Below are 139,206 nucleotides of genomic sequence, written 5' to 3' on the forward strand. Positions count from 1 at the left end.
GGGCCACGAGCAGCGCAGAGCAGCCCCAGCGCCCTTTGTGTGTGAGCAGGCGGGGCGGGGCACGCTTCCCCCCACGCCCCGGCGCACGTGCCACCGCGGGCCACGCCACCTCCCAGCATGCCTCGGGGGCAACACGGCCAGCCTCAAGTGTAGAGATGGAACACTCCATCTCCCAGCATGCCTCGGGGGCAACACGGCCAGCCTCAAGTGTAGAGATGGAACACTCCACCTCCCAGCATGCCTCGGGGGCAACACGGCCAGCCAAAAGTGTAGAGATGGAACACTCCATCTCCCAGCATGCCTCGGGGGCAACACGGCCAGCCAAAAGTGTAGAGATGGAACACTCCATCTCCCAGCATGCCTCGGGGGCAACACGGCCAGCCAAAAGTGTAGAGATGGAACACTCCATCTCCCAGCATGCCTCGGGGGCAACACGGCCAGCCAAAAGTGTAGAGATGGAACACTCCATCTCCCAGCATGCCTCGGGGGCAACACGGCCAGCCGCAAGTGTAGAGATAGAACACTCCATCTCCCAGCATGCCTCGGGGGCAACACGGCCAGCCGCAAGTGTAGAGCTGGAACACTCCATCTCCCAGCATGCCTCGGGGGCAACACGGCCAGCCGCAAGTGTAGAGCTGAAACACTCCATCTCCCAGCATGCCTCGGGGGCAACACGGCCAGCCGCAAGTGTAGAGCTGAAACACTCCATCTCCCAGCATGCCTCGGGGGCAACACGGCCAGCCGCAAGTGTAGAGCTGGAACACTCCATCTCCCAGCATGCCTCGGGGTGGGAACAAAATGGCCGACAGGAAGTGTAGCGTGGAATACTCCATCCCCCAAAATGCCCCGAGAACAAAATGGCCGGCCGGAAGTATAGAGTGGAACGTTCCATCTTGCAGCATGCCTCGGGGGCCAAAAAACGGCTGACCGGAAGTGTAGAGAAGGAACACTCCGCCTCCCAGCATGCCTCGGGGGCAACAGACAGCCGGAAGTGTAGAGCTTTAACACTCCATCTCCCAGCATGCCTCAGACAATTTGTCGTCCAATTTGCAGTGAAGGTTTCGCTCCGGAGACTTGGGGCCGCCTGCGGTCAGGTGGCCGATGGCTGATGACGGCATCCGGCTTTGCTGCTAGCTGCTGCGGACAGATGGTTCGGGGCCGCCGCTCATTCCCGGGCGGCTGGGCTCCCGAGCTTCGTTACCAAAAATTCCGGGGGACAACTAAAAGAAAAACAGGGTGTGCGAGTGAGGGTCAAAGGGTCAGAACAAGTGCTCCCCCGGGGGGCAGCGCCCACCGGCTGACAAACTGCGGCAGCTCGCCGGCGGCTACTGCCCGGGGTGCTCTGCTCGGACGCGGGCACGAAGGACACCGAGCACGCCTCGGAAGCGACGCGGCCGACCGGAAGTGTAGAGATAAACACTCCATCTCCCAGCATGCCGCGGGCTGGGAACAAAATGGCCGGCCGGAAGTATAGCGTGGAATACTCCATCCCCCAACATGCCCCGAGAACAAGATGACCGACCGGAAGTATAGAGTGGAACAATCCATCTCCCAGCATGCCTCGGGAGGCATAAACGGCTGACCGGAAGTGTAGCGATGGAACACTCCGCCTCCCAGCATGCCTCGGGAGGCATAAATGGCTGACCGGAAGTGTAGCGATGGAACACTCCGCCTCCCAGCATGCCTCGGGACGCATAAACGGCTGACCGGAAGTGTAGCGATGGAACACTCCGCCTCCCAGCATGCCTCGGGAGGCATAAATGGCTGACCGGAAGTGTAGCGATGGAACACTCCGCCTCCCAGCATGCCTCGGGACGCATAAATGGCTGACCGGAAGTGTAGCGATGGAACACTCCGCCTCCCAGCATGCCTCGGGAGGCATAAATGGCTGACCGGAAGTGTAGCGATGGAACACTCCGCCTCCCAGCATGCCTCGGGACGCATAAACGGCTGACCGGAAGTGTAGCGATGGAACACTCCGCCTCCCAGCATGCCTCGGGAACAAGATGGCTGACCGGAAGTGCCGGCGCGGAGCAGTCGCGCACGCGGAAGGCGCCGCGCGGGTGTGGCCGGCTGGCGGGGCTGGTTCTGGGCGGGACGGTGGGCCTGCCGCCCGTGTCTGTGGAGAAAGACAACGTTTTCGTTGCAACGCAACGCTGCTGCCCGTCTCGCGGTGTCTGCAGCGACGGTGGGTGCAGGCCTCGGAACCCGGGGCTGGGACCAGGCTGGGAGAGGGGGAGGGGGAACCGCCCGAGGGAGGGGGGTGAGCAGTGAGTGGTCGTTAATTCCTTGCATGAGCCTAGGGCGGGTTACGGGCAGACGGCGCCCCCAACAAAACTGATTTAAGATGCCGCTGGTGACGTCCGTCACGCCCTCCAGATAAGGGAGCAACTGCCCTAGGTCTCACCTGTGTCGGAGATGGAACCAGGTGACCATTGTTTACATGGGAGATGGAGAGCAGAGAGCCGGAAGCAGAGACCGCAGTGGATTCTGGGACCAGAGAAGCAGGGGAGCACTGCATGATGGGGAATCTGTGCTCCACATGCTAATCAACCCACGTTTACACACACCCAGCTCAGCGTTTATCAGACCAGTTCTAATCTGGATTTACAAAGGACTTTCACCACCCCCGACACACACGCACCTCTAAGCAGAAGTAAAATTTACTAGGCATCTTGGGCCGTACTTCCCCGGTCCCGCTATGGGAGACCTGTTTAAACTTGATGGATTAAAACTCGGCTGCCGGGTTAGGGAACGCCGAGGCAAGAGACCGAGTCCGAGGGGGTACGGGCGACGTTTGAACAATGGAAAAGGGTTCATCACAACGTCCAGCCTGTTGGAGCCGTGACCACAAACGCTGTCATACTTTTCCCGGGATGACTGGTGGAAGTCCTCCCCACCCAAAGGTTATGAACACCCCAATAATTGCCTTAAGTCTGTTAAAAGACTGTAGTAAGATCTGGAAAAGTCACGCTAAGCTGAGGGTTGTTCATAACAGGTAAAAATCCCAAACCCTGATGCTGCAAGCTATGTGTTGTTTCTGAGGAAACCATGAGATATCCCATTGTATATCTGCTATCCACAGGAATTTCAAGCTGGCTACCTTCAAGAACAAACTGGATGCTTATCTTGTTGGGATCCTATGACCCCAGCTGACGTCCTGCCCTTTGGGCAGGGGGCTGGACTCGATCTTCCGAGGTCCCTTCCAGCCCGAATGCCTATGAAATCTAAGTGTCTAACCTTATGTTTTTCCTGATTATCAGTCAGTTTTTTTGAGCTGTTCCAAACCAGATAACCCCTTGTCAATAGAAAGGCAATGATTTACACTATCGAGAATGCTTTGAGGAAGCTGAACTGAGGGTATAAAAATCGGTTAAAAAAAAAAAAGCAACAATGTGTGAGTGTGCTTCAAGAGGAGAAGTCTCTCTGACACGATCCGCTGTTCTCGAGAAGCTGGGAGAAACAGATCGTCTCCCTTCAAGGATCGTGCTAAGACCGTTACCTGTCAGCATTGCAACCCGAGTGCCTTGGACTGGGGAGATCCCAGCGCTCTCTCTCTCTCTCTTCTCTCTAGGCATAGATTTCTGAGCCTGAACTGCATTAGTGAAGCTTGAGCTAAGTTTCCCCAAATACTTAGTGAAACCAGGGTAATACTGTAATTGTTTGTGTTTGTTTTTCTTTTGCATGTCTGTTACTACTAGTACTATTATATATTTCATATACTTAGCAATAAATAACTTTTATAGTCAAACTGGTAGTAACTGGGTATATTTCTCCTTCTCTTCTTCTCCTTCCCCACGTGCTCTGCAGCAACGCTTCTTTTACCTAAGCTAAAGATCCCTGTGAAGCCCAAAAATACTGTGAGGTCTGCTCATCAAGAAGCTAAAGATTGGGACGTGCGGAGTTTGAAACACAGAAGGGGATCAGCCTGTACAGGCTGGACCCAGTTTGGCTCAGATGTGCCAAATGCTGGCCCATGAGGGTGTCAGCTGGACACCCAGCCGGATTCAGAGGGATTCTATTCACCTGTGTGCTTGTGTCTGCCTGCCGTGTATTGTTGCTCTGATGAACTGATTCTTGGCACATGAGGGTGTCAGCCTGTCCATGCTGATCAACCTGGCCGGGTCAGGCGTGTCACGTTAATCTGTGTGTGTTTGTGTGTATGACTGATTTGGTGACTGGAGGAACCCAGCCCCATTGAAACTGAGTCCTGCAAGATCGCTCCATTGGGGGTGAGGGCTTGCAGAAGGGAGAGACGCAGCTCCGTACAGAAACACAGGTAACAAGCAGCGCATTGACAGAACTACCAAGACCCTACAAACATATCCCTCATAAATGAGCACACCCCAAAATGATGGGCAAATCTGGTAACAAGATGCAGACATTGCCTGGCTGGCTGGGGCATGAGGGTCCTTCAGTGATGCAGCCAGCAAGGCTTCTGCTGAAGCATGCTCGTGCCCCAGCTAGCCCCTCTCTAGCAGATTGCAACCCGGTCCGAGCTGCCTTAGGCTGCTGCCAGCTGGGGCAGTTAAGACGGGTTCAAGGTGTGGTGCATGAATAAACTCCAGAGCACTATGCCACACAGTTCTTTGCTCCAGGCTGCACATTCAAAGGGTGTGCCCAGCAACAAAAAACTCAAGTAATAAGCCCTAGAGTTTATTTGTGCATGCTGGTTGCACATGTAATTGCACAGTGATGTTAGCTGAGCTCACCAGCAGCTCTACAGGCCTGTGGGGGAGGGAAAGGCTCCCCTTGGGCTGGGGAAAAAGCTCAGCAACACTGACCCTGACCCAAAGCTGGGGAGAGGTGGGGAGGGGCATTTTTAGAATCATAGAAAATTAGGGCTGAAAAGGAACTGAGGTCATCCGGTCCCACTCCCTGCTCAAAGCAGGACCAGCCCAATTAGATCATCCAAGCCAAAGATTTTTCTTCCTGGGACTTAAAAACCTCCAAGGATGGAGCTTCCACCACCTCTCTGGGTAACCTGTTCCAGTGCTTCACCCCCCTCCCCGTGACACCTTGCTGCACCTTGAGCCCATCGCTCCTCGTTCTGTCATCAGCCACCACTGCAAACAATCCAGCTCCATCATCCTTGCAGCCCCCTTCAGGTAATTATTATTTTTTAAATGCCCTGGTCTTGGGCTAAATCAGCCAAACCAGTTCCCGAGTTTATTGACAGAGTGCAGCTCAGTCATGCACGTCTGTGTGCTGCTACCTCAGCAAGTTTCCTCCCTCCCAGACTCTTCAGCTTGGGGCCTCAGATACTCCTGCATCCATGGCAGGCATCCCACATGCAAGCCCCAAGCCAAGTGGCATATGTGGGGGGCCGTGGCGCAGAAGCAGCTGCGATTAAAGAAGTTTGAAGAGGAAAGTTTCAGGCCAGCAATCTCCCACCGCACCCTCCCGGTGACTCCCTGTGTGGCCTTGTCACATCCTCACTCATCCATTCTGTCTATATGCCGTTGTTCCAACAAAGGCTCAGAGCAGCTGATCATCAAATCACAAAACGTAGAAGAGAGACCAAGAGAGGGAGTAAAACAAGTTCACGAAGTCCAGAATCAGCATGAAAACAGACTCTCCCCCTTGAGGAACCCCCCAGCCTAGCTCTCTTTCCTAAACACCTACCCTACCAGGAAGGACTATTTACAGCTCCTGGCTGCCCCTGTCTGTGCTGGGGAAGGAGGTGGCATTTAAAACAAAAAGAGCTTTGACCTTATGCTAAAAGCTGTAATAGTTTCCAAAATATGGAACCAAAGCAAAAGATTTAGTGTCATATTTTCACATGGGTGGTTTGTTTTTTGCAATTTAGTTTTTCACTGCAACGTTGTGTTGCTGGTGTCAGAATTATTGCTTTGAAACCAATGACCCCCCACTTTTTTTGGAAACTTGAAACTGTTTTTTACCAGGAGCTTTCCCCATTCACATGTCTGTTAGAAGATTTTTAGAGGAAATTCACAAACTGAAAAGGCATTTGCAAAATTCTGCACACCAGGTATGGGTCATTAGCATTTACTGCCAAGAGGCCGTCTGATGTCTTGAGCAGGATGGTTCAATGGTAACACAGCACCAGCTGTTCCCACCCCTGAGCTGTCCTGCCCCCTGAGCTCTAGGATCGAGTCCTGCTGGGATTCCCCTCTGAGCACAGACATATTTGAGCTTGTGACTGAGACTACAGTGAAGTGTGGACAACCAGACACTGCTCACACTGGCCATGTGGCAGGGGCAAGGACACCCATAGAGACGATGTCCAGAGGACAGAGGGGGTCATGAAGGACTCAAGGAGAGCACAGAGCAGAAGCAGCAGGGACGTACCTCCAAAGAGACAAGCCCCATCAATGGGGAGAAGGAGGGGAGGGCTTCCCCTAGCCACTGCACCACTCCTGTTGCTCTCCAGTCTCCTGAGCCCCTCAGCCCTGGCACCCTCCTGCTTTCTCCATCCAGGGGAGGTGGCAAGAGAGTGAAAGGCCACAGCTCTCAGGCCCCAAAAAGTGAGGCCAAGGCCACCAGCAATGGCAACATGTGGGGCATTCACTTCCCCATGGGCAGTGGGTGGCAGCAACACCAGCCCCTTGAGCAGCCTCCCCCTGCCCTGTTCCAGCCCCTCTGGCAAAGACCTTGCTCCCCACTGCTGCCTCTGCTCATGGCCAGGGCCTGCTCAGAGGTCTCGTGTCCTGCTCCGGTCCCAGAGCATCTGTCTTTGGTGCAAAGACTGTGCTTGGTGGGCTGCTGTTTCTGACCCCTGCCCCTCAGCATGTGGGGTTGGGTCCCTGGCTCATGCCTGACCCCTGCTTGCTGCCTGGGCTGGGGGCAGCCCCAGGCGCCTATCTCAATGGGAGGCCCCAGCTTCCAGCCCAGCTGCCTCTGAATGTGCTCCCCGGCTTCTGCATGTGGGAGAATGGCTTAGCGGCTCTCTGGGAGGTGGAAAGTATCCCTTCCTGCTCTCCTCCTTCCCTGGCGGTAGCAGTGGTGGGGTTGCACTCTCCCTGGGAAGGGCAGGCTCCCTGAGGGTTGCAGGGGTCCCCGGGGAAGCTGTGCGGCATTACGTATGTCCCCAGGGCCATCGTGGAGCCAAATGGCTGTGACACCCCATGGTGCACGGTTCTGGAGAGGTTGAAAAGCAAAACAGGCTAAAAAGTCTCATGCGGTACATCTACACATGACCCTGCATTGACATAGTGACACGCTACATTGCCATACAGCGCGCATGTGTCTACATGCATGTCTACATGTGATTGATTGCCAGCTACATCACCGTAGCTGCGTGCTCCCCAGCTACAGCATGCTGCTGTGGGGACGTAGCTGCAAAACCTAAGCATGCGCCACCCACGTGGCACAGCAACAGCCCGCACTGCGCCGTGTTTTAGCACTTCCAAAAGAAAGTACTAAAACCGAGTGCCATAGCAGCTTCACCATACGGCAACATGTAGACGCACCCAGGCTGTGGTAGTAGCGGCTCCTTGCAGACCCCACTGGGCATGGGTGGGTTTGGGAGAGGGGTGATGGGGTGGTGAGATCAGGGTGGAGGGCAAGGAATGCTTCCCTAGCCATAAATATCCTCCTTCCTGTAATTCATGAGTGTCATATACCAGAACCCTGGGACCAGGAGGGAGGGCAAAGCTGGGAGGCAGCCAAGGAAAGTCCCTGGGTGTCATTTGAAGTCAGTTGTCTTGGGGAGAGCACCCTATCACGCAGGCACTTCTTTGGGAGCACTGACCGCTTTTAGACAATGATGGGGGGGGAATGCACAGGTTCCAAGGTGGATGCAAAAATCCTCTTCCTCGTCTTCCCCCAGCATCAAGGCTGATTTTGCTTGTGGTGTTTCCTCTTAGCCCCTCCCCACAATCAAACTTTGGGGTCCAGCCTCTGGGAGCTGGGCATCTGCAGCACCCCACAAGGGACAAAGACTTTCTTCAGTCCACCAGCATGAGGGTACTTGCCTGAATGCAACCTCTGGTGGGTGCTGAGCAGGTAGGAATCCCCAAGGCCTTCCTGCACTGCTGGCAAAATGATGGATGCTTCTGGATGTGGATGCACTGATACCGGGCCAGGTTGGAGGAACAGGTGAGGCTCTTCCCACACTTGGAGAACTAATGTGTTTTCTAACCCATGTGGAAGATCTGGTGCTGGGCCAGGTAGGAGAAGTAGGTGAAGCTCATCCCACATTCAGAGCACCGATGTGGCTTTGCCCTTTTGTGGATACACTGGTGCTCAGCCAGGCTGGAGGGCAAGATGAAGCTCTTCCCACACTCAGAGCACTGATGCGACTTCTCCCGTGTGTGGGTAACCTGGTGCCGGGCCAGGTCAGAGGAGTAGGTGAAGCTCTTCCCACACTGAGAGCAAAGATGTGGCTTCTCCCCTGTGTGGATATGTCGGTGCCGGGCCAGGCTGGAGGAGTAGGCGAAGCTCTTCCCGCACTGAGAGCACCGATGTGGCTTTTCCCCTGTGTGGATGCGCTGGTGCTCAGCCAGGTAGAAGGAGCGTAGAAAGCTCTTCCCACAGAGAGAGCATTGATGTGGCCTCTCCCCTGTGTGGTGGATCAGTTGGTGCTGGCTCAGGTTGGAGGCAAAGGTAAAGCTCTTCCCACACTCAAAGCACTGATATGGCTTCTCCCCTGTGTGGATGCGCTGGTGCCGGACCAGGTGGCAGGAGCGTACAAAGCTCTTCCCACACACAGAGCACTGATGTGGCTTCTCTCCTTTGTGGGTGTGCTGGTGGTCAGCCAAGTGGGAGGACTGGGTGAAGCTCTTCCCACACTCAGAGCACTGATGTGGCTTCTCCCCGGTGTGGATGCGTCGGTGCTGGGCCAGGTGAGAGGAACGTAAAAAACTTTTCCCACAGACAGCGCACAGATGTGGCTTCTCTCCTCTATGGGTGCGCTGGTGCCGGGCCAGGTGGGAGGAGCATGTGAAGCTCTTCCCACACTCAGAGCACTGACGTGGTTTCCCCCCTGTGTGGATGCGCTGACCTTTGACCAGGTTCAAGGAGGTGAAGCTCTTGCCACACTCAGACCACTGATGCGGCTTCTCCTCTGCATGGATAACCTGGTGTTGGGCCAGCTTGGAAGGGGAGATGAAGCTCTTCCCACACACAGAGCAAGGATGACGCTTCTCCCGTGTGTGCATGCACCTGTGCCTGGCCAGGCTGGAGGGCTGCCTGAAGCTCTTCCCACACTTTGTGCAGCAGTGTTGTTGCTGCCTCCTCTGCACACACCGGTGCTGGGACAACTTTTGCCAGCTGATGAAGTTCTTCCTGCACTCAGTGCAGCGGTGCGTCTTCCTCCCCAAGTGCATGCGACGGTGCTGAACCAGGGAGAAGAAATGGGTGAAGGTCTTACCACATGTGATGCAGCGGTACTGACACTTCTTCCTGTGCACATCCTGGGTTTTGAGCAGCTCCAAGCAGCGCACAAAGCTCTTCCCTGTTTTGGTGAAGCGGTGGGGGAGCTGTCCAGAATGGACCTGGTGGTGAGCAGCCAGGGTCGAGAGGTAGGTGAAGCTCTTCCCACACGTGGCACATACATGGGGCTTCTTCCTAGCATGTCTTATCTTGTGCAGAGCCAGGCGCGAGGGGCAGCTAAAACTTTTCCTGCACTGAGGGCAGGGGTGGGCTTTCCCCCTGAGCTTGGCAGCGAGACCCTGCTTCCCTTTGCAGCCACCGCAGCTGCTTTGGTTTTCATGCAGTCTCTCTCTCCAGTGCACCTTTGCTTTTTGCCTCTTAAGGTCTCTCAGTACCACAAATTCTTCCTTGCACCCTGGGCTCTTTCTGGCTTCTTCTTCACTCTCATGCCCAACTGGAGATGGTACCGCGTTCACTATTTCATTTTCCTTCTGCTTTTGGGGCCTTCCCTGACCCTTGTGCCATTGATCCTTACTAGGGCTTAGGGAGTCCATCTCACCTAAACTCTTTGGGGAAGCCCATGGTGGCTCCAGGTTTCCAGGTCCTTCCTCAGGAGCCTGCTCCTCAGTTATACTCAGCAGCCAGGCACCACCTGCATGGGGAAGAGAAACTCCAGATTAGTCCCTGCCCTGCTGGCAAGGGGCAAGCACTGCTATTCCCTGTGCTGGGATGGGCAACAAAGCAGGACGGGACTTGGCACTTGTGTTTCCTTCAGAAAACAAGGTTTTCCCACCAAAACCCCAAGTGCCGGGGGTGAGGGAGTGCCAGGTTCCTGTGCCAGTCTCATCTTCCCTACTCGGTGGAGTAAACAGGCAGACTCTCAAGCTTTCTGGCCAGTTCTCAGCCCCATCACCTCAGGCTCTGCTGCAAGAAACACACGGGACGTGCATGTTTGGCTAGCACATGAACGGCTTCATGCTCTAATGGGCTGAGGATGAGACCAGAAGGGTCTGGTAAAAGGAAAATTGAGGCTGTCAAAGGGCTGCTGTATCCCACAGCACTGGTGGGTCCAGGGGCGGATGGTGCTGAGCCCTCCACCTGACTGGGCTGACACGCGCCAGAAGCCCCAGTGCTTTGGTGAGACCCATCTGCAATGCTTGCCCTTGATCTCTGGCACTCCTGAAAGCAGCATCTGGGTACAAGGGTGAACAGCCTCGGGGTGCATTTCTGGGGCTTGTCACCAGTCAGGAGTGTGTGGTGAGCACTGCCTTACACTGGACCAAGTACTTCATGACACACAAATGCTGCTTCTGCTTGGTAGGAAAAGCCAACATGTTTGAATCCTCATTCCTCCAAGAAATGTTCTGGGAGCGGAGGATTGAGAGCCGCGGTCTCTCTTCTGGAAGGAGCAGCGCGGTGCTTCCTACCTGTTTCCGGGGCAATATCAGGTGCAGGGAATGAGCCCATGGAGATTTTATCTGCTGATGAGTCCCAGGGGCCTGCACAGCGCAGGAATCTGCACAGGCACAAAGGCCTTGGAACCCGCACGTGGACTCTGGGCTGAGCCTCAGGCTTCGTGACACTCGGGACCCCAGAGTGGAAACTGAAAAGGGGAGACTCCGATGCAAACATGAAATCTGAATCGCACCCACCGCATGGAGCAGCTTCACGCGGCCTGAGACCAGGATTAGACACGTCCCGGGTTCCAGGTCAACCCAACCAGGAAACACCAGGGACAGCCCGGCCTCTCTCTCATCCAAGAGTCACGGCTACACAGAGCTTCTTCTGCACACCATGCGGATTTCCACAGTGCAAGTTCCCCGTGGCCCCCGTGCACCCTGCTCTGCATCCGGCTGCTGCCACCAGAAGGGATGCACTCCTTAAAAAGGGTTGAAAACCCCTGGCAGAAGCCATGTGGGGTCAGCACCCTGGGATGGCAGCACGGGGCAGGTCTGCAGTTTCCAGGCTGCCTTTCACCCTGGGCATGGAGCATTTGTGAGAGGGGAGTCGGGTGGAGGGGACAGCCACAACTCACCTGGCCGCACGTCCTCCGACCTCGAGATTGCCCCATGGTCCTCATCATCACGGACCCAGAGCTCCACCTGTCCTCGCTGGATGCAGCAGATTAAGTCAGGTGTGGGACCTCGATATCCTGTTTGGGCAGTGGATAAAAGTGCTTGTGACTGGTTGCTGGATGCAGAAGAACCAGCTGGGATTTGGGGAATGGATCCACTGAACTGAAGGATTTTACTAGGGGCTTGATGGCCAAGGGAGGGTGGGGATTTAGGATGAAAGAGAAGGCCAAGCAGGGAGAAGCTCTCAGTCATGCAGGCAGGTAGTGGACATACAGCCATAGGAAACAAAGCACCAACCACTCTGAGGTGTCAAATATATAAAACTAAGGGATGGAGATGCATTGATCTGTGATGAACTACAAAGCAGAACAATAAAGCTTTTATTATTTTCAAGGTACCTAAATTAGGAGACATTGGACACATCTAAGGATGGATAATGTGCGTCTTATCCGTGTAATTCGAGGCAAAGGCGTGGAAATGATTTTCTTCTCAGAAGGTTTAAAGCATGGACTCACAGCAGCGGAAGGGATCCGTGGCAGATGGCTGACAATAAACCTTTTGCTTGGAGAGAGGATAATTCCTCATCACCAAAGGAGATGAAAGGATGGTTTTATAATAACTGTAGTTGCAACTAAAGCAACCCTCCCAACCAATGGGAGGATGATCCGAGGGCAGAGATGAGTGCACAGGTTGGCAGGTCCTGCATTCAAAACCAATACACCAGTGACTAGAAACAGAGAGAAAACCACAGTGACAGTGTCATGTCTCGTGAGAGCCCCGTGGTCTGAAACGGCATCCTGCACGAGCGCTTTGGGCTACGCTACTCTGAACGTAGAGAGAACGGGGGGAGACCTGACGTTAGCTTCCCCTTGAATCCCTCAGCTGTTGCAGGCAGACAAGGCTCTTCTATTGCAGCAAACTCAGCCAACAGTCATAGTGCATTTAGGGACCTACCAAATACACAGTTGCATGGATTTCTCCTTTAGGCAGGGTTGGGGGTGGACGAGAGGTTTATTTTCCTAAGGTCTTTCTGTGCATAGTTTAATTTAAGTGCTGATTTAATAAAGTGCGTATCACTGGGGTGGTTATAGTGTCGGTTTTCCTCTTTAATAAATGATCACCCTCCGCACTGGAAGAGAGTGATAATTACTGAGTTAACGAGCCAGGCAGCTCTAGCTAGGGCTTTCAATCAATACCTGGCAAGGGGTGGGACTCGCAGCACCCCTCAACCAATCAGAAGTGTAGGGGTCTCACTGTGCTCCGCCTTCAATATAGCAGCCCTGGCCGTGACACCCTCCCCAGGAAATTGGGGGCCCCGGCTGTGTTACAGCCATGAAATCTGTACTTTCCGTAGTCCCTATAAAGAACGGGGCGCAGATACACTTGGGGATGCAGGGCAGGAGTTTGCACTTTTAGCTGCTGAAGTAGTGTTAGGTGAACCCGTCCCATCAGGAAAACCAGGGGGCCAACCTTAAGGAGGAATAGCTAGGTTTCATGAGGTATTTAAAGAAAGAGAAGTCCTCCAGAAGTGGGAGAGCTGGATTTGGACCATGTTTTACACAGAAAAAACAAGAACTGTATAGAGAAGTAGCACTGAATTACCTGCATGCACAACTGAATCACAGAGCGAACGGGCAGACAATTGCTGGGCAGGATGAAGCCAAAGTGTATCAACAGATGACTCGGATGCTGAAGCCATTGCTGTTAGTGCTAGAAAAGAGGATTAACACACTGTCTCCAAGAGGTCTCTCATGCCTGAAAGGCATATTTGGAGAAGCGACTTCAAGGAGAACGACCCAAAGAGCATTTGCATCCACTGACACCGTAAACTCAAGTTGGATTTCCAGGGTACCATGCAGGGTAAAGTGGAGGAGGAGTTAACTGAAAAAAATGGGTAAACAGGAGCGTTGTATACCTAGTCTGTGGAAGACCCTGAAACAGGAGAGTAACGGGATGGGAATTCCTGTATTTTACTAGGAAATGAACAGGATAAGACTTTGGGGCCGAAAGGTCACTAATATAAGGTCACATCTCTTGTTGAGACAGAGAGAGGGGTAGGAAATGCCAACATTGCAATGGCTGGAGAACAGTGACTTAGTCACTGCTTGAAAAAAGGTAAGGAAAAAGTTATTGCAGCCAGACTCAAGAGGACCACCAACATGAGTGATAATGAGCAGGTTTTGAGAACAGGGGGGAAATCCCCTGACATTTCCAAGATAATTACAGAAAAGACCAAAAAGCTCTAGATGGTTTGTGCTGAGCTAGAAAAGGCATTCGGGCACTTCCCTAAGGAAGTCCTTTGGGGGAAATGGAGGGAAAAGAAAGCACTAAAAAAGCCAATGGACCTAGTAAAAGGTCAGTGCCCCAAGCCTGCACACAACCCAGAACAAGCCCTGTAGTAGGAGCTTCTGGGATCGACAACTGGTTTTAACTGGGCCCTGCACCAAGCCCACCCCACTTTATCACAGTGATGGGCATGAGAGATACAGAGGGATTTTAGGAGGAGGACAAGAAAACTTTTGAGAATGGCAGGGTGAGCTTGAGAGCACAGGTCTCAACATAAATACAGCAAAGCCAGAGTCTGTGGTCAAAGGACAAGAAGATGGTAGGAAGGAACGTGGACAGGAACGTCTCGTGACTTGTTGGGAGAAGTATCTGGGTCCCATCACGTGTACGTAGGTCACTAGAGAAGGAGCTGAGGAAATACAAATCCCAGGTGTTGCAGCAGCAGAGACCGATAAGACTGCCATTAACTTCTGTGGGGTCGTATCCAGAGGAGGAGACAGGGGATTTAGACAGCACTGAGCTGAGCACGCTCAGATTGCTAAATGCTAGTGGACAGGACACACTAGGCGAGAGAGGGAGGAATCAGCATAACTACCCAAGGAACAGCTGTCAGTGCATTTGTAGGCGCAATGAATCGGAGACGACATGAACATGATGACAAGGGCAAAGGGAGATCACGTTACCAAGGGGGAAGGCTCCAGGATCAAGTGAAGGAAGAATATATACAAGTATGAGATGTGAGAGAGGTGCGATCATGGACATAGCAAGGAGGAAGAAGGGGATTTGAGCTGACAGACAAAAGTTCAGGAGGATGAAACCGTTGAAAACCAGGGAGAAGACAACACCGCTTCAGAGCTCACATGGCTCCAGGGAGAGGCAAGAACCAGAGCTTTACCCAGGGAAACGAGGGCTTGGTAGTTCCTCAGCATCTGGTCCCGGTAAAGCCCCTTGTCCTCCTCTTCCAGCAGCTCCCACTCCTCCCGTGTGAAATACACTGCCACGTCCTCAAACACCTCCCGGAGCTGCAGGCACAAGCGTTACAGCATCAGTGTCTCCTGCCCCCGGTGCCCCGTCTGCACTCGCTCTGCACTACAGCGCCTTGCACGCTCAGCCAGGACAGGCAGGGGTACAACATTCCCACTGTTCAGCGGACATGTGATGTGGATGCAGATCTGTGCGCAGAGGAGTTAATTTGTCTGCTGGAGCCCAGCTCCTCCTGGGAGACGCTGCAGGTAATATTAGTTGGAGTGAGGGGCTCTCCTAGGGGAGACTGCAGTGTAGGTGCCCCAAGTCATCTGGGCGAGCTGCTTTCACGGCACTGACTCAAAGGGGACTCCTTCTCCACTAGACACCCCCAGGGAACTCCAGGCCTGGCACGGTGAGGTCAGGACTTTGTTGCCCATGTGGCTTTGGGGTAGGAAAGTAAGAGCCCAGAGCCTCGGGTGATAGTGGCTGGCCCCGTACAACACAGGGGACCTCCCTGATGATGCCGCACGGGAGCAGGGGCTGCTGCAGTCATCCCTGCTCTCGCTGCCGGGAAGTGGAAATGAAGGGAAGGGGAAGCTGAGGCTGGGAGGAGAAACAGGGAGCCCCAAAGGCCGTGACAGGATGGCGTAGGCCGGATTCGGTGCAAAATGAGTTTAGAAAGAAACTGAAGCAGAAACGTGGGTTTCAAACCCCATGACCTGCCGTATTGTCGTCTCTGAAAATGGAGTCACGAAGCATCGGGATTGTTTGGGCAGACATCACACCTGCGGGTACGGAGCGGGTTTCTACGGGTGGTGTCAGCTCGGAGCCTGGTCTTTTCTCCCCGTCAGACGCTGGTCTGAGGGGGTGGGGACTGGTATTCACGTCTCTTCCTTGGGGGCTGTGCACACGCTGGCTTTATCTTTACACACAACCACTTCGCTTACAGGGACTCCCTGTACCGTATATACTTGCAAATGGCAACACCATGGGCAATGATATGGCCCCACAATGGGCCAATACTTCTTGAGACAGACCTGGGAGCCTGTTTCTTCTATAGCTGCCTCTCAGCCCCTTCGTATGCCCCAGGTACATCAATAGTACCTTCGTCGTAGGGACAGATGGGAAGGAACCCCTGGAGACATTTCACGAGGATTTTAACAACTTCCAGCCCTCCCTCAAACCAGCATAGGGATATTTCATCCAGCACAATAACTTCCTGCACATCGATGTAAAGGTTTGCAACGGCTACGTTGCCACCGCATTGTAGCAGAAACCCACTCACTACCACAACTGGCTTTCATCCTAAGCGCAGCACTAGAGCCAACGTGCGTATCCGTTCACTGCATCTCATGAAGTGAGCTTGGGATCACAAAAATGTTTACTACGCCTTGAGGATTCGCTTAGTTTGTCAGCTGCAAATGCATCCCGGCTTCTGCCTCCCCTCACACTCGCACAGATCACCAGCAGCCAGGTGTGCTGCTCACTCCTGCCAAACTGTCTCCCCTTGATGCTGCCGGGCACTGGCTGGGCTTGGCTGGCTGTCACAGAGCACCCAGACGGGCTCTTCCCGGCTGCCTCAGCTCTTAACATGTTCAATCAATCCTTAGAGGCATCTGAGGTAGCACTTGTGGAGGCAGGGAGCCCTGGCTGCATGGACTCCGACCCGGCCTTCCCATGCCAGCACCCCTGGCTCTCTGCACCCCGGAGCGCGCTGCCGCTAATACAGCCTGGGGTTTGCAACTCCATCATCAGAGACGTCTCACTCTTCAGATCTCTCTGCTCCCCAAACTCTTGACAGCACCCCTGGCTCCTCCAGGGCTCTGCCCCAGATGCACTCCCACCCCCACCTCCAGCTGGTGCCCTGCTCACCTCCATGCTCTGCCCCTGCGTCGCCGGCCTGCCCTGCCCCTCCTGCAGCTGGCCGGGCCCAGGCATCAGGGAGCCGCTCTGTCCCCGTGTCCCTGGGGAGGGTCTCTGCCGCTCCAGGTTCACAGGCCCTTCCTCTGGAGGCTGCTGATTCGCTCTGCACAGGGTCCCGGCGCCTGCGGGTGGAAGAGATTGCACAGGTGAGCCCTGGGGTGGGGGCAGGGGAAAGCCCTGCTTGTCCCCTGCACTGGCCTGGGGTGAAGGCAGCTGGAGGCTGCAGTGTGTGGAAGAGCGGGGAGAAGGGAGACTCATCGTCCCACCGCTCTTCCTAACAGACCTCCACAGGCACGAGGCTGGAGGTGAGCCCAGCGCCGGTGGAGATCACAGCGCTGCGTTCGAGCCGGGGGAGAAGCTGGAGGGACCTTGGTGCTGGGTCACATCCACATCTGTGCAAGGTCAGCCTGCTCCAGGACATGTGAAATGCTCCCAGGGCACCAGGGGAACAAGAGCCGCCGACCTGCTGGAGCACAGACCCACCGAGCTGTTCTGGCAGAGAGATTTCTGCACTGGGGGACGGGGAAAACCACTGCTCCTCAGTTCACCTGGGGAAGGGCCTGGCCTGGGGCACCCGTCTGAGGACCCTCCACGTGCCGTCAGCGCCCAGGTCTCCCCTATCCGGGGAGCTGCAGCAGGACGGAGGCCTGGGTGAACGGCACCTGGCCCAGCCAGAGGCCACGGGCGAATCTCATTTCAGCCTGCACCAGCCTCAGCCTAACAGTGACAAAGAGGCCTTCACCAGCCTCTTATTGATCGATATTATTACAACACTGATCGTTAGAACACCAATTAGATCACTGATCGTTACCATGGCAGCATGGCAAGAGCCAACCAGGATAAAGCACCTTTCTATAGGCGCAAGCAGTGATGAAGATCCGGGACCTCGGCCTGGGATCTGCCAACCCACAGAGCCCAGATCCCTGTCCCACCCCAGCCACGTGGTTACGAATCTTTCCACCTGGTCCTGGGCTGCGGACAGCGCTGGAGCTTCTCACCCCCGGTGCAGGACTGCCGCTCGGCACCTGGCCGCATGCCCCAGCCTGCATCTGGCACCTCACCTGCCCCTGGCTCCTTGGACTCCCCCAAGAGCCACCGGCTACTGCCCCCGCCCCCCCGGGAGCAGTTGTTGTGAGCCTGTGACCTCACTCCCATCCATTTTCTTTTTAGTCGTCCCCCAAATCAATGGGCCTATACCCAGTAGCCAACAGTAATAATGGGGGTGGGAGAGGTCACTGTCGCTCTTTGGGTGTCAAGGCCATGTTAAAGGCTGTAAGGACCTGACTCCTGCTCAGATAGTGGCTCCGCTTCAGGGACATGAGGCAGCTCGTCCCAAGGCCCTGGGGTTTCTCTCTCTTCTGTGTCCCCCACAGACCCGTGTCCATGATGAGTCTTTGGCTGCTGTCCCCAGGAATCACCAGGCTCCGGCAGGGCCCCCGGGGGCTGCATCTGGTCTGAGGACCCCTCCTCGACCTTCACATGCACGGTGACCTGGGGACGAGACACGCGTGTCACTGGGGAGCCGGGATCTGGGGGGGAACATCCCCCGACACGTGGAGGTGCAGATGGCACCAAACAAAGGCTCTCACCTGGAGCTTCTCGTCCTCCGCCTGCCCCAGCTGAAACCCCTCGGCCAGGGCCACGGCCTGGGCACACGTCTCCACGCGGCACCCGCACACCCAGCTCCGCATCTCCGGGGGCAGGATGGCCAGGAACTCCTCCAGCACCACCAGCTCCAGCATCTGCTCCTTGCTGCGGTGCTGGGGCTCCAGCCAGCGCCGGCACAGCTCCCGCAGGCGGCTGCAAATCTTCCCTGGGCCCTCGGCTTCCCGGTAGCGCAGGCCACGGAAGAGCTGGCGCCAGGGCTCTGGGGTGGGGAGCTCATCCCGCGCTGCCAGCTGTGGGGTCGTGGAGGGCAGCTCGGCCTCGCAAGGGGGCTGCATGGCCTGCGTCGCGTCCTGCCCCCACAGCTCTCGTGCTGGACCGGCTCCGGTCTGGACGACACGAGGCACTTCTGCACCCTCAGCCCCTCCTGCACGCTTCCTCGCCCGACTCTGCTGTCTCCAGCCCCCCCGCACCGCACCGCACCGCCCACAGATTGCTACCGGCAGCCACTGCCCCCCCCGCGCTGCGGGCCGGCACCACCCGCACCCCGTTACCCCTCCGCGCTGCCCCCGCAGGCCGGGCCGGGCGCAGCGGGATCCCGCACCCGGGCTCGGTGGGCAGGAGGAGGGACGGGCGGGACGAACCCGCCTCCCCGCCGCAGCGCGTCCTGCTCCCCCCCCCAGCCGGGACCTGCCCGGGACGAGCGCCGAGCGGAGCGGAGCGGGGCCGGGCTGCTTCGGGACAGACCCCCCCCCGCCCCCCGCAGTGTGTGGGGCTGGGCTCGGGCACCGCGAGGGGACGGGGCACCTCGGAGGGACGGGAGCACCCCCGGTGTGTGTGGGGGGGACGGGACGGGGGCAGCTGCGATCCCACGGGCGGTGCGAGCGTGCTCGGGTCTGTCGGCGGCCCCTGCTCCGCGCCGCGCCGGCCCCTCCTGCCAGGGCTCCGCCTCGGGGTCCCGGCCTTGTCCCCGCGGGTCCGCCACGGTCCCAGCCCGGCGCGAGGCGGAGCCCGCGTGCGAGGTCCGGCGGGCGGCCGTGGTGCCGGGCAGGGCGCACGCCCGGCTCTGGGGCACGGGGCGGTCCGGGCCCGCACCGGCACACAAGCCCGTCCCGGCGAGCGGGCGGGACATGAGCTCTGCTCCGTCCACAGCCGAGAGCCGGCAGCTCGTGTCAGGCCGGGCTCCTCAGCAGCCGACCCGCTTCCCCCCAGCCTTGTTTCAGGTGAGGAGGGAGCGTTTTGCCTTTTCCTTTTTACCGCTGCAGCCCCTAAGAAGGGGGTGTGTGTGCAAAATGCGCCCGCAGGCTGGGTGTGGCCCGCGGGGCCCCTAAACAATTTAGAAAATGAACAGTTATGTGCCCGTCTGCCTCTCACATGGCCCTCGATAGCTTGCCAAAACTCAGTAAGCGGCCCTCCACCCCAAATAATTGCCTGCCCCTGCCCTCCACCTGAGCACCGCTGACAGCAGTGGTGGCTGCTGCAGAGCTCTCATAAAGGAGGGTCCTGAGCGACCCCCACACACCGACCCAAGTATGATGAAAGAGTCCGGAGCAGCACCGGACTAGTGAGGCGGCTTCATGCTTGTCTCTAGCAGCTGCTCTTAGGACTGCCGCAGACGGAGAGCTTGGGATCAAGCACTACCAGCATTCGTACACATACTTTTTTGGCTTGTAACTCGCTGGAGATTCGCCACTTTGGAGCAGACTCCATTAATCTGCATGCGAGCTGATGCGCACCGAGCTGTGCTGCATGCAGTTGTACAAGTGGTGACATGCACGTCAGCACGCGGAACGTGGCGGCAGTGCGCTTGTGAACTAAAGCACTGTCACAAGCCAGCTAGGCACTGCGAATATATCCGTTTGGTTGCAGACTGACCGAGCACTGCAACTTTATTAACCACTGGGCTTTTTGATTCGGGATCGAGGGGGTGATGTTGGGGGGGAAGGCAATGACAAGTTTCACTTATAAAAAAAAATACATTTTAATTATAACAACAAAAGATATAGTTTGCACATATGACAGGTAATAAAAAGGTTAAGTTAATAAACAAACAACATAACAATACAAGTAAAATTGGCAGTGATCATAAACAGACAAAGAAATTAACTAAAGAAATTAACCAAGAGTTCCCACTTGGTTAGTAACTTATCGATAGTCCCTCAGTCAGATGCAGGTCAAGTTGATTCAGCGATGTCAGGTGTCCCCAATCCACGCTTTCGTACGGTTGTACCGGGGGGAAGTCCGTCCGTCAGGACCTGGTCCTTGCTCACACAGGGAGTAAGAGAGATCCGGGGGAATGGGTCAGCAATGACCCTTCTGTTCCATCCTTCCCAAGGGTTACTTAACGTGTGTGTTCTGTTATATCCTGTTTATGCTAATTTGTTGGTTATATAGTCATTTATCATCTTATTTTATAGCTGTTATCCTATGGGGTTAAAAGGTGTTAGAAATCATCATGCTAAGTTACTGCCCAAGCTTTGGTTTACCCAATAAGCAAATCACACCACATCACTTTGGGGTCTGAGATTAACATGTTCCTGCATAAGTTTATTTTACTGATTTGTGTGCAGGACAGAGCTGGCTGCCTGCTGAGGGCTGGAGCTCTGTTTTCTGCTGCCTTTTTCCTAGGAGCCATGTGACACCATGTTGTGCATCCTGCTGGTGGGTTGTATTCCTGTAGGGTTTCCAAATTTCCAGTTTGTTTTTTTTTAAGTGGACACCTGGAGGTAATATGATTGGGGGGGGGGGGCAATGATATGCTTGTTCCCTCACTACCATAGCTCATCCAGCCCTACCGCTGCCCCTCACTTCTAACCCACAGTATCCCACACCCTGCCAGGGTGTGCAGGGACCCCCTGGCCCTAGGCTCCAAACCTCTCACATGCACCCACACCTCTCACACCCCCCACGCCTTCACAAATCCCACCCCACGCCAGCCAGCACCGACCATACAAATTACCTGCACAATTTTGCGTACCTGAGTTTTCTGCACAAAATTTTGAGTTTTTCACTGTGCGATTAAAATTGTGATTGTGACCAATATTTTAATTGAGTGACTAATCACAAACACATTTTAATTTTTTAACAGCTCTATTATATTTCTTCCTGCCCAGGCAGGGGGTCAGATCTGAAGATCTACAAGGTCCCTTCCGACCTTACTTCTATGATTCTATGATATTAAATTAGACTAAGAGGTGCGTACTGTCACTGCATTTCACTGGTCTATGTCTTAGCTTAGGTAAAATTTCCTGTTGTTCTCAGTCATACACCTGAAGTTGAGAATTGTTGAGTTCCTCCAACCACAGGTGTACCATGCTCACGTTCAAATGGCATGCCTGGGAGCAAAAAACTCTGGAGCCATAAGCGCCAGAGTTTATTTGTGTGCATTAATTCATGCACAGACACACATGCACACGTTAGCTGATCTCACCAGCAGCTCCACGCACCTGTGGGGAGTGAAAGGCTTCCCCTGAGCTGGGGAAAAAGCTCAGCGACACTGATCCTGACCCAAAGCTGAGAAGAGGTGAGGGAGGGGTATTTTTATTAGTATTAAGTTATTTTTTAAAGGTCCTGGTCTCAGGCCCAATCAGCCAAACCAGTTCCCAAGTCTATTGACAGAGCACAGCTCAGTCATTCAAGTCTGTGTGCGGCTACCCCAGCAAGTCTCCTCCCTCCCAGCCTCTTCCCCCTGGAGCCTCAGATACTCTTACGTCCATGGTAGGCATCCCGCACGCAAGCCCCACATGGCCTGTGTGTGGGCCCTGGGGCAGAAGCAGCTGGGATTAAAGAAGTTTAAAAAGGAAAGTTTCAGACCAGCAATCTCCCACTGCATCCTCCCGGTGTGGCCTTGTCACATACTCCTTGGTCATTTCATTTATATTCCACGTTTCCTACAATGGATCAGAGCAGCTAGTCATCAGATAATAAAATAACCTAGAAAAAGAGAGCAGGAGAGCAAGTGTGTGACAAGTTCACAAAGGAAGTGGAGAACCAGCATGAACACAGACCCTCCCCCTGGGAACACCCCGGCCTAGCTGTCTTTCCAAGCACCTACCCTATCAGGAAGGACTTTTGCAGCTCATGGCTGCCCCTTTCTACCCCAAAGAAGGAGATGGCATTAAACAGAATACAGCTTTGTGAGTTTAAACTAAAAGGTGCAGCATTCTCCAAAATCTGAAACCAAAACAAAAGATCTAGTGTAATATATATTCATTTGGGTGGTGTGTTTTTTTGCAATTTAGTTTTTCACTGAAGCACTGCATTGCTGGTGTTTGAATGTTTGGTTTTAAAGCAAAGATCTCTCTTTTGGGGGGAAATGTGAAACTGGTATTACTACCACGAGTTTTCCTTTTTCTGTCAGAAGATTTTAAAAGGAAATTCACAAATGTAAAAGGCATTTGCAAGACGCATTTGAGCTTGTGACTGAGACTGCTATGAATTGTGCACAACCAGACACCGCTCACTCTGGCCAAGGCAGGGGCAAGGCAGCCCATAGAGACGATGTCCCAGAGGCCAGAGGGGGTCATGAAGGACGGAGCAGAAACCAGCAGTGATGTACCTCCAAGAAGAGACAAGTCCCATCTATGAGGTGAAGGAGGGAAGGGCTTCCTCTAGCCACTGCACCGCTCTGTTGCCCACCAACCTCATGGAGACCTGCAGCCCCCAGCACCCTCCTCTCCATCCAGGGGAGCTGGCAAGAGGCAGAAAAGCCTCAGCCCCCATACTCCAAACAGTGATGCCAAAGCCACCAGTGAGGACAACATATGGGGCATTCGTGGACAGGGGCAGCAACACCAGGCCCTAGAGCAGCCCACCCCCTGTGCCCCACCCCAGCCCCTCTGGCGAAGGCTTTGCTCCCCACTGCTGCCTCTGCTCATGGCCAGGGCTGGCTTAAAAGTTCATATCCTGCTCCTGTCGCACGGGAACAGAGTTCTGCTGAAGCCTCTGGTGCAATGATTGTGCTTTGTGGGATGTTGTCTCTGACCTCTGCCCCAGCACAAGGGGCTGGGGTCTATGGCTCAGGCCCCCGCCACCCCTTGCTGCCGGGACTGGGGACGGCCCTGGGCATCTCTCTCAGTGGGCAGCTGTAGGGTGCAGCCAAGCTACCCGTCTGCCCATGCTTCCCTGGCTTGTGCAGACTGGAACAACTCAAGGGCTCCCAGGGAGGGCAAAGGTCTCTCTCCCTGCACTCCTCCCTCCCCGGAGGACAGCCAAACTCCCCCTGCCAGGGGCTAGTGCCCTGGGAGTTGAAGGTGTCCCTGGGACATCTGCACAGCAGTACGTGTGTCCCCAGGACCATCATGGAGCCAAACAACTTTGGCACTAGGAGGAAGGCCTCAGTATTCCCAATGGGAGACGACAATGTGCTGGACTTTACCCAGAGGATGGCTTCATACTTCCCCTCCTTCCACAGGAGGGGCAGGGCCGGCCACAGGCTGCACCTCCTTCACCCCTGCTGCCCCATGGCACTCAGAAAAGGGACTCTAGCACCCCCTCCTCAGACTTTCCATCAAAAGGGCAAGGCCCTTGCTGCACAGCAGACAGGGGAATGAGGCCCCAAGTGGGGCCAACTCCTGCTCTTGAGGGTTAGCAACAAGCTCCACATAACAGTGAATCCTTTGGAAAGAGAAGGGGCTGGGAAGTCAGAGATCTGCCCTGGAAAGGGCCATAGGCCTTAGTCTATTCTCATTGCACAGCTCTGGAGAAGACACAGACACCAACCACAGGGTACCATGTTCAGTTCTGGGGCTTTAGTAACATGAGAAAGCATGCAATGAAAGGAGGGGAGGAGAGGGCAGGGGCGCACCAGGCACCCCGTGGTGCACAGTTCTGCAGAGGCTAAAAAGCAAAAAAGGCCAAAAAGGCTCAAGGGTGGCAGTAGCAGCTCCTTGCAGACCCCACTGTGCATGGGAGGGCCTGGAGGAGGGATCTGGCGGGGTGGTGAGGAAAGGTGAGGTCAGGGTGAAGGGCAGGGAATGTTTCCTCAGTCATATATGTCCTTCCTGCAATTCAAGAGCCTCATATACTACAACCCTGGGACCAGATGAAAGGACAAAGCTGGGAGGGCACCAAGGGAAGTCCCTGGGTGTCATCTGAAGTCAGTTGTCTTGGGGAGAGCGCCCCATCATGAAGGTACTGCTTTGTCCCATGGGAGAGCTGACTGCTTTTAGAGAAGGATGTGATATGCACAGGTTTCAAGGCTGATGCTGGGGGAGGAGATGAGGAGGAGATGATCTTTGCATCTGGGATGTTGTCTGCTTGAGGTGTTTGGATTGGTGCTCGGCCAGATGGGAGGATTGGGTGGAGGTCTTCCCACGCACAGAGCACTGTTGTGGCTTCTCCCTTGTGTGGATGAACCGGTGCCGGGCCAGGCCTGAGGAGCAGGTGAAGCTCTTCTCACACACAGAGCAACGAAATGGCTTTTCTCCTGTGTGGATGCGCTGGTGCTGGGCCAGCTTGGAGAAGTGGGTGAAGGTCTTCCCACACTCAGAGCACCCATGTGGCTTCACCCCTGCATGGATGAACCGGTGCCGAGCCAGGCCTGAGGAGTCAGTGAAGCTCTTCCTACACACAGAGCACTGATGTGGCTTCTCCCCGGTGTGGACGAACCGGTGCCGGGCCAGGACTGAGGAGTCGGTGAAGCCCTTCCCACACACAGAGCACTGATGTGGCTTCTCCCCTGTGTGGATGAACCGGTGTCGGGCCAGGTGTGAGGAGTATGTGAAGCCCTTCCCACACACAGAGCACTGATGTGGCTTTTCTCCTGTGTGGATGCGGTGGTGCTGGGCCAGGTTGGAGGAGTGGCTGAATCTCTTCCCACACACAGAGCACTGGTATGGCTTCTCCCCGGTGTGGATCAGCTGGTGCCGGGCCAGACTGGAGGACTGGGTGAAGCTCTTCCCACACTCTGAGCACCGATATGATTTGTTCCCTGTGTGGACTCGTTGGTGCTGGACCAGTTTGGGAGAGTAGAAGCTCTTTTCATTCTTGTCACTTTTGTGGGGCTTCTCCCCAGCATGCTTTTTCTTGTGCAGAGCCAGGCGCGAGGGGCAGCTAAAGCTTTTCTTGCACTGAGGGCAGGGGTGGGCTCTCCCCTTGGGCTTGGCAGTGAGCTCCTGCTTCCCTCTGAGGCCCTTTCCACTGCCTTGTTTCGCATGCCGTCTCTCTCTCCAGTGGACCTTTGTCTTGTCCCTCTTCAGGTCTCTCTGCACCACAAATTCTTCCCGGCACCCTGGACTCTTTATGGCTTCTTTCCCTTTGTCACTGTCATGCCCAACTGGAGACGGGACCTGGTTCACTGCTACATTCTCCTTCTGCTTTTGGGGCATCCCCTGAACCATGTGCCAGTGGTCCTTCACAAAGCTCAGGAAGTCCATCTTACCCAAAGTCCTTGGGGAAGCCCATGGTGGCTTCAGGTTTGCTGGACCTTTCTTAGGACCCTGCTCCTCAGTTCTGCTCAGCAACCGGGCACCTCCTGAGCAGGAGAGAGAAACTCAATATTAGTCCCTGCCTTGCTGCCAAGGGCAAACACTGCTATTCCTTCTGCTGGGATGGGCCTCTGAGCAGGCCTGGACGTCAGTACTTGTGTTTCCTCTAGAAAACAAGGTCTTCCTGCCAAAACCCCAAGTGCCAGGGGTAAGGGAGTGCCAGGTCCCTGGGTCAGTCTCATCTTCCCTACTCGGTGGAGATCTGAGCCAGACCCTCAAGGATTCTGGCCCAGCTCTCAGCCCCATCACCTCAGGCTCTGCTGGGAGGAACATGTGGGACATGTGATTTTTCAGCAGTTCCTGAATGGCTTCATGTTGTAATGGGCTGAGATTGAGACCAGAAGGATCTGCTACAGGGAAAAATGAGGCTCTCAAAGGGTTGCTGTATCCCACAGCACTGGTGGTCCAGGGGGAGATGGTGCTGAGCCCTCCACCTGATTGGCCTGATATGCTCCAGAAGCCCCAGTGCTTTCATGAGACTCCCCTCCAGTGCTTACCCATGAGCTCTTGCAATCCTGCGAGCAGCATCTGGGTACAAGGGTAAACAGCCTCAGGGTGTATTTCTGGGACCACTACCAGAGTTTGCTGCTATAATGGAGCCACTTGTCAAGTCGTATTACAGGGAGGAAACATATAATAAAGTTTAGGAGTTACTATTAAAGTTTACTAGATACTAAATCAGATGAGGGGCCGCACCAATTGTGATGGCCAGAACCAAAAGGGTTAATGAGCAACTTATAGCAAAAAGGGAATCTGCTTTTTGAGAGTATCTGGTAAAGGCACATAATAAATATTAGCTAAAATAAAGCTTATGAAACTGTTTCCTGCAGACACTTCCTGTCTGTCAGGAGTAAAACCGTAACACTATATTTACTGATCATAAGACTAACATGAGTTTCAAAAAGCAGAACTAAAAAATAAAACTGTAGACTTAGCTGATTTAATAAATTTTTGCTTAAAGCTCAGTAAGATTGACAAACCTAACCACAAGGTATAATTAACACATCTTAAAAAAATTCTAGGTAGGTTAGATTTGGTCGGGAAAAATGCTAATCTCAGACCCCAAAGTGATGTGGCATGATTTGCTTATTGAGTAAACCCAGGCTTAGGCAGTAACCTATTATAATAATTTCTAACACCTTTTAACACCATAGAGTAACAACTTTAGAGTAAGATTGTGAGTGGCTCTAAAACCAACAGATTAGCATAAAACAGGATATAAAGGAACACGCACATTAAGTGACGAGCAGGAAGGACGGAACAGAATGGCCATTGCGGTCCTGCGCCCCCGGATTCCTTACTCCCAGTGTGAGCGAGGACCAGATCCTGACCGAGGGACTTTCCCCAGTACTCCCTCCGACTGCATGGATTGGGGACGTCTGACTTCACTGGATCAACTTGACGTGTACCTGACACTGAGGGACTATCGATAAGTTGCTAACCAAGTGGGAATTCTTTGTCAATTTGTCTGTCTGTTTTTATTATCACTGCTAATTGTTAACATTTATTGTTATGTTGTCTATTAGCTTAACCTTTTTATTAACTGTTATACGTGTAAACTGTATTTTTTGCTGCTTAAACATATTTTTGTTGTTATTTTGCTGTTATAAGTAAAATTTATTTTTGCTGTTATAAGTGAAACTTGTCTTTGCTTCACTCCCAACTCCACCTCCTTGATCCCAAACCAAATAGCCCAGTGGCTGATACAGTTGCAGCACTCAGTCAGCCTGCAACTAAATTGATACACTCAGTGCCCACCTGGCCTGAGACAGCCAATCCTTGGGGGTCTCTGGCAAAAAGTATCCTACTGGTAACAATTGGTGAGCCAGACAAGAGCCAGCGTATCAAGTTGGGAACTACAGCCAGTGGGTAAAATAATCTCTAGGGGTTGGGGAATTGGGGTCACTACCTAATATGTCCTGATTTCCCTCTTTTAGTACCCATGTTAGGCATGTTAGGGAGAACTAGTTCTTAATCAGGCTAGTTCTGAGCAAGTTGTAGCAGTGAGCATTATGGTGCTGCTCCCCCAACAACTGATGCCTGCAACACTGAAGCATTTGGTGGAGGAGCTGAAAATTGATATAAAGGGCCCTGGAGATGGCTGTTAAACAAAAGGGGAGAGGAATGAGTTAGAGCGCAAGGTAGTGCAGAGTGTGACAAAGCTCATTTGCGTGCAAGAGCTGGGGGGCGGGGGGGCGAGCTGTACCCAAATTGGTCAATTCATCTTTCAGTGCCTCCCAACCCACCATAGGGAAGGAATGCCCTGTCCCCAAGCACCCAGGGGGCTAGTAGGATGAGTTTGTTTGGACTACTAGGGGTCAAACTTTGTGGGAGAAAAGGGAAATATGAACAACCTCCCCAATGCTCAAGCACTAAGTTCTATACACGTAGACTTCTGGTATAAAGATAAGAAACTTTTAAGATACAGCTTCACCAAAGGGCAAGTACTGACACAATTACCATCCACTGTGAAGCATCCACTGAGGACCGGGTTAGAGAGCTTCTGGAGGGGCTGGATGTGTTCAAAACAGCAGGTCCAGACGCTCTCCACCCCAGGGTGTTGAGGGAATTGGCAGGGGTTATTGCGGGGCCTCTGGCATGGCTTTACGAGCGCTCGTGGTGCTCTGGCCAAGTGCCAGATGACTGGAAGAAAGCCAAAGTGAAGAGGGAAGGACCCGGGAAGCTATAGGTCCATTAGTCTTACTTCAATCCTGGGAAAACTCTTTGAGAAGATCATCAAGGAGCACATCTGTGATGGGCCGGCAGTAGAGATGATGCTCAAGGGCAACCAGCATGGTTTCATTAGGGGCAGGTCTTGCCAGATCAACCTGATTGCCTTCTATGATCAGGTCACAAAAGCATTGGGTGCAGGTGTCGCCGTGGATGTAGTCTTTCTGGACTTCAGGAAGGCCTTTGACACTGTCTCCTACCCCATTATCATCAAAAAACTAGGCGACTGTGGCACTGATGCCTACACAGTCAGATGGATTGCAAATTGGCTGAAGGGTCGTACTCAGAAGGTAGTGGTGGATGGGTCTTTTTTGACCTGGATGGAAGTGGGCAGTGGAGTCCCCCAGGGCTTGTTCCTTGGGCCTGCACTGTTCAATTTCTTTATTAGTGACTTGGACGACGGGGTAAAAAGCAGCCTGTTTAAATTTGCTGATGATACCAAGATTTGGGGTGAGGTGGGCACACTAGTAGGGAAGGACAGATTACAGCAGACCTGGACAGGTTACAGGGGTGGGCTAACAAAAACAGGATGCGTTTCAATACTGACAAGTGCAAGGTGCTGCACTTGGGCAGTAGTAACCAGCAGCACACTTATAAGATGGGAAACCCCCTTCTTGAGAGCATGGAGGCAGAAAGAGATCTTGGAATCATCACTGACTCCAAGATGAACATGGGCCGACAATGCGAGGTCACGGTCAGTAGGGCTAACCATACCTTGTCGTGCATCCACAGATGCATCTCAAGTAGGGCCAAGGAGGTGATCCTCCCCCTCTACGCGACACTGGTCAGGCCGCAGCTGGAGTACTGTGTCCAGTTCTGGGTGCCCCACTTCAAGAGGGATGTGGACAACATTGAGAGGGTCCAGAGGAGGGCCACCCGCATGATCCAGGGACAGCAGGGCAGACCCTACAATGAGAGGCTACGGGACCTGAACCTGTTCAGCCTTCACAAGAGAAGGCTGAGGGAGGAGTTGGTGATCGTCTATAAATTCACTAGGGGGGACCAGAAGGGTTTGGGAAAGACCCTCTTCCCCCTAGCTCCCCCCAGGGTAACAAAGAATAACAGCCACAAGTTGTTGGATAGCAGGTTTAGATTAGACATCCGTAGGAACTACTTCACAGTCAGGGCGGCTAGGATCTGGAACCGACTTCCAAGGAAAGTGGTGCTGGCTCCTACTCTGGGGGTCTTAAAGAGGAGGCTAGATGTCTACCTGGCTGGGGTCATTTGAACCCGGTTTTCTCTCCTGCCCAGAGCAGGGGGTTGGACATGATGATCTACAAGGTCCCTTCCGACCCTACTTCTATGAATCTACGAACGCTGATTGATACTGGAGCCTTGGTCAACATTTTGTGGAGTGGAGTTGGGTGGAGGGGACAGCCACAACTCACCTGGTGCTGGTTCCTTTGACCTTGAGATTTCTCCATAGTCCTTATCATCACAGACCCAGAGCTTCACCTGTCCTTGCTGGATGCGGCAGATTAAGTCAGGTGTTGGACCTTGATGTCCTGTTTGGGCAGTGATTAAAGCATGTTTGTGACTGGATGCATAATAACCAACTGAGATTTGGGGAATGGATCCAATGAACTCATGGGTAATATTAAGGACTTCAAGGACACAGGAGGATGGACATTGCTGTTAGTGCTAGAAAAAAGGATTTACATGTGGTCTCCAGCAGGCCTTTCATGCCTGAAAGGTATATTTTGGGAAGTGACTGCAAAGAGAATGACCCAAACAACACTTGCATGTGAACATGTGAAAATGAACATGTGACAGGGCCATCTCTGGGACAGTCACTTACTGCAGCCAGCCCACCGGTCTAGGGCACTCCACCCACCTAACTCACTTGCCATGCCTTGGTTGTAATTAAAGAGAAGCTGTTCCTAGGCAGGAGGTGAGTAAAATGTTAGTGTAGCCAGAAATCAAGAGGATTGCCAACATAAGTGATAACTAGTAGGTTTTTACACTGGGCAAAAATCATCTGACATTTCCTATATAATGACACAAAAGTCTAAAAAGCTCAAGATGGTCTGTGCTGAGCTAAAAAAAGCATTTCAGCCTTCTTTTAAGGTAATCCTTTGGGGGAAATGGAGGGAAAAGAAAAGCACAAAAAAAGCCAATGGACCTAGTAAAAGGTAAGTACCTCAAGCCTGAACACAAGCCAAAATGAGCCCCTGTAGTAGGAGCTTCTGGAATCGACAACTGGTTTTAACTGGGCCCTGCACCAAGCCCACTCCACTTTATCACAGTGATGGGCATGAGAGATGCAGGGAGATTTTAGGAGGAGGACAAGAAAACTTTTGAGAATGGCAGGGTGAGCTTGAGAGCACAGGTCTCAACGTAAATACAGCAAAGCCAGAGTCTGTGGTCAAAGGACAAGAAGATGGTAGGAAGGAACGTGGACAGGAACGTCTAGCGACTCCGGGTTACAAGTATCCGGGTCCCATCACGTGTACGTAGGTCACTAGAGAAGGAGCTGAGGAAATGCAAATTCCAGGTGTTGCAGCAGCAGAGACCGATAAGACTGCCATTAACTTCTGTGGGGTTGTATCCAGAGGAGGAGACAGGGGATTTAGACAGCACTGAGCTGAGCACGCTCAGATTGCTAAATGCTAGTGGACAGGACACACTAGGCGAGAGAGGGAGGAATCAGCATAACTACCCAAGGAACAGCTGTCAGTGCATTTGTAGGCGCAATGAATTGCAGATGATATGATCATGGTGAGAAGGCAAAGGGAAATCATGTTATCAAAGGGGAAGACTTTAGTGAAGGCAGCTGGATCAAATGAAGAAGGAACATATACAAGTATGAAATGTGAGAGAGGTGTGATCACGGACACAGCAATGAGGAAGAAGGGGATTTAAGCCACCGGCCAAAAGTTAATGAGCATGAGACCATTAAAACCAGGGAGAAGACAACACCACTTCAGTGCTCACATGGCTGCAGGGAGAGGCAAGAACCAGAGCTTTACCCAGGGAAACGAGGGCTTGGTAGTTCCTCAGCATCTGGTCCCGGTAAAGCCCCTTGTCTTCCTCTTCCAGCAGCTCCCACTCCTGCTCCGTGAAATACATTGCCACGTCCTCAAACACCTCCGAGACCTGCAGTCACAAGCATTACAGCATCAGAGTCTCCTGCCCCCGCTGCCCCCAGTCTCCTTGGCCCTGTCTGCACTCACACTGTCAGCACTAGCTCTTCCCAAGCCTAGCCATGACCGGCAGGGGTACAACATTCCCACTATTCACCTTTCACCTGACACATGATATGGAGGGATCCCGGTCTTTCTGTTTAAAAAGTGCAAATTTTCTCATTTAAAAAACATTAGTTACCAACCCATACCCGCCTCCACTCCTACTGGTGCCCCTCACTCCCCATGCACAGCCCTGCCCCTGCTGCTGGTACCCTCAGTCCCCATCCACAGCCCTCTGCCCAGCCCAGCCCAGCCCTGCCAGAGGGAGCCCCCAGCTGCCAGGGCTACAGGGCCAGGGACCAGGTCCACAGCACCCTGTCTGCTCAGCAACTGCCCATGGGAGGTGCTGGCTACTGCAGCACAGCCCACGGGGTGGGCAAGGGCTGCCAGCTGCAGGCTCAGGCTCCCTGCTCTGCTGCCCGCCTCCTGAGGCCTCCATGGCAGGGAGCAGGACGCGGCGTGGCAGAACAGAGCAGGGTGGGACAGCTTGGTGGTGGTGCCACGAGCCGAGTGCCACCATGGCGAGGAGCCCTTGCCCACAGCGGGGGTTGTGGCGCAGACTTGTGCTTCCCGCTGCTGCTGCGTGGGCAGGGGGTGAATCGCCATGGCGGTGCTTGGATCGCAGCAGCAGCATCTACCTTCCCTGCCTGGCCCCACTGAGTCCTCGCCAGCCAGGACACACCATTAATGACCTCCATCCCCTCCTGTCAAAAGAGGGCCAATTCAGTGTCCTATGGGGCATGGACATGTCCTGGGTACCACACAGCCCCCCCACAACCTCAAACAGCCTCTCTCAAGCAACAGGCTACCTAACTCCCATTCTCACCGAGGCACCAGGCCTTGCAACGGAGCCTGATACAAATGGTGCTCCCTCCTCAATGCACACCACATTGTCACTGAGCCACACAACATGGATTGTGGCATCTGAGGGTCAATCACCTTGGGGGGCTCCTCTTTGCGGACATGAGGTGGCTCATCCTCAGGCCCTCGGGTTTTTTTCTCTCTTGCCTTCACCACAGGCCTGTTCTCGTGATGAGCCTTTGGCTGCTGCACCTGGAAATCAGCACACTCCAGCATGGCCCCTGGGGGCTGCATCTTGTCTGAGGACACCTCCTTGATTTTCACTCGCACTGTGACCTGGGGACGACATCAATGTGTCACTGGGGAGCCGGGATCTGGGGGGGGACATCCCCCAGACACATGGAGGGATGGACAGCAGCAATGATGATTAGGGGGAAAACACATGCTCTCACCTGGAGCTGCTTGTCCTCCTCTTGGCACATCTGAAACCCCTCGGCCAGGGCCACGGCCTGGGCACACGTCTCCACGCGGCACCCGCACACCCAGCTCCGCATCTCCGGGGGCAGGATGGCCAGGAACTGCTCCAGCACCACCAGCTCCAACATCTGCTCCTTGCTGCGGCGCTGGGGCTCCAGCCAACGCCGGCACAGCTGCCACAGGCGGCTGCAAATCTTCCGTGGGCCCTCGGCTTCCCGGTAGCGCAGGCCACGGAAGAGCTGGCGCCAGGGCTCTGGGGTGGGGAGCTCATCCCGTGGTGCCAGCTGCGGGGTCGCGGAGGGCAGCTTGGCCTCGCAAGGGGGCTGCATGGCCTGCATCGCATCCTGCCCCCACAGCTCTCGGTGCTGGACCGGCTCCGGTCTGGACGACATGAGGGACTTCTGCACCCTCAGCCCCTCCTGCCTGCACGCCTCCTGGGTCCTGCTCCTCCAGCTCCCGCTGGGAAGGGGCGGCCCACGGCTGCCACGGGCTCCAGCGCAGCAGCCACGTCTCTCCAGCAGGGATCTCACTGGCCGGGGGCCTGGGCTCTTGTTGCCCCGCGCTCATGCACGGCACTGTTGGCTGTGTCCAGTCTTCAAGGCCTGTGGGAAAGGAGACAGGAAATCTGTCCATGGATTGAAGACCCAGGACCATGACCCTGCCCGAGGTCTGTTCAGCCCTGGTGTCCCCGACTGCCCTGCACTCCGAGCGGTCTCAGGACCGTCCTCACTTCCCCTCTGGCCCCAGCGCAGGATGCGGGCACTGGGCTGGCTGGAGAAATGGTGCAACCCTAGCTCCCTGCACCCTCCGGCAGCACCACACCTGCTCCCTCCTGCCCCCGCCCTGCAGTTAGGGTCAGCCCCGCTCCCTGATCGGGTGGGACAGCGCCCAAATAGGAACCGCAGATCCCGGTCCCGGGCAGCATGACCCGGGACAGCGTTTGTCCCAAGTTCACAGTGTCTAGAGGGACGGGAACCCGTGCTTTCCCTTTACAGGCAGGCAGCATGCAGGTGTGCAAGGGGCTGGTGGGAGCGGGACGCAGGGGCACCAGGGCACTTGCACGCCCGCACACAAGCACCCAGCCGTGAATACAGCGGGAAAGGCTGGAGAGCAGCTCCCTGCCGGGATGTGTGGGGGGGGGGAGGTTTTGGGGGGCGGAGTGGGGTGCATGGAGGCCCGGGGAGGGGCGGGGGGCAGGGGCAAGGGAGCGCCGGGCGGGTCCTGCGGGGGGGCATGTGGCAGCCCAGAGCCCTGCGCAGCGCTGGGGGCAGATGCTGCCCCGTCCCAGGCCGCCTGGCGACCCGCACGGCCATGCCCCCCCGCAGCACGGATCCCCACAAGGCGGTCGGGACAGTCCTGCCTTCCCCCGCCGGGAAGGTGTGCGCGGGCCCCGCCTGCAGCGCCACGCTCGGCCCGGGCGGCTCCTCCCGGCCCGGCGTGTCCCTCCTCCCGCCCCCCGTTACCCCTCCGCGCTGCCCCCGCGGGCCGGGCCGGGCTGGGCGCAGCGCATCCCGCACCCGGGCTCGGGGCGGGGGGGAGGAGGAAGGACGGGTCGGGACGAACCCCCCGCCCCGCCCCGCCCCGCCCCGCCAGGACCCGCACAGCAGCCCCGTCCCAGCGGGCGGGCAGGGGGTGAGCTCTGCTCCGTCCACAGCCGAGAGCCGGCAGCTCGTGTCAGGCCGCCCCCCCGGCAGAGCCGTGTGTCAGAGGTGAGGGGGTTCCCTTTCCCCGCCACCCCCGAGCACCGCTGACCGCAGCGGCAGGTCGTGCCGTGCTCCTGGGGCAGGGCTGGGCTGAGCCCCCCCCCCACACCGACCCACCCGGGGCAGGGGCAGGGGCAGACAGACGAGCCCGGAGCAGCCCTGGACCCTCCCGACTCCTCGTGCTCGTCTCACGCCGCTCCGCGGTCTGCCCGGGCCGGGAGCTCAGGACCCAGCGCTGCAGCAGCATTCACGCATATGCTTTTTCGGCCCGTGACCCTCGGGAGGTTCGCGGCTTCGAAGCAGACTCCCTTAATCCGCGTGCGAGCTGATGCGCACTGCGCTGTACAAGTGGAGACACGCCCATCAGCACGCGGAGCACGGCGGCGGTGCGCTTGTGCACCAAAGCTCTGCTGTGCGTTTCAGCTCAATAGCCGCCGCCGCCCTGCTGTCCGCGCTGACGCGCATTCGCCACGCGTACAGCTAAAGGCCAGGCAGAGACGAGGCCTGTAGAGGCTCCACCCGAACATCTAAGAAGATCCGCCGACTCCCCAGAAGGCCTTTGTGACCACCGTTGCTGCCACGGCCCTGAGCTGCCTACCTACAGGCGGTGACGGGGTGGGCCTTGACTTCTGCCAGGAACTTGGTCTTGTGTTTTCTCTCCTGCCACTTTACTGAGGCAATGCACAAAGTGATCCTACCGGATCTCGATCCCTGTTTTCTTCTGTGGGGCTCCAACCTCCTCTTTAGGCCACTCTACTTGCCTGCAGACACGCTCGGCAGCTCGCAGGGAACCGACGCCGTCTGCCCTCTCCGGGGCCGGAAATACCTCTGAGCAGCTTCCGTCCTCCAACCCGGAGTGAGAGGCTGCTCCGGAAGTGTGGTGATCGCTTCTCCTCCCCTCCGGTCTCCAGCTCCAGCCTGCCACGCTGGAAGCGCTGCTTCCTTTCCTTCCCTGCCTGTCACGGCCCTCTCTCACCCCTTCACACTGAGTCAGGGAGCCGTAGCACAGATGCCCAGTGTGTGCGACTCCCCAATTTGGTTTGTTCTGATGGCAGGCAAAAAAACCCTGGAGGCTGGCAATAAACTTCAGAGCTGTGAATACAGTAACAGCTATTGCAGCCCCTGTTGTGACAAAGTACTCTGAAATTGGAGCAGCTATAGCAGGAGGGGTAAAATGATTTTCAATATTGAATTTGGCTAATGCAGGTTTTATTTTATTTTCTATTTCCATGGCACAAAAGTGCCGGTATAATTTTAAATTCATGTTCATGGGAACAACAGTATTGTTTTATCTAAGTATCCTAAAGATTTTACAATGTCCAGCAATAAGAATGTGAAAAAACCTTTCTAGGTAAAAATTTGATGGGAGAAATTGTTCCTCTAACTGCCCCCCCCCCCATTTTTAAAAATGGTAAGGTGGTTAAAACAAGGGTATTAGCATCCCATGATTTTATATTTTACAAAAATTGTAACTGTTCCAATTCCAGTTGCGCAAATTGTGCAATCGGCCATTGAAAACAATAACATAGATATGAATAATCCTTGTCATTCAACGTGTGTGTATAAATCCCTGCCCCCCTAAACTCCAGTAATATGTACATTGCCTGCACATGTCAGCACTGTAAATATGATTTTATTGCGAGGAGTTTTCCTCGACGGGTCTGTGCATGTTTATTTTCTTTTGCAGAAATTGTAGTGTAAAATTCAGTCTCGTAGCAAAGGTGACTGATAAACCAAGAGGCCTTTTTACCATCAACAGTACCTTCCTCACCTAAGCAATGGCTTTACCACTACAACAAAAATTGTCTTGTCTGTTTTGTGTTATTCGGTTCTTTGTTTGGTTGAAACTGTCAAAAGTTGAACTGCATATGAATATCATAAAGATATGAAAACTGTTGCTAATACCCCCTCTAAAAATTGAACCTGTCTCTGGATCCCAGGCCAGGACTCTTCCATCCAGCTTGGATCAAAAAGTTGTTCTAATATGTGAAACGAAGGGCGGCAATTCATATGAAAGTTGCACACTTGCTTGTTTAGGAAAATGGCATTTATTAAAAGGTAGTGTGTGTATTTTTAGCAAATCAACTGATGAAATGTTTTTAAGGCTACTAAAAATAAAAAAAAGTTTGTATTTAAATGATCTTTATAACACCAGCATATCAGATGCGTGAGAAACTGCATTAACCCATTGTTTGAAAGGAAACAATAACCTGCAGGATAAATGCTTTCCTAAACCTGGGACCTCTGTCTGAAAGATGGTTAAAAAAACCCAACAAAAAACGAAATTTGTCTCAGCAATGGTAGTGTTGCCTGGGTAGCCATGGTAGAGTACAAGGTAGGTCTGTCTGTTGCTGTCCAAATGATTGAAGGATTTATATATTATACATTGGCCAGTATATGGAAAAGAGCCCTTGTGGTGATGCATCTCCCACCTGGAAAGGCGCACAGGTTTATGGTAAATAGACAGAAGACAGAGCCCCCGGCACCCTAACCCCCAGCAGTAGGAGGCCCGGCCGACCCAGCCCCCCAGGCAAGGGGCCATCGTGGGGGCAATAGAGGATCGGGGACTGGTAACACAGAATAATATTGGTCCCTTAATCCAAGTGCCTATAAAGTTTTGTTTAAGTGGAAGAAAAAGGTCAATCAACATGCTACTAGACACTAGTGCTCAACTGTGCGTTTTGGACTGTGCAGAATGGAAGGGGGATGGGGAACCCCCCCACCAGGTGTAGGAGTTGGAGGCACCAGACGACCGGGACATCTGGTCCGGCCCACATTCACCTTGCCTAACGGCTCTGTAGTAACAGCAGCCACTGTCATGCTCTGGGAAGGGCCGAACCTACGGGGACTAAACGTGTTGCAGGGGCAGCAGTTTATCCTTAAGCAGGAAACCTGGCAGTTTTGCTGCGCCACGGTTCAGGAAGGTGAGCAGGAGGACGTGATGACGGCAGTAGCCCGATGTTCCATGACCCCGCTCGCCCCGCCGGCCATGAAGGGGGTACACTGACCTCAATACCGCACACCCCCTGAGGCAACACGACCCATCCAGGACATCATCAATCAGCAGCTGGAGGATGAAACCATCATTCAAACCCATTCTCCGTACAACAACCCGGTGTGGCCAGTACGTAAACCAAATGGGGACTGGCGATTGACTATTGATTTTAGGGCTTTGAATGCCAACACTGACCGTCTGACGGCCGCGGTCCCATCCATGCCTGCACTAACAGAAAACATTAGGTGTTATGGCCGCCAGTGGATGGGATCCGTAGACATAAAGGACATGTTCTTTGCTATTCCCATCCATGAAGATTACTGGCCCTTGTTTGCTGGGACAGCAGTACAGCTACACAGTCCTACCCCAGGGTTGGGTGCACAGCCCCACCTTGGCCCACGGAGCGCTAGCTGCGGTGGTCCACGAAGTCCAACTGAGTCACCCGAAGGTGCATGTCTGGCAGTATGTCAACGATGTCATGGTGAGGGGCCAGGACTGGGAATTAACCATTTCTGCTTTTGAGTCCCTAGAGGAGAAGGTGCAGGTGTTTGGATTCATGCTGTCCAGCAAAAAGATCCAAGAAGTCGGGCCCCAGTGTGAATTCCTGGGAATCCAATGGCAGCAAGGTGGACCCACCATACCGGCCAAAGAGCTACAGAGCCTGGTAGATACCCCTGCCCCAACACTGTAAATGAGCTGCAAGCCCAGCTGGGAGCGCTTAACTTCTGGCACTTGCATGTCCCTGAGTTTAGTGTGTTGGCCCGGCTTCTGTATAATCTATGCAAGAAAAAAGCACAGTGGGAATGGGCCCCCAAGCACCAACATGCCATGTGGGCTCTCAAGGAGGCAGTGATCACCCACACCTCCCTAGCAGCACGGCGCCCAGAAGGGGAGCCCTGGCTCCATGTAAACGTGTCCGACGGGGGGCCCCATTGGAGCTTATGGCAGAGGGATGCACCTAAGGCAGAGGGAAAGCCCCTTGGGTTTTGAAGCCAAGGCTGGAAAGGGGCTGAAGTCCAATACACCCTGCTGGAACAAACGCTGTGTGCAGCAGCCGCAGCTTTAGCAGCCACAGAGGCTCTGAGAGGGGAGCTACCCACTGTCATAACTACCCCGGTGCCCATCCTGGGAATGGCATTGTCTGACAGACACCTCCCGCCCGGAGGGAGGGCCCAAGAAACAACAGTGCAAAAATGGATCTATCATATCTTAAGTTAGGCTTGGCGGGTAACCCCAAAGGGGCATCCAGCACTAGTGGAAAAAGTCACAGAAAGCACGGTTAACATATACCCAGACGCAGCCAGCTCTGACGAGCCATCTCCCATCAAGGAAGCACCTCCCTTTTTACCCACCATGGAAACATCAGAAGACGCAGAGGTCTAGTTTACCGACAGCTCAGCCAAAGGTCACACCTGGAGGAGTGCTGCCATTCGGGTTCGAGATGGTAAGCAACTTGTAATGGAGGGAAATGGTCAAAGTGCGCAGTACGCCGAGCTGGCTGCTGTAGTCCATGTGGCCAACTTTGAACTGTTACTAGGGTCAGGCTATACAAAACCCATTTATATCTACTGCGATTCGTGGATGGTAGTAGAGGGTTGCACCAAGTGGTTACCCCTGTGGAAAAAGGAACTTCACAAGGTGAGGCAGAGACATTTGGAGCTGTGAAGAGTGGGAGGCCTTGTGGGAAATGGCACAGGGAGGCCTTCCCTTACACATACGACATGTTAGTGCAGTGCATGGGAGCAAAAAAGCTGAAGGGCCTGAAGCAAAGTGGAACAGGCAAGTAGACGAGCTAGCCAAAGACGGCACAGAAGCCCTTGTTGCTGAAGCAGAGGCTCAGCCACCTCCAGAGAAGGTGCCCGGCCCCTCCCTCCGGCAGACCCCTGGAGCGCTAGCCGCAGAGTGGCTGCATCGGCAGCATGGGCACCCTGGCCGCGATGGCACTGCTCGCCTGCGGCATTCACCTAACTAAAAGGGAAGCGCAGGAATTGGTCAACTCCTGCATCACCTGCCAGGAAGTCAAGGCCTGACTAACCCCTGCCTCAACTACCCCTTTGTCATTACGCGATGGAAAGGTAATATGGCAAGTTTGGCAATGTGACTTTATAGGCCCGCTCCCCCGCACCCCCAGAAAGTGACAGTATGTGTTTGTAGCAGTGGAAGCAGTCACTGCAATGACGTTCACCTGGGCCTCCACCAAGGCCACTGCATAGGACACCTGTGCAGCACTGGAAGACCTGCTAGCCATTTACCCACCCCCCGTGGAGCTGCAAAGTGACAACGGTTCACATTTTCGCAACCATCTTGTCTATGAATGGGCCACAAAACATCATGTGCTGTGGAACTATCACATTCCCTATCACCTGCAATCTAATGGACTGGTAGAACGAGCCAATGGTATCTTAAAGTGCAACCTGCGAATGGCCGCTGGTTCGGTCCTCAAGGACTGGGACCTGTACCTGGATCACTCAGTCAACTGGGCCAACAATCGGCCCCATGCCGGAGGAAGCCCCATGCAGCAAGCCTTCAGCTGGGGTGGGCCCTGCGAGCCAGCAGTGGAACGGCCAAGGGGTGGCTGGGGGAAAGTCCAGGCGGGAGACCAGGTAGTAGTTAGGCATCCGCAGGGGGACAAATGGGAAGGGGTGCTAACGGCATGGGACTCACATAACTCATGGTGGGTGTCAAGGTCAGATTCATCTAACGGGAGCCAGACTCCATTTTTCCTTGTTCCTGCAGATTGGGTCCATCCACGGGCACAGCCATAGTGGCCTTGGGGCACTCTGGAGTCATCACCCTGCTCCAGAGCAACGCCACCACCCTCGTCCAGCAATGAAGGGGTAAAATGCCATTATGATGGGACTGCTGGTCGTTTGCTACTGTTTGATTACTGTGGGGCATTCATGTGCTCCCGCACCCCAGATCGCACCCAAAGCCAAGGCCTCAGACATGCTGGGATACTGGGAGCGCCCAGCTGCAATCGAAGAAGTGCGAATCTGGCCTTTCAGTCGCCGGCGGTGGATTGTGGACTGGCTAGCGGGAATCTGTCAATGTTACTGTGGGACAGGGTGGTTGCTCGGTTTCCTCCCATATGCCAGGATCGGGAAAAAGAGTGTGGGACAGGGGAAGACTGTTGTGGTTTCTTCCAATGGCTCTTGTGCTGTTATATTCTGCCTGCAGGTGCGCTGCTCACCCCGGGTCCCGATGTGACCGCTGCCACAACCCTGCCTGCAGCTCCAGATTCTACAACCACCCGGAGCCCAAGGAGGAGACCAAACCCTCCGACCCCACCTCCATGGGAAACAATAGCTCTGGCGGTTCCCCTTTCCAATGACACTTTGGCACAATGGTGTACAGCTCACCAAATACACTGGTCCTCCAGGTATAGCAAGGTACTGTGGTGGTTTAAAAACAGCTCTTATGCTGTCAAGTCCATTGAATGGGGAGCCAACACATCCCATGTTCCGGGTATTTTGTGGTTCCGCCATAGGGATGAAGGGGGGCTCGCTCACAGAACTGAATGTGCCATAGCTGCATATCGCCAAACAGTCTGGGAAAGTCTGCAGGGCACAGCCCTGGGCAACCCAGAACTAGCCGAACCCACGGGGGGCACCGTGCCAGAATCATTTTTGCAAGATACCCATGCCATAGTCACACCTGGGCAGTGTGCGTTCAAGTACGCAGATGGAGACTCGCTCCAGCAGACAGACCAACCCCACTGGGAAGTTCACCAATCCCAGAGACAAGAAGGGAAATGGTTAAGCACCCAAACAGAAGAACCCTTGTCCGTTTTTTGCATCAAGCAGGGACGCACATTGTTAATCCGAAAGGAGCCACCACAGGTGTATCCACTACCTCGCTTGTCTAATGCTCCAGTTCTCCTTAGTGCCTCCCTGTTTAATGCCCGTATCACCTTTGACTCTGAGCAATGGTGTATCAGAACAGCATTCCCCAACTGCTCTGCCAGTGCCTGGTTGGCAGAAAAAATGTTGCGCTGGACTTGGCCAACTGTTTTCCAACCCGCAGCCCAGCAGCCTCCAAGTGCCCGAAAAAAAAGAGGTACCCTAGACCACGTGTGGAACGGGCTTAATTCAGCCATGGGAGTTTGAAACATAGATAAATCTCAGAAAAACACCCAAGGGATCATGGATATACGACAAGCCATAGGTTTTCTCACTAAAGGGGGTATGACTGATAACATGGCCCTAGAATACACTGATGAGTTAGTAGCAACCATTGGCCGAGAAGCTGCACAAATAAGTTACCTGTTAATGCATGCAGCCTGTCAAGCCGATGCTAATTAAACTTGGAGCACTGCGTGTGCCCAAGTGCAGCTTTCACTCAACTTTCACTTCTCCCAGGTGGTGAGAGATCTCAAACACAAAGAAAGGCCTGCTCGCTTAGAGCACCATGGACTACCCCCAGCTTTAGCCCAATGGTTAGTTTACCGAGACACACGGCGTGCACGATGTGAGGGGTGTAGCAAAATAAAATGCTTTTTTGTCGTACCTGGGGTAGCAAATGGCACATGGTCCACTACCCACCTTTTAACAACAGGGCTGGGGGGAGGATGTATGTGGGCCTGGGACTTGCATCGTCCCATTTGGGAAATTATAACCCCAGAAGGCCCCAAGTATTTAGCTCAATCCCCGGTGTACCCTGTACATGGCATTCTAATAGGCTTGGGAACTTTAGGGAGGGGGTGGCCCGACAGTCCCCTCGACATGGTTTGTGTAACACCCCTACCAGTGGCTCCCTGTATTACCCTAGCTCAGCGGGTTTGTTGGGAAGGTTCTGGCCGCTTGTACTATCCCAACGGCACGTTTTGGACCTCCAAGGAGCATCAGCTACTTTAAATGTCCAAGGCCAGGAAGCTACTTTAATGTGGCCAAAGACCCAACTAGGAAGTTTCACCCTTAACCTAAGTCTTCCAAAATCCTGGGTTCAAGATGTAGACACGCCCCAACTAAAAGGGTAGACTAAAGTAGCGGCCAACATCAACATTTTGTTTGAAAATGCCCAAAACGATAAACAACTTGCCCTCATAGCCCAAGAGGGAAGGCGAATTATTAAGTGTGCTACTAACATCCCCCCGCTGTGTAAGTGGTGTGAAGTAGCCTGTACTGTACAATGTATACCTTCACTAAAGGCACTCCCTTTCCTTGGTTTGCAGTAGTAATAGGTTTAATCATAGGACCAATATTATTCAATGTAATCCTTAGCTATTGTTGTTATAAAATTGGGCCTCGTGTTTATTCCAAAATAACTGCTGTTGCTTGTACTAATAGATTCATAGATGTTAGGGACATATTAGACATAATGTTACATATGTCACCTGGCAAGAGTCATATTTGTAAAACAATTGCAGATGCTCCAAGAAGCAAGGGGTGGATTGTGACGGCCAGAACCAGAGGGGTTAAATCAATAAATATATGCTCTTGGAAACATCTGGTAATCGTCTGTCAGTTAATATTCGCTAATGCAAAGCTTGCAAGGATGTAACTTGTCTGTCATAAGTTTAACCAAAGTGTTGAAGCTAACTGTCTGCACTGATCACGAGACTAGCTGAGCCCCAGAAATACAAGTGCAAACATCAGCTAATCTAACGGCTCTTGCTGAAGGTTCAGCCCTAACGACAAACCCTGACCACAAAATATAATTAGCACTTCTGTAAATCCGGGGAGGAGCTGAGAAAGAGGAAGAAACCAAGGGGTTGCGCTTGGGCGGAGTAAATGCTCATCTCAAACCCCAAAGCGATGTGATGCGATTTGCTTATTGGGCGAGTCCAAGTTTAGGCAGTCGTCTCGTATGATAATTTCTGACACCTTCTAATCCCATAGGGTAACAGCTCTCGGGCAAGATTATAAGCGGCTCGGAGCTAACAGATTAGCGCAAAGTCGGGCATAAAGGAGCACGTACGTCACGGGACCTGTTCGGAGGACGGACGGGAGAGCATCGCTGGGCCAGGCCTGGCCCGGACTCCCCGTGCCAGCCAGGATCGGAACAGGGACGCCCGACTTCCTGCAGCAGCTTGGCGCACACCTGGCGGAGGGACTGCAGGCGAGTCGCCGACCCCACGTGGTCGCTCTGTCGTTCTGTCTGTCTGCTGTTACCGGTCACGGCTAGCTCTTTATGCCTGAGCCGTCCGTCTGTCACAGCAACGGTCCTGTTCCCTGCGGCGTGCATGAGCCATCGGTACGTTCGCCTTTGCTTCACTCCCGACTCGGCCCCTCGATCCCGAGCCCAGCGGCGGACAGCTCCCGGCGCCTGGCCGGCTGGCCCGGGCCCGGTCTCAGGCAGCAGCAGGAAGCAGGTCCTGCATTTTGCTTACTCCTGCGCGGACAATGCCCGGTGCCCTACGGAGCCCTAGAGGGGCTCGGGCGGCCGAGCGCGGCCCAGCCTCGCAGGCCAAGGACACACAGCGCGAGCGGGCGCACGGGGATGACGCGCGGGCGCTGCGCACTCCTAGCACAACCACATTGAGCGGGGGGGGGCGGGGATGCGCGCGCAGAGCGGGCGCAGGGAGATGACGCGCGAGCGCTGCTCACTCCCAGCACAACCACATTGAGCGGGGGGGGCGGGGCCCCGGGGGCGAAGATGCGCACGCAGAGCGGGCGCAGACGGATGACGCGCGAGCGCTGCTCACTCCCAGCACAACCACATTGAGCGGGGGGGGGGGGGGCGGGGCCCCGGGGGCGAAGATGCGCACGCAGAGCGGGCGCAGACGGATGACGCGCGAGCGCTGCTCACTCCCAGCACAACCACATTGAGCAGGGGGGGCGGGGCCCCGGGGGCGGAGATGCGCACGCAGAGCGGGCGCAGACGGATGACGCGCAAGCGCTGCTCACTCCCAGCACAACCACATTTAGCAGGGGGGGGCGGGGATGCGCGCGCAGAGCGGGCAGCGCCGGGGCGTGGCTCTGCACGTTCCCCCAATCATTGCAGGGGAGATTTGCATATGCAAACCGGACCCGAGCCGGCTGCTCCGCGGCTGGCACCTGGCGGGAGGAAGCGAGAGCTCGCCCCGCCCCGCCCCGCCCCGCCCCGGCCGCAAAGCACCCTGGGAAGAGCCAGGGGCTCCGCCCCTTCCAGGCGCGCTGAGCAGACAGCTGTCAGCGCCGAGCACGCGTGTGCGGACAGCGGCACTCGCCCCGCCGGTGAGACACCCCCCCCCCCCCCGGGAGAGCGCTGGTTGGTGCCGTCTGCACCGCCACGTGTCGGGGTGTCCCCCCCCCGTCCCGGGACACATGGCCCCGTCCCCGGGTCCCCGTGCGTGTGGCGGGCGAGGCGGGGTGCAGCCCCGGGCCCTGCCGACTCCTGCGGCAGCAGCGCAGGCCCGTGCTGCGGTCCGGCCTCCGGCGCAGGCGGGCGGGCGATGGGGAAGCGCCCGGGCCCCAGGACGAGCTGCCTCGTGTCCCAAAGAGGCGCCCCGACATGCCCGGAGCCAGGTCCTTGCCCGCCTGCTCGGTGCGCTAGGTTCACACGGGCTCCCCCACAAAGAGCATCTCTTAACCGCCCCCCCTCCGGTCTCATTACTGTTGGCTCCTCAGTTTTGGTCGGTGGATTTTCAGGGATAACCAAGTAGGAAGCAGGGCTGGGGGCGGGGGTGGGCACACAACAGGTGGGACAGGGCTGTGGTCTGTCTGGCGGCTCTCGGTCCCGCATCTTCGTCACTGCCCGTGTGCAGCTCCCCGCACACGCATGCTCTACGGATATTGGCTCTTGCCGTGCGGCCGCGGTCACAATCGGTGATGTCATTGCCGTGCTAATGATCCGTGTTGTAATAATATCCACCAATGCGAGGCCGGTGCAGGCCTCCTTGTCCCCCTTGCGCTGCGGCTGGTGCAGGGGACGGGACGTGGGAGTCCCCGTGACTTCCAGCCGTGCAGGTCCGACCCCCCAGGCCTCCGTCCTGCTGCAGCCCCGGGACAGGCAGACGTGGGCGCTGTCGGCACGTGGACGCTTCTCAAGCAAGTGCCCCGGGCCGGGCGCGTCCCCAGATCTCTGCCAGAGCTGCTCGGCGGGTCTGTGCTCCGACACGTCCGGGCTGTTGTTCTCCCGGTGCCCCGGCAGCATTTCACATGTCCGTGCTGTGCGTTTCCCCGCTTCCCCCCTGAAAATGTGAATGTGACAGCACCAACATTGCGGCGGCGTCTCCCCCGGGAGCGATGTCCCTGCCGGCTCGGACGCGGCGCTGTGATCTCCACCGGCGCTGGGCTCATCTCCAGCCTCGTGCCTGTGGAGGTCTTTTAGCAAGAGCTGTGGGATCATGAGTCTCCCTTCTCCCCCCTCTTCCACACACTGCAGCCTCCAGCTCCCTTCACCCCAGGCCAGTCCAGGGGACGAGCGGGGCTTTCCCCTGCCCCCACCCCAGGGCTCACCTGTGCACTCTCTTCCACCCGCAGGTGCTGGGACCTGAGCAGAGCAGGTCAGCAGCCTCCAGAGGAAGGGCCTGTGAACCTGGAGCCGCAGAGACCCTCCCCAGGGAGACGGGGACAGAGCGGCTCCCTGACACCTGGGCCGGGCCAGCTGCAAGAGGGGCAGGGCAGGCCGGTGAAGCAGGGGCAGAGCATGGAGGTGAGCAGGGCACCAGCTGACAGTGGGGGTGGGAGTGCAGCTGGGGAGAGCCCAGGAGGAGCCAGGGTGCTGTCAAGAGCTTGGGGAGCAGAGACCTGAAGAGTGAGATGTCTCTGGTGACAGTTGCAAACCCCCCAGGCTTCATTAGCAGGCGCGCACTCCCGGGTGCAGAGAGCCAGGGGTGCTGGCACAGAAAGGCCTGGGCAGAGTCCCTGGAGCTGGGCTCCCTGCCTCTAAATGTGCTGCCTGGGCTGCCTCCAAGGGCTGAGGAGACAGAGCATGTTGAGCTGGGCTGAGGCTGACACACGAGCTCCTATGTCCACAGCTGCATCCGCGGCTAAGCTGCAAATACTTGTAGCAGAGCGAGTACAGAGAGGGCCACGGGGGCAGGAGACACTGATGCTGTGACGCTTGCACCTGCAGCTCCAGGAGGTGTTTGAGGACGTGGCAGTGTATTTCACACGGGAGGAGTGGGAGCTGCTGGAAGAGGAAGACAAGGGGCTTTATCGGGACCAGATGCTGAGGAACTACCAAGCCCTCATTTCCCTGGGTAAAGCTGTGGTCCTTGCCTCTCCCTGGAGCCATGTGAGCTCTGAAGTGGTGTTGTTTTCTCCCTGGGTCAACCCCATTCTCATTAAGAAATTAGGTGACTGTGGCATCGATGGCTACACAGTCAGATGGGTTGCAAATTGGCTGGAGGGCCACACACAGAGAGTGGTGGTGGACGGGTCTTTTTCAACCTGGAGAGATGTGTGCAGTGGGGTCCCCCAGGATTCATTCCTGCCCATGGCAGGGGGTCGGACATGATGATCTACTCAGGTCCCTTCCAACCCTACCAACTATGACGCTATAAACTTTTGGCCGGTGGCTTAAATCCCTTTGCTCCTCACTGCTCTGTCCATGATCAGACCTCTCACATCTCATAGTTGTATATATTCCTCCTCCATTTGATCCAGCCGCCTTCCCTGCAGTCTTCCTCCTTGATAACAGGATTTCCCTTTGCCTTCTCACCATGACCATATCATTTGCCATTCATTGTGCCTTAAAATGCACTAACAACTGTTCCTTATGCAGTTATTCTGATTTCCTCCCTCTCTTCCCTAGTGTGTCCTGTCCAAACTCATTTCCACGCATTTGCCTGGAATTGCACTGGTGTTTGCTTTTCTATGACCATACGTCCACTACCTGGATGAAAAGGACTGTCCTCTTCTCTCTGCTGTGCCTTCCCTTTCATCCTAAATGTCCATCTTCCCTTGTCCTTCAAGTCCTTAGTCTAATCCTTGAGTTCATTGGCTCCATTCCCCAAATTTCAGTTGCTTATTCTGCATCCAGTACCAGTGGATAAAGTCTTTCTAACCACTGCCCAAACAGGATATCGAGGCCCTACCCCTGACTTGATCTGCTGCATCCAGCGAGGACAGGTCGAGCTCTGGGTCTGTGGTGATGAGGACCGTGGGGCAATCTCGAGGTCGGAGGACGTGCTGCCAGGTGAGTTGTGGCTGTCCCCTCCACCCGACGCCCCTCTCACAAATGCTCCATGCCCAGGGTGAAAGGGAGCCTGGAAATTGCAGACCTGCCCTGTGCTGCCATTTCAGGGTACTGACCTCAAATAGCTTATGCTGTCATGTGTGCCAGACGGGTGTTGTTCCACCCCCTGAAATTCAAAGTGTAGAAACTGTCATTAGTCTTTTTGCCAAAGACCCCCAATGTTTGACATGGCCCCTTGCTGATTTAATAACAAGAAAACTTTAATAGAAATTATTACAAGTTCCTCCCTGCAATACAACCTGACACGTGGCTCCTTTAGACATTACAGCAGCAGTGTTTGGTGGTGCCGGCCTCGTGTCCTCTGCTGGGTGTGGGAGATACTTGTTTCTGACTTTCCCGCTGTTCGCGTAGAAATTGCACGACCGCCCCCAACTCCCCAGATTAAGAGCATGCACACAGCACCCTCTTCCTTTGTCCACTACTTCAATAACTTCCTCATGCCAAATTGTTTAACCCCCAAGTTCCTTACCAGCTGAACAGTTTTTCACCAGTGATCATTATGGGTGAGTTTTCTAAGCTCTTCCAGTACTCAAATGATGGTTTTCTTTGATATTTAAGATTGCAGGGAAACATCCCATGATCAGAGCGTTTTGGACCAGACATGTTCTCGGGAATTTTGCTCCTTTTATACAGTTGGCAAAGCTTTCATTGTCGTTTCAAGTGTATTGCTTGTGCCATTATAGATAATGTCAAAAGGAAACCAAGAAAAGGATGACAATAAAAACAAACGGTCAATCCGCCCTTCTCGATTTTTGGCATGATTGATATTTTTGAGGCCCAGGAGGCCCTAGTCCAGGGATGTACCATTTTCTGTAGCCACTTTGCAGATATTCCAAAACCCATCCAGAAGTTGTGCTTGCATTTCTTTGTGTAGCATAATTAACACCACAGCCACTTACAGCAATAACGGTACACAAACACAGCCGCACAAGCAAGACAATAACTGCAGAACGCAGTGAAGCTTGAAACTTCTTTGTACCAGGGGAACTTCTTGAGGATGAACTGCTGCTCCGCATCCTGGAAAACACAGACAGAAAAGGGAAGGGCTTAACCCGCTTTAAGTTAGTTCCTGTCATGGGATCACTTGACACTGTGGCTGGCTTGGCCCAGGCCCTGGCCCTGCTTGAGCTCCTTCACAGATTCCCCTCTTTGCAGCTTGAGAGGCTGCTTTCTTACCAATCTTTTATACTTCAAGTGACAGCTGCTGCAAGGTGTACCCTGCCACACACTTTCCCTCCTTGGCTTTCACCAGGGGTTTTCTGTTGGGGTAGGCTCCCCCTATTCTTTTCCCAGCCAAGATTAATAGATTCATAGATTCGTAGATGTTAGGGTCGGAAGGGACCTCAATAGATCATCGAGTCCGACCCCCTGCATAGGCAGGAAAGAGTGCTGGGTCTAGATGACCCCAGCTAGATGCCTATCTAACCTCCTCTTGAAGACCCCCAGGGTAGGGGAGAGCACCACCTCCCTTGGGAGCCCGTTCCAGACCTTGGCCACTCGAACTGTGAAGAAGTTCTTCCTAATGTCCAATCTAAATCTGCTCTCTGCTAGCTTGTGGCCATTATTTCTTGTAAACCCCGGGGGCGCCTTGGTGAATAAAACCTCACCAATTCCCTTCTGTGCCCCCGTGATGACCTTACAGGCAGCCACAAGGTCGCCCCTCAACCTTCTCTTGCGGAGGCTGAAGAGGTCCAGGTGCCCCAGTCTCTCCTCATAGGGCTTGGCCTGCAAGCCCTTAACCATATGAGTGGCCCTCCTCTGGACCCTCTCAAGGTTAGCCACATCCCTCCTTCAAGTACGGCGCCCAGAATTGCACGCAGTACTCCAACTGCGGTCTGACCAGCGCCCGATAGAGGGGAAGTTTCACCTCCTTGGTTCTGTATGTGTCTCTATGTCCAACCTGTCCACAAGAGTAACCCACAAGGCAGTGGGACCCAAGGTTTTCAGGTGCTCTGCACTTGCCTTTCTCAGGGGTGGCAACGTGGCATTTCGTAGAGACTGCCCTGCCACAAGTAGCTCCACCACACTAACTAGTCCTAGGAGAGTGTAGTTATGAGGACTTAAACAGGACTAATCTTTCGGTTCTTCTGCCCTGGTTATCTTCACCCATCATGGGCACAGCCTCTCACTTCCGGGATTATTGCCTCTGAAGCCATTCTTGTTGGACAAGAGAGAGGCTGGGGCTGTCGCTTGGATTGCCTGGTGCAGTTGACCTGGAGCACGGGACATGTGTAATCCTGGTCTCAGGCTGCATGAAGTGGGTGATTCATAGATGTTAGGGTCGGAAGGGACCTCAATAGATCATTGAATCCGACCCCCTGCATAAGCAGGAAAGAGTGCTGGGTCTAGATGACCCCAGCTAGATACTCATCTAACCTCCTCTTGAAGACCCCCAGGGTAGGGGAGAGCACCACCTCTCTTGGGAGCCCGTTCCAGACCTTGGCCACTCGAACTGTGAAGAAGTTCTTCCTAATGTCCAGTCTAAATCTGCTCTCTGCTAGCTTGTGGCCATTGTTTCTTGTAACCCCCAGGATGCGCCTTGGTGAATAAATCCTCACCAATTCCCTTCTGTGCCCCCGTGATGAACTTATAGGCAGCCACAAGGTCGCCTCTCAACCTTCTCTTGCGGAGGCTGAAAAGGTCCAGTTTCTCTAGTCTCTCCTCGTAGGGCTTGGTCTGCAGGCCCTTGACCATACGAGTTGCCCTTCTCTGGACCCTCTCCAGGTTATCCACATCCTTCTTGAAGTGTGGCGCCCAGAATTGCACGCAGTACTCCAACTGCGGTCTGACCAGCGCCCGATAGAGGGGAAGTATCACCTCCTTGGACCTATTCGTTGTGCATCTGCTGATGCACGATAAAGTGCCATTGTCTTCTCTGATGGTTTCATCACACTGCCTCCTCATGTTCATCTTGGAGTCCACTAGGACTCCAAGATCCCTTTCCACCTCTGTGCCACCCAGCAAGTCATTCCCTAGGCTGTAGGTGTGCTGGACATTTTTCCTCCCTAGGTGCAGCACTTTGCATTTCTCCTTGTTGAATTGCATTCTGTTGTTTTCTGCCCACTTGTCCAACCTGTCCAGATCTGCTTGCAGCTGTTCCCTGCCCTCCGGCGTGTCCACTTCTCCCCATAGCTTTGTGTCATCTGCAAACTTGGACAGAGTACATTTGACTCCCTCGTCCAAGTCACTGATGAAGACATTAAAGAGTATCGGTCCAAGGACCGAGCCCTGCGGGACCCCACTGCCCACACCCTTCCAGGTCGAAACCGACCCATCCACCACGACTCTCTGGGTGTGACCCTCCAGCCAGTTCGCCACCCACCGGACCGTGTAGTCATCCAAGTCACAGCCTCTTAACTTGTTCACCAGTATGGGGTGGGATACCATATCGAAGGCCTTCCTGAAGTCTAAGTATACGACATCCACCCCTCCTCCTGTGTCCAGGCATTTCATAACCTGGTCATAAAAAGAGACTAGATTGGTCAGGCACGATCTGCCTGCCACGAACCCGTGCTGGTTTCCCCTCAGCATAATTTGCCCTGCCGGGCTCTCACATATGTGAGCCATGATAATTTTTTCAAAGACTTAGCCAAGGATGGAGGTGAGACTGACTGGCCTATAGTTGCCCGGGTCCTCCTTCCTCCCCTTTTTGAAAATGGGGACCATGTTGGCCCTTTTCCAGTCCGCTGGGACTTGGCCCGTGCGCCACGAGCGTTCGAATATTCCTGCCAGTGGCTCTGCAATGATGTCGGCCAGTGCCTTCAGCACCCTCGGATGGAGCTCATCCGGGCCTGCCGACTTAAAGGCATCCAGTTCTTCCAAGTGACTCTGCACCATCTCAGGGTCTACGCGTGGAAGTCTGGCACCTTGCTGCTGCCTCTCTACAACCCCAGTGAGAGACTTGTCGTGTCCCTCACTTAGGAACACTGAGGCAAAGACCTCGTTGAGGAGTTCAGCCTTGTCCCCCCTGTCCGTCACCAGTTGTGGTGGGTGGGTGGGATTCAGAAGATTTCGTGTTGTGGGGGGAAGTGAACCCCCCACTGTTTGCACCAGAATCTCCCCTGTGCCATTTCCTCTCTGGGGCCCCGAGTGTCACGAAGCCTGAGGCTCAGCCCAGAGTCCGTGTGCGGGTTCGTGCCAAGGCCTTTGTCCCAGTGCAGCTGTCTGTGATGTGGAGGCTGCCTGGGATTCATTAGCAGAGGAAAGCTCCATGGACTCATTCCCTGCACCAGACATTGCCCCTGAAACAGGTAGGAAGCAGATCACTGCTCTCAATCCTCCACTCCGAGAACATTTCTTGGAGGGATAATGCATGAACCATGATGGGTTTTGCTACCAAGCAGTGTAAGGCAGTGCTCAGCACACACTCCTGACTGGTAACAAGTCCTGGACATGCACCCCGAGGCTGTTCACCCTTGTACCAGATGCTGCTTTCAGGACTGCCAGAGATCAAGGGCAAGCATTGCAGATGGGTCACACAAAAGCACTGGGGCATGTGGAGTGTGTAAGCCCTGTCAGGTAGAGGGCTCAGCACCATCTGCCCCTGGACCCACCAGTGCTGTGGGATACAGCAGCCCTTTGAGAGCCTCATTTTTCCTTTGAGCAGATCCCTCTGGTCTCATCCTCAGCCTGTTAAAACATGAAGCCATTCAGGTACAGTCCAAACACACATATCCCACGTGTTTGTTGGAGCAGAGCCTGAGGTGATGGAGCTGAGAGCTGGGCCAGAAACCTTGAGAGTCTGCCTCCTAACTCCACCGAGTAGGGAAGATGAGACTGGCACAGGGACCTGGCACTGCCGTACCCCTGTCACTTGGGATTTTGGCAGAAACACCTAGTTTTCTTGAGGAAACACAAGTGCCAAGTCCTGTCCTGCTCTGAGGCCCATCCCAGCAGAAGGAATAATGATGCTTGCCCCTTGGCAGCAGGGCAGGGTCTAATTTGGTGTTTCTTCCTCCCTTGCAGGACATGCCTGGTTGCTCAACAGAACCGAGGAGCAGGCTCCTGAGGAAGGGACTGAAAAGCTGAAGGCACCATGGACTTCCCTGGGGAGTATGGGTGAGGTGGATTCCCTGAGCCCAGAGAAGGACGAATGGCTCAAGGGTCAGGGGATGCCCCAAAATCCGGAGAATGTAGCAGCGAAGCAGGTCCCATCTCTATTTGGGCATTGGAGTGAAGAAGGGAAACAAGCCCGAAACAGCCTGAGGTGCAGGGATGAAAATGTCATGCTAAGACACCAGAAGAGGCAGAAAGGAAAGGCCCACTGGAGAGAGACACTGCATGCAAGGCAAGGCAGTGTGGGAGGCTTCAGAGGGAAGCAGCAGCCCACCACCAAGCGCAGGGGGAGAGCCCACTCCTGCCCTGAGTGCAGGAAAAGTTTTAGCTGCCCCTCGCGCCTGGCTCTGCACAAGATAAAGCATGCTGGCGAGAAGTCCCATGTACGTGCCACGTGTGGGAAGAGCTTCACCTGCCTCTCTGTGCAGAGGAGGCAGCTGCCACACGGCTGCACAAGTTGTGGGAAGAGCTTCAGGCAGCCCTCCAGCCTGGCCAGGCACAGGTGCATGCACACAAGGGAGAAGCGTCATCCTTGCTCTGTGTGTGGGAAGAGCTTCATCTCCTTGTCCAAACTGGCTCGACACCAGCTTACCCACACGGGGGAGAAGCCACATAAGTGCTCTGAATGTGGGAAGAGCTTTGCTCAGTCCTGCAACCTGAGCAAGCACCAGCGTATCCACACAGGGGAGAAGCCATATCACTGTTCTGTGTGTGGGAAGAGTTTCACCTACTCCTCCGACCTGGCCCGGCATCAACTGATCCACGAGCAGGCAAAGCCACGTCAGTCCTCTGAGTGTGGGAAGCACTTCACCCATTATGGCAACCTGACCCAGCACCAGGGCATCTGCACCGGGGAGAAGCCACATCAGTGCTCTGTGTGTGGGAAGAATTTCACCTGGTCCTCCGACCTGGTCCGGCATCAGCTGATCCACACAGGGGAAAAGCCACATCAGTGCTCTGAGTGTGGGAAGAGCTTTGCCCAATCCTCTTCCCTGAATGTGCACCAGCGCATCCACACTGGGGAGAAGCCACATCACTGCTCTGTGTGTGGGAAGAGGTTCACCCAGTCCTGGAACCTGACCAAGCACCAGCGCATCCACACAGGTGACAATCCACATCAGTGCTCTGTGTGTGGGAAGAGTTTCACCTCGTCCTACAGCCTGGTCCAGCATCAGCTGATCCACACGGGGGAGAAGCCACATCACTGCTCTGTATGTGGGAAGAGTTTCACCTACTCCGTCTACCTGGTCCGGCATCAGCTGATCCACACTGGGGAGAAGCCACATCAGTGCTCTGAGTGTGGGAAGAGTTTCACCTGGTCCTCTGCCCTGGTCCGGCATCAGCTGATACACAAGGGGGAGAAGCCACATCAGTGCTCTGAGTGTGGGAAGAGTTTCACCTGGTCCTCTGACCTGGTCCGGCATCAGCTGATACACAAGGGGGAGAAGCCACATCAGTGCTCTGAGTGTGGGAAGAGCTTCACCCTTTCCTCCTCCTTGACCGTGCACCAGCGCATCCACAAAGGGGAGAAGCCACTTCACTGCTCTGTGTGTGAGAAGCGCTTCAGTTATTCCTCCGAGCTGGCCAAGCACAAGCGCATCCACACAGGAGAGAAGCCATATCAGTGCTCTGAGTGTGGGAAGAGCTTCACCCAATCCTCCGGCCTGGCCCAGCACCAACGCATCCACACAGGGGAGAAGCCACATCAGTGCTCTGAGTGTGGGAAGAGCTTCAGTTATTCCTCCGAGCTGGCCAAGCACAAGCGCATCCACACAGGAGAGAAGCCGTATCAGTGCTCTGAGTGTGGGAAGAGCTTTAGTTATTCCTCCCACCTGGCCCAGCACAAGCGCATCCACACAGGGGAGAAGCCATATCAGTGCTCTGTGTGTGGGAAGAGCTTCGCGCGATCCTCCCACCTAGCCCAGCACCAGCACATCCACAAAGAAGAGAAGCCGCGTCATTGCTCTTAGTGTAGGGAGAGCTTCACCTACTCCTCCAGGTTGTGCCGAACACCAGTGCATCTACACAGGGGAGAAGCTACATGGGTGCCCTGAGTATTGGAAAAGCTTCACCCATCTCTCCCACCCCTCCTGGAATCAGCACATGCACACCCAGAAGCATCCCTAATTCTGCCAGCAGTGCAGGAAGGGCTTGGAGATGTCTGCCTGCTCAGCACCCACCAGTGCTGCATTCGGACAAGCACCCCCATGCCGGTGGACTGCAGAAAGATTTTGCTCAGGCTGTGCCCCTTGTAGGGTACAGTGGGAGTCCAGAGCCCAGAGGCTGGCCCACAAGGATTGATTGTGTGGAGGGGCTAAGAAGAAACACCTCAGGTAGACGTCAGCCCCCATGCAGGGCAAGGAGAAGAGGAGATGATTTTGCATCAGCCTTGGAGCCTGTGCATTCCCCATCCTTCTCTAAGAGCAAATAGTACTCGCAGGGGAAGAAGTGCCTTAACGGTAGGGTGCCCTCCCCAAGACAGCTGGCGTGAAATGACACCCAGGGACTTTTGTGGCTGCCTCCCAGCTTTCTCCTTCTGGTCCAGGGCTTCTAGTATGTGAGCCCCTGAGTTGCAGGGAGGAGTGCATTTCTGGCTGGGCAGCATTCCCTACCCTCCTCCCTGACCTCACCTTTCCTCATCCCCACATCACCCCTCTCCCAGACCTGCGCATGCCCAGTGGGGTCTGCCAGGAGCTGCTGCTGCCACCCCCTGTGCTGTTTGTTAGACCCCGACTCTATGCAATGCCCAAAACTAGGGAGGCAGTGGATCGATGCACAAATTGCTTGTCAACTGCTTTATTCCAAGTGGAGACAGCTTTGGGCCAGCTTCAATAAACGGGAGCTGCAGTGAATATGATTTTGTTTCATATTGATATACCTTGGTATTTACTCATTAACATTTATCCCACCTTTGTCTCTCCTTTGCTGCACCCTTAGTCCTTCCCACCTTAAGCTCCGCCTTTGTTTACAGCTTACTGTATTAGCGTGCAGTTGTCTTTGCATGTCACTCATTTACATGTCTTTTTGCTATGAGCGCATGCCTAAAACCCTGACCTCTTCTTCTCTCCGTCACTTGAAGTTTCCTGCTGATGTCTTCACCATCTCCAAGGTCTTGCTTGTGCTTTATCTCCTCATGATAGCTAGAGGTCTACATCTTGTTTCTTGTACACCGTGAGCTATATATCGTACAACAGTACTCTTTCGTGAGGAAAATGCTTGCCTAAGTGTCTTGCAGTGTTACTTTTAACATACCATTCTGCCTTCTGGTCAGCAGCTCTCCTAAGCCACAGGTTATTGCCTTTTATTCAGCTGCAAATCCAATGCTCCCCAAGATCCAAATACTGTCACCCTGACACTCTTCCCTCCCTCCCTCCCTCCCTCCTTCCCATTCTTTCATGACAGCCCTGCTAGCAAAGCTCCTGAACTGAACATGGTACCTTGTGGTTGGTGTCTGTGTCCTCTGCAGAGCTGTGCCGCGGGAACCCTCAACCCTTTTCAGGGCAGATCTCTCTGTGACTTCCCAGACCCTTGTCTTTCAGAGGATTCACTGTTACGCAGAGCTTGTTGCTAACCCTGAGGAGCAGGAGTTGGTCCCACTCAGGGTTTCACTCCCCTGTCCCGCTGTGCAGCCAGGACCCTGCCGTGTTGAATGAACCCTGGGCAGGAGGCAGTAGAGTCCCTTACGTGAGTGCAGTGCGGTAGGAGGGGTGAAGGCGGTGCAGCTGGTGGCAGGTCCTCCCTCCCCTCTGGAAGTATAAAAATATTCTCCTGGTGAAGTGCAGCACATTGTAATCTCCCACTCAGAGTACTGAGGCCTTCCTGAAAGTGCCACAGCCATTTAACTGCACGATGATCCTCGGGATGTATACATCTGCCCACAGGACGCTGCTTGCCCAGGGGACTGGCCCCTGGCTGGGAGTCTGGCCCTACCACTGCTCCCCGAAAGGAGGGAGGATTGCAGGGAGGGAGACCTCCCTCCCTGGCAGTGCCTTAGCTGTTCCAGTGTGCAGAAGGCAGGGGAGTGTGTTCACACAGGTAGCTGGGCTGCACGCTGGGGCTTCTGCTGAGATAGCTGCCTGTGGCTGCCCCGAAGTCAGGGAGCAAGGAAGGCGGGCCTGAGCGACAGACCCCATGCCCAGATGCTGGGGGCGGATGTCAAAGACAAGGGCCCACATAGCACAGCCTTTGCACCAGAGGCAGTTGCAGGACTCTGTTCCCCTGGGACAGGAGCGGGACATGATTGCTCTGAGCTGGCCGTGGCCAGGAGCAGAGGCAGCAGTGGGGAGCTGAGCCTTTGGCAGAGGGGTTGGGGTGTGACGTGGGGAGGCAGCTCCCCTGGATGGAGAGAGCAGGAGGGTGCTGAGGGCTGCAGGGCACAGGCAGACTGGAGGGCAAGAGGAGTGGTGCAGTGACTAAGGGAAGCGCTCCCCTCTTTCACCCCATGGATGGCAGATCCCTTCTCGGAGGTACGTCCTGGCTGGTTTCTGCTTTGTACTCTGCATCCTTGAGTCCTTCAGGACCTGCTCTTTCCTCTGGGACATCATCTGTGTGACGGTGGGTGCCAGTCTGGTACCAGCAGTGGTATGCAGACAACCTGTCAGGGGTATATGTGCCCTGCCCAGACCTTGCACCCATGAGGGTGAGAGCGACGTGCTCATGTGTACACAAAACCTAAAGATCCCTTATTGCACTTGCTCCCACCCTTGTGGGTGGAAGGGCCCTGCCCTGCCAGCACCGCTTCCAGGTGGGGGCCCCGGGGCCCTGCTCTGCTTCCCGGTCTCTTGCTGGCTCCAAGAAGCAGGTAGGGAAGCAGCAGGGGCTGCCGCTGAGCAGGACTGCAGAGCATGGGGCTGGGACTGGTGGCAGTGCAGGACCTGCACTGGGGGGGTCGGTGGGGCTTTGGCAGCAGGGAGCTGGGCTGGGCAGTGTGCGGGTATGAGGGAGGGTGGGGGTGTGGGGACCCCCCACATACCCCCCATAATGCGCAGCCCTGGTACGCAGTGGCGGCAGCAGCAGCAGGCAGGGGCTGTCAGGGCACTTGTGCCTGGTGCAGGTGCCCAGCAGGCCACGGCTCCTACCTCCAGTGCACGTTGCAATGGTGAAGGTGAGATCAAGGTGCCCACGTGAACACACGGCCCGAACGTTTCCTATCGCGCCTTGCCTAGTCCAGGACATTGGAAAAGTAAGGCTTCAAACCAATGCCCCTCCCCAAATCTCCTCCTCTTTAGATAAGGTCAGTGTGTTGCTGAACTTTTCCCCCAGCCCAGGGGAAAACCTCCCATGTTACCCCTCGATGGACACGGTTAGGAGGGTTGTTGGGCTCTGACCCAGGCCCTCCCTGTAGTGTGCGAACTGGAACTGACCAAGGATGAGAGGACAGGCCCCGCTGCCCCTGCCCAGCCAGCACTGGGAGGGCCCAGCTGGGCCCAGCAGTGTGCACCAGCCCCACACACTGCACGGCAGCTTAAGGAGGGTGAGGGCGCTTGTGGTGTCCCAGGGTCCTCCCAGGGCTACTTCTCAGCATGTCGTTGGTGCCCACCAGGACAAGGAGCATGGGTTGTGGTCACTAGGGCGGACCAGTTTAGGGAGTCTTGGTGTAACATCTCTGATCCTGGCTGCTGGAAGGCAGCAGAGCTCTTGAGCAGAGGGGTCTGGATGGAAATGGCACCCTCTGTGCCCCGCACCAGGGAGTCTCCCACCCTCCGATCACCCTCCGAATCTTCCACCCTCCAATCACCCTACATTGTTTCCTTGCTGGGGTCGGTTGTTCCAGTTCAGATGCATCATCTGTCGATGGTGTGAGGGCTTGGTAGCTGGTGTGCAGGATTATTGGTGGGGTAATTTATGCACGTTGTGGCTTTAGTCGCTAAGTGAGCAGTGTCCAACCATTGGGGCCCTTTGCTGAGGTCCGCTCTTCAGCCCTACCTTCTTCTCCAGGTGCAGCGCCTGGCAGTAAGCATCAATTTCTGCGTGGTGTTCCCTGACGCATCACAGCCCGTGCGCCTCCTCTTGTAGCTCCTGCACCCGGCCCCAGGGCCTCCACCAGCTGCACATCCCACAAGTGGGAGTGCCCGTGCCTCTGATCCCAGCAGACGTGCCAGGTATCCCCCGCAGCCTGGAGTGCAGGGCTCCATCTGTGACCCTGGTCACGTGGCTGCCTGGGTGTGTGTGTAAGCAGGAGACCAGGCGGGTGTTAGTGCCTCCACGTGGGGCTCACCAGCTGCTGCTGCTGCTGCTGCTGCGGTTTAAGAGGCAGGCTGGAACCGCTGCCCGTAGGGGGATCCCCTAGCTACCTGGCTTCCCCGGGGTCCGTGCGTGGAGCAGGGGAGGGTTGGTCCCTTGTCCCCGTTACCTGATGTAAACTTCCTTTTTGCACAGAGCGAACTGAGGAGGAAAGTCTCCCCCGTGAGCACGCCTGGCACGAGTCCGCGACGGCATTTCTACACGTGGGTGCGCGCAGTTGTGAACGCGCCTGACACTGCAGCACGCGCAGGTGCACGCGCAGGGACATGCCTGACGGGCGGAGGAGCGCGGCGTGCGCTTGAACGGACACACGGAGAACACGCTGCAGTTCACACGCGCCCCGCCCCCGGCACGCTGCGTGTGCCACGTGCGTGTCACTGCTGGCACACCCGCACGCGCAGCACCGCTCCCAGCGGGCGGAGCGAGGGCGGGGAACGGACGCGGGGAGATTTGCATATGCAAATCGGGCAGGAGCCGGCCGCTCCGCCGAGCGCACCTGGGAGGGGAAGTGGGAGCCGCCCCGCCCCGCCCCGCCGCAAAGCAGCCTGGGAAGAGCCAGGCCCCGCCCCCCGCCTGGCGAGACGCGGGCAGGTGCCCGTCGGGCCGTTTCCCGCCGCCGCCGCCATCCTGCGCGTGCCCCGCCCGCCTCCGCGCGGCTCCCCCGGGCCGGTGCCGCCCCCGCCCCCGCGCTCGGGAGCCGTGTGCCCGCGCTCGGCCGTCCCTTGAGGCCGCCCCTCACCAGCGTCCCCGGCCCGGGACACGCGGTCGCCGCCGCGCAGGGCCGGGCCCGGGGCGGGGCTCGCACCTCCCTGCAGCGCGGCCGGGGCCGGGGGGGATCCCACACTGCCGGGAGAGCGGCTCCCACCCGCACACGGCCCACAGCCCGGGCCCGGCCGGGGAGACCGCTCCTGGGAAGCCCGTGGCAGCTGTGGGCCTCCCCTGCCCGGCAGGAGCTGGATGAGCAGGACTCAGCGGGGGCTGAGGGTGCATTAGTGCCTCGTGTCGTCCAGACCGGAGCCAGTCCAGCACCGAGAGCTGTGGGGGCAGGACGCGACGCAGGCCATGCAGCCCCCTTGCGAGGCCGAGCTGCCCTCCGCGACCCCACAGCTGGCAGCGCGGGATGAGCTCCCCACCCCAGAGCCCTGGCGCCAGCTCTTCCGTGGCCTGCGCTACCGGGAAGACGAGGGCCCAGGGAAGATTTGCAGCCGCCTGCGGGAGCTGTGCCGGCGCTGGCTGGAGCCCCAGCACCGCAGCAAGGAGCAGATGCTGGAGCTGGTGGTGCTGGAGGAGTTCCTGGCCATCCTGCCCCCGGAGATGCGGAGCTGGGTGTGCGGGTGCCGCGTGGAGACGTGTGCCCAGGCCGTGGCCCTGGCCGAGGGGTTTCAGCTGGGGCAGGCGGAGGACGAGAAGCTCCAGGTGAGAGCCTTTGTTTGGTGCCATCTGCACCTCCACGTGTCGGGGGATGTTCCCCCCCACATCCCGGCTCCCCAGTGACACGTGTCTCGTCCCCAGGTCACGGCGCGTGTGAAGGTCGAGGAGGGGTCGTCGGACCAGATGCAGCCCCCGCGGGCCCTGCCGGAGCCTGGTGATTCCTGGGGGCAGCAGCCAAATGCCCATGGTGAGGACAGGCTTCTGGAGGAGGCAGGAGAGCGGGAAACCCCAGGGCACGAGGATGAACTGCCCCATGTCCCCAAAGAGGAGCCCCTGCCCAACCCGGAGCCAGGTCCTTACCAGCCTTTTTGATTTCATAGATTTCATAGACATTAGGGCTGGAAGGGACCTCGGAAGATCATCGAGTCCAGCCCCCCGCCCAAAGGGCAGGAAGTCAGCTGGGGTCATAGGATCCCAGCAAGATAAGCATCCAGTTTGCTCTTGAAGGTGTTCAATGAAGGCGCTTGAACAACCTCCGGCAGCAGGCTGTTCCAGACCTTGGGGGCTCGGACAGTAAAGAAATTCTTCCTTATGTCCAGCCTGAAACGATCTTGTAGTACTTTGTGACCATTCGACCTCATCATCCCTTGGGGCGCTCTGGTGAACAAACGTTCCCCCAGATACTGGTGGTCACCCCTGATAAACTTGTAGGTGACCATCAGATCACCCCTGAGCCTGCGCTTTTCCAGGCTAAAGAGCCCCAGGGCTCTCAGCCTGTCATCGTAGGGTCTGCTTCCCTGACCTCTGATCATGCGCGTGGCTCTTCTCTGGACTCTTTCAAGCTTCTCCACATCCTTTTTGAATTGTGGAGCCCAAAACTGGACGCAGTACTCCAGCTGCGGCCTCACTAAGGCCGAGTACAGGGGGAGAATGACGTCCCAGGATTTGCTTGAGAAGCATCTATGGATGCAAGCCAGCATTTTGTTCACTTTACTAGCCGCAGCATCGCACTGCAGGCTCATGTTCATCTTGTGGTCAATGATGACCCCCAAGTCTCTTTCTTCCATAGTGCTAGCCAACATAGCACTGCCGAGCCTATAAGGATGCTGCTGGTTTTTCTTCCCAAGGTGGAGAACCTTGCATTTATTGGCATTGAACACCATCAGATTCTCGTCCGCCCACTTGCTGAGCCTGTCCAGGTCAGCCTGGATCGCCCGCCTGTCTTCTGGTGTGGATGCTTTGCCCCAAAGTTTGGTGTCATCGGCGAACTTGGCCAGCCCGCTTCTGACTCCAGTGTCCACGTCATTCATGAAGATGTTGAACAGTATGGGTCCAAGGACAGAGCCCTGGGGGACCCCACTGGTCACCATGGTGAGTGACTTCCATCAATAACTACCCTCTGGGTCCAACCCTGGAGCCAGTTTTCCAGCCACTGGATCGTGGAGGACCCAAGGCGACAATTGGCCAGTTTCTCCAAGAGGTGATCGTGGGAAACCAGATCGAAGGCTTTTTTGAAGTCAAGATATATGACATCAATCTCTTCTCCCTTGTCCAGGTGATAGGTCACCTGGTCGTAGAAGGAAATGAGATTGGTCAAGCAAGACCTACCCGCAACAAACCCGTGCTGGCTATCCCTTAAGATGTTGGCGTCGGCCAGTCCATTAAGGATGGCCTCCTTAATAAACTTTTCTAAGATCTTCCCCGGGATAGAAGTCAGGCTGATGGGCCTATAGTTAGCCGGATCCACTTTCCTCCCTTTCTTGAAGATAGGCACCACATTGGCCTTCTTCCAGTCTTCGGGCACTACACCAGAGCGCCAAGAGTTGTTAAAGATCCGTGCTAGAGGCTGGGCTATGATGCTCGCCAGCTCCTCGAGTACCCTGGGGTGAAGATTGTCAGGGCCGGCTGACTTGAAGGTATCCAGCTTCTCAAGATGTTCCTTCACGAAGTCAGCATTAATGGAGGGCAGGGGATCACCCTCACTTGGACTTCCCGGCCCTGTAGCGGGCACGGGCGTCCCATGGGGCTGATGAAAGACCGACGCAAAGTACCTATTTAATAGGTTGGCTTTTTCCTGGGCGTCAGTTGTCAGTTGCCCCATCTGGTTCAGCAGGGGTCCAACATTGCCCCTGCTTTTCCTCCGGCTCCCCACGTATCTGAAAAAGGACTTTTTATTGTCCTTGATGCTCAAAGCTAGCTGGAGTTCAGTTGCAGCCTTGGCTTTCCTGGTCAGCTCCCTGCAGGACCGGACCAGTGCAGAATAATCCTCCTTGGAGGTGACTCCCATCCTCCATCCTTTGTAGGCCTTTCTTTTTAGCCTCAGGAGGTCTGCTAGGTCCCTGCAGAGCCAGGGGGGCTGCTGTGCCCTCTTGCTGCCTTTCCTCCGAGATGGAATAGACTTAGTTTGTGCGTGGAGGATCGCTCCCTTGAGGAGCAACCACTCTTCTTGAACTCCCCTCTCCCTGTGGTCACAGTCCCTTAGGGCCTCACTGACAAGCCTCCTGAGCTTGTCAAAGTCGGCTTTCCTGAAGTCAAGGTCTTCTGTATTGCTGACTGACTTGCCAGCTTTTCGGTGGATGGTGAAGGTGATCAGCTCGTGCTCGCTGTCACCCAGCTTCCCATCGATCACTAGGTCGCCGACTAGGTCATCCCCAGTAGCCAGTACCAGGTTGAGCAGCGCTTTGCCTCTCGTTGGCCCATAGACTTCTTGAGTCAGGTAGAGGTCATCCACGTACGAGAGGAAGCTTTGCGACCGCTCACATTTTGCTGAGCGATCCTCCCACGAGATGTCTGGGTAATTGAAGTCACCCATGACAACCATGGTCCTGGAGCAAGCTGCCTCAGCCAGTTCCTGGGCAAACTCCTGGTCAAGCTCAGGACTTTGGGTGAGAGGTCTGTAATAGACTCCCACCATTGTGTCCCCTGTGCCGTGTTCCCCACGGATTTTAACCCAGAGGGTCTCCAGCCGTCCACCCTGGTCGCCAATATTGGCTTGCAGGGACGCGTAGCTTTCCTTAACAGAGAGAGCTACACCCCCGCCCCTCTTCTCTACACGATCCCTCCTCTACAGGGCATAGCCATCTATCCCCGTGGTCCAGTCATGGGTGGAGTCCCACCAGGTCTCCGTTATCCCTATGACATCGTAATTGTTTGCACTGAGCAGGAGGATGAGCTCCTCCTGCTTATTCCCCAAGCTGCTGGCATTAGTGTACAGGCAGGCTTTTTCATCTTGTGAAAAAACCTTTCATTGATGGACAAGCTTAACATGGGCTTGACACCCAAAGAGTAGCAGTTACCTCCCCACACCCCCCGTCTTATTACTGTTGGTCAGTGGGTTTAGGTCAGTTGATTTTCAGGGATAACTAAAAAGAAAGCAGGGCTGGGAGTGGGGTCGCAGGCTCCAAACAAGTGTTGCAAGGAGGGATAGCGAGCGGAGCAGAACAGACGGTAGCTGGTGGCTCTTGAATGAGCCCAAGGAGCCAGGGACAAGGGAGTTATTGGAGACAGGCCTGGGCATGGGTCTGGGTGCCTGAGTGGCTGTCCTGTGCTCGGGGGGAGAGGCTCTAATGCCGGCTGCTGCCCGGGACGGGGCCACAAGATGGAAAAGCCCCGTGGCGCAGGTGGGACAGGGCTGTGGCCTGTCTGGGTGGTTGAAGGTGGTGGATGTTCCTCGCTGCCGGTGTGCAGCTCCCTGCACACAGACGCTTTACGGCTGTTGGCTCTTGCTTGTGCTGCCATGGTCACAATCGGTGATCTCATTGTTGTGCTAAAGATCCGTGTTGTAATAATATCAATCAATACGAGGCGGGTGCAGGACTCCTTGTCACCCTTGGGCTGAGGCTGGTGCAGGTGATGGGGATGTGAAATTGCCTAGTGACTTTGAGGTGGTCCAGGTGCAGTTCACCCAGACCTCTGTTCTGGTGCAGATCCCCCGGGACAGGGGAGACCTGGGAGCTGTCAGCACGTGGAGGGTCCCCAGGCGGGTGCCCCAGATCCACACCCTTCCCCAGGCAAGGTGAGGAGCGGTGGGTTTCCTGTTGCCAGAGGCAGGAGGCCCTGTCCCTCAGTGCACAGATCTCTGCCAGAGCTGCTCGGTGGGTCCGTGCTCCAACAGATCCGTGGCTGTTGTTCTCCCAGTGCCCCTGGAAGCATTTCACATGACTGTACTGTGCATTTCCCCTCTTTGCCCCCTGAAAATGTGGATGTGACACAGCGCCAACATCACGGCAGCTTCTTCCCCAGGAGCGATGTCCCTGCCGGCTCGGACACGGCGCTGTGATCACCACCTGCACTGGGACAGTGCTTGGGGCTCATCTCCATCCTCGTGCCTGTGAAGGTCTGTTAGCGAGAGCTGTGGGATCATGAGTCTCCTTTCTCCCCCCTCTTCCACACACTGCAGCCTCCAGCTCCCTTCGCCCCAGGCCAGTGCAGGGGACGAGCAGGGCTTTCCCCTGCCCCCACCCCAGGGCTCACCTGTGCACTCTCTTCCACCCGCAGGTGCTGGGACCCTGAGCAGAGCGGATCAGCAGCCTCCTGAGGAAGGGCCTGTGAACTTGGAGCTGCAGAGACCCTCCCCAGGGAGACGGGGACAAAGCGGCTCCCTGACGCCTGGACCGGGTCAGCTGCAGGAGGGGCAGGGCAGGCCGGCGAAGCAGGGGCAGAGCATGGAGGTGAGCAGGGCACCAGCTGGCGGTGGGGGTGGGAGTGCAGCTGGGGAAGAGCCCAGGAGGAGCCAGGGGTGCTGTCAAGATTTTGGGGAGCAGAGAGACCTGAAGAGTGAGACGTCTCTGGTGACAGTTGCAAACCCCCCAAGCTGCATTAGCAGGCGCGCGCTCCGGGGTGCAGAGAGCCAGGGATGCTGGCACGGGAAGGCCTGGTCAGAGTCCCTGGAGCTGGGCTCCCTGCCTCTAAATGTGCTGCCTGGGCTGCCTCCAAGGGCCGAGGAAACGGAGCATGTTGTGCTGGGCTGAGGCCAACGCACGAGCTCCTATGTCCACAGCTGCATCCGTGGCTAAGTTGCAAATGCTTGTAGCAGAGTGAGTGCAGACAGGGCCACAGGGCCAGGAGACACTGATGCTGTAACGCTTGCACCTGCAGCTCTCGGAGGTGTTTGAGGACGTGGCAGTGTACTTCACACGGGAGGAGTGGGAGCTGCTGGAAGAGAAGGACAAGGGGCTTTACCGGGACCAGATGCTGAGGAACTACCAAGCCCTCCTTTCCCTGGGTAAAGCTCTGGTTCTTGCCTCTCCCTGCAGCCATGTGAGCTCTGAAGTAGTGTTGTCTTCTCCCTGGTTTTCAAGCATCTCATTCTCATAAGCTTTTGGCAGGTGTCTTAAATACTCTTCCTCCTGACTGCTCTGTCAGTGATCTGATGTCTCTGGCATTTCATGTTGAAATCTGCTCCCTCCTCTGATCCAGTCGCCTTCACTGGAGTCTTCGCCATTCCTGTAGCTCCTGGTACTGACATTCAGCTCCTTCTTGGCGAATGATCCCCCTTTGCCTTCTCAGCCTGTGCACATCTTCTCCATCACCGCCTACAAATTCATTCACAGACGGTCCTTGGAGAATTATTGTGATTTTTCGCCCGGTTTCGTAGTGTCTCCTGTTCAATCCCATTCAACAATCTGAGCGTGCTCAGTTCAGTGCTGTCTAAATCCCCTTTCTCCTCCTCTGGGTAGGACCCCCTGGAGTTATTGGATGTTGTAGTCTTTTCTTCTACATGACATGGATTATGCATTTCCTTGACTCCTTCCTAGTGACCTACGTACACGTGATGGAGCCCTGGTACCTGTAGCAAGGAATCACTGGACGCTTCTCTCCCCGTCCTTCCTGTCATCCTCATCTCCAGAGATCAGAGACTGTGGCTGTACTCTGTTTCCTTTGAGATGTGTGCTCTCAAGCTCGCTCTCCCATTCTCACAGGTTTTCTTGTCCTCCTCCTGTAGTCCTCCTTGGTGCAGGGCGTAGTGAAAACCAATTTTCCTTTCCAGAATATCTGTATTACCGGGGCTTGTTGTGTCTTGTGTGCAAGGTTGAGGAACTTACCTCTTCCTGGGTCGGTTTGCTTTCCTGGTGCTTTCTTTTCCCTCTGTTTCCTCCAGAGGATTTGCTTAGGGAAGTGCGCAAATGCTTTTTTTAGCTGAGCACAGACCAAAGAGATTTCTGTTTTTTTTTCTGCAATTATCTTGAAAATGTTAGAGGATTTTTGCCCACTTCTAAAAACCTGCTGGTTATCACTCATGTTGGTTGTCCTTTTGATTCTGGCTGCACTAACATTTTCCTTACCTCTTTCATGGAGTGGCTACGACTAAGTAATTGTTCTCCATTCATTGAAGAATTGGCATTTACTACACCTCTCTCTCTCTCTCTCTCTCTCTCTCTCTCTCTCTCTCTCTCTCTCTCTCAACAAGAGATGTGATATTTCAGCCCCAGTCTGTTCATCCTGTTCATTTTCTAGATGAAAAAGTTTCATAGTGTCTAAGGTCGGAAGGGACCTGAATAGATCGTCAAGTCCGACCTCCTGGCCTGGGCAGAAACAAGTGCTGGGAGCACAATACCCCAGCCAGACATCTGTCCAACCTCCTCCTTGAAGACCTCCAGGGTAGGGGAGAGCACCACCTCCCTTGGGAGCCCGTTCCAGACCTTGGCCACTCTGACTGTGAAGAAGTTCTTCCTAATGTCCAGTCTAAATCTGCTCTCTGCTAGATAATGTGGCCATTATTTCTGTAACCCCCGGGGGCGCCTTGGGAATTGGTGAGGTTTTATTCACCTTCTGTGCCCCCGTGATGAACTTATAGGCAGCCACAAGGTCGCCTCTCAACCTTCTCTTGCGGAGGCTGGAAAGGTCCAGGTGCCCCAGTCTCTCCTCGTAGGTCTTGGCCTGCAAGCCCTTAACCATATGAGTGGCCCTTCTCTGGACCCTCTCCAGGTTATGCATGTCTGTCTTGAAGTGCGGCGTCCAACATTGCACGCAGTACTCCAACTGCGGTGTGACTGGTGCCTGAGAGAGGGGAAGTATCACCTCCTTGGATCTGTTCGTCATGCATCTGCTGATGCACGATAAAGTGCCATTGGCTTTTCTGATGGCTTCGTCACACTGACGACTCAAGTTCATCTTGGAGTCCATTAGGACTCCAAGATCCCTTTCTTCTTCTGTGCTACCAAGCATCTCAGTATCTACGCATGGCAGTCTGGCGCCTTGATGCTGCCTCTGTATAATCCCAGTGAGAGCCTTGTCGTGCCCCTCGCTTAGGAACACTTAGGCAAAGAACTCTTTGAGGAGTTCAGCCTTGTCCCCTCTGTCCGTCACCAATTGCTTCTGCCCATTTAGCAGGAGTCCTATTCCTCCCTGGGACTTCCTTTTACTCCCTGTATATCTAAAAAACAATTTGTTGTTATCTTTAACTTGGGATGCCATCCTCAGCTCCATGGTAGCTTTGTCCCGTCTAACTGCATCCCTACAAGCGCGAGCACAGGAGGTATACTCCTCTTTGGTAATCTCTCCCCGTTTCCACTTTTTATATGCTCCCCTTTTAGTCCGCAGGATGCCCTGGATTTCTCTGGTCAGCCAAGGAAGCCTCCTGGCCCCTTTCCCTCTTTTTCCTCGCTTCGGGATCGTCTCCCTCTGTGCCCGAAGGATCATTTCCTTAAGGCACAGCCACCCTTCCTGGGCTCCCATCTCTTCAAAACTTCTACTCTGCAGTGCGTCCTTGACTAATCGCCTGAGTTCATTGAAATCAGCTTTCCTAAAGTCTAGCACTTTCACCCTACTAGTTACCTTACCCACTTGACGTCTTATGATGAATTCTATTATTTGGTGATCACTGTCCCCCAGGTGACTACCAATCTGTAGGTCCCCTCCCATGTCATCCCCCATTGCCAGTACCATATCCAGTAAGGCATTCCCCCTGGTGGGACCGTGTACCTCCTGCGTCAGGTGGAGGTCCTGTACTCAGGATAGGAGCCTGTGTGAACGGTGGGACTTTGCCATCTGCGTCTTCCAGCAGATGTCTGGGTAGTTTAGGTTCCCCATGACTACCAGCTCCCTAGTGTTTATGGTCTCTGAGAGCTGCCTCAGGAGCCCCAAATCTAGTTCTTCCCCTTGGTGTGGGGGTCTAGCAGACCCCTACCACCAAATCCCTTTCTCCTTGCCCCCCATGTAACCTAACCCACAATCGTTCTACTTTCTCTTCCTCCGATTCCGTCTTGATGAGGGTTGATGTATATCGCTCATTGACATAGAGCACAACCCCTCCTCCTCTCTTCCCCACCCTGTCCTTTGTACAGCCTGTAACCCTCAATATGTACCGCCCAGTCGTGGGACGAATCCCACCAGGTTTCTGTTAGCCCTACTAAGTCGTAGGTGTTTTGTGCAAGCAGGAGCGCTAGTTCATCCTGCTTGCTCCCCATGCTCCTGGCATTAGTGTATAGGCACTTGAGCCTGTGACTGGTGCCTTTTTGCCTCCTGGCTCTGATGCCCAAAGGGCCCCTTATTGCTTACCTGTGCTGTACTCCTGGCCGCCCCGTGTCTTGCAGGTTCCTGATGCTCTCCTTCTTCAGGCTGGGCTGTCCTTGTGGGTGCCACATGGTTTGGTGGTCCATGGCTTCCCCCACCCTCCTCTTCCCCTCCCCCCAATGAGCCTAGTTGAAAGCCTGCCGGAGGAGATCTGCCAACCTAGAAGAGAACACATGCTTACCTGTGGGATGGGCTTCACCTGTCCCCCAAAGGTAAGCGTGTGTTCTAGGTTGGTGGATCTCCTCTGGCGGGCTTTAAACTAGCCTTGTCGGGGGGAGGGGAAGATGAGGGCGGGCGAAGCTGTGGACCACCAAACCATGTGGCACCCACAAGGACAGCCCAGCCTGAAGAAGGAGAACATCGGGAACCTGCAATCCATGGGGTGGCCAGCAATAGATTAAGGAGCTTTAGTCTGTCTTAGTAGGGCCTGCCCTGCTCCCCCTGATCATGCGAGTGGCCCTCCTCTGGACCCTTTCGAGGTTAGCCACATCCGTCCTTGAAGTGCGGCGCCCAGAACTGGACGCAGTACTCCATCTGTGGCCTGACCAGCGCTGCATAGAGGGGAGGGGTCACCTCCCTGGACCTGCTTGAGATGCATCTGTGAATGCACAACAAGGTACGGTTAGCCTTACTGACTGCTTCCACGCGTTTGCGGCTCACGTCCATCCTGGAATCAACTCTGAGTGCAAGATCCCTTTCAGCCGCTGTGTTGAGAATGGTGTTCCTCTGCCTTGATGTCGAAGTGTCCTCCTGTACCTCTGCATCCTCATCCACTGCGCACCTAGGTTTAAAGCTCGCTTTAGAAAATCAGCCAACCTGGAAGAGAAATGCATGCTTACCTTTCAGGGAGAGATTTAGCCTGCTCTGCCCTAGTATGTCTCCTGTGTGGAAGCGCGAGCCATGGTCGAGGAATCCAAAGCTGCCCGGAAACACCAGCTCCGAAGCTGCTGGTTGACCTCTCCAATGCAAGCCTCGTGGCAGCTTCCATGTCTGCTCACGGGAAGAATAGATGAGAAAACCACCTGTGCTCCTGTGTCCCTAAGCTTGTCGCCCAGAGCCTTGTAGTTTTTCATGACGCGGTCCGGACAACTCCTGGCCGCGTTACGCATGTTCACATGGATGAGGACGAAGGGGGAGCGATCAGAGGGCCGGATGAGGTCTGGGATCACGGCCGTGATGTCCTGAATCCGGGCAAGCTGCAAATCACACGTGCCATGGGATCCGGGTGACAGATGGGTCCCTCCGTTCCGCTCAGGAGGGAGTTGCCCAGACGAGGACCCGGCGTCTCTTCCTGTGGGTGTTCCGGCATCACTGAGTCTGCGCCGTGTGTGGAGCCACGTTGGCTGCTCCGGAGTCATCCTCCCCTGCCTCCTCCTCCCATGCTGCCAGGGCCTCGTACCTGTTCCCCAGGTGTACTGCACGGGTCGACATTGCGGGAGCACAAGTAGCCCTGGCCCTGGTGGTAACGGTCCGTGACACTGCTGCGTTGGGTCCCTCCCGGGGTGCCTCTCCACAAGGTACTTCACCCTACAGAGAACAGAAATACCCGTGAATTTTGTCCTCGGCAGCTCTGATTCCCCTCAGCCCATTGACCTCCGCTTGGAGCTCCCTCACCTGCCCCTCCGGGGCCCGAAGGTGGGCACACGTGGGACAGGCGAGGGAACTCCCGCTCCCCACTCCCCCCACAGCCCACAGAGGCCCTGCCAGGCAGCCCTCACAGACGGGGGGAGGGTGGCTTAACCTGCATGCGGGCTCTGTGTGGGTGGAGGACTCAGAGGAGCCCCGGGCAGGCAGCATCCCTGAGGCCGGGTCCCTGGCAGCCCATCACAGCCTTACCATTAATGTAGAGTGACGTGTCTTCCTGTCTCCCCTGTCAGAGAATCGGACTTGGCTTCTGCTTGCCCTCCCTGTGCCAATGCCGGTGCAAACACTGGCGCGTCCTTGCAGGGGCTTGCACTCCTGCCTGCAAAATGCTTGGAAATGGCTCCTGTTGGCAGTCCCTGCTCATTGACTTCCTGCTCACGGGCCATCGCAGCAGTGGGGGGGGCTATGGGTTGGGAGCAATTGGTGGGGTTGTTTTTTTTTATGAGAGAATTTGCAGTTTTTAAACAGAGAATACCAGGATCCCTGCATGCCGTGTCAGCAGAGTAGCGTACCCCTGGCTGTCCTGGCTAAGTGTGCAAAGTGCAGTAGTGCGCAGTAAGTGCAGACAGGGCTGTGGGGGCAGCGAGGCAGGAGACACTGATGCTGTAACGCTTGTGCCTGCAGCTCCGGGAGGTGTTCGAGGACGTGGCAGTGCATTTCACACGGGAGCAGTGGGAGCTGCTGGAAGAGGAAGACAAGGGGCTTTACCGGGACCAGATGCTGAGGAACTACCAAGCCCTTGTTTTCCTGGGTAAATCTCTGGCTCTTGCTTTGCCCTGGAGCCATGTGTGCTCTGAATTAGTGTTGTCTTCTCCCTGGTTTTAACAGTCTCTCACCCCATTCTCATTAAGAAATTAGGTGACTGTGGCGTTGATGCCTACACAGTCAGATGGGTCACTCATTGGCTGGAGGGCTGCACACAGAGAGTGGAGGTGGACGGGTCATTATGGACCTGGAGAGATGTGGGCAGTGGGGTCCCCCAGGGCTCGGTCCTCGGACCCGCACTGTTCAACATCTTCATCACCGACTTGGACGGGGGGTGAAAAGAATGTTGTTCAACTTCGTGGATGACGCTAAGATGTGGGGAGAAGTGGGCACGCTGGAGTAGAGGGACAGGCTGCAACTAGATCTAGACAGGTTACAGGGGTGGGTGGATGAGAGCAGGATGGGATTCAACACGGACAAGTGCAAGGTGCTGCACGTAGGGAGGAAGAACCAGCATCATACCTACAGGCTGGGAACTCCCTTCTCGTCAGTGCAGAGGCAGAAAAGGATTTTGGAGTCATTATTGATGCCCAAATGAATATAGGTCACCAATGTGGGGACTCATTCAGGGAGCCTAACTGCACCTTGTCATGCATGCACAGATGTATCTCGAGCAGGGGCAAGGAGGTGATCCTCCCCATCTGTGTGACACTGGTCAGGCCGCAGTTGGAGTACTGTGTCCAGTTCTGGGCGCCGCACTTCAGGAGGGGTCTGGACGACATGGAGAGGGTCCCAAGGAGTCCACGCACATGATCAGGGGGCAGCAGGGCAGACCCTACAAGGAGAGGCTACGGGACCTGAACCTGTTCAGCCTCCACAAGAGAAGGCTGAAGGGGGATCTAGTGGCTGTCTACAGACTTTGGAAAGGGGACCCGGAGACAATGGGAGAGTCCCTGTTCCCCCGAGCACTACAGGGAGTAACGAGGAATAACGGCCATAAGTTGACTGAGAGTAGATTCAGGCTAGACATCAGGAGGTGCTACTTCACTGCCAGGGCGCCTTGGAGCTGGAACCAACTTCCAAGGAAAGTGGTGCTCGCCCCGACCCTGGGGATCTTCTAAAGGAGGCTGGATAATCACCCAGCTGGGGTCGTTTGACTCCAGCATTCATTCTTGCATGCGGCAGGGGGTCGGACGTGATGATGTACTCAGGTCCCTGCCAACCCTACCAACTATGAAACTATGAACTTTTGGCCGGTGGCTTAAATCCCTTTGCTCCCCACTGCTCTGTCCATGATGAGACCTCTCACATCTCATACTTGAATATATTCCTCCTCCAATTGATCCAGCCGCCTTCCCTGGAGTCTTCCTCCTTCATAACAGGATTTCCCTTTGCCTTCTCACCATGACCATATCATTTGCCATTGATTGTGCCTAAAAATGCACTAACAGCTGTTCCTTATGCAGTTATTCTGATTTCCTCCCTCTCTTGCCTAGTGTGTCCTGTCCAAACTCATTTCCACTCATTTGCCTGGAATTGCACTGGTGTTTGCTTCCTATGACCACATGTCCAATACCTGGTTGAAAAGGACCATCCTTTTCCCCCTGCTATGCCTTCCCTTTCATCCTAAAAGTCCATCTTCCCTTGTCCTTCAAGTCCTTAGTCTAATCCTTGAGTTCACTGGCTCCATTCCCCAAATTTCAGTTGCTTGTTCTGCATTTAGTACCAATGATTAAACTCTCTAACCACTGCCCAAACAGGATATCGAGGCCCTGCCCCTGAACTGATCTGCCGCATCCAGGGAGGACAGGTCGAACTCTGGGTCTGTGGTGATGAGGACCGTGGGGCAATCTCGAGGTCGGAGGACTTGCTGCCAGGTGAGTTGTGGTTGTCCCCTCCACCGGACTCCCCTCTCGCAAATGCTCCATGCCCAGGGTGAAAGGGAGCCTGGAAACTGCAGACCTGCCCTGTGCTTCCATTTCAGGGTGCTGATCTCAAATAGCTTGTGCTGTCATGTGTGCAGACGGGTGTTGTTCCACCCCCTGAAATTCAAACTGTGGAAACTCTCAGTCTTTTTGCCAAAGACCCCCAAGAATAGACATGGCCTCTTGTCTCATTTAATATTAAGTTACTTTTAATAGTAATTATTACAAGTTCCTCCCTGCAATACAACCTGACACATGGCTCCTTTAGACATTACAGCAGCGGTTTTTGGTGGTGCTGGCATCGTGACCTCTGGTGGGCATGGGAGATGCTTGTTTCTGGCTTTCCCGCTGTTCACGTAGAAATGCACGACCGCCCCCAACTCCCCAGAGTAAGAGCATGCACACAGCACCCTCTTCCTTTGTTTGTCCATTACTTTAATAACTTTCTCATGCCAAATTGTCTAATCCTGAAGTTCCTTACCAGCCAAACAGTTTTTCATCAGTGATAATTATGGGTTAGTTTTTTAAGCTCTTCCAGTACTGAAGTTGACGGTTTTCTTTGATATTTAAGATGGCTTTTTAGATCAGAGGAACATCCCATGGTCAGAGCTTTGTGGGAGCAGATGTTTTTTTGGGAATTCTGCCCCTTTTATACAGTGGGCAATGCTTTCCTTGTTGGTTCATGTGTATTGCTTGTGCCATTGTAGATTAGGGTCAAAAGGAAACCAAGAAAAGGATGAGAATACAAAAAAATCAGTCAATCCGCTCTTCTTGGTCTTTGGCGTGACTGATATATTTGAGGCCCAGGAGGCCATGCTCCAGGGATGTACCATTTTCTGTAGCCACTTTGCAGATATTCCAGAACCCATCCAGAAGTTGTGCTTACATTTCCTTGTCTAGCATAGTTAACATCACAGCCACTTACAGCAATAACGGTACACAAACACAGCTGCGCAAGCAAGACAATGACTGCAGAACGCATTGAAGCTCAACTCTTCTTTGTACCAAGTGAACTTCGTGATGATTCACTGCTGGTCCACATCCTGGAAAACACAGACAGAAAAGGGAAGGGCTTAGCCCCCTTTAAGTTTGTTCCTGTCATTGGATCATTTTTGACACTGTGACTGGCCCTGGCCCTGGCCCTGGCCCTGCTGGAGCTCCTTCAGAGATTCCTCTCTTTGCAGCTTGAGAGGCTGCTTTTTTAGCAAACTTTTCTGCTTCAAGTGACAGCTGCTGCAAGGTGTACCCTGCCACACACTTTCCTTCCTTAGCTTTCACCAGGGGTTTTCTGTTGGGGCAGGCTCCCCCTATCTGTTTCCCAGCCAAGAGTAACCCACAAGGCAGTGGGAGCCAAGGTTTTCAGGTGCTCTGCACTCACCTTTTTGAGGGGTGGCAACGTGGCATTTCGTAGAGACTGCCCTGCCACAAGTAGCTCCACCGCACTAACTAGTCCTAGGAGGGTGTAGTTATGAGGACTTAAACAGGACTAATCTTTAGGCTCTTCTGCCCTGGTTATCTTCACCCTCATGGGCAGTCTCTCACTTCTGGGATTATTGCCTCCAAAGCCATTCTCGTTGGACAAGAGAGATGCTGGGGCTGTCCCTGCTGTCGCCTGGTCCGGTTGCCCTCGAGCACGTGTCGTGTGTAACTCTGGGCTCAGGCTGCATGAAGTGGTTGGTGGAGTGGGTGGGATTCAGAAGATGTCATGTTGTGGGGGGAAGTGAACCCCACACTGTTTGTACCAGATTCTCCCCTTGTGATGTTTCCTCTCTGGGGACCCGAGTGTCACGAAGCCTGAGGCTCAGCCCAGAGTCCGTGTGCGGGTTTGTGCCAAGGCCTTTGTCCCAGTGCAGCTGTCTGTGATGTGGAGGCTGCCTGGGATTCATTAGCAGAGGAAAGCTCCATGGGCTCATTCCCTGCACCAGACATTGCCCCTGAAACAGGTAGGAAGCAGATCACTGCTCTCAATCCTCCACTCCCAGAACATTTCTTGGAGGGATAATGCATGAAATGTGATGGGTTTTGCTACCAAGCTGTGTAAGGCAGTGCTCAGCACATGCTCCTGACTGGTGACAAGTCCTGGACATGCACCCCGAGGCTGTTCACCCTTGTACCAGATGCTGCTTTCAGGACTGCCAGAGATCAAGGGCAAGCATTGCAGATGGGTCTCACCAAAGCACTGGGGCATGTGGAGCGTGTCAGCCCAGTCAGGTGGAGGGCTCAGCACCATCCGCCCCTGGACCCACCAGTGCTGTGGGATACAGCAGCCCTTTGAGAGCCTCATTTTTCCTTTGAGCAGATCCCTCTGGTCTCATCCTCCACCTCTTAAAACATGAAGCCATTCGGGTACAGTCAAAACGCACATGTCCCACGTGTTTCTTGCAGGAGGGCCTAGGGTGATGGGGCTGAGAGCTGGGCCAGCAACCCTGAGAATCTGACTCCTAACTCTACCGAGTAGAGAAGATGAGACTGGCACAGGGACCTGGCACTGCCGCACCACTGTCACTTGGGATTTTGGCAGAAACACCTAGTTTTCTTGAGGAAACACAAGTGCCAAGGTCCAGTCCTGCTCTGAGGCCCATCCCAGCAGAAGGAGTAGCAGTGCTTGCCCCTTGGCAGCAGGGCAGGGACTAATCTGGTGTTTCTTCCTCCCATGCAGGACATGCCTGGTTGCTGAGCAGAACCGAGGAGCAGGGTCCTGAGGAAGGGCCTGGAAAGCTGGAGCCACCATGGGCTTCCCTGGGGAGTATGGGTGAGGAGGATTCCCTGAGGCCATCGAAGGACCAGTGGCACAAGGGTCAGGGGATGCCCCCAAAGCAGGAGAATGTAGCAGTGAAGGAGGTCCCATCTCTATTTGGGCATTGGAGTGAAGAAGGGAAAGAAGCCCGAAACAGCCCAAGGTGCAGGGATGAATATGTCTTGCTGAGACACCAGAAGAGGCAGAAAGGAAAGGCCCACTGGAGAGAGACACTGCATGCAAACCAAGGCAGTATGGGGGGTCTCAGAGGGAAGCAGGAGCCCACTACCAAGTGCAGGGGGAGAGACCACTCCTGCCCTGAGTGCAAGAAGAGTTTTAGCTGCCCCTCACTCTTGGCTCTGCACAAGATAAAGCATGCTGGGGAGAAGCCCCATGTACGTGCCACGTGTGGGAAGAGCTTGACCAGCCTCTCTGTGCAGAGGAGGCAGCAGCCACACGGCTGCACAAGGTGTGGGAAGAGCTTGAGGCAGCCCTCCAGCCTGGCCAGGCACAGGTGCATGCACATACGGGAGAAGCGTCATCCTTGCTCTGTGTGTGGGAAGAGCTTCATCTCCTTGTCCAAACTGGCTCGACACCAGCTTATCCACACACGGGACAAGCCACATAAGTGCTCTGAATGTGGGATGAGCTTCGCCCAATCCTGCAATCTGAGCAAGCACCAGCGCATCCACACAGGGGAGAAGCCACATCACTGCTCTGTGTGTGGGAAGAGTTTCACCTACCCCTCCCACCTGGCCCGGCATCAGCTGATCCACGAGCGGGAGAAGCCACATCAGTCCTCTGAGTGTGGGAAGCACTTCACCCATTATGCCAACTTGACCCAGCACCAGGGCACCTGCACCGGGGAGAAGCCACATCAGTGCTCTGTTTGTGGGAAGAGTTTCACCTGGTCCTCCAACCTGGTCCGGCATCAGCTGGTCCACACAGGGGAGAAGCCACATCACTGCTCTGTGTGTGGGAAGAGCTTCACCCAATCCTCCTCCCTGACCAAGCACCAGCGCATGCACACTGGGGAGAAGCCACATCGCTGTTCTGAGTGTGGGAAGAGCTTTGCCCAGTCCTCCTCCTTGACCAAGCACCAGCGCATCCACACAGGGGAGAAGCCACATCAGTGCTCTGTGTGTGGGAAGAGCTTCACCTGGTCTTCTGCCCTGGTCCGGCATCAGCTGATCCACACAGGGGAGAATCCACATCAGTGCTCTGTGTTTGGGAAGAGTTTCACCTCATCCTACAGCCTGGTCCAGCATCAGCTGATCCACACGAGAGAGAAGCCACATCAGTGCTCTGAATGTGGGAAGAGTTTCATCTGGTCCTCTGACCTGGCCCGGCATCAGCTGATGCACACGGGGGAGAAGCCACATCAGTGCTCTGAGTGTGGGAAGAGTTTCACCTCGTCCTCGTCCTTGACCGTGCACCAGCGCATCCACACCGGAGAGAAGCCGTATCAGTGCTCTGAGTGTGGGAAGAGCTTTAGGTATTCCTGCCACCTGGCTGAGCACAAGCGCATCCACACAGGGGAGAAGCCGTATCAGTGCTCTGTGTGTGGGAAGAGCTTTGCGCGATCCTCCCACCTAGCCCAGCACCAGCGCATCCACAAAGAAGAGAAGCCACGTCATTGCTCTTAGCGTAGGGAGAGCTTCACCTACTCCTCCAGGTTGTGCCGAACACCAGTGCATCTACACAGGGGAGAAGCTACATGGGTGCCCTGAGTATTGGAAAAGCTTCACCCATCTCTCCCACCCCTCCTGGAATCAGCACATGCACACCCAGAAGCATCCCTAGTTCTGCCAGCAGTGCAGGAAGGGCTTGGAGATGTCTGCCTGCTCAGCACCCACCAGTGCTGCATTCGGACAAGCACCCCCATGCCGGTGGACTGCAGAAAGATTTTGCTCAGGCTGTGCCCCTTGTAGGGAACAGTGGGAATCCAGAGCCCAGAGGCTGGCCCGCAAGGATTGATTGTGGGGAGAGTCTAGGAAGAAACACCTCAGGTAGAAGTAAGCCCCCATGCAGGGCAAGGAGAAGAGGAGGAAATGATCTTGCATCAGCCTTGGAGCCTGTGCATTCCCCATCCTTCTCTAAAAGCAAATAGTACTCGCAGGGAAAGAAGTATCTTAACGGTAGGGTGCCCTCCCCAAGACAGCTGGCGTGAAATGACACCCAGGGACTTTTGTTGGCTGCCTTCCAGCTTTCTCCTTCCTCCTGGTCCAGGGCTTCTGGCATATGAGCCCCTGAGTTGCAGGGAGGAGTGCATTTTTGGCTGGGCAGAATTCCCTACCCTCCTCCCTGACCTCGCCTTTCCTCACCCCACATCACCCCTCTCCCAGACCTGCGCATGCCCAGTGGGGTCTGCCAGGAGCTGCTACTGCCACCCCCTGAGGTGTTTGTTAGACCCCGACTCTATGTGATGCCCAAAACTAGGGAGGCAATGGATCGATGCACAAGTTGCTTGTCAACTGCTTTATTCCAAGTGGAGACAGCTTCGGGCCAGCTTCAATAAACAGGGGAGCTGCAGTGAATATGATTTTGTTTCATATTTATGTACCTTGGTTGATGCTCATTAACATTTACCCCACCATTTTCTCTCCTTTGCTCCACCCTTAGTCCTTCCCACCTTAAGCTCCGCCTTTGTTTACGGCTTACTTTATTAGTGTGCAGTTGCCTTTGCATGTCACTCATTTACATGTCTTTTTGCTATGAGCGCATGCCTAAAACCCTGACCTCTGCTCCTCTCCGTCACTTGAAGTTTCCTGCTGATGTCTTCACCATCTCCAAGGTCTTGCTTGTGCTTTATCTCCTCATGATAGCTAGAGGTCTGCATCTTGTTTCTTGTACACCGTGAGCTATATATCGTACAACAGTACTCTGTCGTGAGGAAAATGCTTGCCTAAGTGTCTTGCAGTGTTACTTTTAACATACCATTCTGCCTTCTGGTCAGCAGCTCTGCTAAGCCACAGGTTATTGCCTTTTATTCAGCTGCAAATCCAGTGCTCCCCAAGATCCAAATACTGTCACCCCAATGCTCTTCTCTGCTCTCTCTCCCTGCCTTCCCTCCCTTCCTCCCTTGCATTCTCTCATGACATCCCTGCTAGCAAAGCTCCTGGACTGAACATGGTACCTTGCGGTTGGTGTCTGTGTCCCCTGTGATCTCTCTGTGACTTCCCAGACCCTTGTCTTTCAGAGGATTCACTGTTACGCAGAGCTTGTTGCTAACCCTGAGGAGCAGGAGTTGGTCCCACTCAGGGCTTCACTCCCCTGTCCTGCTGTGCAGCCAGGACCCTGCCGTGTTGAATGAACCCTGGGCAGGAGGCAGTAGACCTCCTGTGTCCCTTATGTGAGTGCAGTGCGGTAGGAGGGGTGAAGGCAGTGCAGCTGGTGGCAGGTCCTCCCTCCCCTCTGGAAGTATAAAAATATTCTCCTGGTGAAGTGCAGCACATTGTAATCTCCCACTCAGAGTACTGAGGCCTTCCTGAAAGTGCCACAGCCATTTGACTGCATGATGATCCTCGGGACGTATACTGCTGCTCAGCTGCCCAAGGGACCCCTGCATGCCCAGGGGACTGGCCCCTGGCTGGGAGTCTGGCCCTACCACCACTCCCCAAAGGGAGGGAGGATTGCAGGGAGGGAGACCTTCCTCCATGGCAGTGCCTGAGCTGTTCCTGTGTGCAGAAGGCAGGGGAGCGCGTTCACACAGGTAGCTGGGCTGCACGCTGGGGCTCCTGCTGAGATAGTTGCCTGAGGCTGCCCCGAAGTCAGGGAGCAAGGAAGGAGGGCCTGAGCGACAGACCCCATGCCCAGATGCTGGGGGCGGATGTCAAAGACAAGGGCCCACATAGCACAGCCTTTGCACCAGAGGCAGTTGCAGGACTCTGTTCCCCTGGGACAGGAGCGGGACATGATTGCTCTGAGTTGGCCGTGGCCAGGAGCAGAGGCAGCAGTGGGGAGCTGAGCCTTTGGCAGAGGGGCTGGGGTGGGACGTGGGGAGGCAGCTCCCCTGGATGGAGAGAGCAGGAGGGTGCTGAGGGCTGCAGGGCACAGGGAGACTGGAGGGCAAGAGGAGTGGTGCGGTGACTAAGGGAAGCGCTCCCCTCTTTCACCCCATGGATGGCAGATCCCTTCTCGGAGGTACGTCCTGGCTGTGTTCTGCTGTGTGCTCTGCATCCTTGAGTCCTTCAGGACCTGCTCTTTCCTCTGGGGCATCCTCTGTGTGATGGTGGGTGCCAGTCTTTGGTAGCAGCAGTGGTATGCAGACAACCTGTCAGGGGTATATGTGCCCCGCCCAGACCTTGCACCCATGAGGGTGAGAGCGACGTGGTCATGTGTACACAAAACCTAAAGATCCCTTATTGCACGTCGCTCCCACCCCTGTGGGTGGAAGGGCCTGGCCCTGCCAGCACCGCTTCCAGGTGGGGGCCCCGGGGCCCTGCTCTGCTTCCCGGTCTCTTGCTGGCTCCAAGAAGCAGGTAGGGAAGTAGCAGGGGCTGCCGCTGAGCAGGACTGCAGAGCACGGGGCTGGGACTGGTGGCAGTGCGGGACCTGCACTGGGGGGGTCGGTGGGGCTTTGGCAGCAGGGAGCTGGGCTGGGCAGTGTGCGGGGGTGAGGGAGGGTGGGGGTGTGGGGACCCCCCACATACCCCCCATAATGCGCAGCCCTGGTACGCAGTGGCGGCAGCAGCAGCAGCAGTAGGCAGGGGCTGTCAGGGCACTCGTGCCTGGTGCAGGTGCCCAGCGGGCCACGGCTCCTACCTCCATTGCACGTTGCAATGGTGAAGGTGAGATCAAGGTGCCCATGTGAACACACAGGCCGAACGTTTCCTATCGCGCCTTGCCTAGTCCAGGACATTGGAAAAGTAAGGCTTCATACCAATGCCCCTCCCCAAATCTCCTCCTCTTCAGATAAGGTCAGTGTGTTGCTGAGCTTTTCCCCCAGCCCAGGGGAAAACCTCCCATGTTACCCCTCGAGGGACACGGTTAGGAGGGTTGTTGGGCTCTGACCCAGGCCCTCCCTGTAGTGTGCGAACTGGAACTGACCGATGTTGAGAGGACAGGCCCCGCTGCCCCTGCCCAGCCAGCACTGGGAGGGTCCAGCTGGGCCCAGCAGTGTGCACCAGCCCCACACACTGCACAGCAGCTTAAGGAGGGTGATGGCGCTTGTGGTGTCCTAGGGTCCTCCCAGGGCTACTTCTCAGCATGTCGTTGGTGCCCACCAGGACAAGGAGCATGGGTTGTGGTCACTAGGGCGGACCAGTTTAGGGAGTCTTGGTGTAACATCTCTGATCCTAGCTGCTGGAAGGCAGCAGAGCTCTCGAGCAGAGGGGTCTGGATGGCAGACGGCACCCTCTCTGCCCCGCACCAGGGAGTCTCCCACCCTCCGATCACCCTCCGAATCTCCCACCCTCCGATCACCCTACATTGTTTCTTTGCTGGGGTCGGTTGTTCCAGCTCAGATGCATCATCTGTCGATGGTGTGAGGGCTTGGTAGCTGGTGTGCAGGATTATTGGTGGGGCAATTGATGCATGTTGTGGCTTTAGTTGTTAAGTGACCAGTGTCCACCCATTGCGGCCTTTTGCTGAGGCTCGCTCTTCAGCCTGACCTTCTTCTCCAGGTGCAGGTGGGTGTTAGTGCCTCCACGTGGGGCTCACCACCTGCTGCTGCTGCTTAACAGGTAGGCTCAAACCGCTGTCCGTAGGGGGATCCCCTAGCTACCTGGCTTCCCCAGTGGCCGGGGGATTCCCAGGGTCCCTTAATGGAGCAGGGGAGGGTTGGTCCCTTGTCCCCTTTACCTGATGTCCAATGCCGGACGGCTTTCCTAAGAGTGGGGCGGGCTTTGGTTGCCAGGGGTGTGCTGTGCGGTGCTGTGCTGTGCTGTACATTGGGCAGTTGGGGGCCAACTCAGGACTGAGTGCTCATGGGTAGCCCCTTCATGTCCCCGCTGTGCAAACTCCCGTGCAAACTCATGTGCTAGCCCAACCTGAGGGAGTAGTAGATATGCTGGGGCGTAGAGCTAGGGTTCAGAGTGAGCTAGACAAATTGGAGGATTGGGTCAATTGGACAAATGGGCAGATCCTACAAGGACAGGCGACAGGACCTGAACCTGTTCAGCCTGCACAAGAGAGGCCTGAGACAGGACCTGGTGGCCATCTATAAACTTACTAGCGGGGACCAGTGGGGTTTGGGAGAGACCTTGTTTCCCCGAGCTCCTCCTGGAGTAACAAGGAACAATGGCTAGGAGTTGTTAGGGGGTAGGTTCAGGCGAGACACGCGGAGGCGCTACTTCACTGTCGGGGCGGCTAGGATCTGGAACCAACTTCCGAGGGCAGTGGTGCTGGCTCCTACCCTGGGGTCTATAGGAGAGGGCTTCACGATTACCTAGCTGGGGTCATTTGAACCTATTTTGTTAACCCTGTCTTTTGCCAATGACTGTAAATGTCTAACCTTTGTTGAATCCTGCCCCCCTGGGGCATTGTGGGGTCCACTTTACCCCCTGATTATGCGTGTTAAAAGGTATATGTTAAGTCCCCAGCGGTGGTCTGGCTCTGCTCTGTGGGGGGAGGAGAGTCCCTACACCTCCCACAGCGCTTGTGCACCTGCTCTGATCCCTTCAGTTGGAGAGGGGTACCTCGTGGAGTACTGCCGTGTAACACAAAAATCGAGGACTCTTTGTTCGGAGATGATACCTAAGAAAGCGCACAAAAAGTGTCTTTTTCAGGAAGCTTTTGGGTTCTCACGCCCGTCTTCCGGCACAGGGGAAATGAACCATGGTAACAAGTCCGTGTAGGTAGGGAATCAACTTCCTTTTTGCACAAAGGGAATTGAGAATGAAAGTCCGGCCCCTCCGGGTCCATCCAAGTGTGCAAAACCGGTGTGCCTCTGCCCTAGTCCTCATGTAGCCGTGGACGGACGTGGTCCCCGGCTCCCCCTGCGCTGCTGCCACCTGCCTGCCTCTCCTGCCGCCAGCCCCGCTCCCCTGGGCTCCAGGGCGCAGCCCCTTCCTCTGGAGCCTGTTCCCGGCTCGGCTCGGCCCGGCCCGGCCCGGCTCACACCCGCACGCTGCAGTTCACACGCGCCCCCCGGCACGCTGCGTGTGCCACGTGCGTGTCACTGCTGGCACACCTGCACGCGCAGCACCGGTCCCAGCGGGCGGTGCGAGGGCAGGGAACGGACGCTGCTGCAGCGCTGGGTCCTGAGCTCCCGGCCGGGGCAGACCGCGGAGCGGCGTGAGACGAGCACGAGGAGTCGGGCGGGTCCAGGGCTGCTCCGGGCTCGTCTGTCTGCCCCTGCCCCTGCCCCTGCCCCGGGTGGGTCGGTGTGGGGGGGAGGGCTCAGCCCAGCCCTGCCCCGGGAGCGCGGCACGACCCGCCGCTGCGGTCAGCGGCGCTCGGGGCGGCGGGGGAACGGACTGACACACGCCCCCGCCGCTCACACGCGGCTCTACGGGGGGTGGGGCAATCCCGGGGGCGGGGCCCGAGGGGCGGGGCGGGGCGGCCGCGATGCGCACGGAGCCCGGGCACCGGCGGGGCGGGGCTCTGCCCATTCCTCCAATCATTGCGCGGGGGGATTTGCATATGCAAATCGGACGGGACAGTCTGCAGTCCACACCTGAGGGGGAAGTGAGAGCCCGCCCTGCCCCCCCCGCCGCAAAGCACCCTGGGGAGACCCAGGCCCCGCCCCCCGCGTGAGGAGACGCGGGCAGGTGGCCGTCGGGCCGTTCCCCGCGGCCGCCGCCATCCTGCGTGTGCCCCGCCCGCCTCCCCAGGTCACCGTGCGTGTGAAGGGCGAGGAGGGGTCAATAGACCAGATGCAGCCCCCGCGGGCCCTGCCGGAGCCTGGTGATTCCTGGGGGCAGCAGCTGAAGACTCGTCGTAAGGACAGGCCTCTGGAGGAGGCAAGAGAGCGGGAAACCCCAGGGCCCGAGGTCAAGCTGCCTCATGTCCCCGAAGAGGAGCCCCGCCCAACCCGGAGCCAGGTCCTTACCCGCCTGTTTGATGTACAAGGTTAACATAGGATCGACATGCAAAGAGTAGCAGTTACCTCCCCACGCCCCCCGCCATTATTAGTGTTGTGTGCTGGGTTTAGGTCAGTTGAGTTCGGGGGACAACTAAGCAGAAAACGGTGGGACTGGGGTCGCAGGCTCCAAACAAGCGCTGCACGGGGGGACAGCGAGCGGAGCAGAGCGGGCAGTAGCCGGTGGCTCTTGAATGAGTCCAAGGAGCCAGGGGCAGGTGAGGTGCGGGATGAAGTCTTGGCGTGCAGTTAGGAGCCTGAGCGCCTGTCCTGTGGTTGGGGTGAGCGGCTGCAATGCCTGCCCGTGCCCGGGACAGCGCCGCAAGGTTAGTACCTGTGTGGCTGGGGTGGGACAGGGCTCTGGTCACTGAGGGTGGTCCGAGGCCCAGGATCTTTCTCACTCCCTGCACCGCTGCTCTCAGAAAGATGCTGTAAGTGACTGGCTCTTGCCGTGCTGCCATGGTCACAACCAGTGATGTAATTGCTGTTCTAACAATCAGTGTTGTAATAATATCAGTCAATAAGAGGCTGGTGCAGCTGATGTGGAAATGAGTCTCCAGTGGCCTCTGGCTGGGCCAGGTGCAGTTCACCCAGGCCTCCGTCCTGCTGCAGCTCCCCGAGACAGGGGAGACCTGGGAGCTGTCAGCACGTGGAGGGTCCCCAGGCAGGTGCCCCAGACCAGGCCCTTCCCCAGGCGAGGTGAGGAGCGGTGGGTCTCCCCTTTTCTGTGAGAGGAGGCCCTGTCCCCCAGTGCAGAAATCTCTCTGCCAGAACTGTTTGATGGGTCTGTGCTCCAGCAGGTCGGCGACTCTTGTTCTCCCGGTGCCCCTGGGAGCATTTCACATGTCCTGGTGTAGACTGACCCTGGATTCCCCACCCCAACATGTGGACATGACACAACACCAGCATCCCTCCGGATCCTTTCACAGGGAGCGAGGTCATGGTGCCGTGATCACCATCAGCACTGGTGCAGTTCAAGGGGCTCATGTGGCGGTACAAGGGTTCAAGGGGCTCTTGCCGGTACAACAATTTGTCTCCCTTCTCCCCCCTCTTCCACACACTGCAGCCTCCAGCTCCCTTCACCCCAGGCCAGTGCAGGGGACGAGCAGGGCTTTCCCCTGCCCCCACCCCAGGGCTCACCTGTGCACTCTCTTCCACCCGCAGGTGCTGGGACCCTGAGCCGAGCGGATCAGCAGCCTCCAGAGGAAGGGCCTGTAAACCTGGAGCTGCAGAGACCCTCCCCAGGGACACGGGGACAGAGTGGCTCGCTGACGCTTGGGCTGGGCCAGCTGCAGGAGGGGCAGGGCAGGCCGGCGAAGCAGGGGCAGAGCATGGAGGTGAGCAGGGCACCAGCTGGTGGTGGGGGTGGGAGTGCAGCTGGGACAGAGCCCAGGAGGAGAAAGAGTTTCTGTCAAGAGTTTGGGGAGCAGAGACCTGAAAAGCGAGAAGTCTGTGGTGATAGAGACTGCAAAGCCCCCAGGCTGCATTAGCAGGCGCGCGCTCCGGAGTGCAGAGAGCCAGGGGTGCTGGCACGGGAAGGTCTGGTCAGAGTCTGTGCAGCTGGGACTGCCTTTGCCTGCAGACGTGCTGCCTGGGCTGCCTCTAGGCATTGATGAAACAAGACAGCATTTCTCAGCCCGTGGGGTGCGATGCAAAAGTGGGTCGTAAGAATAGTTGAAAGGGTTGTGATCAAACTTTCAAAATGGATTCTCCTTTAAAAGAGAAAATCATGGGATACCTTGCTTTTCCTTTTCAGGCTGACAGAGTTGCAGCCTGTAAGACTGCTTGGGGCTCCCCCTGCCCCACCCACCCCGGCCCAACACACCCATTGCCTGCCCCACAGCCTGGGGTGCTGGGCCCTGGGGGTGGGGGGCAGCGGGTTGGGGGTGAGGGGCACTGGGTTGGGACTGGCCATGGATGTTTACAAATGGGTCCTGACACACAAAGGGTTGAGAACCCCTGAAATGGGACATTTTAAGAGCTGAGGCACCAGGGAAGAGCCCCTCTGGGTACGCCGTGACAGCCAGCCAGCACCAGGGAGCCCGGGGCAGCGGTCTCTACAGCTGAGCCCAGCAAGGCCTCTCCCGCCTGCCTAGGACTGGGGAGCACAGAGGGTCTCTGCAGCTGATGCCAGCAGGGTCCCCCCAGCCCATCAGTTTGGCAGGAGTGAGCTGCACACCTGGCTGCTGATTATGTGTGTTAGTGTGAGGGGAAGCAGAAGCCGGGATGGATTTGCAGCTTACGAATGACCTGAATCAAAGGTGCAGCACAGGTTTTTTCAATTCCACACTCATTTGATAAGTTTGAATTGAAGGATATGCACAGACCAGACTATTAAATAGAGAGAGTCTTTTGGATACCAAGTGCAGAGGGGCAGCGTGGTGGGAAGGGGGACAGTGCTGGGAGAGGGGATGTAAGTCAAGACCCCCCCACACAAAGGGGACACAGCAGCTAATCCAGTTAATCGGAGAAGACTGCACAGTCCCTGTGTGGACCGTGCGTAACACAGCCCAGCCTGCATTTGATTTCTGGTTGCACAACTCCATGTTCAGGTTTGTGTTGCAGTGTTGGGTGTAAGGACAGCTGCTCTGAGGCCAGCACTGGGAAGTCCAGGGAGTTGAAAGTGTCCTGCCACAAGCCTTTGTCTCTTCCTGGACCAGATGTTGGAGCGGGGTTGATTCAGTCTTTCCTGGAGGGATTGCACCATCTGGCAGTGTAGACAGCAGCGGGGCACTGTAAGCAGGGGATGTCCTATAAGAACAGTAGGGGCCCAGGTGGATGACCCTCTGATGCCACGATCCATGTTGTGTGGCTCAGTGACGATGTGGTGTGCATTGAGGAGGGAGCAGTGTTTGCATCAGGCTCCGTTGCAAGGCCTGGAGCCTTGGTGAGAATGGGCTGCGTGGTAGCCAGGACATGTCCGTGCCCCATAGGACACTGAATTGGCCCCCCTTTGCCAGGAGGAGGTGGAGGTCATTAATGGTGTGTCCTGGCTGATGAGGACTCAGTGGGGCCAGGCAGGGAAGGTAGATGCTGCTGCTGCGATCCAAGCACCGCCATGGTGATTCACCCCCTGCCCACGCAGCAGCAGCGGGAAGCACAAGTCTGTGCCACAACCCCCGCTGTGGGCAAGGGCTCCTCGCCATGGTGGAACTCGGCTCGTGGCACCACCACCAAGCTGTCCCACCCTGCTCTGTCCTGCCACGCCGTGTCCTGCTCTCTGCCATGGAGGCCTCAGGAGGCGGGCAGCAGGACCGGGAGCCTGAGCCCGCAGCTGGCAGCCCTCCCTACCACCCCGTGGGCTGTGCTGCACTAGTCAGCACCTCCCTCAGGCTGCAGCCACGGCCAGGGTGCCGCGGAGCAGGCAGGGCTGGGCTGGGCAGAGTGCTGTGGGTGAGGACTGAGGGGACCAGCAGTGCCAGCAGGGCTGTACATAGGGAGCGAGTCCGCAGCAGGGCCAGGGGGCTATGGGGGAGTGTGGGGCAGCAGCAGGGCTGGGGGACTATGGGTTGGGAGCAATTTTTTTTCTTTTATGAGAGAACTTGCAGTTTTCAAACAGACAAAACCAGGATCCCTGCATGTCACGTGTCAGCTGAGTAGCGTACCCCTGTCTGTCCTGGCTAAGCGTGCAAAGGGCTGTAGTGCAGAGTGCGTGCAGACAGGGCCGTGGGGGCTGGGGGCAGCGGGGCAGGAGACACTGATGCTGTAACGCTTGTGCCTGCAGCTCCGGGAGGTGTTTGAGGATGTGGCAGTGTATTTCATACAGGAGGAGTGGGAACTGGTGGAAGAGGAGGACAAGGGGCTTTACCGGGACCAGACGCTGAGGAACTACCAAGCCCTCGTTTCCCTCGGTAAAGCTCTGGTTCTTGCTTTGCCCTCGAGCCATGTGAGCTCTGCAGTGTTGTTGTCATCTTCATAGTTTCATAGCTGGTCGGGTCGGAAGGGTCTTAAGCAGATCATCAAGTCCGACTTTCCCGCCCATGCCAGGGGGGATGCTGGGATAACACGACCCCGGCTAGGTGATTGCCTAGCCTTCTTTCGAAGGTCCTGAGGGTTGGAGCGAGCACCACTTCCCTTGGAAGTTGGTTCCAGCTCCTCGCCGCCCTGACAGTGAAGTAGCGCCTCCCGATGTCTAGCCTGAATCTACTCTGTCAGCTTATGGCTGTTGTTCCTTCTTACCCCGGTAGTGCTCGGGGGAACAGGGACTCTTCCATGGCCTGCTGGTCCCCCTTGGCAAGTTTATAGGCATCCACCAGATCCCGTCTCAGCCTTCTCTTGTGGAAGCTGAATAGGTTCAGGTCCCGTCGCCTCTCTTCGTAGGGCCTGCCCTGCTGCCCCCCGATCATGTGAATGGCCTCCTCTGGACCCTCTCCATGCTGTCCACATCCCTTCTGAAGTGCGGCGCCCTGAACTAGACACAATACTCCAACTGTGGCCTGACCGTGTCCCCACACTGTCGCCCCATGTTCATTTTGGCATCAATACTGACTCCAAGATCCTTTTCTGCCTTCTTCCTGGTATTAACACTTTCATCCTCATGAATGTTTGGGCGGGGGATTAAATCCCTTTGCTCCCCACTGCTCTGTCCATGAACAGACATCTCACATCTCCTACTTGTATATATTCCTCCCCCATTTGATCCAGCCGCCTTCCCTGGAGTCTTTCCCCTTAATAACATGATTTCCCTTTGCCTTCTCACAATGATCATATCATTTGCCATTCATTGTGCCTCAAAATGCACTAACAGCCATTCCTTGGGCAGTTATTCTGATTTCCTCCCTCTCCTCCTAGTGTGTCCTCTTGAAACTCATTTCCACTCATTTGCCTGAAATTGCACTGGTGTTTGCTTTCCTATGACCATATGTCTAGTACCTGGATGAAAAGGACCATCCTCTTCCCCCTGCTATGCCTTCCCTTTCATCCTAAATGTCCATTCTCCCTTGTCCTTCAAGTCCTTAGTATAATCCTTGAGTTCATTGCCTCCATTCATCAAATTTCAATTACTTATTCTGAATACAGTACCAGTGAATAAACTCTCTAACCACTGCCCAAGCAGGATATCGAGGTCCCACACCTGACTTGATCTGCCGCATCCAGCGAGAACAGGTCGAGCTCTGGGTCTGTGATGATGTGTACTGTGGGGCAATCTTGAGGCCGGAGGACCTGCTGTTAGGTGAGTTGTGGCTGTCCCCTTCACTCAGCTCCTCTATCAAAAATGCGTTGTGCCCAGGGTGAAAGGGAGCCTGGAAACTGGAGACCTGTCCTGCGCTGCCATTTCAGGGTGCTGACCTCAAATAGCTTGTGCTGTCACGTGTGCAGACAGGTGTTATTCCACGCCCTGAAATTCAAAGTGTCAGTAGTCTTTTTGCCAAAGACCCCCAAGGATTGACATGGCCCCTTGCCCATTTAGTATCAGGTAAAGTTTAATAGTAATTAAATAGTAATTTAATAGGGCCTGAGAGGATGGGGCTGAGAGCTGGGCCAGAAACCCTTGTGAGTCTGCAGCTTAACCCCACCGAGTAGGGAAGATGAAACTGGCACAGGGACCTGGCACTGCCTCACCGCTGGCACTTGGGCCTTTGGCAGAAATACCTAGTTTTCTAGAGAAAACACAAGTGCCAAGTCCTGTCCTGCTCTGAGGCCCATCCCAGCACAGGGAATAGCAGTGCTTGCCCCTTGGCAGCAGTGCAGGGACTAATCTGGTGTTTCTTCCTCCCATGCAGGACATGCCTGGTTGCTGAGCAGAACCGAGGAGCAGGGACCTGAGGAAGGGCCTGGAAAGCTGGAGCCACCATGGGCTTCCCTGGGGAGTATGGGTGAGGTGGATTCCCTGAGCCCAGCGAAGGACCAGTGGCACAAGGGCCAGGGGATGCCCCAAAAGCAGGAGAATGTAGCAGTGAACGAGGTCCCATTTGTAGTTGGGCGTTGGAGTGAAGAAGGGAAACAAGCCCGAAACAGCCCAAGGTGCAGGGATGAATATGTCATGCTGAGACACCAGAAGAGAACGAAAGGAAAGGCGCACTGGAGAGAGACACTGCATGCAAACCAGGGCAGTGTGGAGGAGCTGGTAGTGAGGCAGGAGCTTGCTACCAAGCCCAGGGCGAGAGGCCACTCCTGCCCTCAGTGCAGGAAAAGCTTTAGTTGCCCCTCGCGCCTGGCTCTGCACAAGATAAGACATGCTAGGAAGAAGCCCCATGTATGTGCCACGTGTGGGAAGCGCTTCACCTGCCTCTCAACCCTGGCTGCTCACCACCAGGTCCATTCTGGACAGCTCCCCCACCGCTTCACCAAAAGGGGGAAGAGCTTTGTGCGCAGCTTGGAGCTGCTCAAAAAACAACATGTGCACAGGAAGAAGCGTCAGTACTGCTGTGTCGCATGTGGTAAGACCTTCACCCATTTCTTCTCCCTGGTTCAGCACCGTCGGATGCACTTGGGGAGGAAGACGCACCGCTGCAACAAGTGCAGGAAGAACTTCATCAGCTGGCAAAAGTTGTCCCAGCACCGGTGTGTGCAGAAGAGGCAGCAACCACACTGCTGCACAAAGTGTGGGATGAGCTTCAGGCAGCCCTGCAGCCTGGCCAGGCACAGGTGCATGCACACACGGGAGAAGCCACATCGTTGTTCTGTGTGTGGGAAGAGTTTTGCTCAGTCCTCCACCCTTACCCTGCACCAGCTCATCCACACAGGGGAGATGCCACATCAGTGCTCTGTGTGTCAGAAGAGCTTCACCCACTCCTCCAGCCTGACATATCACCAGCTCAACCACACAAGGAAGAAGCCACATCAGTGCTCTGTCTGTGGGAAGAGCTTTACCCAATCCTCCCAGCTAGCTGAGCACCAGCACCTCCACACAGGGGAGAAGCCACATCAGTGCTCTGCATGTTGGAAGAGCTTCACCCACTCCTCCAGCCTAACACAGCACCAGCGCATCCACACAGGGGAGAAACCACATCAGTGCTCTGTGTGTGGAAAGAACTTCACCCGCTCCTCCTCCTTGACCAAGCACCAGCTCATCCACACAGGGGAGAAGCCACATCGCTGTTCTGAGTGTGGGAAGAGCTTCACCCAATCCTCCCACCTGACTCGGCACCAGCTCATCCATACACGGGAGAAGCCACATCAGTGCTCTGTGTGTTGGAAGAGCTTCACTTGCATCTCCAGCCTGACACATCACCAGTGCATCCACACAGGGGAGAAGCCATATCGCTGTTCTGAGTGTGGGAAGAGCTTCACCCAATCCTCCAGCCTGGCCAGGCATCAGCTGATCCACACAGGGAAGTAGCCACATTAGTGCTCTGCATGTGGGAAGTGTTCCACACTGTCCTCCAGGTGGGCCTAGCCCCAGCATGTCTACACAGGGGACAAGCCACATCAGTGCTCTCTGTGTGGTAAGAGCTTCCCACACTCTTCCCATATGGCCCAGCACCAGCTTATCCACAAAAGGGAGAAACCAGATCAGTGCTATGAGTGTGGGAAGAGCTTCACCCCCTCTTCCAAGCTGGCCCAGCAGCAGTGCATCCACAAAGGGGGAGAAGCCACATCATTGCTCTTAGTGGAGGCAGAGCTTCACCTACTCCGGCAGCCTGTGCCGAACACCAGTGCATCTACACAGGGGAGAAGCTACATCAGTGCTCTGAGTATTGGAAAAGCTTCCCCCATCTGTCCCAGTATCAGCACATCCACACCCAGAAGCATTTCTATTTCTGCCAGCCGTGCAGGAAGCCCTGGGAGATGTCTGCCTGCTCAGCACCCACCAGTGGTGCATTCAGAGAAGCACCCCCATGCTGGTGACCTGAACAAAACGTTCCCCCAGGCTTTGTCCCTTGTAGGGCACAGTGGGAGTCCATAACCCAGAGGCTCACCCCCAAGTTTTGATTGTGGGGAAGGGGTAAGAAGCAACACCTCAGGCAGAGATCAGCCCCAACGAAGGGGAGATGAGATTTGTTTTTTGTAAAAATATATTTCTCTCTTTATATATGGTTATATGTATCTAAACCGATCCTGTTACAGAAAAAAAAAAACCCTGCACCCTTGCACCCACACTCCTGTGCACCTGCGCACCCGTACAAAGGCCCGCTGGCCACCCGTACCCATTACAATGTCTGAAGCCACGTGCAAAACACACACAATGCACCCAGTCCTTTCTGGTCTCTCCAACCAGCCCTCCCTTCACACCTACTCATGCCCCGTTTCTGGGGTCAGGTACTCTGCTCAACTGGTCTCTTCTTCATTGTCACTGCAGCTTCCACTGGAGGACCCACTGCTGCTGCTGTTGTCACTGTGGCTGTCCTCCATATCACTCCTCTGGACCTCTTTTCCGCTGCCGTCTCTCTCTTCTTTTGTTGGTGGGGGTTGTATGGTCCTGAGCCACGTGTCCCTGTGCCAGATAGTGTTTGCTGCATATTCTCCGTGTGATGAGGAGATGATCTTTTTATCAGGCTTGGAGCCTATGCATTCCCCATCATGAATTAAAAGCAGATAGTAGTCCCAGGGGAAGAAGTGCCTTAATGATAGGGTGACTTCCCCCAGACCGCTGTCTTCAAATGACACCCAGGGACTTTCCTTGGCTGCCTCCCAGCTTTCTCCTTCCTCCTGGTCCAGGGCTTCTGGCATATGAGCCCCTGAGTTGCAGGGAGGAGTGCATTTATGGCTGAGGAAGCATTCCCTACCCTCCTCCCTGACCTCGCCTTTCCTCACCCCCACATCAGCCTTCTCCCAGACCTGCCCATGCCCAGTGGGGTCTGCCAGGAGCTGCTACCGCCAGCCTATTAGCCTTTTTTACTGTTTTGCTTTTCAGCCTCTGCAGAACTGTGCAGCACTTGGTACCTGCTCTTTCTTAGACCCTGCCTCTATGCGATGCCCAGCAAGTAGGGAGAAAATGGGTCGATGCATGCATTGCTCGTCAACAGCTTTATTCAAAGTGGACACATCTTTGGGCCAGCTTCAACAAATTGGGGAGCTGCAATGAACATTAGTTCTTTTCATATTTATATACCTTGGTTTTTACTCATTAACATTTACCCCACCTTTGTCTCTCCTTTGCTCCGCCCTTAGTTGTTCCCATCTTAAGCTCCGCCTTTGTTTACGGCTTTCTTTATTAGCATGCAGTTGCCTTTGCACATCATTCTTTTACATGTCTTCTTGCTATGAGCGTGTAGTAAGCATGTTTGTTATTACCCTAAAATAGAATAGTTTTCTGATAGCATACTGTTAGGTTAACAATAATTTGGATTATTAAGAAGTATTAGCTTTGCAGCTGAATACAAGGCATGACCTGTGGCCTAGCAATGCTGCTGACCACAAGGCAGAATCGTAGCTAAGCCTTTGCTTGTGTCAAGTAATCATTTTAACTGTGTGAAGCATTTTCTGAGTAAAATGCAGCAAGTGAATCTGTTTCTGTGTGCTGTAAAATCAGCTACAGCAAGAAACAAGATAAGACAAAGAAGCCATTGTTCTAAGTACAGTGATCGTGTCCTTAAGAAGTATCTACTACTGTGCAAGGTCTTGCTAGTGTATCATAATGTTACTGTTACTTAACTTTTAGCTTTTAAAAAGTGCTAGTTCAGCGTAATAGAAATATGCTGTTATAAAGATTTGTAAAGCACCGCCCAAGTATTGCTTTTGTCAACCCTATAGTCTTGCCTTATTGTAAAAAGTATAAAAGATCGCCTCACCCTTGAGGGGGGGCCATTTTTGCCTCTTTGCTGGCTTAATGGTCATTGCTCGAGCAAATATACTGCAGTAAAACTTTACCCGTGGTTGTCTGGTTCCTATGCAGCTAGACAATGAACCCCAGGGAGTTTTCTCCCACCACAAGCGCATGCTTAAAACCCTGACCTCTGCTTCTCTCCGTCACTTGAAGTTTCTTGCTGATGTCTTCACCATTTCCAAGGTCTTGCTTGTGCTTTATCTCCTAATGATAGCTAGAGGTCTACATCTTGTTTCTTGTACACAGTGAGCTATATCTCTTACAACAGTACTCTATTGTTAGGAAAATGCTTGCCTAAGTGTCTTGCAGTGTTACTTTTAACATACCATTCTGCCTTTTGGTCAGCAGCTCTGCTAAGCCTATTATTCAGCTGCAAATCCAATGCTCCCCAAGATCCAAATACTGTCACCCTGATACTCTTCCCTCCCTCCCTCCCTCCCTCCCTCCCTCCCTCCCTCCCTCCCTTTTTTGCATTCTCTTATTACATCCCTGCTAGCAAAGCTCCTGAACTGAACATGGTACCTTGCAGTTGGTGCAGTTGGTGTGTCCCCTGCAGAGCTGTGCCGTGGGAACCCTCAACCCTTTCCACAGCAGATCTCTCTCTCACTTCCCAGACCCTTGTCTTTCAAAAGATTCACTGTTGTGCAGAGCTTGTTGCTAAGCCTCAGGAGCAGGAGTTGGTCCCATTCAGGGCTTCGTTCCCCTGTCCCGCTGTGCAGCCAGGACCCTGCTGTGTTGAATGAACCCTGGGCAGGAGGTAGTAGAGTCCCTTACATGAGTGCAGTGTGGTTGGAGGGGTGAAGGAGGTGCAGCTGGTGGCAGGTCCTACCTTCCCCCCTGGAAGGGTGGGGAAAGTATAAAAATATTCTCCTGGTGAAATGCAGCACATTGTAATCTCCCACTCAGAGTACTGAGGCCTTCCTGAAAGTGCCACAGCCATTTGACTCCATCATAATCCTTGGGACATATACTGCTGCACAGATGCCCAAATCACCCCCGTATCCCTCAGGTAACTGCCCCTGGCAGGGAGTGTGGCCCTACCACTGCTTCCCCAAGAGAGGGAGGATTGCAGGGAGGGGAGACCTCCCTCCCTGGGAGTCGCTGAGCCGTTCCAGCGTGTGGAAGGCAGGGGAGCATGTTCACACAGAGGTAGGTGGGCTGCACACATGGGCTTCTGCTGAGATAGCTGCTTGTGGCTCCTCCGAAGGCAGGCAGCAAGCAAGGCAGGCATGAGCCAGAGACCCCAGGACCAGATGCTGTGGGCAGAGGTCAGAGACAAGAGCCCACATAGCCGAGCCTTTCCACTGGAGGAAGTTGCAGGACTCTGTTCTCCTGGGACAGGAGCAGGACATGAGACTACTGTGCAGGCCTGGCTATGAGTAAAGGCATCAGTGGGGAGCAAAGCCTTTGGCAGAGGGGCTGGGGTGGGACATGGGGAGGATGCTGAAGGGCCTGGTGTTGCTGCCACTGCCCATGAGTGCCCTTGCCAGCTCCCCTGGATGGAGAGAGCATGAGGGTGCTGAGGGCAGCTGGGCACAGGGAGACTGGAGGGCAAGAGGAGTGATGCAGTGACTAAGGGAAGCCCTCCCCTCCTTTGCCCAATGGATGGCAGATCCCTTCTTAGAGCTACATCCCCGCTGTTTTCTCCTCTGTGCTCTCCTTCCTTGACTCCTTCATGATCTGCTCTGTCCTCTGGAACATCATCTCTATGGCAGTGGTTTTTGTTTTTTGTTTTTTTTTTGATAAAAACATTTTATTAGAAAACCAGACCGCAACAAAGGGCTCAAAACGACCTGCAGGGGAAGCGCCGTGACCACGTAGGCGGGCTACCCAGGGCAGGGGACACATCTTGATCCTGAATGTGAGCCCCACCCTTTTGCTTGAGGCGGAGCAATGGGGGAGGTGGAGAGGAGAAAAGGGCCGAGTTTAAAGGAAGAGGCAGCACGCAGGCGAGGGATGATTTTGGATTGCTTTGGAACAGCGAGTGAATCGTCTAAGGCCTTGAATACCAGCATGAAGACAGCGATTGGTGAGATGGCAGAGGGCATGGCGGAGGAGGAGGTCGGGGAGTGGGCTACGATTGGCCGAAGAGGCAAAGTGTTGCGTTCGGAGAAGGGGAAGACTGGTGGCACTGCCGTACCAGAAGTTTCTGGAGAGGGGGCGGCCCCAAGGCAGGAGGTGGAGCTATGCAGGGAACAGGGATCCTGCGGGCATGTTACCGGAACCTTCCTATCCTTTGTGGGAAAAAGGAGACCCATGGAGAAGAGTGAAACGGTGTTAAAGCCACCCTGACTCGAGGGACTGAAGGGGCAGACCACTATGTTGAAAGCAGACTTTATGAACAAGATTCGGTTTGAGGAGTTGCAAGTGAACCTGAGAGACTTAAGTTGTGTGGTGGCTTTTGATAATTTCCGCCACTGGAACATTACTTTCTGGAGGAGAGAGGCGTACTCTGCCTTCTGGGCTCGGTACGCTGAAGTGGCAGACAAGGAGGAATTGCAGGGGCTGCGTTTTGAAACTGGTCAAAAGTACCGGGAGAGGGCCTTATATATCAAGATGTATTCAGATGAGCTAGAGCAGGAAGATATGAGAAGGTGGTTGGAGGGGCGGGTCGAAAAGATCCTGGATAACCAGCGTATCCTGGACCAGTGGCAGATCTGGCCCGGGGCATGGAAAACCAGAGTGGTCCTAGAAGATCTGAGACACCCCGGTGAGGTGAGGCATCTGCCCTCCCTAGTGTCCGTAGGGGCCAGCCACGGATATGTGACGTACCACGGCCAGCCGAAGCTGTGTAGCAGGTGCGGCGTGGAGGGCCACATAGCTGCCTTCTGTAGTCTGACGGTTTGCTACAGGTGTGGCGGCATGGGGCACCGGGCCAAAGCCTGTAAGAAAAAAGTGGAGTGCACCTTGTGTGGAGGTGAGGGGCACCTGCAGCGCCAATGCCTCCTGTCCTATGCCAACAAGGCACGAGAGTCTCACGCAACAGGGGAGAGGAGCGGAGAAACTCCGGGAGACGAGGAGACCAACATTTTAGACACAGGCACCCGCATAGTTGAGGAAACACCAGAGGTGGAGCGGAGAAGTGACGTGATCGAGACAGCCTGCCAACTCACTGTCGGAAGAAGAGCAAGAGATGGAAGAAGAGCAGAGCGAGGGAGAGGGTGAGGAGACACAAATATCTGAGCCAGCAGACATGGACCTGGTTCTGGCTGTCACACAGGGGAAAGAGGCTTCTTCAGTGAATAGAAAGAAGAAACGGAGTGCAAAGCCAAAGAACAAGCGGCTAGAGGTGGAAGGGGGAAAGGTCCAGGAGACAGAAGGGGGAGTGCTGGAAACAGCAGTGGGAACGAGTGGGAAGATGCCTGTGAAGGAACAAAAGGTTGAGGAAGGGGAAGGGGAGGAAAGTGATAGTTACCTGAGCCCCTCTGCGATTGACCTTTTGGTCAGGACTACGGGGATGCAGAAAGGTGGGGGAGACACCTCAGATTTAAGTAGCGACAGGGACGACATCTGATGCAGGGTTTACTCTTCTAGAAAACAGCCTGGATGGCATTGACCGTGGCATATTTAAAAGTGTGAAATTGATATGGGAAGCAGAGATGGGAAACAATGTCAAAAACCTTAAGGGACCTGCACACACAAGTGTTGTGCTTGCAAGCGTGCAGGATCCCATGGGGGAGGAATTATAAATATTTGGAAGAGCGATGGGGGGTTGGACCGTCGTGGTGTGGGGGTTCAAATGAGAACAAATCAGCGGGAGTGGGCATGCTGGCAAGGGAAGGCGGTTGGAAAATCAAAGGCCAGCAGGTCTTTGAAGAGGGGAGACTACAGAAAGCAGTGGTGGAGGTGGAGGGCGAGGATGTGACTGTGTACAATGTCTACGCCCCAGCCGAGGATGCGGAGCAGATGGCTGTTTTGCATAAATTGAGGATGTGTGTGGGGGGTGGAGGACCACGGATTGTGCTGGGGGATTTTAATTGCATTGTTGAAGAGGGTGGGCGAATTGGAATAGGGCATGGAGTCGGGATGGGTAGTACGGGGAAGTGGCTGCGGGGGTGGATTTAAGATGAGAGGCTCCAGGACATTTGGGAAGGGTCAGGGGTATTTACTAGAGTGGATCCGGGAGGACGGGGGCAATCGAGGATCGATTTTGTGCTGGTGTCGGAAGGGTTGGAGATCCGTAGGAAGCGACTGATCGACGTGAGTTTCTCAGATCATCGCGTGCTGTGGGTAGAGGTGGGCATTGGGCAGGGGCTCAAGCAGGGGAAAGGAGTCTGCAAATTAAATGCCTTGTTATTGGATGATCCCCAGGAATGCATTGCCTTCGAAAGTGCGTATCCCCAGTGACAAACCTTGCAACCCTTTTTCCCAACCCGGTGGGACTGGTGGGTCGAAATTAAGGGGCGCATGCGAGAGTGGTTCGATGGTGTGCAGAGGAGAAAGGCACGACGGAAAAAGCAGCTGGCACACTTGCAAGGAGAAGTTCAAAGATTGTGGGAAGAGTTGAAGAAGGGGGAAGCAGTGAAGAGAGAATGGGAAAGGGCGAGGGAGGGGGTGAAAAAGTGGTTCCGGACCAGGATGAAAGAACGGATGTTCCTGGCCAGGGCGCAGTGGGTGGACGAGGGGGAGGAATGGGGCAGGTTTTTCGCTTTACGAGTGAAAAGCAAAAAGCGGGTGATGGAGGCGCTTTGCATGGCTGATGGAGGAAGGGTGGAGGATGTGGAATGGGTCTTGCGGGAGGTGACTGGATAATACGAGGATTTGTTTCATAGGAAAGCGGTGAGGCAGGAACCAGTGGAGGGACTGGTGGGGAGTTTGGAAAGAAAGGTGGGGGAGGAAGGGAGGGAGAGTCTGAGAAAGGAATTGGCGGAACGTGAAATGCTGGGCGTCCTGAGAACGATGCCACTAAAGAAGACACCGGGAGGAGACGGGATCCCGGTGGATTTCTACGGGAAGTTTTGGGACTTAGTGAAGGGGGATCTCTTGACCCTTTTTAAGGAATTTATGGCGCGGGGTCAGGTAGGGGAGGGCTTTGCCCAGGGTGTCGTGGTCCTGATTTACAAGAAAGGGGGACGGGAGCACATTAAGAACTGGAGGCCAATCACCTTGTTGAATGCTGATTATAAATTATTCTCCAAGATCCTAGCGGCGAGGTTGGGGGCGGTGTTACTGAGGTGCTGGGTGAGGAACAGATGTGCGCAGTGTGGGGGCGGCGAACGACACAAGCACTCTGGGTGCTTCGGGACACGCTGTCATATGTCACGGAACGAATGTGTAACACGCTAGTGGTGAGCCTTGACTTGCAAAAGGCGTATGACAGCATTGGACATGAGTTTCTGTTTTGGGTCCTGGAAGAGATGGGGACGACGGGAGAATTTGTGGGGTGGGTGTGGGCACTTTATGGAATGGCTACGAGCACGGTGCTGGTGAGGGGCTTCCTGGGGGAAGCCTTTGCAGTGGACTCAGGGGTGAGACAGGGGTGCCCGCTGTCGCCGGGGCTCTTTGCACCATCGAGCCTCTGGCACAACGGATCAGGGGGGATAGGGTGATTAGCGGGGTGAGAGTGCCGAGGGGAGGGGAATTGAAAGTCCTCCTACACCTGGATGATGTGACGTGTAGTGAGGGACGAGGTGTCCCTGGGAAGAGCCTTGAAGCACGTAGACGAATTTGGGGAGGCATCTGGAGCGAGGCTGAATGTGGACAAGAGCGTAGTGCTTGTGGTAGGGAATTGGGGGGAATTGAGAAACCTTGGGCTACGGGTGGAAAGAGAGGAACTGAAGATGCTTGGCGTCTGGATGGATATCCAGGGGAAAGGGAAACGGGCGTGGGAAGTGTTGGAGGGGAGAGTGAAACAGACGGTGGGGTTTGTGGAGCACACAGGGGTTATCACTGAGGGGAAGATGCAAGAGATTAAACAGTGCTTGCTTCTGCTAATCATGTACACGGCGATGGTGTACGCCCCGTCCTGGTGACAGGCCCGACGGGTCCAGTGGCTCTTGTGCCTTTTCTTTTGCGGGGTGGAAGACAGAGAAAGTGGCTAGGACAGAGATGTATAAAGATGTGGGGTTGGGGGGATGGGGCTTCCCCAACGTAGAGACCTTTGTTTACGTGCACTTTTTGAAGCTGGTGGTGAGGTAAGCGAGGGGAGCAGCGGGCACCATGACCACAATGCCCTCATGACGCGCAGCCCTGGTAGGCAGTGGCAGCAGCAGCAGGCAGTTGCCCTCAGGGCACTCATGCCTGGCACAGGTGCCCTACCTGCATTGCACATGCAGCAAGGAGCACAGCCTCTGTCGGGCCATCTCTTTTGCCAGTGCTCCCCACTCACACGTGCAGTTCTTGCACGCACCAGGCATGCGGGGGTGGGGAGGGAGAAGCTGCAGGCACTGGAGCTGGCTGCCTCCCCGCTGGGGCTGCGCAGCACAGGAGGGAAGCCCCAGTTGTCTTCTCCTGAGGAGTGGGGAAGGCAGCTGGTTTCAGCATGTGGGGCTTCCTTCTCACGGTCAGTGAGTGCGGGCGATACAGACTGCCCAACGGAGGATGTGCCCTTTGCTGGGATGTGCAGTGCTGGCCATACCCCTCTGGTGCTTGTGCTGTGAGTGCCCTGAGCACCCCTGCCTCCTCCTGCACCATGGGGGAGGTGCAGGGGTGCACACATCCCCCCCCCACAGACTCCACACACCCACACCCTGTCCCCACAATCCCCATATATACACAACCCCCCAACATTCCCTATTCTTACCCACCCACACGGCCACACCACCTCACAAACCTCCCATACACCCTACTATACACACTCTCTCACCCCTGCCCCACACACACACCCTTAAATGTGGTGATATGGTTGTCTCATTCTAAACTTTTGGTGTGCAGTCTGCTAGAGTTTGGGAACCACTGCTCTTCAGGCTTCCTTGCTCCTACCTTGGCCAGTGTGAGGGGTGCCTGGTTGTGAACAATTCATTGCAGTCTCAACTGTGTGTGTGCCCAGAGGGGAATCCCAGCAGCACTCAGTCCTGGAGCTCAGAGGACAGGACACCTTGGGGAAGGGAATAGGCGAGGTGTGCTACCATTGAACTGCCCTGCCACAGGTTTCAGGCTGTTGCTGGGCAGAAAATGCCAACAACCTCTATCCAGTGTGTTGAATTTTGCAAATGCCTTTTAAGGTTGTGAATTTTCTCTAAAAATAGTCTGACAGAAATGTGAAAAGGGAAAACTCCTGGTAGTAAAAATGGTTTCATATTTCCAAAAAAAGAGGGTCTTTGCTTTCAAGCCAAAAATGCCAACACCATTAACAGGCAGACAAGGTTCCTTGGGTGAATCTGATCTCTTTTATTAGACCAACCCAAATAGTTGGAAAATAATGATTAAGCAAGCTTTCGGGTTCAAAAAGCCTTTGACAGGCTAAGGAAGTTTCAGTAGTTGGTGTGCGCTCTTCCTCGATGGAGTGAAAAGTAAAGAAGCCAGCGGCTGGGCTGGATTGGATTTATGACACCTTATAACCTGCCTGACATCTGACTCCCCAGGTATCTCTCCACTTTCATCCCCCTTCTCTTTCCCCCCCCACCCCCCGCCATCTCTCACCCATTGACTCCTCAGTCTACATTTTCACTGACTACCTGTCTTGGATGCACACCAGCCCAGCCGCTGGCTTCTTTACTTTTCACTCCATCGAGGAAGAGCACACACCAATTGCTGAAACTTCCTTAGCCTGTCAAAGGCTTTTTGAACCCGAAAGCTTGCTTAATCATTATTTTCCAACTATTTGGGTTGGTCTAATAAAAGAGATCAGATTCACCCAAGGAACCTTGTCTGCCTGTTAATGGTGTTGGCATTTTTGGCTTGAAAGCAAAGACCCTCTTTTTTTGGAAATATGAAACCATTTTTACTACCAGGAGTTTTCCCTTTTCACATTTCTGTCAGACTATTTTTAGAGAAAATTCACAACCTTAAAAGGCATTTGCAAAATTCAACACACTGGATAGAGGTTGTTGGCATTTTCTGCCCAGCAACAGCCTGAAACCTGCGGCAGGGCAATTCAGTGGTAGCACACCTCGCCTATTCCCTTCCCCAAGGTGTCCTGTCCCCTGAGCTCCAGGACTGAGTGCTGCTGGGATTCCCCTCTGGGCACACACACAGTTGAGACTGCAATAAATTGTTCACAACCAGGCACCCCTCACACTGGCCAAGGTAGGAGCAAGGAAGCCTGAAGAGCAGTGGTTCCCAAACTCTAGCAGATTGCACAGCAAAAATTTAAAATGAGACAACCATATCACCACATTTAAGGGGGTGTGTGTGGGGGGGGGGGAGTGAGAGTGTGTATAGTAGGCTGTACGGGAGGTTTGTGAGGTGGTGTGGCCGTGTGGGTGGGTAAGAATAGGGAATGTTGGGGGGTTGTGTATATATGGGGATTGTGGGGACTGGGTGTGGTTGTGTTCAGTCTGTGGGGTGTGGGGGGAGGGGGATGTGTGCACCCCTGCACCTCCCCCATGGTGCAGGAGGAGGCAGGGGTGCTCAGGGCACTCACAGCACAAGCACCAGAGGGGTATGGCCAGCACTGCACATCCCAGCAAAGGGCACATCCTCCGTTGGGCAGTCTGTATCGCCCGCACTCACTGACCATGACAAGGAAGCCCCACATGCTGAAACCAGCTGCCTTCCCCACTCCTCAGGAGAAGGCAACTGGGGCTTCCCTCCTGTGCTGCGCAGCCCCAGCGGGGAGGCATCAGCTCCAGTGCCTGCAGCTTCTCCCTCCCCACCCCCGCATGCCTGGTGCGTGCAAGAACTGCACGTGTGAGTGGGGAGCACTGGCAAAAGAGATGGCCCGACAGAGGCTGTGCTCCTTGCTGCATGTGCAATGCAGGTAGGGCACCTGTGCCAGGCATGAGTGCCCTGAGGGCAACTGCCTGCTGCTGCTGCCACTGCCTACCAGGGCTGCGTGTCATGAGGGCATTGTGGGGGGTCCCCACACCCCCGCCCTCCCTTAAACCCAGACACTGCCCAGCAGAGCTTCCTGCTGCTGATGCCCCTGGGTGCAGGATCCGTGCTGTCACCAGTCCCAGCCCCATGCTCTGCTGTCCCACTCAGAGACAGCCCCTGCTGCATCTGTTCCTGCTTCCTGGACCAGCAGGAGCCTGGGAAGCAGAGCAGGTGCCCGGGGCCCCCACCTGGAAGCTGTGCTGGCAGGGCCACGCCCTTCCACCCACAGGGCTGGGAGGGAGGTGCAATAGGCAATGATTGGCCTGCGTGTTCATGTCGGCAGCTTGCTCTCACCCTCATGGGTGGAAGGTCTAGGCGGGGCACGTGTACCACTGGCAGGTTGTCTGCATACCACTGCTGGTATGTGTACCAAAGTTTGGGAACCACTGCCATAGAGAGGGCTCAAAACGACCTCCAAGAGAGGCCTCGCAAAAGGATAATACAACATGCCAAATAACATACTAAAAAGACGTCGGAATTGGTATCATATTGCACGTCACCTGATTTTTACACAGCATATACAAACATCCCTGAGTAGTGTCTATTGAACACACATTACACGTATCGTGTTAGACATCCTGTACTATCCCGGAAAAAGAAAAGCGAGAACATAGAGGTCCCTTTGTTGTCTCTACCCCATGTACGACCCTAGCCAGCCTTTTCTACCCACAAAGCCTGACTCTTAGTTTAGCCCACACCTGTGTGGGGCTGAAACAACCCCCTGAAGTCCAGCTCTTGACAGAATTTTTTGTCCCCTTCTCCTTTTGTATTTCCTTCTCTAGCTCTATAGAAGTGCAGCTCGTGCATTGCTAACTGCAGACACTCTGTTGTGGAAAAGCACGACTCCTTTAGAGCCAACAAAGAGTGTACTTTCCATAGTGCTACTTTGGTGCAGGTGATTAAGACCCTCACCCCCATGTCCCATCCGTCCCCTCTGATAAGCCATAGAGAACATTTCTGGAAGTCACCCCCATTCCCCTTCCCGTATCCTTCAATTAGGTAGTCACCATCCCCCACACCCATTGAGCGTAAAAGCAGTCCCACAGCACATGTGTCACCGACTCGGGCTCATCGCAGAGCTCCCTTGGGCACTTGGGGGACCGGGAGAGTCCCCAGCGATAGAGCACCTGTCGCACTGGCAGAGCATTTTGCACTGCCCTCCACGCCAGCTCCTCATGCTCCCCTTTCCAGTCGTTCCCCACCAGTCCTTTCCACACCCTGCTGACTTGCTCCGGTCTCAATTCCCCAACATCCGACATCCTCTGCTTCCCTCTCAGGAAATTAAAGACCTTTTTGGCATCTCCCAGCCCCTCGATCCCTAACCCCTCCAATCCTTCTTGTGCAACAAAGGCTCCAAGTCGGGCGTAGGGCAGCGACATCTGCCAAGCCCACGCTCCCTGCCACGCACTCCTGAACAGGCCCAGTCTTCTCAGGAGCCTTCCCCCCCAGAACCTGCAGAAATTGGTCATGGTGCCCGCTGCTCCCCTCGCTTCCCTCACCACCAGCTTCAAAAAGTGCACGTAAACAAAGGTCTCTATGTTGGGGAAGCCCCATCCCCCCAACCCCTCATCCTTATATATCTCTGTCCTAGCCACTTTCTCTGTCTTCCACCCCTCAAAAGAAAAGGCACAAGGGCCGCTGGACCTGCCGGGCCTGTCGCCAGGACGGGGGGTACACCATCGCCGTGTACAGGATTAGTGGAAGCAAGCACTGTTTAATCGCTTTCATCTTCTCCTCGATGATAACCCCTGTGTGCTCCACAACCCCACCGTCTGCTTCACTCTCCCCTCCAACACTTCCCAAGCCTGTTTCCCTTTTCCCTGGATATCCATCCAGATGCCAAGCATCTTCAGTTCCTCTCTTTCCACCCGTAGCCCAAGGTTTCTCAAATCCTCCCAATTCCCTACCGCAAGCACTACGCTCTTGTCCACGTTCAGCCTTGCTCCGGATGCCTCCCCAAACTCGTCTACGTGCTTCAAGGCTCTTCCCAGGGACACCTCGTCCCTCACTACACGTCACATCATTCAGGTGTAGGAGGACTTTCAATTCCCCTCCCCTTGGCACTCTCACCCCGCTAATCACCCTATCCCCCCTGATCCGTTGTGCCAGAGGCTCGATGGTGCAGACAAAGAGCCCCGGCGACAGCGGGCACCCCTGTCTCACCCCTGAGTCCACTGCAAAGGCTTCCCCCAGGAAGCCCCTCACCAGCACCGTGCTCGTAGCCATTCCATAAAGTGCCCACACCCGCCCCACAAATTCTCCCGTCGTCCCCATCTCTTCCAGGACCCGAAACAGAAACTCATGCTCAATGCTGTCGTACGCCTTTTGCAAGTCAAGGCTCGCCACTAGCGTGTTACACATTCGTTCCGCGACATACGACAGCGTGTCCCGAAGCACCCAGAGTGCTTGTGTCGTTCGCCGCCCCCACACTGCGCACATCTGTTCCTCACCCAGCACCTCAGTAACACCGCCCCCAACCTCGCCGCTAGGATCTTGGAGAATAATTTATAAACAGCATTCAACAAGGTGAATGGCCTCCAGTTCGTAATGGGCTCCCGTCCCCCTTTCTTGTAAATCAGGACCACGACACCCTGGGCAAAGCCATCCCCTACCTGACCCCGCGCCATAAATTCCTTAAAAAGGGCCAAGAGATCCCGCTTCACTAAATCCCAAAACTTCCCGTAGAAATCCACCGGGATCCCGTCTCCTCCCGGTGTCTTCTTTAGTGGCATCGTTCTCAGGACGCCCAGCATTTCACGTTCTGCCAATTCCTTTCTCAGACTCTCCCTCCCTTCCTCCCCCACCTTTCTTTCCAAACTCCCCACCAGTCCCTCCACTTGTTCCTGCCTCACCGCTTTCCTATGAAACAAATCCTCGTAATATCCAGTCACCTCCCGCAAGACCCCTTCCACGTCCTCCACCCTTCCTCCATCAGCTGTGCAAAGTGCCTCCATCACCCGCTTTTTGCTTTTCACTAGTAAAGCGAAGAACCTGCCCCATTCCTCCCCCTCGTCCACCCACTGCGCCTTGGCCAGGAACATCCGTTCTCTCATCCTGGTCTGGAACCACTTTTTAACCCTCTCCCTCGCCCTTTCCCATTCTCTCTTCACTGCTTCCCCCTTCTTCAACTCTTCCCACAATCTTTGAACTTCTCCTTGCAAGCGTGCCAGCTCCTCCTTTTTCCATCGTGCCTTTCTCTTCCGCACGCCATCGAACCACTCTCACATGCGCCCCTTAATTTCGACCCACCAGTCCCACCGGGTGGGAAAAAAGGGTTGCAAGGTTTGTCACTGGGGATATGCACTTTCGAAGGCAATGCATTCCTGGGGATCATCCAATAACAAGGCATTTAATTTGCAGACTCCTTTCCCCTGCTTGAGCCCCTGCCCGATGCCCACCTCTACCCACAGCACGCGATGATCTGAGAAACTCACGTCGATCAGTCGCTTCCTGCGGATCTCCAACCCTTCCGACACCAGCACAAAATCGATCCTCGATTGCCCCCGTCCTCCCGGATCCACTCTAGTAAACACCCCTGACCCTTCCCAAATGTCCTGGAGCCCCTCGTCTTTAATCCACCCCCGCAGCCACTTCCCCATACTACCCATCCCGACTCCCTGCCCTATTCCAATTCACCCACCCTCTTCAACAATGCAATTAAAATCCCCCAGCACAATCCGCGGTCCTCCACCCCCCACACACATCCTCAATTTATGCAAAACGGCCATCTGCTCCGCATCCTCGGCTGGGGCGTAGACATCGTACACAGTCACATCCTCGCCCTCCACCTCCACCACTGCTTTCTGTAGTCTCCCCTCTTCAAAGACCTGCTGGCCTTTGATTTTCCAACTGCCTTCCCTTGCCAGCATTCCCACTCCCGCTGATTTGTTCTCATTTGAACCCCCACACCACGATGGTCCAACCCCCCATTGCTCTTCCAAATATTTATAATTCCTCCCCCATGGGATCCCGCACGCTTGCAAGCACAACACTTGTGTGTGCAGGTCCCTTAAGGTTTTTGACATTGTTTCCCATCTCTGCTTCCCGTATAAATTTCACACATTTAAATATGCCACGGTCAATGCCATCCAGGCTGTTTTCTAGAAGAGTTTTCTGATTGCCTGCATCAGATGTCGTCCGTGTTGCTATTTAAATCTGAGGTGTCTCCCCCACCTTTCTGCAGCCCCGTAGTCCTGACCAAAAGGTCAATCGCAGAGGGGCTCAGGTAACTATCACTTTCCTCCCCTTCCCCTTCCTCAACCTTTTGTTCCTTCACAGGCATCTTCCCACTCGTTCCCACTGCTGTTTCCAGCACTCCCCCTTCTGTCTCCTGGACCTTTCCCCCTTCCACCTCTAGCCACTTTTTCTTTGGCTTTGCACTCTGTTTCTTCTTTGTTTTCACCGAAGAAGCCTCTTTCCCCTGTGTGACAGCCAGAACCAGAGGGATTAATAAACAATAATGTGTGCTTCTTGGAGGCATTTGGTGTTTTGCCTAAATAGGGAATATTAGTTAATATAAGCTTGTAAGTTTGCAAATGTAACTTGTCTGTCATAAGTTTAACCAAACTGATATATTATCTGTTCATGGAACTGACTGAGCCCCAGAGGCAAAGCTGTAGCTGTGAGATTAGCTGGCCTAACGGTTTTTTGCTCAGGGTTCAGCCTTAGCAATAAAACCTGGATCTAACTGCTAGGCACACCCAAACACATTCCAGGAAGAGGTATCCCAAGAAAGCATATTCAACTGAAGCCTAAAAGGGGTTGGGACTTAGGCAGAGCAATGTCAATTTCAAACCTAAATGTGCTGCATCATAATTTGCTTATTGGATAAACCTGAGTGTGGGTAGTAACCTTTTGTGATGATTTTGACACCTTTCAATCCCATAGGGTAACAGCTATAGGGCAAGATTGTGAGTGGCCCTGAGGCCAACAGATTAGCATAAAACTAGGTCTAAAAAACACATGCATCAGGTAACCAGCAGGAAGGAGGGAACAGAACGGTCATTTCTGTCCCACGCCTGGACCCTGGACTCCCGGTGTGAGGAGGATCGGATCCTGAGCAAGGGCCCTTCCCCGGTAAGCCCTCTGACAGCGCTGATCTTCAGGGACGCCTGACTTCGCTTGGTGCGCACCTGGCATCGAGGGACTATCGATAAGTTGCCAACCCATGTCTGTCTATTTGTTGTTTTGAACACCCCAGTGTGGCTAATACCCTCACAGTGCCCAGTTGGCCTGTGACAGATTGACCTATCTATCTATCTATCTATCTATCTATCTATCTATCTATCTATCTATCTATCTATCTATCTATCTATCTATCTGTTATTATCTGCTGTTATTATTTTTCTGTTAGCTCTTTTGTATTGCCTTATCTGCTTATCGCATTTATCTTTCTGTTAACTGTTGTGTGTGTGTAAGCTATAATAAATTTGCCTTTATTCCACTCCCAACTTTGCCTCCTCGATCCAAAATTGATACACTCACAGTGCCCAGCTGGCCTGTGACACCCCTGATCCCCAGCCAGTTCCAGGTCCATGTCTGCTGGCTCAGATATTTGTGTCTCCTCACCCTCTCCCTCGCTCTGCTCTTCTTCCATCTCTTGCTCTTCTTCTGACACGGTGAGTTGGCAGGCTGTCTCGATCATGTCGCTTCTCCGCTCCACCTCTGGTGTTTCCTCGACTATGCGGGTGCCTGTGTCTAAAATGTTGGTCTCCTCGTCTCCCGGAGTTTCTCCGCTCCTCTCCCCTGTTGCGTGAGACTCTCGTGCCTTGTTGGCGTAGGACAGGGGGCATTGGCGCTGCAGGTGCCCCTCACCTCCACACAAGGTGCACTCCACTTTTTCCTTACAGGCTTTGGCCCGGTGCCCCATGCCGCCACACCTGTAGCAAACCGTCAGACTACAGAAGGCAGCTATGTGGCCCTCCACGCCGCACGTGCTACACAGCTTCGACTGGCCGTGGTACGTCACATATCCGCGGTTGGCCCCTATGGGCACTAGGGAGGGCAGGTGCCTCACCTCACCGGGGTGTCTCAGATCTTCTTCTAGGACCACTCTGGCTTTCCATGCCCCGGTCCAGATCTGCCACTGGTCCAGGACACGCTGGATATCCAGGATCTTTTCGACCTGCCCCTCCAGCCACCTTCTCATATTTTCCTGCTCTAGCTCATCTGAATACATCTTGATATATAAGGCCCTCTCCCGGTACTTTTGACCAGTTTCAAAACGCAGCCCCTGCAATTCCTCCTTGTCTGCCACTTCAGCGTACCGAGCCCAGAAGGCATAGTACGCCTCTCTCCTCCAGAAAGTAATGTTCCAGTGGCGGAAATTATCAAAAGCCACCACGCAACTTAAGTCTTTCGGGTTCACTTGCAACTCCTCAAACCGAATCTTGTTCATAAAGTCTGCTCTCAACATAGTGGTCTGCTCCTTCACTCCCTCGAGTCAGGGTGGCTTTAACACGGTTTCACTCTTCTCCGTGGGTCTCCTTTTCCCCACAGAGGATAGAAAGGTTCCAGAAACATCCCCGCAGGATCCCTGTTCCCTGCATAGCTCCGCCTCTCTTCCTGCCTTGGGGCCGCCCCCTCTCCAGAAACTTCCGGTACGGCAGTGCCACCACTCTTCCCCTTCTCCAAAGGCAACACTTTGCCGCTTCAGCCAATCATAGCCCACTCCCCGACCTCCTCCTCCGCCACGCCCTCTGCCATCTCACCAATCACTGTCTTCATGCTGGTATTCAAGGCCTTAGATGATTCGCTCGCTGCTCCAAAGCTCTCCATAATCATCGCTCACCTGCGTGCTGCCTCTTCCTTTAAACTCAGCACCTTTCTCCTCTCCACCTCCCGCATTGCTCCGCCTCAAGCAAAAGGGCGGGGCTCACATTCAGGATCAAGATGTCTCCCCTGCCCTGGGTAGCCCGCCTACGTGGTCACAGCGCTTCCCCTGCAGGTCGTTTTGAGCCCTTTGTTGCGGTCTGGTTTTCTAATAAAATGTTTTTAAGAAAAAAAAAAACCCAAAAAAACTCACTGCCATAGACATGATGTTCCAGAGGACACAGCAGGTCATGAAGGAGTCAAGGAAGGAGAGCACAGAGGAGAAAACAGCGGGGATGTAGCTCTAAGAAGGGATCTACCATCCATGGGGCGAAGGAGGGGAGGGCTTCCCTTAGTCACTGCACCACTCCTCTTGCCCTCCAGTCTCCCTGTGCCCTGCAGCCCTCAGCACCCTCCTGCTCTCTCCATCCAGGAGAGCTGGCAAGGGCACTCATGGGCAGTGGCAGCAACACCAGGCCCTTCAGCAGCCTCCCCATGTCCCACCCCAGCCCCTCTGCCAAAGGCTTTGCTCCCCACTGATGCCTTTACTCATAGCCAGGCCTGCACAGTAGTCTCATGTCCTGCTCCTGTCCCAGGAGAACAGAGTCCTGCAACTCCCTCCAGTGGAAAGGCTCGGCTATGTGGGCTCTTGTCTCTGACCTCTGCCCGCAGCATCTGTTCCTGGGGTCTCTGGCTCATGCCTGCCTTGCTTGCTGCCTGCCTTCGGAGGAGCCACAAGCAGCTATCTCAGCAGAAGCATATGTGTGCAGCCCACCTACCTCTGTGTGAACATGCTCCCCTTCCTTCCACACACTGGAACAGCTCAGGGACTCCCAGGGAGGGAGGTCTCCCCTCCCTGCAATCCTCCCTCTCTTGAGGAAGCAGTAGTAGGGCCAGACTCCCTGAAAGGGGGCAGTTACCTGAGGGATACGGGGGTGATTTGGGCATCTGTGCAGCAGTATATGTCCCAAGGATTAATATGGAGTCAAATGGCTGTGGCACTTTCAGGAAGGCCTCAGTACTCTGAGTGCGAGATTACAATGTGCTGCATTTCACCAGGAGAATATTTTTATACTTTCCCCACCCTTCCAGGGGGGAAAGTAGGACCTGCCACCAGCTGCACCTCCTTCACCCCTCCAACCACACTGCGCTCATGTAAGGGACTCTACTACCTCCTGCCCAGGGTTCATTCAACACGGCAGGGTCCTGGCTGCACAGCAGGACAGGGGAATGAAGCCCTGAATGGGACCAACTCCTGCTCCTGAGGCTTAGCAACAAGCTCTGCACAACAGTGAATCTTCTGAAAGACAAGGGTCTGGGAAGTGAGAAAGAGATCTGCCCTGGAAAGGGTTGAGGATTCCCACAGCACAGCTCTGCAGAGGACACAGACACCAACCACAAGGTACCATGTTCAGTCCAGGAGCTTTGCTAGCAGGGATGTCATGAGAGAATGCAAAAAAGGGAGGGAGGGAAGAGTGTCAGGGTGACAGTATTTGGATCTTGGGGAGCATTGGATTTGCAGCTGAATAAAAAGCTTAGCAGAGCTGCTGACCAAAAAGCTGAATGGTATGTTAAAAGTAACACTGCAAGACACTTAGGTAAGCATTTTTCTAACAATAGAGTACTGTTGTAGAATATATAGCTCACTGTGTACAAGAAACAAGATGTAGACCTCTAGCTATCATTAGGAGATAAAGCACAAGCAAGACCTTGGAGATGGTGAAGACATCAGCAAGAAACTTCAAGTGATGGAGAGAAGCAGAGGTCAGGGTTTTAAGGACGCGCTCATAGCAAAAAGACATGTAAATGAGTGATGTGCAAAGACAACTGCGTGCTATTAAAGTAAGCAGTAGACAAAGGTGGAGCTTAAGATGGGAAGGACTAAGGGTGGAGCAAAGGTGGAGTAAATGTTAATGAGTAAAAACCAAGGTATATAGATATGAAAAGAGATAATGTTCACTGCAGCTCCCCAATTTGTTGAAGCTGGCCCAAAGATCTCTCCACTTTGAATAAAGCTGTTGACGAGCAATGCGTGTATCGATCCATTTTCTCCCTACTTGTTGGGCATTGCATAGAGGCAGGGTCTAACAAAGAGCAGGTACCAAGTGCTGCACAGGTCTGCAGAGGCTGAAAAGCAAGAGATAAAAAAGGCTAATAGGGTGGCAGTAGCAGCTCCTGGCAGACCCCACTGGGCATGGGCAGGTCTGGGAGAGGGCTGATGTGGTGGTGAGGAAAGGCGAGGTCAGGGAGGAGGGTAGGGAATTCTTCCTCAGCCATAAATGCACTCCTCCCTGCAACTCAGGGGCTCATATGCCAGAAGCCCTGGACCAGGAGGAAGGAGAAAGCTGGGAGGCAGCCAAGGAAAGTCTCTGGGTGTCATTTGAAGACAGCGGTCTGGGGGAGGTCACCCTATCATTAAGGCACTTCTTCCCCTGGGACTACTATCTGCTTTTAATTCATGATGGGGAATGCATAGGCTCCAAGCCTGATACAAAGATCATCTCCTCATCACATGGAGAAGACGCAGCAAACACTATCTGGCACAGGGACACGTGGCTCAGGACCATACAACCCCCACCAACAAAAGAAGAGAGCGACGGCAGCGGAGAAGAGGACCAGACAAGTGATATAGAGGACAGCCACAGTGACAACAGCAGCAGCAGCGGGTCCTCCAGTGGAAGCTGCAGTGACAATGAAGAAGAGACCAGTTGAGCAGAGTACCTGACCCCAGAAATGGCGCATGAGTAGGTGTGAAGGGAGGGCTGGTTGGAGAGACCAGAAAGGACTGGGTGCATTGTGTGTGTTTTGCACGTGGCTTCAGACATTGTAATGGGTACGGGTGGCCAGCGGGCCTTTGTACGGGTGCGCAGGTGCACAGGAGTGTGGGTGCAAGGGTGCAGGGTTTTTTTTTTTTTCTGTAACAGGATCGGTTTAGATACATACAACCATATATAGAGAGAGAAATATATTTTTACAAAAAACAAATCTCATCTCCCCTTCGTTGGGGCTGATCTCTGCCTGAGGTGTTTCTTCTTATCCCTTCCCCACAATCAAAACTTGGGGGTGAGCCTCTGGGTTCTGGACTCCCACTGTGCCCTACAAGGGACAAAGCCTGGGGGAACTCTTTGTTCAGGTCACCAGCATGGGGGTGCTTGTCTGAATGCACCACTGGTGGGTGCTGAGCAGGCAGACATCTCCCAGGGCTTCGTGCACGGCTGGCAGAAATAGAGATGCTTCTGGGTGTGGATGTGCTGATACTGGGACAGGTGGGAGAGATGGGGGAAGCTTTTCCAACACTCAGAGCACTTCCCACATGCAGAGCACTAATGTGGCTACTTCCCTGTGTGGACCAGCTGATGCCGGGTCAGGTGGGAGGATCGGCTGAAGCTCTTCCCACACTCAGAACAGTGATGTGGCTTCTCCCCTGTGTGGATGCGCTGGTGCTGGGCCAGGTGGGAGGAATGGGTGAAGGTCTTCCCACACACAGAGCACTGATGTGGCTTCTCCCCTGTGTGGATGAACTGGTGATGGGTCATGTGGGAGAGTCGGGTGAAGCTCTTCCCACACTCAGAACAGCGATGTGGCTTCTCCCCTGTGTGGATGCGCTGGTGCTCAGCTAGGTGGCAGCGTTGGGTGAATCTCTTCCCACAGACAGAGCAGTGATATGGCTTCTCCCCTGTGTGGATGAGCTGGTGCCGAATCAGACAAGAGCGGTTGGTGAAGCTCTTCCCACACGCAGAGCACTGATGTGGCTTCTCCCCTGTGTGGATGAGCTGGTGCCGGGTCAGACCGGAGCGGTTGGTGAAACTCTTCCCACAGACAGAGCACTGATGTGGCTTCTCCCCTGTGTGGATGAGCTGGTGATGGGTCAGGTGGGAGGGTCGGGTGAAGCTCTTCCCACACTCAGAACAGCGATGTGGCTTCTCCCCTGTGTGGAGGCGCTGGTGCTCAGCTAGGTGCGAGGACTGGGTGAAGCTCTTCCCACACACAGAGCACTGAAATGGCTTCTCCCCTGTGTGGATATGCTGGTGCTGTTTCAGGCTGGAGATGTAGGTGAAGCTCTTCTGACACACAGAGCACTGATATGGCTTCTCCCCTGTGTGGATGCGCTGGTGCTGTGTCAGACTGGAGCGGTTGGTGAAGCTCTTCCCACATGCAGAGCACTGATGTGGCTTCTCCCCTGTGTGGATGCGCTGGTGCTGTGTCAGGCTGGAGATGTAGGTGAATCTCTTCTGACACACAGAGCACTGATGTGGCTTCTCCCCTGTGTGGATGCGCTGGTGCTCAGCTAGGTGGGAGCGCTGGGTGAATCTCTTCCCACAGACAGAGCAGTGATATGGCTTCTCCCCTGTGTGGATGAGCTGGTGCCGGGCTAGGTGGGAGGAATGGGTGAAGCTCTTCCCACACACAGAGCACTGAAATGGCTTCTCCCCTGTGTGGATATGCTGGTGCTGTTTCAGGCTGGAGATGTAGGTGAATCTCTTCTGACACACAGAGCACTGAAATGGCTTCTCCCCTGTGTGGATGCGCTGGTGCTGTTTCAGGCTGGAGATGTAGGTGAAGCTCTTCTGACACACAGAGCACTGATATGGCTTCTCCCCTGTGTGGATGCGCTGGTGCTGTGTCAGGCTGGAGATGTAGGTGAATCTCTTCTGACACACAGAGCACTGATGTGGCTTCTCCCCTGTGTGGATGCGCTGGTGCTCAGCTAGGTGGGAGCGCTGGGTGAATCTCTTCCCACACACAGAGCACCGATGTGGCTTCTCCCTTGTGTGGATGAGCTGGTGCTGTGTCAGACTGGAGCGGTTGGTGAAGCTCTTCCCACACTCAGAGCACTGATGAGGCTTCTCCCCTGTGTGGATGTGCTGGTGCCGGGCCAGGTGGGAGGAATGGGTGAAGCTCTTCCCACACACAGAGCACTGATGTGGCTTCTCCCGTGTGTGGATCAGCTGGTGCCGGACCAGATTAGAGGACCAGGTGAAACTCTTCCCACACACGTAGCAGTAATATGGCTTCTCCCCTTTGTGGATGTGCTGGTGCTTGGTCAGGTTCCACGATTGGGCGAAGCTCTTCCCACACACAGGGCACTGATGTGGCTTCTCGCCTGTGTGGATCAGCAGATGACGGACCAGGTCAGAGGACCAGGTGAAACTCTTCCCACACACAGAGCAAGGATGACGCTTCTCCCGTGTGTGCATGCACCTGTGCCTGGCCAGGCTGGAGGGCTGCCTGAAGCTCTTCCCACACCTTGTGCAGCCGTGTGGCTGCTGCCTCCTCTGCACAGAGAGGCTGGTCAAGCTCTTCCCACACTTGGTGCTAACATGGGGCTTCTCCCCAGCATGCTTTATCTTGTGCAGAGCCAGGCGCGAGGGGCAGCTAAAACTCTTCTTGCACTCAGGGCAGGAGTGGGCTCTCCCCCTGCGCTTGGTGGTGGGCTCCTGCTTCCCTCTGAGGCCCCCCATACTGCCTTGCCTTGCATGCAGTGTCTCTCTCCAATGGGCCTTTCCTTTCTGCCTCTTCTGGTGTCTCAGCACCACAAATTCATCCCTGGACCTTGGGCTGTTTCGGGCTTGTTTCCCTTCTTCACTCCAATGCCCAAATAGAGATGGGACCTTGTTCACTGCTACATTCTCCTGCTTTTGGAGCATCCCCTGACCCTTATGCCATTGGTCTGTTGCTGAGGTCAGGGAATCCACCTCACCCATACTCCCCAGGGAAGCCCATGCTGGCTCCAGCTTTCCAGGCCCTTCCTCAGCAGCTGGCTCCTCAGTTCTGCTCAGCAACCAGGCATGTCCTGCATGGGAGGAAGAAACACCAGATTAGTCTCTGCCCTGCTGCCAAGGGGCAAGCACTGCTATTCCTTCTGCTGGGATGGGCCTCAGAGCAGGACTGGACCTTGGCACTTGTGTTTCCTCAAGAAAACTAGGTGTTTCTGCCAAAATCCCAAGTGCTGGGGTGAGGCCATGCCAGGTCCCTGTGCCAGTCTCATCTTCTCTACTCGGTGGGGTTAAGAGGCAGACTCTCACGGTTTCTGGCCCAGCTCTCAGCCCCATCACCTCAGGCCCTGCTCCAAAAAATACGTGGGACATGTGTGTTTGGACTGTACCTGAATGGCTTCATGTTTTAACAGGCTGAGGATGAGACCAGAGGGATCTGCTCAAAGGAAAAATGAGGCTCTCAAAGGGCTGCTGTATCCCACAGCACTGGTGGGTCCAGGGGCGGATGGTGCTGAGCCCTACACCTGACTGGGCTGACATGCTCCACAAGCCCCAGGGCTTTGGTGAGACCCATCTGCAATGCTTGTCCTTGATCTCTGGCAGTCCTGAAAGCAGCATCTATGTACAAGGGTGAACAGCCTCGGGGTGCATGTCCAGGACTTGTCACCAGTCAGGAGTGTGTGCTGAGCACTGCCTTACACTGCTTGGTAGCAAAACCCATCACGGTTCATGCATTATCCCTCCAAGAAATGTTCTGGGAGTGGAGGATTGAGAGCAGTGATCTGCTTCCTACCTGTTTCTGGGGCAATGTCTGGTGCAGGGAATGAGCCCATGGAGCTTTCCTCTGCTAATGAATCCCAGGCAGCCTCCACATCACAGACAGCTGCACTGGGACAAAGGCCTTGGCACGAACCCGCACACGGACTCTGGGCTGAGCCTCAGGCTTCATGACACTCGGCGCCCCAGAGAGGAAACATCACAAGGGGAGAATCTGGTACAAACAGTGGGGGGTTCGCTTCCCCCCACAACATGACATCTTCTGAATCCCACCCACTCCACCCACCCACTTCATGCGGCCTGAGACCAGGGTTACACACGACCCGTGCTCCAGGTCAACCAGACCAGGAGACACCAGGGATAGCCCCAGCCTCTCTCTTGTCCAACAAGAATGGCTGGGGGTGAAAAAGCCCAGAAGTGAGAGGCTGTGCCCATGAGGGTGAAGATAACCAGGGCAGAAGAACTGAAAGATTAGTCCTGACGAAGTCCTCATAACTACACCCTCCTAGGACTAGTTAGTGTGGTGGAGCTACTTGCGGCAGGGCAGTCTCTACGAAATGCCACGTTGTCACCCCTGAGAAAGGCGAGTGCAGAGTGCCTGAAAACCTTGACATCCACTGCCTTGTGGGTTACTCTTGGCTGGGAAAAGGATAGGGGGAGCCTACCCCAACAGAAAACTCCTGGTGAAAGCCAAGGAAGGAAAGTGTGTGGCAGGGTACACCTTGCAGCAGCTGTCACTTGAAGTAGAAAATATTGCTAAAAAAGCAGCCTCTCAAGCTGCAAAGAGAGGAATCTCTGAAGGAGCTCCAGCAGGGCCAGGGCCAGGGCTAGGGGCAGGGCCAAGCCACAGTGTCAAAAATGATCCAATGACAGGAACAAACTTAAAGGGGGTTAAGCCCTTCCCTTTTCTGTCTGTGTTTTCTAGGATGCGGACCAGCAGTGAATCCTCAAGAAGTTTCCCTGGTACAAAGAAGAGTTGAGCTTCACTGCGTTCTGCAGTCATTGTCTTGCTTGCTCGGCTGTGTTTGTGTACCGTTATTGCTGTAAGTGGCTGTGGTGTTAACTATGCTAGACAAGGAAATGTAAGTACAAGTTCTGGATGGGTTCTGGAATATCTGCAAAGTGGCTACAGAAAATGGTACATCCCTGGAGCATGGCCTCCTGGGCCTCAAACATATCAGTCACGCCAAAGACCGAGAAGGGCGGATGGACCGTTTGTTTGTATTCTCATCGTTTTGTTGGTTTCCTTTTGACGATTATCTACAATGGCACAAGCAATACACTTGAAAGAACAAGGAAAGTGTTGCCAACTGTATAAAAGGGGCAGAATTCCTGAGAACACATCTGGTCCGAAAAAGCTCTGACCATGAGATGTTTCTCTGCCATTTTAAATATCAAAGAAAACCATCATTTCAGTACTGGAAGAACTTAAAAAACGAACACATAATTATCGCTAGTGAAAAACTGTTCAGCTGGTAAGGAACTTGGGGATTAGATAATTTGGCATGAGGAAGTTACTGAACTACTGGACAAAGGAAGAGGGTGTTGTGTGCATGCTCTTACTCTGGGGAGTTGGGGCGCGGTCGTGCATTTCTACGTGAACAGCGGGAAAGCCAGAAACAAACATCTCCCACACGCAGCATGGGACACGAGGCCGGCACCACCAAACACCGCTGCTGTAATGTCTAAAGGAGCCACGTGTCAGGTTGTATTGCAGGGAGGAACTTGTAAAAATTACTATTAAAGTTTACTTGATATTAAATCAGACAAGAGGCCATGTCTATCCTTGGGGGTCTTTGGCAAAAAGACTACCGAGAGTTTCCATAGTTTGAATTTCAGGGGGTGGAACAACACCCGTCTGCACACATGACAGCACAAGCTATTTGAGGTCAGCACCCTGAAATGGCAGCACAGGGCAGGTCTGCAGTTTCCAGGCTCCCTTTCACCCTGGGCATGGAGCATTTGCGAGAGGGGAGTCGGCTGGAGGGGACAGCCACAACTCACCTGGCAGCACGTCCTCCGACCTCGAGATTGCCCCACGGTCCTCATCACAACAGACCCAGAGCTCCACCTGTCCTCCCTGGATGCAGCAGATCAAGTCAGGGGCGGGGCCTCGATATCCTGTTTGGGCAGTGGTTAGAGAGAGTTTATTCACTGGTACTGGATGCAAAATAAGCAACTGAAATTTGGGGAATGGAGCCAATGAACTCAAGGATTAGACTAAGGACTTGAAGGACAAGGGAAGATGGACATTTAGGATGAAAGGGAAGGCATAGCAGGGGGAAGAGGATGGTCCTTTTCATCCAGGTAGTGGATGTATGGTCACAGGAAGCAAACACCAGTGCAATTCCAGGCAAATGAGTGGAAATGAGTTTGGACAGGACACACTAGGCAAGAGAGGGAGGAAATGAGAATAACTGCCTAAGAAACACCTCCCGGAGCTGAAGGAACAGGCGTTACAGCATCAGTGTCTCCTGCCCCGCTGCCCCCACAGCCCTGTCTGCACTCACTCTGCACTACAGCGCTTTGCACGCTTAGCCAGGACAGCCAGGGGTACGTTACTCAGCTGACACATGACATGCAGGGATCCTGGTTTTCTCTTTAAAAATTGCAAATTCTCTCACAAAAAAAAACCCAACTGCTCCCAACCCATAGCCCCCCAGCCCCGCAATGGCCCGTGAGCAGGGAGTCAGTGAGCAGGGACTGCCAACAGGAGCCGTTTCCAGGCAGTTTGCAGGCAGGAGTGCAAGCCCCCTGCAAGGACGCGCCTGTGTTTGCGCCAGCATTGGCACAAGGTGGGCAAGCAGAAGCCAGGTCCGATTCTCCAACAGGGGAGAGAGGAAGACACGTCACTCTACAATAATGGTAAGGACGTGGCAGGCTGTCTGGCAGGGCCTCTGTGGGCTGTGCGGGGAGTGCACGGTGACCCTCGCCTGTCCCACGTGTGCTCACCTTCGGGCCCTGGAGGGGCAGGTGAGGGAGCTCCAGGTGGAGCTTAACGGGCTGAGGGAAATCAGAGCTGCCGAGGACAAAATTGACGGGAATTTCTGTTCTCTGCAGGGTCAAGTACCTAGTGGAGAGGCATCCCGGGAGGGACCCAACGCCCCAATGGTATCACGGACCGTTACCACCAGGGCCAGGGCTATTTCTGCTCCCGCAGTGTCGACCCCCGCAGTACACCTGGCGAACAGGTACGAGGCCCTGGCAGCATGGGAGGAGGAAGCAGGGGAGGATGACTCCAGAGCACCAGATGTGGCTCCACGCACGGCGCAGACTCAGCGATGCCGGAACACCCACAGGAAGAGACGCCGGGTCCTCGTCTGGGCAACTCCCTCCTGAGCGGAACGGAGGGACCCACCTGTCGCCCGGATCCCATGGCACGTGCGATTTGCTGCTTGCCTGGATTCAGGACATCACGGCCGTGATCCCAGACCTCATCCAGCCCTCTGATCACTACCCCTTGACCCCCATCCATATGGGCACGTATGACGCTTACAGAGACAGGAGCACAGGTGGTTTTCTCATCTGTTCTTCTGGTGAGCAGACATGGATGGTGCCACAAGGCCTGCATCAGAGAGGTCAACCGGCAGCTTCGGACCTGGTGTTACCTGGCAGGTTTGGATTCCTCGACCACGGCTCACACTTCCACACGGGAGACATGCTAGGGCAGAGCAGGCTAAATCTTTCCCTGAAAAGTAAGCATGCATTTCTCTTCCAGGTTGACTGATCTTGTACAGCGAGCTTTAAACCTAGGTTCGTCGGTGGATGGGGATGCAGAGGTCAACTGGTGACTTCGGAGCTGGTGTTACCGGGCGGCTTTGCATTCCTCCACCATGGCCCGCCCTTCTGCGCAGCAAACATGCTAGGGTGGATCAGGCTAAATCTCTCCCTGAAAGGTAAGCGTGCGTTTCTCTTCCAGGTTGGCTGAAGTTCTACGGCGAGCTTTCAACCGAGGTTCGTCGGTGGATGGGGATGCAGAGGTACAGGAGGACACTTCGACGTCAAGGCGGAGGAACACCCTTCTCAACACAGCAGCTGAAAGGGATCTTGGGAGTCAACATACACTCCAAGATGAACATGGGGTGACAGTCAGTAAGGCTAACCGGACCTTGTTGTGCATGCACAGATGCATCTCAGGCAGGTCCAGGGAGGTGATCCTCCCCTCCGTGCGGCGCTGGTCAGGCCACAGCTGGAGTACTGCGTCCAGTTCTGGGCGCCGCACTTCAGAGGGATGTGGCTAACCTTGAGAGGGTCCAGAGAAGGGCCACTCACATGGTGAAGGGGTAGCAGGGCAGGCCCTACTAAGACAGACTAAACGGCCTGAATCTATTCAGCCTGCACAAGAGAAGACTGAGAGGAGATCTGGTGGCCCTCTATGAACTCACCAGTGGGGACCAGCGGAAAATAGGTGCAGCTCTGCTCCCCGAGCCCCACCTGGGATAACAAGGAACAACAGCCACAAATTGATTGAGTAGGTTCAGGCTTGATATCAGGAGGTCATGAGCAGAAGACACTTGAAAACCAGGGAGAAGACAACACTTCAGAGCTCACATGGCTGCAGGGAGAGGCAAGAACCACAGCTTTACCCAGGGAAAGGAGGGCTTGGTAGTTCGTCAGCATCTGGTCCTGGTAAAGCCCCTTGTCCTCCTCTTCCAGCAGATCCCACTCCTCCCGTGTGAAATACACTGCCACATCCTCGAACACCTTCCGGAGCTGCAGGCACAAGCGTTACAGCATCAGTGTCTCCTGCCCCCGCTGCCCTGTCTGTACTCGCTCTACTACAAGTATTTGCACCTTAGCCACGGATGCAGCTGTGGACATAGGAGCTCGTGTGTCGGCCTCAGCCCAGCTCAACACGCTCCATTTCCTCGGCCCTTGGAGGCAGCCCAGGCAGCACATTTAGAGGCAGGGAGCCCAGCTCCAGGGACTCTGCCCAGGCCTTCCCGTGCCAGCACCCCTGGCTCTCTGCACCTGGGAGCGCGCGCCTGCTAATGCAGCCTGGGGGGTTTGCAACTGTCACCAGAGACGTCTCACTCTTCAGGTCTCTGCTCCCCAAACTCTTGACAGCACCCCGGCTCCTCCTGGGCTCTGCCCCAGCTGCACTCCCACCCCCACCTCCAGCTGGTGCCCTGCTCACCTCCATGCTCTGCCCCTGCTTCGCCGGCCTGCCCTGCCCCTCTTGCAGCTGGCCCGGCCCAGGTGTCAGGGAGCTGCTCTGTCCCCGTCTCCCTGGGGAGGGTCTCTGCGGCTCCAGGTTCACAGGCTGTTCCTCTGGAGGCTGCTGATCCGCTCGGCTCAGGGTCCCGGCGCCTGTGGGTGGAAGAGAGTGCACAGGTGAGTCCTGGGGTGGGGGCAGGGGAAAGCCCTGCTCGTCCCCTGCACTGGCCTGGGGTGAAGGGAGCTGGAGGCTGCAGTGTGTGGAAGAGGGGGGAGAAGGGAGATTCATCGTGCCACCGCTCTTCCTAACAGACCTCCACAGGCACGAGGCTGGAGATGAGCCCAGCGCCGGTGGAGATCACAGCGCCGCGTCCGAGCCGGCAGGGACATCGCTGCTGGGGGAGACGCCGCCGCGATGTTGGTGCTGTCACATTCACATTTTCAGGGGGGAAGCGGGGAAACGCACAGCACGGACATGTGAAATGCTGCCGGGGCACCGGGAGAACAACAGCCCGGACGTGTCGGAGCACAGACCCGCCGAGCAGCTCTGGCAGAGATCTGGGGACGCGCCCGGCCCGGGGCACTTACTTGAGAAGCGTCCACGTGCCGACAGCGCCCAGGTCTGCCTGTCCCGGGGCTGCAGCAGGACGGAGGCCTGGGGGAATGTAAGGAGTGACCTAGAAAGCAGTGCCCGAAGACGAAGCAGAAGAGAATGCTATGTGACGAATGCCCATCTGCAATGATAAGGAGCAGACAGTCCTAGATAAAGGGGGCTTGAAAACAAAAAGAAAAAACAGGGAACTGAGTTAAAAGGGCTCATTAGAATACTAAAAATCACGCCCCTGGGTGGGGAAGTATGCTAATGAAACACACATGTATGTAAATGAGATACATGGCTAAAACACAGGTATAGAGACACGCTCAGTAAAGAACTTCTTGCGTCACTCATAAGCTATCAGCAAACAAGTATGCTTATGAAGGCTCAAAAACTCCTGTATAAGAGATGCTTAGATTAGTGATCTGGTGTGCTTGTGCGAGCAGAATAATTTCACGTAAGCTTTTATTGCTAGCAGTAAACCTTTGTACTTTCACCCCTGGTATCTTTATTGGCCTTTGCATACCGGGCACGATCCCAGACTCGAGCTGGGGCACGACAGGGGGACGGCACCGGCACCGGCACCGACCGGCTGGAAGTCACGGGGACTCCCACATCCCCTCCCCTGCACCAGCCGCAGCGCAAGGGGGACAAGGAGGCCTGCACCGGCCTCGCATTGGTGGATATTATTACAACACGGATCGTTAGCACGGCAATGACATCACCGACTGTGACCGCGGCCGCACGGCAAGAGCCAACAGCCGTAGAGCGTGTGTGCGGGGAGCTGCGAGGAAGACGCGGGACCGCGACCCGCCAGACAGACCACAGGCCGTTCCAGCCGCCCAGGCCTGCCCCCGACCCCTCGCCTGCGCCCGGCTCCGGGGCCTCGCTGGCTCGCTGCCCCCGCCCGTGCAGCACGTGCTGTGTGCCCCGCCCCGCCCCGCCCTCTACTTGTGGGGGCACTCGTGCTCTCTGGGGCCCGTGGGACCTCGCGCACCGAGCAGGCGGGCAAGGACCTGGCTCCGGGCGGGGCGGGGCGGGGCGGGGGCCCCTCTTTGGGACACGGGGCAGCTCGTGCTCCGGCCCGGGCGCTTCCCCACCGCCCGCCCGCGGCCCCGCCTCGCCCCTCACACGCACGGGGGCCCGGGGACGGATCCACGTGTCCCGGGGGGGGCGTGCAGCGCTCTCCCCGTGGGGGAGGCTCATCGGAGGGTAGGGTGGGGCGGGTCTCGCTGTCCGCACACGCGTGCTCGGCGCTCCTGCGGGGGGCGGGGCCCCGGCTCTTCCCAGGGCGCTTTGCGGCCGGGGCGGGGCTAGGTCTCCTTCCTCCCGCCAGGTGCAGACGGCAGAGCGGCCGGCTCGTGTCCGATTTGCATATGCAAATCCGACCCGTGCAACGATTGGAGGAAGGGGCAGAGCCCCGCCCCCGGCAGCAGGACGCGGCGGGCGGGCGGGAGGGGCCGGGTCCGCGTGCGCTTCCGCCGCAGCCGCTCGTCCCGGCCGGGGCCGCCCCGGGCTGTGGGGGGGGCGGGCCCCGCGCGGGGGGGGGGCACCTGGGGTCCCGGCCTTGTCCTCGCGGCGCCGCCGCGGTCCCAGCCGGGTGCGAGGTCGGACCCAAAGCTGGAGCCCGTGGCAGCCGTGGGCTTCCCCTTCCCGGCGGGAGCTGCAGGAGCAGGACCCAGGAGGGGCTGAGGGTGCAGAAGTGCCTCGTGTCGTCCAGACCGGAAACCTTGCTTTTCCTTTTCAGGCTGGCAGAGTTGCAGCCTGTAAGACTGCTTGGGGCTCCCCCGGCCCAACACACCCATTGCCTGCCCCACAGCCTGGGCTGCTGGGCCCTGGGGGTGGGGGGCAGCGGGTTGGGAGTGAGGGGCACTGGGTTGGGACTGGCCATGGGTGTATACAAATGGGTCCTGACACACGAAGGGTTGAGAACCCCTGAAATGGGACATTTTAAGAGCTGAGGCACCAGGGAAGAGCCCCTCTGGGTACGCCGTGACAGCCAGCCAGCACCAGGGAGCCCGGGGCAGCGGTCTCTACAGCTGAGCCCAGCAAGGCCTCTCCCGCTGCCTAGGACTGGGGAGCACAGAGGGTCTCTGCAGCCGATGCCAGCAGGGTCCCCCCAGCCCATCAGTTTGGCAGGAGTGAGCTGCACACCTGGCTGCTGATTATGTGTGTTAGTGTGAGGGGAGGCAGAAGCCGGGATGGATTTGCAGCTTACAAATGACCTGAATCAGAGGCACAGCACAGGTTTTTTCGATTCCACACTCATTTGATAGGTTTGAATTGAAGGATATGCACAGACCAGACTATTAAATAGAGAGAGTCTTTTGCATACCAAGTGCAGAGGGGCAGCGTGGTGGGAAGAGGGACAGTGCTGGGAGAGGGGATGCAAGCCAAGACCCCCCCACACAAAGGGGACACAGCAGCTAATCCAGTTAATCAGAGAAGACTGCACAGTCCCTGTGTGGACCGTGCATAACACAACCCAGCCTGCATTTGATTTCTGGTTGCACAACTCCATGTTCAGGTTTGTGTTGCAGTGTTGGGTGTAAGGACAGCTGCTCTGAGGCCAGCACTGGGAAGTCCAGGGAGGTGAAAGTGTCCTGCCACAGGCCTTTGTCTCTTCCTGGACCAGATGTTGGAGCGGGGTTGATTCAGTCTTTCCTGGAGGGATTGCACCATCTGGCAGTGTAGACAGCAGCGGGGCACTGTAAGCAGGGGATGCCGTATAAGAACAGTAGAGGCCCAGATGGATGACCCTCTGATGCCACGATCCATGTTGTGTGGCTCAGTGACGATGTGGTGTGCATTGAGGAGGGAGCAGTGTTTGCATCAGGCTCCGTTGCAAGGCCTGGTGCCTTGGTGAGAATGGGCTGCGTGGTAGCCAGGACATGTCCGTGCCCCATAGGACACTGAATTGGCCCTCCTTTGCCAGGAGGAGGTGGAGGTCATTAATGGTGTGTCCTGGCTGATGAGGACTCAGTGGGGCCAGGCAGGGAAGGTAGATGCTGCTGCTGCGATCCAAGCACCGCCATGGTGATTCACCCCCTGCCCACGCAGCAGCAGCGGGAAGCACAAGTCTGTGCCACAACCCCCGCTGTGGGCAAGGGCTCCTCGCCATGGTGGCACTCGGCTCGTGGCACCACCACCAAGCTGTCCCACCCTGCTCTGTCCTGCCACGCCGCGTCCTGCTCTCTGCCATGGAGGCCTCAGGAGGTGGGCAGCAGGACCGGGAGCCTGAGCCCGCAGCTGGCAGCCCTCCCTACCACCCCGTGGGCTGTGCTGCACTAGTCAGCACCTCCCTCAGGCTGCAGCCACGGCCAGGGTGCCGCGGAGCAGGCAGGGCTGGGCTGGGCAGAGTGCTGTGGGTGAGGACTGAGGGGACCAGCAGTGCCAGCAGGGCTGTACATAGGGAGTGAGTCCCCAGCAGGGCCAGGTGACTGTGGGGGGAGTGTGGGGCAGCAGCAGGGCTGGGGGACTATGGGTTGGGAGCAATTTTTTTTTTCTTTTATGAGAGAACTTGCAGTTTTCAAACAGACAAAACCAGGATCCTGCATGTCACGTGTCAGCTGAGTAGCGTACCCCTGTCTGTCCTGGCTAAGCGTGCAAAGGGCTGTAGTGCAGAGTGAGTGCAGACAGGGCCGTGGGGGCAGGGGGCAGCGGGGCAGGAGACACTGATGCTGTAACGCTTGTGCCTGCAGCTCCGGGAGGTGTTTGAGGACGTAGCAGTGTATTTCATACGGGAGCAGTGGGAGCTGCTGGAAGAGGAGAACAAGGGGCTTTACCGGGACCAGACGCTGAGGAACTACCAAGCCCTCGTTTCCCTCGGTAAAGCTCTGGTTCTTGCTTTGCCCTCGAGCCATGTGAGCTCTGCAGTGTTGTTGTCATCTTCATAGTTTCATAGCTGGTCGGGTCGGAAGGGTCCTAAGCAGATCATCAAGTCCGACTTTCCTGCCCATGCCAGGGGGGATGCTGGGATAACACGACCCCGGCTAGGTGATTGCCTAGCCTTCTTTCGAAGGCCCTGAGGGTTGGAGCGAGCACCACTTCCCTTGGAAGTTGGTTCCAGCTCCTCGCCGCCCTGACAGTGAAGTAGCGCCTCCCGATGTCTAGCTTGAATCTACTCTCAGTCAGCTTATGGCTGTTGTTCCTTCTTACCCCGGTAGTGCTCGGGGGAACAGGGACTCTTCCATGGCCTGCTGGTCCCCCTTGGCAAGTTTATAGGCATCCACCAGATCCCGTCTCAGCCTTCTCTTGTGGAGGCTGAACAGGTTCAGGTCCCATCGCCTCTCTTCGTAGGGCCTGCCCTCCGGCCCCCCGATCATGTGAATGGCCTCCTCTGGACCCTCTCCATGCTGTCCACATCCCTCCTGAAGTGCGGTGCCCTGAACTAGATGCAATACTCCAACTGTGGCCTGACCGTGTCCCCACACTGTCGCCCCATGTTCATTTTGGCATCAATACTGACTCCAAGATCCTTTTCTGCCTTCTTCCTGGTATTAACACTTTCATCCTCATGAACGTTTGGGCGGGGGATTATGTCCCTTTGCTCCCCACAGCTCTGTCCATGAACAGACCTCTCAGACCTCATACTTGTATATATTCCTCCTTCATTTTATCCAGCTACCTTCCCTGGAGTCTTTCCCCTTAATAACATGATTTCCCTTTGCCTTCTCACAATGATCATATCATTTGCCATTCATTGTGCCTCAAAATGCACTAACAGCCATTCCTTGGGCAGTTATTCTGATTTCCTCCCTCTCCTCCTAGTGTGTCCTCTTGAAACTCATTTCCACTCATTTGCCTGGAGTTGCACTGGTGTTTGCTTTCCTATGACCATATGTCCAGTACCTGGATGAAAAGGACCATCCTCTTCCCCCTGCTATGCCTTCCCTTTCATCCTAAATGTCCATTCTCCCTTGTCCTTCAAGTCCTTAGTATAATCCTTGAGTTCATTGCCTCCATTCATCAAATTTCAATTACTTATTCTGAATACAGTACCAGTGAATAAATTCTCTTTAACCACTGCCCAAGCAGGATATCGAGGTCCCACACCTGACTTGATCTGCCGCATCCAGCGAGAACAGGTCGAGCTCTGGGTCTGTGATGATGTGTACTGTGGGGCAATCTTGAGGCCAGAGGACCTGCTGTCAGGTGAGTTGTGGCTGTCCCCTCCACCCAGCTCCCCTATCAAAAATGCGTTGTGCCCAGGGTGAAAGGGAGCCTGGAAACTGGAGACCTGTCCTGCGCTGCCATTTCAGGGTGCTGACCTCAAATAGCTTGTGCTGTCACGTGTGCAGACAGGTGTTGTTCCACGCCCTGAAATTCAAAGAGTCAGTAGTCTTTTTGCCAAAGACCCCCAAGGATTGACATGGCCCCTTGCCCATTTAGTATCAGGTAAAGTTTAATAGTAATTAAATAGTAATTTAATAGGGCCTGAGATGATGGGGCTGAGAGCTGGGCCAGAAACCCTTGTGAGTCTGCAGCTTAACCCCACCGAGTAGGGAAGATGAAACTGGCACAGGGACCTGGCACTGCCTCACCGCCGGCACTTGGGCCTTTGGCAGAAATACCTAGTTTTCTAGAGAAAACACAAGTGCCAAGTCCTGTCCTGCTCTGAGGCCCATCCCAGCACAGGGAATAGCAGTGCTTGCCCCTTGGCAGCAGGGCCGGGACTAATCTGGTGTTTCTTCCTCCCATGCAGGACATGCCTGGTTGCTGAGCAGAACCGAGGAGCAGGGTCCTGAGGAAGGGCCTGGAAAGCTGGAGCCACCATGGGCTTCCCTGGGGAGTATGGGTGAGGTGGATTCCCTGAGCCCAGCGAAGGACCAGTGGCACAAGGGTCAGGGGATGCCCCAAAAGCAGGAGAATGTAGCAGTGAACGAGGTCCCATCTGTAGTTGGGCGTTGGAGTGAAGAAGGGAAAGAAGCCCGAAACAGCCCAAGGTGCAGGGATGAATATGTCATGCTGAGACACCAGAAGAGAACGAAAGGAAAGGCGCACTGGAGAGAGACACTGCATGCAAACCAGGGCAGTGTGGAGGAGCTGGTAGTGAGGCAGGAGCTCGCTACCAAGCCCAGGGGGAGAGGCCACTCCTGCCCTCAGTGCAGGAAAAGCTTTAGTTGCCCCTCGCGCCTGGCTCTGCACAAGATAAGACATGCTAGGAAGAAGCCCCATGTATGTGCCACATGTGGGAAGCGCTTCACCTGCCTCTCGACCCTGGCTGCTCACCACCAGGTCCATTCTGGACAGCTCCCCCACCGCTTCACCAAAAGGGGGAAGAGCTTTGTGTGCAGCTTGGAGCTGCTCAAAAAACAACATGTGCACAGGAAGAAGCGTCAGTACTGCTGTGTCACATGTGGTAAGACCTTCACCCATTTCTTCTCGCTGGTTCAGCACTGTCGGATGCACTTGGGGAGGAAGACGCACCGCTGCAACAAGTGCAGGAAGAACTTCATCAGCTGGCAAAAGTTGTCCCAGCACCGGTGTGTGCAGAAGAGGCAGCAACCACACTGCTGCACAAAGTGTGGGATGAGCTTCAGGCAGCCCTGCAGCCTGGCCAGGCACAGGTGCATGCACACACGGGAGAAGCCACATCGTTGTTCTGTGTGTGGGAAGAGTTTTGCTCAGTCCTCCACCCTTACCCTGCACCAGCTCATCCACACAGGGGAGAAGCCACATCAGTGCTCTGAGTATTGGAAAAACTTCCCCCATCTCTCCCATCTGTCCCAGTATCAGCACATCCACACCCAGAAGCATCTCTAATTCTGCCAGCCGTGCAGGAAGCCCTGGGAGATGTCTGCCTGCTCAGCACCCACCAGTGGTGCATTCAGACAAGCACCCCCATGCTGGTGACCTGAACAAAGAGTTCCCCCAGGCTTTGTCCCTTGTAGGGCACAGTGGGAGTCCAGAACCCAGACACTCACCCCCAAGTTTTGATTGTGGGGAAGGGGTAAGAAGAAACACCTCAGGCAGAGATCAGCCCCAACGAAGGGGAGATGAGATTTTTTTTTTTTGTAAAAATATATTTCTCTCTCTATATATGGTTATATGTATCTAAACCGATCCTGTTACAGAAAAAAAAAACCCTGCACCCTTGCACCCACACTCCTGTGCACCTGCGCACCCGTACAAAGGCCCGCTGGCCACCCGTACCCATTACAATGTCAAGCCACGCACACAACACACAAAATGCACCCAGTCCTTTCTGGTCTCTCCAACCAGCCGTCCCTTCACACCTACTCATGCCCCGTTTCTGGGGTCAGGTACTGTGCTCAACTGGTCTCTTCTTCATTGTCACTGCAGCTTCCACTGGAGGACCCGCTGCTGCTGCTGTTGTCACTGTGGCTGTCCTCCATACCACTTGTCTGGTCCTCTTCTCCGCTGCCGTCGCTCTCTTCTTTTGTTGGTGGGGGTTGTATGGTCCTGAGCCACGTTTCCCTGTGCCAGATAGTGTTTGCTGCATCTTCTCCATGTGATGAGGAGATGATCTTTGTATCAGGCTTGGAGCCTATGCATTCCCCATCATGAATTAAAAGCAGATAGTAGTCCCAGGGGAAGAAGTGCCTTAATGATAGGGTGACCTCCCCCAGACCGCTGTCTTCAAATGACACCCAGGGACTTTCCTTGGCTGCCTCCCAGCTTTCTCCTTCCTCCTGGTCCAGGGCTTCTGGCACATGAGCCCCTGAGTTGCAGGGAGGAGTTCATTTATGGCTGAGGAAGCATTCCCTACACTCCTCCCTGACCTCGCCTTTCCTCACCAGCACATCAGCCCTCTCCCAGACCTGCCCATGCCCAGTGGGGTCTGCCAGGAGCTGCTACTGCCACCCTATTAGCCTTTTTTACCTGCTCTTTGTTAGACCCTGCCTCTATGCGATGCCCAACAAGTAGGGAGGAAATGGATCGATGCACGCATTGCTCGTCAACAGCTTTATTCCAAGTGGAGACATTTTTGGGCCAGCTTCAACAAATTGGGGAGCTGCAGTGAACATTATCTCTTTTCATATTTATATACCTTGGTTTTTACTCATTAACATTTACCCCACCTTTGCTCCACCCTTAGTCCTTCCCATCTTAAGCTCCACCTTTGTCTACTGCTTACTTTATTAGCACGCAGTTGCCTTTGCACATCACTCATTTACATGTCTTTTTGCTATGAGCGCATGCTAAAAACCCTGACCTCTGCTTCTCTCCATCACTTGAAGTTTCTTGCTGATGTCTTCACCATCTCCAAGGTCTTGCTTGTGCTTTATCTCCTCATGATAGCTAGAGGTCTACATCTTGTTTCTTGTACGCAGTGAGCTATATATTGTACAACAGTACTCTACTGTTAGAAAAATGCTTGCCTAAGTGTCTTGCAGTGTTACTTTTAACATACCATTCAGCTTTTTGGTCAGCAGCTCTGCTAAGCCTTTTATTCAGCTGCAAATCCAATGCTCCCCAAGACCCAAATACTGTCACCCTGACACTCTTCCCTCCCTCCCTTTTTTGCATTCTCTCATGACATCCCTGCTAGCAAAGCCCCTGTAGTGAATATGGTACCTTGTGGTTATTGTCTGTGTCCTCTGCAGAACTGTGCTGTGGGAATCCTCAACCCTTTCCAGGGCAGATGTCTCTCTCACTTCCCAGACCCTTGTCTTTCAGAAGATTCACTGTTGTGCAGAGCTTGTTGCGAAGCCTCAGGAGCAGGAGTTGGTCCCACTCAGGGCTTCACTCCCCTGTCCCGCTGTGCAGCCAGGACCCTGCCGTGTTGAATGAACCCTGGGCAGGAGGCAGTAGAGTCCCTTACGTGAGTGCAGTGTGGTTGGAGGGGTGAAGGAGGTGCAGCTGGTGGCAGGTCCTCTCTCCCCTCTGGAAGTATAAAAATATTCTCCTGGTGAAGTGCAGCACATTGTAATCTCCCACTCAGAGTACTGAGGCCTTCCTGAAAGTTCCACAGCCATTTGACTCCATCATAATCCTTGGGACATATACTGCTGCACAGATGCCCAAATCACCCCCGTATCCCTCAGGTAACTGCCCCCTGGCAGGGAGTGTGGCCCTACCACTGCTTCCCCAAGAGAGGGAGGATTGCAGGGAGGGGAGACCTCCCTCCCTGGGAGTCGCTGAGCTGTTCCAGCGTGTGGAAGGCAGGGGAGCACGTTCACACAGAGGTAGCTGGGCTGCACACATGGGCTTCTGCTGAGATAGCTGCTTGTGGCTCCTCCGAAGGCAGGCAGCAAGCAAGACGGGCATGAGCCAGAGACCCTAGGACCAGATGCTGTGGGCAGAGGTGAGAGACAAGAGCCCACATAGCCGAGCCTTTCCACTGGAGGAAGTTGCAGGACTCTGTTCTCCTGGGACAGGAGCAGGACGTGAGACTACTGTGCCACGCCTGGCTATGAGTAAAGGCATCAGTGGGGAGCAAAGCCTTTGGCAGAGGGGCTGGGGTGGGACGTGGGGAGGCTGCTGAAGGGCCTGGTGTTGCTGCCACTGCCCATGAGTGCCCTTGCTAGCTCCCCTGGATGGAGAGAGCAGGAGGGTGCTGAGGGCTGCAGGGCACAGGGAGACTGGAGGGTAAGAGGAGTGGTGCAGTGACTAAGGGAAGCCCTCCCCTCCTTCGCCCCATGGATGGTAGATCCCTTCTTAGAGCTACATCCCCGCTGTTTTCTCCTCTGTGCTGTCCCTCCTTGACTCCTTCATGACCTGCTCTGTCCTCTGGAACATCATCTCTATGGCAGTCGTTATTGTTTTTGGTTTTTTTTTCGATAAAAACATTTTATTAGAAAACCAGACCGCAACAAAGGGCTCAAAACGACCTGCAGGGGAAGCGCTGTGACCACGTAGGCGGGCTACCCAGGGCAGGGGAGACATCTTGATCCTGAATGTGAGCCCCCCACTTTTGCTTGAGGAGGAGCAATGGGGGAGGTGGAGAGGAGAAAAGTGCCAAGTTTAAAGGAAGAGGCAGCACGCAGGCGAGCGATGATTTTGGATTGCTTTGGAGCAGCGAGTGAATCGTCTAAGCCCTTGAATACCAGCATGAAGACAGCGATTGGTGAGATGGCAGAGGGCGTGGCGGAGGAGGAGGTCGGGGAGTGGGCTACGATTGGCCGAAGAGGCAAAGTGGTACCTTCGGAGAAGGGGAAGACTGGTGGTACTGGTACCAGAAGTTTCTGGAGAGGGGGTAGCCCCAAGGCAGGAAGAGAGGCGGAGCTATGCAGGGAACAGGGATCCTGCGGGGATGTTTCTGGAACCTTCCTATCCTTTGTGGGGAAAAGGAGACCCACGGAGAACAGTGAAACTGCATGTTAAAGCCACCCTGAATCCCGAGGGAGTGAAGGGGCAGACCACTATGTTGAGAGCAGACTTTATGAACAAGATTCGGTTTCAGGAGTTGCAAGTGAACCCAAGAGACTTAAGTTGTGTGGTGGCTTTTGATAATTTCCGCCACTGGAACTTTACTTTCTGGAGGAGAGAGGCGTACTCTGCCTTCTGGGCTCAGTACGCTGAAGTGGCAGACAAGGAGGAATTGCAGGGGCTGCGTTTAGAAACTGGTCAAAAGTACCGGGAGAGGGCCTTATATATCAAGATGTATTCAGATGAGCTAGAGCAGGAAGATATGAGAAGGTGGCTGGAGGGGCGGGTCGAAAAGATCCTGGATATCCAGCGTGTCCTGGACCAGTGGCAGATCTGGACCGGGGCATGGAAAGCCAGAGTGGTCCTAGAAGAAGATCTGAGACAGCCCGGTGAGGTGAGGCACCTGCCCTCCCTAGTGTCCATAGGGGCCAACCACGGATATGTGACGTACCACGGCCAGCTGAAGCTGTGTAGCAGGTGCGGCGTGGAGGGCCACATAGCTGCCTTCTGTAGTCTGACGGTTTGCTACAGGTGTGGCGGCATGGGGCACCGGGCCAAAGCCTGTAAGGAAAAAGTGGAGTGCACCTTGTGTGGAGGTGAGGGGCACCTGCAGCGCCAATGCCCCCTGTCCTACGCCAACAAGGCACGAGAGTCTCACGCAACAGGGGAGAGGAGCGGAGAAACTCCGGGAGACGAGGAGACCAACATTTTAGACACAGGCACCCGCATAGTCGAGGAAACACCAGAGGTGGAGCGGAGAAGCGACGTGATCGAGACAGCCTGCCAACTCACTGTCGGAAGAAGAGCAAGAGATGGAAGAAGAGCAGAGCGAGGGAGAGGGTGAGGAGACACAAATATCTGAGCCAGCAGACATGGACCTGGAACTGGCTGGGGATCAGGGGAAAGAGGCTTCTTCGGTGAAAAGAAAGAAGAAACGGAGTGCAAAGCCAAAGAACAAGCGGCTAGAGGTGGAAAGGGGAAAGGTCCAGGAGACAGAAGGAGGAATGCTGGAAACAGCAGTGGGAACGAGCGGGAAGATGCCTGTGAAGGAACAAAAGGTTGAGGAAGGGGAAGGGGAGGAAAGTGGTAGTTACCTGAGCCCCTCTGCGATTGACCTTTTGGTCAGGACTACAGGGATGCAGAAAGGTGGTGGAGACACCTGAGATTTAAATAGCAACATGGACGACATCTGATGCAGGGTTTACTCTTCTGGAAAACAGCCTGGATGGCATTGACCGTGGCATATTTAAATGTGTGAAATTTATACGGGAAGCAGAGATGGGAAACAATGTCAAAAACCTTAAGGGACCTGCACACACAAGTGTTGTGCTTGCAAGCGTGCGGGATCCCATGGGGGAGGAATTATAAATATTTGGAAGAGCAATGGGGGGTTGGACCATCGTGGTGTGGGGGTTCAAATGAGAACAAATCAGCGGGAGTGGGAATGCTGGCAAGGGAAGGCGGTTGGAAAATCAAAGGCCAGCAGGCCTTTGAAGAGGGGAGACTACAGAAAGCAGTGGTGGAGGTGAAGGGCGAGGATGTGACTGTGTACGATGTCTACGCCCCAGCCGAGGATGCGGAGCAGATGGCCTTTTTGCATAAATTGAGGATGTGTGTGGGGGGGTGGAGGACCGCGGATTGTGCTGGGGGATTTTAATTGCATTGTTGAGGAGGGTGGGCGGATTGGGATAGGGCAGGGGGTCAGGATGGGTAGTACGGGGAAGTGGCTGTGGGGGTGGATTAAAGACGAGGGGCTCCAGGACATTTGGGAAGGGTCAGGGGTGTTTACTAGAGTGGATCCGGGAGGACGGGGGCAATCTAGGATCGATTTTGTGCTGGTGTCGGAAGGGTTGGAGAGCCGCAGGAAGCGACTGATCGACATGAGTTTCTCAGATCATTGCGTGCTGTGGGTAGAGGTGGGCATTGGGCAGGGGCTCAAGCAAGGGAAAGGAGTCTGGAAACTAAATGCCTGGTTATTGGACGATCCCCAGGAATGCATTGCCTTTGAAAGGGCGTATCGCCAGTGGCAAAACTTGCAACCCTTTTTCCCAACCCGGTGGGACTGGTGGGTCGAAATTAAGGGGCGCGTGCGAGAGTGGTTCGATGGCGTGCGGAGGAGAAAGGCACGATGGAAAAAGGAGGAGCTGGCATGCTTGCAAGGAGAAGTTCAAAGATTGTGGGAAGAGTTGAAGAAGGGGGAAGCAGTGAAGAGAGAATGGGAAAGGGCGAGGGAGGGGGTGAAAAAGTGGTTCCGGACCAGGATGAGAGAACGGATGTTCCTGGCCAGGGCGCAGTGGGTGGACGAGGGGGAGGAATGGGGCAGGTTCTTCGCTTTACTAGTGAAAAGCAAAAAGCGGGTGATGGAGGCACTTTGCTTGCCCGAAGGAGGAAGGGTGGAGGACGTGGAAGGGGTCTTGCGGGAGGTGACTGGATATTACGAGGATTTGTTTCATAGGAAAGCGGTGAGGCAGGAACAAGTGGAGGGACTGGTGGGGAGTTTGGAAAGAAAGGTGGGGGAGGAAGGGAGGGAGAGTCTGAGAAAGGAATTGGCGGAACGTGAAATGCTGGGCGTCCTGAGAACGATGCCACTAAAGAAGACATCGGGAGGAGATGGGATCTCGGTGGATTTCTACGGGAAGTTTTGGGACTTAGTGAAGGGGGATCTCTTGGCCCTTTTTAAGGAATTTATGGCGCGGGGTCAGGTAGGGGAGGGTTTTGCCCAGGGTGTCGTGGTCCTGATTTACAAGAAAGGGGGACGGGAGCACATAAAGAACTGGAGGCCAATCACCTTGTTGAATGCTGATTATAAATTATTCTCCAAGATCCTAGCGGCGAGGTTGGGGGCGGTGTTACTGAGGTGCTGGGTGAGGAACAGATGTGCGCAGTGTGGGGGCGGCGAACGACACAAGCACTCTGGGTGCTTTGGGACATGCTGTCATATGTCACGGAATGAATGTGTAACACGCTAGTGGTGAGCCTTGACTTGCAAAAGGCGTATGACAGCATTGGACATGAGTTTCTGTTTCGGGTCCTGGAAGAGATGGGGACGACGGGAGAATTTGTGGGGCGGGTGTGGGCACTTTATGGAATGGCTACGAGCACGGTGCTGGTGAGGGGCTTCCTGGGGGAAGCCTTTGCAGTGGACTCGGGGGTGAGACAGGGGTGCCCGCTGTCGCCGGGGCTCTTTGTCTGCACCATCGAGCCTCTGGCACAACGGATCAGGGGGGATAGGGTGATTAGCGGGGTGAGAGTGCCGAGGGGAGGGGAATTGAAAGTCCTCCTACACATGGATGATGTGACGTGTAGTGAGGGACGAGGTGTCCCTGGGAAGAGCCTTGAAACACGTAGACGAGTTTGGGGAGGCATCCGGAGCGAGGCTGAACGTGGACAAGAGCGTAGTGCTTGCGGTAGGGAATTGGGGGGAATTGAGAAACCTTGGGCTACGGGTGGAAAGAGAGGAACTGAAGATGCTTGACGTCTGGATGGATATCCAGGGGAAAGGGAAACGGGCTTGGGAAGTGTTGGAGGGGAGAGTGAAGCAGACGGTGGGGTTGTGGAGCACACGGGGGCTATCATCGAGGGGGAAGGTGCAAGCGATTAAACAGTGCTTGCTTCCACTAATCCTGTACACGGCGATGGTGTACCCCCCGTCCTGGTGACAGGCCCGGCGGGTCCAGCGGCCCTTGTGCCTTTTCTTTTGCGGGGTGGAAATCAGAGAAAGTGGCTAGGACAGAGATATATAAGGATGAGGGGTTGGGGGGATGGGGCTTCCCCAACATAGAGACCTTTGTTTACGTGCACTTTTTGAAGCTGGTGGTGAGGGAAGCGAGGGGAGCAGCGGGCACCATGACCAATTTCTGCAGGTTCTGGGGGGGAAGGCTCCTGAGAAGACTGGGCCTGTTCGGGAGTGCGTGGCAGGGAGCGTGGGCTTGGCAGATGTCGCTGCCCTACACCCGACTTGGAGCCTTTGTTGCACAAGAAGGATTGGAGGGGTTAGGGATCGAGGGGCTGGGGGATGCCAAAAAGGTCTTTAATTTCCTGAGAGGGAAGCAGAGGATGACGGATGTTGGGGAATTGAGACCAAAGCAAGTCAGCAGGGTGTGGAAAGGACTGGTGGGGAAGGACTGGAAAGGGGAGCATGAGGAGCTGGCGTGGAGGTCGGTGCGAAATGCTCTGCCAGTGCGACAGGTGCTCTATCGCTGGGGACTCTCCCGGTCCCCCAAGTGCCCAAGGGAGCTCTGCGATGAGCCCGAGTCGGTGACACATGTGCTGTGGGACTGCTTTTACGCTCAATGGGTGTGGGGGAAGGTGACTACCTATTTGAAGGATACGGGAAGGGGAATGGGGGTGACTTCCAGAAATGTTCTCTATGGCTTATCAGAGGGGACGGATGGGACATGGGGGTGAGGGTCTTAATCACCTGCACCAAAGTAGCACTATGGAAAGTACACTCTTTGTTGGCTCTAAAGGAGTCGTACTTTTCCACGACAGAGTGTCTGCAGTTAGCAATGCACGAGCTGCACTTCTATAGAGCTAGAGAAGGAAATACAAAAGGAGAAGGGGACAAAAAATTTTGGCAAGAGCTGGACTTCAGGGGGTTGTTTCAGCCCCGCACAGGTGTGGGCTAAACTAAGAGTCAGGCTTTGTGGGTAGAAAAGGCTGGCTAGGGTCGTACATGGGGTAGAGACAACAAAGGGACCTCTATGTTCTCGCTTTTCTTTTTCCGGGAAAGTACAGGATGTCTAACACGATACGTGTAATGTGTGTTCAATAGACACTACTCAGGGATGTTTGTATATACTGTGTAAAAATCAGGTGACGTGCAATATGATACTAATTCCGATGTCTTTTTAGTATGTTATTTGGCATGTTGTATTATCCTTTTGCGAGGCCTCTCTTGAAAGTGTTTGATGATGGTGTTGCAGGAGTGTAGGTTGTAGCCGTGTTGGTCTAAGGACATAGGCAGACAAGGTTCCTTGGGGGAATCTGATCTCTTTTATTAGACCAACCCAAAGAGTTGGAAAACAATTATTAAGCAAGCTTTCGGGTTCAAAAACCCTTTGACAGGCTAAGGAAGTTTCAGCAATTGGTGTGCGCTCTTCCTCGATGGTGTGAAAAGTAAAGAAGCCAGCGGCTGGGATGGATTGGATTTATGACACATTATAACCTTCCTGACATCTGACTTCCCAGGTATCTCTCCACTTTCATCCCCCTTCTCTCTCCCCCCACACCATCTCTCACCCATTGACTCCTCAATCTACATTTTCAGTGACTACCTGTCTTGGATGCTCACCAGCCCAGCCGCTGGCTTCTTCACTTTTTAGTCCATCCAGGAAGAGCACGCACCAACTGCTGAAACTTCCTTAGCCTGACGAAGGGTTTTTGAACCTGAAAGCTTGCTTAATAATTGTTTTCCAACTCTTTGGGTTGGTCTAATAAAAGAGATCAGATTCCCCCAAGGAACCTTGTCTGCCTATGTCCTTAGACCAACACGGCTACAACCTACACTCCTGCAACACCATCAACAAACACTTTCAGTGAAAAACCAAATTGCAAAAAACACAACACCCAAATGAATATATTACAGTAGATCTTTTATTTTGATTCCAAAGTGAAAACGTTACTTGGAAAATGCCCCAGATTTTATTTAAACTCAATTTAAAAAAAAAAATGCCATTTTGTTATTCTGGATCTGAGGAAGCAGCAGGAAGACTCTTTGGCCTCATTAAGCCTTTATTGTAACAACTAATGCCTGAACCAAAATGGCTGACTGACCTCTTCCTGTGGGTGACATCAGCCTTTAATAAAAGAGTTAACCCTAACTACTACATCCCCCTTTCTCAAGGGAAAACCTGATACACAGTTACAAAAGGAACCTAAACAAAGCAGAAACATTGGTAAGTCTATTTGTTTAGACCAAACTACTTGACAGGTCTAATCTCTTTGGTCGAACTGACGCACGTCCAGACCTAACGGGATAAAGAGGTGCGATTTGGTGGAGATGGTCTCGATTCCTATGGAGAAGATCACTAGTTTTCTCCACCCAGTAGGCACGAGGGGTGTCTGCCCTAGCCTGGATGGTGTCTTGGGCCCCTGGATCTGGGATCCAAACTTCTTGCTGAGTGGAAAGAGCAGGTACATGTCCTGACGCATGCCGGGTGTCATAGTTCTGTCTATGCTGGTCCTTTATCTGTTTCTTTCTCATGAAATGCCTGTGGATAGACAAGTGATGGCACCAAGTCATTGATTTTACTTGGAAGGGTTGTACGGAGTTGAGAACTCATAAGCAACTCAGGTGGACTCCTCCCGTGCTCTAATGGTGTTAAACGGTAGATCAAGAGTTCCTTGTAGACATCTTCCCTCTTCTGGAGCAAATTCTTCACAGTCGACACCACATGTTCTGTTTCTCTGTTACTGCAGGGGAAATGTGGACTGCTGGTGACATGCTGAAAGTCTCACTGGGCTGCAAACTGCTTAAACCTGGATCCAGAAAATTGTTGGCCATTATGACCTCTTAAAACTGAAGGTATGCCATGGCATGCAAATATGCTCTTCAATGCCATTATCACTCTCTCTGTTGTGGTGCGCTGTAATTGTGCCATCTCCAAGTAAGGGGAATAATAATCAATAGCAATGAGGTAAACAGAACCCTTCCAGGTGAATAAATCAGCTGCCAACATCTACCAAGGAGCGTGCCTTGGACTGCAGGAGGTTGGAAAACACAGCTCTAGACATTGAATTGTCCAAGCTAATGACTTGTATTAGTCCATTTGGATGTTACCGGTTTAAACAGCTACCTTTCCAAATTTCCTTAGCATATACAATCATAGAAGTCGGGTTGGCAGGGACCTTGTAGATCTTCAAGTCGGACCGCCTGCCTGGGCAGGAGGGAAACTGGGCTCAAGTGACCCCAGGCAGGTAGGCATCAAGCCGCTTCTTAAAGACCCCCAGGGTAGCAGCCAGCACCACTTCCCTTGGAAGTTGGTCCCAGATCCTAGCCGCCCTGACTCTGAAGTGGTTCCTACGCATGTCTAATCTAAACCTGCTATCCAACAACTTGTGGCCCTTATTCCTTGTTATCCCGGGGGGCGCTGGGGGAAACATGGTCTCCCCCAAACCCTTCTGGTCCCCTCTAGTGAGTGTATAGACAGTCACCAGGTCCCCACTCAGACTTCTCTTGTGAAGGCTGAACAGGTAAAGGTCCCGTAGCCTCTCATTCTAG

The 139,206-nt window shown here is 54.9% G+C and overlaps 5 protein-coding genes and 1 pseudogene across 8 annotated transcripts; 3 read left to right on the forward strand and 3 right to left on the reverse strand.

Moving 5' to 3' along the window:
- Positions 1-5,713: 5,713 nt before the first annotated feature.
- LOC132249225 (zinc finger protein 420-like) lies at positions 5,714-18,634 on the reverse strand. Of its 2 annotated transcripts, XM_059723782.1 has the most exons (7): positions 18,176-18,634; positions 17,867-18,077; positions 16,536-16,708; positions 14,593-14,719; positions 13,014-13,121; positions 11,372-11,488; positions 5,714-9,988 (listed from the first exon to the last, which is right to left on the reverse strand). In XM_059723782.1, exons 1-7 carry the CDS (start codon positions 18,527-18,529, stop codon positions 8,100-8,102), a joined length of 2,979 nt encoding a protein of 992 aa, XP_059579765.1. In that variant the 5' UTR covers positions 18,530-18,634; the 3' UTR covers positions 5,714-8,099. The 2 variants fall into 2 exon arrangements, with proteins under 2 accessions (XP_059579765.1, XP_059579756.1); XM_059723773.1 differs by lacking the exon at positions 13,014-13,121.
- Positions 18,635-23,919: 5,285 nt separating this feature from the next.
- LOC109282716 (zinc finger protein 3) lies at positions 23,920-40,043 on the reverse strand. Of its 3 annotated transcripts, none has more exons than XM_059723795.1 (6): positions 35,177-40,043; positions 32,847-33,473; positions 32,533-32,730; positions 31,378-31,504; positions 29,797-29,913; positions 23,920-25,665 (listed from the first exon to the last, which is right to left on the reverse strand). In XM_059723795.1, the coding sequence occupies exons 2-6, from the start codon at positions 33,261-33,263 to the stop codon at positions 24,386-24,388; spliced, it is 2,139 nt and encodes a 712-aa protein (XP_059579778.1). In that variant the 5' UTR covers positions 33,264-33,473; positions 35,177-40,043; the 3' UTR covers positions 23,920-24,385. The 3 variants fall into 3 exon arrangements, with proteins under 3 accessions (XP_059579778.1, XP_059579777.1, XP_059579784.1); XM_059723794.1 differs by having other exon boundaries at positions 35,173-40,043; XM_059723801.1 differs by lacking the exon at positions 29,797-29,913 and having other exon boundaries at positions 35,173-40,043.
- A 4,451-nt stretch (positions 40,044-44,494) lies between these two features.
- Positions 44,495-78,422, forward strand: LOC102566152 (zinc finger protein 850). The gene is made up of 13 exons (XM_059725194.1): positions 44,495-44,723; positions 45,972-46,143; positions 46,567-46,693; positions 47,515-47,631; positions 52,657-54,715; positions 58,762-58,847; positions 59,125-59,192; positions 59,983-60,405; positions 60,502-60,712; positions 64,858-65,030; positions 71,143-71,269; positions 72,984-73,100; positions 75,808-78,422. The coding sequence occupies exons 2-13, from the start codon at positions 46,138-46,140 to the stop codon at positions 77,529-77,531; spliced, it is 5,238 nt and encodes a 1,745-aa protein (XP_059581177.1). The 5' UTR covers positions 44,495-44,723; positions 45,972-46,137; the 3' UTR covers positions 77,532-78,422.
- Positions 78,423-83,542: 5,120 nt separating this feature from the next.
- Positions 83,543-91,887, forward strand: LOC132249238 (zinc finger protein ZFP2-like; annotated as a pseudogene).
- A 20,466-nt stretch (positions 91,888-112,353) lies between these two features.
- Positions 112,354-120,612, reverse strand: LOC132249235 (zinc finger protein 420-like). The gene is made up of 3 exons (XM_059723787.1): positions 120,484-120,612; positions 117,902-118,018; positions 112,354-115,197 (listed from the first exon to the last, which is right to left on the reverse strand). The coding sequence occupies exons 1-3, from the start codon at positions 120,515-120,517 to the stop codon at positions 112,736-112,738; spliced, it is 2,613 nt and encodes an 870-aa protein (XP_059579770.1). The 5' UTR covers positions 120,518-120,612; the 3' UTR covers positions 112,354-112,735.
- Positions 118,989-120,481, forward strand: LOC132249240 (uncharacterized). Its single transcript, XM_059723806.1, has 2 exons — positions 118,989-119,592; positions 119,817-120,481. Exons 1-2 carry the CDS (start codon positions 119,130-119,132, stop codon positions 119,981-119,983), a joined length of 630 nt encoding a protein of 209 aa, XP_059579789.1. The 5' UTR covers positions 118,989-119,129; the 3' UTR covers positions 119,984-120,481.
- Positions 120,613-139,206: the final 18,594 nt, after the last annotated feature.

The sequence above is a fragment of the Alligator mississippiensis genome, chromosome 1 (assembly GCF_030867095.1).
Source record: "Alligator mississippiensis isolate rAllMis1 chromosome 1, rAllMis1, whole genome shotgun sequence".
Classification (NCBI taxonomy): Eukaryota; Metazoa; Chordata; order Crocodylia; family Alligatoridae; genus Alligator; species Alligator mississippiensis.

Excerpts from the sequence above, each read along its gene's own strand:
- LOC132249225 (XM_059723782.1), bottom strand. The coding sequence starts at position 18,529 with ATGCAGCCCCCTTGCGAGGCCGAGCTGCCCTCCACGACCCCACAGCTG. Across the intron at positions 11,489-13,013 it reads TGATTCAGTTGTGCATGCAG|GATATCGAGGTCCCACACCT; the intron begins GTAATTCAGTGC and ends CTGCCCAAACAG. Across the intron at positions 9,989-11,371 it reads GTCGGAGGACGTGCGGCCAG|GTGGTGCCTGGCTGCTGAGT; the intron begins GTGAGTTGTGGC and ends TTCCCCATGCAG.
- LOC109282716 (XM_059723795.1), bottom strand. The coding sequence starts at position 33,263 with ATGTCGTCCAGACCGGAGCCGGTCCAGCACCGAGAGCTGTGGGGGCAG. Across the intron at positions 29,914-31,377 it reads CCAAGCCCTCGTTTCCCTGG|GACATCAAGGTCCAACACCT; the intron begins GTAAAGCTCTGG and ends CTGCCCAAACAG. Across the intron at positions 25,666-29,796 it reads GTCAAAGGAACCAGCACCAG|GAGGTGCCCGGTTGCTGAGC; the intron begins GTGAGTTGTGGC and ends TCTCCTGCTCAG.
- LOC102566152 (XM_059725194.1), top strand. Across the intron at positions 47,632-52,656 it reads GTCGGAGGACGTGCTGCCAG|GACATGCCTGGTTGCTCAAC; the intron begins GTGAGTTGTGGC and ends CCTCCCTTGCAG. Across the intron at positions 73,101-75,807 it reads GTCGGAGGACTTGCTGCCAG|GACATGCCTGGTTGCTGAGC; the intron begins GTGAGTTGTGGT and ends CCTCCCATGCAG.
- LOC132249240 (XM_059723806.1), top strand. The coding sequence starts at position 119,130 with ATGACTCCAGAGCACCAGATGTGGCTCCACGCACGGCGCAGACTCAGC. Across the intron at positions 119,593-119,816 it reads GCTAAATCTTTCCCTGAAAA|GTTGGCTGAAGTTCTACGGC; the intron begins GTAAGCATGCAT and ends TTTCTCTTCCAG.
- LOC132249235 (XM_059723787.1), bottom strand. The coding sequence starts at position 120,517 with ATGCTGACGAACTACCAAGCCCTCCTTTCCCTGG. Across the intron at positions 118,019-120,483 it reads CCAAGCCCTCCTTTCCCTGG|GATATCGAGGCCCCGCCCCT; the intron begins GTAAAGCTGTGG and ends CTGCCCAAACAG. Across the intron at positions 115,198-117,901 it reads GTCGGAGGACGTGCTGCCAG|GACATGCCTGGTTGCTGAGC; the intron begins GTGAGTTGTGGC and ends CCTCCCATGCAG.